Raw genomic sequence first — 144,179 nt, forward strand, 5'->3', positions numbered from 1 at the left:
TGTTTTGTTTCTCTAGCGAATCTCAAATTCCTGTTAAATTTCTCCCAGGCTTTTGTTCGGTAATGGCTTGATTAAGGCGTCGATAAAACTCGACTTTCTTCACAGATACGCACCACAGCTTTAATGGAGGAAAAATGGACCTGCCAGTTTTAATTCCGCGTTTTCATGTCCTATTACCAAGTTCCAACTTTGAAGTCGTGGCTGATAATTATTCAAACCACTACGGGATTGTCGCACAGAAAATTTGGTTTCATTTGTAGAATCCCTTTTTTTCTTTTAAGTCAACAGAATCTTCTCATCGCACTGGTCCAACGATTCTAAGGCAGCAGCCGACCTATAGGGCCTTTCCTGGTAAACCAAATTCCAATCAGTCACTGAGTAAATAGGTGAGTGATTTAAAGAAATTCTTGTCAATCTTCCTACAATCATCTCAATGAGATTCGCTGCAATCTGAATGACATTTCAATCATTGGGTAGTCGATACAACGTTCGGTCCGTGTCCGAGGCTGCTGGATACAATTAAATTGCTTCGACAGACGCTAGATAATTATTGCCATAGATAGTAGACGTGTTCCATTTGTTAATAAATGATTAATCAAAGTGTTCGTATCAGTCACTCCCTAGTCAGACGAGACAGAAGATTCGCGAATAAAAGTTCAGTTGTATATTCGTAACATTACACAATGTGTACAGCAATTTATCTAATCGAATACTCATTAGTAGGGTCATGTCGCTGTTCTGATGGAGATGCAGTCACGGAAATCAAAGGGATGCTACTTTGATAATGAAACATTTGCTATGTCATAGGCGCCTAGAGGCCAGATGCAGTCTGTCCGACATACTGACGGTGCGTTTCAACAAAAGATATGAAGTTGCAACAGGGTAGAATAACACAGTTCCCATTAGACTGAGAGAACACTGTAAAGAGTTCCACGAATGGCCACTTCTAGGTTTCTCCGACCCCTAAAATCTATTGGTAATATAACACTACACTACACTACACTGAAAACATATAAAACTGCCACAAGAAAACACTTCATAGTGCTAACAGGCAATGTTTGAGAAAGAAGCACTTTTCTATACATATTAGATTAATCCAATCAGGTGTTTCAATCAGCGGTGGTTATTTTGATTTGAAACCTCTGATTGACCTATGAGGATTTCCACGGTTGTGTTAAAAAAAACCACATTGATTATTTGCATTTGAGACCTATCAGCTCGTTATTACATGATTTCATTTCCACCATAAGAGAAATGAGAGACAATATATGTGCAGACATTGATAGCATTCTTTACGCGAACAAATCGAATGAAAGCGTGGAATGATTAGAAAACGCCTCCCCATAATAATAAATGAAAAACTATAAAAAAAATAAACAAAAATAAATATACAAATTTTTGTTTTGGCTGGCTCTCTGATCAGGGCAAAACATGCATGTCTGGAGGCAGGGACCACTACCCATCAAAAGTTTAGACTCACCAGTGTAAATGTAGCCACTCACTATACTCAGCCGTTCACAACCAGATAATGCTAAATATTCTAAACTTTTTACAGGTACTGTTAACACATGAACTGATGTGGCGTAAAACCAAATCTAAAACGGTGAAAAGATTAGAGTTTTGAGTTCATTAATTGATAAAACTCAGTGAAATGTCGCAAATATTTAAACAAAACTTCGCACCAAAACGCAGCTGTTGACATACACGATAATGCACGTGTTTTAGCAGCAATTTGACGCGGGTTACTCGTGCAATTCATCTTTATAAGGATTGCAGTTGGCTCCTCTGAGTTAGTGGAGAAATTCTTCTTTGATGCAAGCATGGGTAGAGGGAGAAGTCTCCGTATTGAGCAACGACATCAAGCCTTAGCACTGCTACAAGATGGCAGATCACAACGGTATGTTGCCAGACGTCTTGGCGTATCCCGAAAGGCAGTTTCCAACATCTGGGTACGCTTTCAACAGACCAACTCCGTCCAGGATCGACCCAGGTCGGGTAGGACTAGGGTAACATCACAGCAAGATGACCGATACGTCTGTTTGCTGGTTCTCAGGGGCAGACACATTACACCACAGCAGCCAATAATGCTTTCCAACAAGCTACAGGACGACGTGTATCTGTATCAACAATACGCCGCCGATTACGTCACTACGGACTGCGGTCACTACGGACTACGGACTGAATTGGGCAAATGGACATTTACGCTGGGGTCCCCGCAGATGGGCAAGGATACTCTTCTCCGACGAATCAAGCTTCAATCTGCATTTCAACGATGGCCGGATCCCAGTCTACATACGTCAGGGAGAGCGGTATGCTGACGTTGCTGTTGTGGAGCACGATCGGTTTGGAGTTGGATCCGTTATGGTCTGGGGAGGTATCACCATGACTGGAAGAACTGATTTACTGGTACTGGAAGGAAATCTGACTGGGCAGAGATACAGGGACGAGATCATCATTCCCATTGTGCTTCCATTCTTAAGGGCCATGTCAGGTCACGCGGTTTTCCAAGAAGATAATGCCAGGACTCACAGAGCTCGCATCGTGACAGCTTGTTTATAAAAAAAATGGGGTGAATCGAATGGATTGGCCAGCATTATCGCCCGATATGAACCCCATTGAGCATGTTTAGGATCTGCTGGGACGGCATGTTTATGCCAGAGTTCCCCAGCCAAACATGTGATATATACGACACGGAAACACACTCGGTGAATAATCCCTAGGTTTCAAACAAACTTCCAAGAAATATGAAATGGCCGTTCCCTAAAGGCTGTACTGCATCAGGAGAATCGAATCTGAGTCCTTCTGATTCTTACTGAATGCTTCTGATAAGAATGTTTTGATATCAACGATCATATATACTACCGGGAATATTCATAAGGTATATTTGCGATGCATCTGTGTCCTTGTGATTTATTCTGAATGCCTCTAATAAGAATGTTTTGATACCAACAAGCATTTATGTTGCCGGGAATATTCATTAAGGTATAGTTTAGACACATTGACAAATCTATATCCTTAAGATGTTTACAGTTATTTTATTCTTGTTGTGCAATTCACAGAGCATGCTTAGGCTACACAACGTGATAAATGAGGGTCTTCCAGGGTTTGCAGTACTTCAGAGGCCCGGGTATGAATCATTCTGACATAACATCGTGTCTCATGACGCTGAGCTTCGGTGGGATTACGTTACTTGTTATTAAGGAATTAATTGAATAAAGTCTCCATTGCAAGGCTGATTGATTTATTGCGCTCAAAAGTCACTTCCTAGTTCCTTAGGACTTCGTTTTGGAGGATTCATGAAAATGGCTGGAACTTACTCTAAGATGGGTAAATCATTCTTTTCGTGACCGTGCAATGATCTGAAATAATGTTTCTCAACAATAGATCCATGAGGCTATCGTTGTAGGACTGAAAAACCGCAAATTGGCCCAAAAAATCAGAATGTTAAGATGATGCAGTAGACTTGGGCGCCAGAGTCGGCTGGTATTTGGCTCCAATCATAGATTCTTCCAGAATCTGGATTTTTCAGCACTATTAACGTGATCAATTCATCAATAGGATCAATATATAATTACTGTTACATTACAACTACCTCTTCAGGACATGTTTCTTCTACTGACAGTATTATCGTCACTAGGTCCATGCCAGAAATACTGCTAACCATTATGACTGCTTCTCTAAGCGATGTGTCTACCACTGCTACTCTCATCAAAACTAACACTATGCTATAACTAGTTAACCTTCACGACTACTTCCTTATGCCATATATGTTTACTACTGCAAATTCCATCATTACTAACGCCATGCTACAACTACCGTTAATCATTATAGCCACTTCGTAAAGCCATGTGTCTACTGCGGCTGATGCCATGCCACAACTACTCCGTGAAGCCATGTGTCTACCATTGCTACTCTCATCAAAACTAACATTATGCTATAACTAGTTAACCTTCACGACTACTTCCTTATACCATATGTTTACTACTGCATATTCCATCATTACTAAGGCCATGCTACAACTTCCGTTAATCATTACTAACGCCATGCTGCAACTACTTCGCGAAGCCATGTTTCTACTACCGTCTACCTACAGTTCTACTGCCATGATGTAACAACTGACAACAATCAAACTACGTATAAACAATTTCGCCCATTAAGTATAGAACGCCAACGCCAGAGAATCACCAGTCTTGATTATCCGCAGATTATAACATATTTCATGGGCCTGAACGGCAAAATAAGTATATGAATGGATCACTGAAAACCAGTGGTGACACAAGGTGTTCACGAACAGGATGATCACAACCTTCCATACCGGTTAACTACGACTTCTATCACCAATTCACCACAGTCTCAACGTCTACTACTACCCTCTCCTCCGCTGCAAGCACTGACTCTGCAACTACGACCCTTGAACTGGTCACCACCGCGACAAGACTCTATACGTCATCCTCGCATCTGGTATTCGGTTTGTGTATCGGGTTATAATGTTACGGCCTGCCTGTTTTTTTCACCGCGCCCATCCGATCTCACCGCACTCAGATACCACCACGCCCTCCTGAAGTAATCACCACAGTACTGTATTGTCTTATTACCACAATCAATACCTGGCGCTACTACTGTACGTTCAGAATAAAATATGTTTTATTTATCATGCCAAGGCCACCCTGCTTCTACGTCCAGGAAAATGAGACTGGAATGTCTATGGGTAGGAGGCATCCCTGCTGCTTAAGTTATACAGGTAAAACTACCAACCAATTAAGAACTCTCCGAAATACCTTATTACTGATTTATACAGATGGAAATTATTCATGAACGTTAAACGATTCGATTCAAAGGAGGACAAGTTGCATCTCTCTTTAACATTAAGGTATCTTTGACCAGTAGTCCTCTCAGGTTGATGAAACTATACATGAGATTGTTATTAAAATGATTTGTGAAGAAAAAAATAAATATTTTATGCTTTTCTCTCCTTGGCAGAAAACATAAAAGAAATATTTAGTTCATGTGTTGTGACCTTGGATTTTAATCACGCGCTTTACCTATTATCCTTCCAGGAACAATGAGTCACTGAATCCCACTACATCTCTTATTACGACGGATCATCATCGTTTGACACATGTAATGCGAGACATGCTCTGAGGCCTCAGCCAAAGAAACCCAAACTGAATCCATGACAGGATTTTCTGATCATTTTGAGAATACTCTCATAACGAGCGTTTCAATTCATTATTCTTCACTTTCACCGGATCTAGCGAATCTGGCCCGTGGCGATGCCTACGGCCTTTGTAATAAAACTGAAGAATATTAGCTGAGAGGAATCTACCAGCGCCTAACCGATTTAATTAACCGATGGTCTATTTTCTGATATAAAGTCCCTTTTAGGTAAAATCAATCACAAATAGGGACCCCCGCAGCCACCGTCAAAGCATTATAGTATAGAAAGACACCGTGCGTTCCCTCATCTTCTCATCTAGCTCATGGGTCAGAGTTGGAAGAAATTGTGTTATGGATGATACTATAGAAAAAATCAAGCGATAGAATGCTTATAATATGAAACGCAAAAATTAATCGATTTTTTGAATAGAAGCGCCATGGGGTTTACATGTCAGCGCAGCGAGCTGTGCTGAAGAAATGTCCTTTTAACAGATATCTAGCTGTTATTTTTACCCATTGCGTGAGTCGTGTTATTTTATTTAAGGAAATGATTTCCTTGATGAATAGACTGCATAATAAAAAAACCGTTTTTTATGCTCAACTTGTAACATCACGTTTAGCGTGGGCATTTCTCAATAGAATTGATTTTAATTATTATTATTTTTATTTAAGGATTATCTGTTTTAACGTGATTAAAAATGGTGTTGATGGAAGACACATGTATTTACAATGGTATGTTTACTGTGACTACATTCATATGTATTAAGGCGACTTCATAAATAATATCACTGCAAAAAAAATCCATATATACAAGCTTGTATATCCTTTGGAAAGATGATATTTCCAAAGGATATACAAGATTGGAAAGATGATATATACAAAATATACAAGTTTGTATATATGACATATACAAAATATACAAATTTGTATATATGGTGTATCCAAATTTGTTTTGTTTGTATATATTGGTAAAGGGAGATAATTATTATGTATTTGTGTATAATTATGATATATGTGCAAATTGAAGTGTTTTAAGTTGAGCACTGTGTTTCTTTGTATATGTTGGTAAAGGAGGATAATTGCTATGTATTGCTCTATAAATGTTTTGTATGTGCAAAATAGTATCAGCAAGTTACAAAAAAACTGATTTAGTGGCGGGTAACATTACTGGAAGGTTTAATTAGTACTCCACACTGTTAGCGGGAGTACATACTGTCCTTGCAATGATATTGACGGGTGGGCGGTTGAGGCGTCTGGTACTTTTCCTGGCGCGGTGCTTGGTATGTGAGTAGACTTTATGGTCAAATGCACAGAGGGGATTAGCTGTCGGGGGCGATTGCTTTGGCGGTAACTTCTGTATTGAAAGTGTTTGAGCTTGGATTTGTTTTACGGGGAGGCCGCGATGTGTTTTGTAACATGCTCTCGTGCACATATGCCAACAGAGTGGATTGCACAGAGGATGAAAACTATTTTATCACTACTTAAAAGTGTTGAATTTGGTTTGTTCTGAGCTGTCGGTTTCATTGTAGATATACATTGTTATAATGTGAAATCTCGGCGGAAACGCGGAAAATCGCGTTTTGTAAAACGGTAGTCCTTGGGGAAAATTGTATTATGAGCAACCGGATGCGTAAATAACGTGTGTAATATATTCCCGTATTATATTTTATAATACTTGTTCTTTAAATATTGTTATCAATGCGAGAACGAAGATTACCTTGAAAAAACACAACAGCATGCATATGTTCTAGCAAAAGGAAACTTGATATATATTCATTTGGCTTAATTTCTACTTTGGAAAACTTAGTTGGCGCTCTAAAAGCTTGACGCTGTATAATTTGGCTCGCGCATGGTTGGGTGCAAACCATATGTACATCAATAATAATAGTAAAAATAATAATAATAATAATAATAATAATAATAATAATAATAATAATAATAATAATAATAATAATACATCATGATGGCAGTTTCAATGTAAAGATTAAGTATTTTTAAAGATATGGAAAATAAATCTTGATAACTGCTTTAATCTTTGATCTTTGGGAAAATAATAATGGAATTGGTTGAGTGACTAACGTATTCTACTTTAAAAGTGACAGGAACGTGATTTACATAATTAAAATATAGAATAATATACAAATTATAAGAGAGGGTTTGTGATTTATTTTGGGATGAAGTCAGTATTTAACTTGCGCTTTCCGACATTATGCGTATTTCGCACACGGTTAAGAAAAAAAATGCAATTCATTTATTTATAAAAAGTACGAAGCATCAATCCTACATCACAGGACCATGTACATAATTTGTTGAATGTTATTTCGTGAATACACAAATTGCATAACACATTCCCTGAGGACAAACCCAAATTGCCCGTCCCTTTGTGACAGGTGTTAATTAGAGAATGTATTGCCACCATATTATGTCCCGGCACTTTTATGACATGTAATGAACCTAGTCAATCCCTGGGTCTGTAACAACAACATGGGTCTAATAAAATCAAAGTAACATAAATGTTACGTCATTCGAATTAAAAAAGAGACTGAAAAAATGTAACATGAATATAATTGCCCTTTTGAGGGTAATATAATTTTGGGAAAATATACGTTTTCTTGTATTTATGGACGACTTCACACAAGCTGAAAATTAAACATATGTTTATATAGCTATATTTACATACATGGCATTAACATGTAATAATAATATTGATCATGTTTGTTAATTTGTACATTTCGTTGTTATTGGTATCCTGAGTATGTTGTAATAATGCATGTGTTCTGATCTTATTTGACGTAGATTACATGAACTAGTAGAGTGACTTTCTTTCATCAGCGTGGAAGGATTACCCACACATATACCCTTAATCCTTTGTCAAACAGAAAGAAGTCATATAGATATCATATCTAACTGGTACTAAAAGTTCACTATCAATCTCCTCTGATAACAAACTTACATTTAATATCCCCAAGCTACAATACCAAGCATGCTCATGGAGTAATTATGAGAAACCCGAATGATATCCTGTCTACGTGGTCACACCCGGTGATTGTTAAGACATTCAGACAATATGGCAGTCTGTATTCATTTCTTATATCCCAAAAGTCCCCACCAAGCTTCCTTTTATTAACATTGGGATGAGGGGAGATATACATATTGTATTAAATAATACATCAATACATCAATACATCAAAACAGAACAAAAAAGATAGGTCAACAGTGCGGTTGATGGAAAGGGGTTTCCTAAGAAAAGTTATTTAACTCTTTAATACTTAATACGTGTCTCAAAGTATGTATTAAGTCTTACTACTAGTTATTATATATGTGCAAATCCACCCGAACGTCGGATGTACCTGGCCGATTTCAAAATAGGTAAATTAGGCACTGTTCAAATTGTTTCCAATAAACCACTGATTAGAAACTCACTTAACCTTTAGAATAGAATCGTTTCTAAATATATTGTAGTTGGGGCATGTGTAAAAATTAATGCAGTGTACCATTGTGACAGCCACAAGAGCATGCATGATGTGTTATCTGAGATGTGTTTTTTAAGCCGATGGAAGTTTAAAGTGACAAAATCTGGTATCATGGCTTAACTGAATATAACATTGTCTAAGTTTAATAATCCTCTTTTTCCGGTGACTATTCCAATTATTAATGGTATCATGTAGGAATGACTTGCATTCAGTTCTACAACGTATAGCCTGTGAATTGGTTAGATTTCTTTATATGTAATCACTAACAGCAAAGATGTTTTCCATCTTGTAAAAAGGTGTAATGGCTACGTTGGTCTCACTCTACATTTTCACGTGGCTTGTACCTCTTATTGGCCCACAAATAGTCCGTAATCAGTGAGTGGGCGAGGTAAAAATTAACGTCTCATCGGCATTATTTCAGCGTCCGTAATGAATTAATGTGTAGACATTCTAGGATTAATTCTTTTTCTTTGGTACAATTATCCAAAACATGGGAGCAAAATATTGGCAATATATATATGCTTGTTCATGACTTATGTAAAAGGGGTTATTTATCTGAGTGATTGAGTATGGTTCACGGCGGTGGACACCAGAAAGGTATTTAAGACAATTAATCATAGGGCTTACCTCGTTAACTCGCCAATATCATAATCTGACTGAAATATTAATACCAAAGTCCTTTCATTTTAAGATTAGGTTTTGCACTTGGGCACACTTTGACGTGATATTGAACAGTTTTCTTTTTCCCTGGATTAAGTTTTACTTGCATTCATTCATTTGGTAATTTTCTCCAAATTGGCATTAATATTTTATGCAGTAGTATTTGGAACTGTCCTTTTGGGGAATAGGGTTGACCCCACCGCAAGCACAGTAAACAGAAATTCCAAGGTGAATAATATGTTCTATAGTTTGTTGGCTCGACATGCAAGACTCCATAATTTTAGCTATAAATTCATAGTAATATTAAATTAATTTTTTTTTATAAAGAATTCATTGATGTATTTGACATGAGACGTAGCGACACTCATGTATTTTATAATAATGTACAATTTCAATGCCTTAAATCTGTTGCATTAAACAAATTCTTTGATTTGATGTTGTCATATTGTGACTCAATTTGTGTCTAGTCTTCCAAATGTTCTATTGCGAATACATATAGTGTCAGCGCTCATGATCGCCATATCTATGAATGGATGAAAATATCATCATTAATAAACTTACCTGAGCTCAATATGTGTTCTGAAGACAAATCGCTGTCAAGCATCTTGCACGGCTTCATTCACGTTCACTCTCAAATGTACGAAAGGAAAATCTGCAACTGTGCGTGTTCAATGTTCGTTTGCATTTTTGTGACAGGCGGTCGTTATTTTCATTAAGATTCCACAAATTCATAAATCACAACTGATGTAGCTGCCTTGGTTACTTACTTACTTACTTACTTACTTTGGAGATATAACGTGCGCTTTCCGACTGATGCGTATTTCGCACACGGGCCCGGCCAGGCCATTTAATGTGTTTCCGAAAGGGGCTGCCTTGGTTAACTAGAGTCAGGATATAACTAATTACACATTCTGTTCTAATTATGCTAATCGAGGAAGTGCATTATACTGGATGACAAACTTAGTAATCCTTTCACACTAATCCTTGTTTACAATGAACGCATGTCAAATGACTAAATAAACATCCTTTTTTATTTTCTTAAGTAGAAGTATCACAATGGGCGGTGAACACAACTGTTTGTAGAATGATAGTTTCAGAAAGGAATACAAATACAAATATACAGAAAGGGGTTTAAAATGGTTTCTTTCTTTGCATCCACGCATTGTTGTTGTGGATGCGGTTATTTGCTGTCGGAATTGTTTTTGCAATTCAATTAGTTAATTACATGTCACATGACAACTGCATGTCACGGGGGCCTGGACATAAATCACGTGGTGCACTATTAGGCCTATAATAACCCCCAACCTTGATTCTGCATCAATTCAAAAACTCCTGAATCCTCATCGACTCCTGAACACTTAGATTTTGACGTTGTCATCTTGATCATCAGAACCATCAAAGGCGGCAAAATACAGTAAGCAACTTTTCTCCCACTTTTCAATTCAGATGTAGACAAGTACAACACGTTTAGTAATGATTTAAAAAATTGTACGAGTTTCTTAGTGTCAATAATTAGTAGAACAGACGTAAAACAGACATACGAATGGACACGTTATAGACAACAATCCTATATATTTTAGTAACAATGATTAGTTGGAGTGACCAGTATATATTTGCAAAAAATAGATTTATAAAAGTTCAGCTTATTAAGTACAATACACCCATCAAATAGAGCTGCATGTGTCAGGGACCCAATCTAGATAGCGCCCACACCTAGAACCGCTGCGCCGGAAGTAGGTAACGTTTCTAGCTCTTACGTCGAGTAAAATCAGAAATGATTTGCGTGATACATATATGATGTACATATATGTGAACAGCCTCTCGTTATTAATGCCCTTTAATTGTAGTCATCTTACTATTTGATCGTTTGTGCCACACAAAGCTATAAGTTCCGTAATAAAAATACGGAAAAATGAACAGATTAATCTCATGGACATGTATGGACATGTATTCAAAAATGGTAGCATAACGAATGAAGTAATGTTTTAATTTCCGTTCCCATAATACTGATGAAACACCGTTAGCAACTTGAATGGGAATAAACAGTGGTAGCTGTCACTAGCCAAAGGATACTAGACTATACAAGAACAGTTTTAGCATCTCACACCGTCCCGACAGGCGCCAACCTCTCAAATATTGCACAACATATATTGATGGCGTAGTATGATATTAATATTACATTGTTTCTTGAATACTGTGCGAAGAATATTTTGTACGATGGCAAGATTCAAAACAAGTATCATTATCTTCTTTGCGAGGAATTTGGAAGTTGGAGTATTGAGAGAGGATAAGATCTGTGGATGAACAACATCACTTGCTTGATAATGGTGTTACAACATACACCTAAGCGTCGCTCCTAACTGTATTCCCATGTTATGTTATGTTTTTCTGAAAATGTACATGAAGCGGATTGGTCAAGAAGTTTATATGAAGACCACTCCGGAATACAATGATTCAAAAATGCATACATGATATTGTAAATATATCTAGATTTTTAGACAGGATAATGCATAGATAATATTTCAACAGTCAGATTAACCAGATTAAACAGATTCCTCTACGCTGGGCAAACACTGGTCTATGTAGAATCATATCGTTATCTGGGACTACGGGTTGACGAGCATCTAGATATGTGAAACTGTGAAAGAGTTGTACAATTCTGCCAGCCATGCTTTGTCTTATTCTGTTGGGTGTATGTCTTATGATGTTTTTTATGAAACTGTATGAAAGTCTTGTTGAGCCGGTAATGTTCTATGGCTCTGGTATATGAGGATAAAACGTTAATCTAATCCAAAATAGAGCCGGTAAATTATTTCTTGGTGTTAGTAACGGTACCTCCATGTATAGCCACTAATGGAGACATGGGTCTCTCCTCCCCGTTTGTTACATTACATGCTAATGTTTTTAGACTACCCCAAGATTAATAACAGTACTTGTAACGCTTTGATGAAGAAAATGGTTACTATGTAAAAGTTCATGGAGTACTAAAGTTGTTAAAATTGCCTGTAATCTTAATATTTATGATGTTATGAATATTATGACTGTTCCAATGTCCCGAAAGAAGAAAATTGCCACATTAAAAACGTTCTCGTAAACAAAGATGTACTGAGCTGGAGAACAGAGCTTTGGAACGATAAACATAACGTTAAGGGCAATACATTAAGAACTTTCATGATCGTAACGTTGTTGCTCCTTATGTTTTAAATACAGGGACCACCGTCGCATTTTAGCTATTTTAGATCTGGATCGAAACAGGACGATTTACAACCCCCCAAACCTTTTAGAAAATAGAATTTGCCCGCACTGTTTTAAAATTGTTCATTAAAGTTTGTCGAAAATGAATTTCACTTTATTAAATGTTATGTCCTTTATGATCTTAGAAGTATTTCACTTAGATAATGGTCATCTCTTTTGAAACACGTGACGCATTCATAAAATAACTTCCTCTGTAAGGTTCACACCCAATTGTCAGACATCCCATTTGGCAGGTGACCGAATCATCAGACAGACCAGTCAAGTGTGACCAGTGTATTCGCCTGGTCTAAACTACTAATTACTGTGCTGCTCTCGACTTTGGGCAGAGTAAGCTATTCAAACTCGTTAAGTGATACAGATTAACCAAATTCCTCTTCGCTGGGCAAACACTGGTCTATGTAGAATCATATCGTTATCTGGGACTACGGGTTGACGAGCATCTAGATATGTGAAACTGTGAAAGAGTTGTACAATTCTGCCAGCCATGCTTTGTCTTATTCTGTTGGGTGTATGTCTTATGATGTTTTTTATGAAACTGTATGAAAGTCTTGTTGAGCCGGTAATGTTCTATGGCTCTGGTATATGAGGATAAAACGTTAATCTAATCCAAAATAGAGCCGGTAAATTATTTCTTGGTGTTAGTAACGGTACCTCCATGTATAGCCACTAATGGAGACATGGGTCTCTCCTCCCCGTTTGTTACATTACATGCTAATGTTTTTAGACTACCCAAAGATTTAATAACAGTACTTGTAACGCTTTGATGAAAAAAATGGTTACTATGTAAAAGTTCATGGAGTACTAAAGTTGTTAAAATTGCCTGTAATCTTAATATTTATGATGTTATGAATATTATGACTGCTCCAATGTCCCGAAAGAAGAAAATTGCCCATATTAAAAACGTTCTCGTAAACAAAGATGAACTGAGCTGGAGAACAGAGCTTTGGAACGATAAACATCAATGTTTAAAACTACTTTCAACTATTTGTTGCTGGCGTACGCATTTTATATTGATCAAACTGTTATTAAGATCTGTAAAACATAACGAAATACAAATTAGTTCATAACATCATATAGTTGTCATAATGAAAATAGTATTAAAGCATTATTGTCACATGCAATAATTATACTGTTCGGTATCATTAGTAAACTTTGCAACCACATATTATGTGAAACATTCTATAAGAGGTGAGGAAATTGAATGAAGCAGTGGTAAAATCTAACCATATATACAAAATTGTATATTTTGGAAATACCAACTATACAAAATTGTATATTTTGGAAATATCAAATATACAAAATTGTATATTTTGTATATATGGGTATTTTTTCTTGTGTATATATTGAAATGTGACTGTATATATAACTGTAACTATATTCATTGGTATAACTTTACATGTTTTAGCGTAACTATATATACATAAGTGTGTCCGGCTTAGAATGTCTAACCTATGTCTAACTATGTCTGCATTAGTGTAACCTAAATAAATGCATAAAATTCCAAATTCTAGTGTATAGATTTTGCAATTGTTTGTTTGTTGTTTACCGCCGCACACAGCAATATCCCAGCTATATGACGGCGGTCTGTACATAATCGAGTCTGGACCAGACAATCCTGTGATTGACAACATGAGCATCGATCCACGCAATTAGGATCGATGACATGCATCAACCAAGTCAGCGAGCCTGACCCCAAGATCCCGTTAGTCGCCTCTTGAAACAAGCATAGTCGCTTTTACGGCAAGCATGGGTGGTTGAAGACCCATTCTAGCCCGGATCTTCACAGGCCTAGTGCAAATGAAAAATAGAAACAAATGCAACAAACGAGAGGAAGGTTTACCAAATTGCATTATGAACAGGAAAACCACCAACAAAGTCAACAAACTGTCACTAATAAACCAAAAATACTTATCTCCATTCGGAGAAATTAACCAACATGAACGCTAGACATGAACCCCGAACGCGTAATTCTTAAATAGATGACACACTGCTTAAAAACAACCTCAGATCTCTCTTGAGACATTTATATTCGTATCCGCAAATTACTTGATAGGTTGAAATTTTGCTGACCGCACTCCCCAGCGCGAATTAAGACGTCACCAAATACTTTTAAACGACTGTAGTGTGATCAGGTAGGCCCCAAGCGTTACACTAGGTGACGTGACCGTCAGCCATACTTGATCGTAATTTGGGGCGATTGCTGAAATTAGATCTAAAATATCAAAGTGGGAGTATGTGTGTTAGCAATTGCATCCCTTAGTCTGGCGGATCTTCCCTCTGTTGTAGCAGCCATCGAAGGAACCAGCTTGACTCTAAATTGACCGTCGCCTGCGAGGAGCTGTATGGTTAGAAAGCGAAAGGGAAAGCAAAAGACCTTTTTGTATACACCTTGAAAGTACTTGAGCACTATCCCATCTTTATTTACACATTCCCCGCACCTCAATCTATCGGAAATGTTTACGTTGATTTCATTTTGGAAAATATCAAAGTTACCAGCGATACGACCTGGGCAAATGGTGTGCGATTTTGTTTGTTTGTCTGTTGTTTAACGCCGAACTCAGCATTATTCCAGCGGTCTGTAAATAGTCGAGTCTGGACCAGGCAATCCAGTGTTGAGCATCATGAGCATCGATCAACGCAGTTGGGGTACGATGACATGCATCAACCAAGTCAATGAGCCTAGCCATCCAATCCTGTTCGTCGTCTCCTACGACAAGCACAGTCGCCTTTCACGGCAAGCATGGGTTGCTACAAACCAATTCTAAGCCGGATCTTCACGGGTACAGATGGTATGAGAACACTGAATGGTCCTCCCGGTGCTCGCAGAGAAAGGAACGATTCCTAATCATGTGCATGTATTTTTGAATCGCTCTCAAATAGTGATGATGCCAGGCAGAGACCATATACCGATATACATGTATGTGCCGGGTTATCGCGAACATGTCAGCGTATCCTAACCCACGGGTGCCACTCGTCACAAAACAGACAAGTCCATGGGGCACCTGACTAAAACACGAGAACATATGGCACAAGTTACAAAATTCGAAAGCGAGGTCTGCATATTTGCCATGTTTTCCCCGAATCTTGTCAATCACATTAGTGTCAAAAGGGACAGAAAATTCAGTGATATAAATGATTTCATTGATTTATCAAAAAGGACAAGATCAGGTTTGTTGGCCTGAGGCTGTATACGGGCCTAATCCAAAGAATTTTGTATTTATCATTTCCCATGACGCCCTCTAATTATTCTGGGTCGTACCATGGATGGACCTCTGTGTGAAAACCACAAGCTATGCGAAGACGGTGGGAAAGGGATCGAGCCACACTATCATGTCGCTTAATACTGTGTTTGTGCCCAGGCCGGGCATCCACTGAGAATTGGTTGGACAGTATCGTTAAATTCATTGCATAATCTACATTTCATATTTACATTTTGATGCAAAATCATTAAATGACGGTTTCAAGTGGTAAGTGACTGGTCTTGAACCTTCTGTTTCACTTTTCAGGCCATCCGACTTCATCCAGGCGAAGGATTATTATTATTATTATTATTATTATTATTATTATTATTAATAATGTTTAAATATACTGTAAGCGGTCAATAGCTTTTCTCGGGTTAAAGTGCTTAATTTTTATGAAATGATGAACCAAGCGGTTATGAAGAGAAAGGTGCTTTGCCTCAAAGTAACCCACCGCACATGTAGGTGAAGATGTTAATTTCAGCAACGGTGAATAAACAAGTATACCCCTGATTTATAACCCGTGGAACCTTAAATGTTTTCGCACTTCCTTAGTTTTACAGTAATTTACGAAGCAGATGACCTCGCTTGAGGATTTCAATGACAGCACTTCTCCATCCAAAAGGAGATTTAGGATTTTTCTCAGCTTCTTTATGACGTCAGAACGAAAGGGGATTTTCTTGTAAAAACACGATAAATTTCAATTTGCCTGTCGGGGGACAATCGCATTTCATTAATGTTACGGACAGACGCGAATAAATCCAAATGAGTGATCTTATTTGTAGGTGGGAATTTGATCAAATCACACGTGGTCATTCCCTAAAACGAATGGAAATCGATGTTTTGCTCCGAAATTAATATAAAGTTTTATTTCATGATAATTGAAGCATTAAACCACAACTCAAAGAGGACCCGAGAATGTAATTGAATAAAAGCCCAAAGGAAAAAGAATGTGGATGTTCTCCTATAAATCACAATATAGAGAATGAAAACTTTAGCTGGGAGCACTGTAAAGAAATCCCAAAGGATTTCCACTGAATGATTTATACAGAACGACGCAACATTTACTCTTAAAAGACTAGTAAGTTTTTCAGAAGGTGGGCCGTATTTTTGACAGGATTATGATTGGTTCAATCTTTTCGTGAAATTGCTTTTTGAAAATTACACTACCGTGTAAAGAGATGTGTGAACTATCTGTAGCAGCTGAAACTAACATATTATTGTTGCTAGTCCGTCTGTCATATCACTGTCGCTAGTCAGTCGATCATATTATTGTTACCAGTCAATCTGTTATATCACAGATTCTAGTCCGTCTATCATATAATTGTTGCTAGTCAGTCGCTTTTATCACTGTTGCTAGTCCATTTCTTATATCACGGTTGCTAGTCAGTCTATCATATGTCCCTAGCTAGTCAATCTCTTATATCACAGTTGATAGTCAGTTTACCATATCACTGTTGCTAGTCAATCTCTTATAACACATTTTGTAGTCATTCTAACATATATATGACTCTTCCTGGTCCATCTATCACGTCACTGTTGCTAGTCAGTCTATCATATGACTGTTGCTAGTCAGTCTATCATGTCACTGTTACTAGTCAATCTCTTATATCACAGTTGCTAGTCATTCTTTCCTATTAGCGTTGCTAGTCAATCACTTGGCCATTTTGCTAGTCAATCTCTTATATTACTGTTGCTAGCCAATCTCTTATACGACTGTTGCTAGTCAATATCTTATATCACAGTTGCTAGTCAGTTTAGTTTAGTTTCTAGTCTTTGTATCATATCACCGTTGCTAGTCAATCTATATTTTTATCACCGTTACTGGTCAGTCTCTTAGATCTCTGTTGCAAGTCAATCTCATACATCACTGTTGCTTGTCTAAGTATGATATTACAATTACTAGTCAATCCAAAATTGTATCACCGTTGCCAAACGATATCTTATATTGCAATCTACACACCAGTTGGGAAGTTGCTGGTCAAGCTATATGCACAGTAGATAGTCAATCTCTCATATCAAGTTGCTAGTCAATCTATTGTGGCATTGCTGCTAGTCAATCTCTGATATCACTGTTGCAAGTCAATCTCACACACATGTATTGCTAGTCAATATATGATATCATTGTAGCTGGTTAATCTCATGTTTAAAGAAGCTAGTCATTCTCTCACACGTCCTTTGCCGGTCAGTCTTTTATACATCTTTAGCTAGCAATCTCTTATAGCTAGACCGTGGTACTTGTTGTTACCCTGTCTGGCGCTCGGCATTAAAGGGCTTAAACAAGGACTGGTCGGCTCGGAGTCAGTATACTGTGTCTGAGTGGGGTATCCATGTTAAACTGCGGCATGATATCTCAATGTGCCTGCACCGGCATCAGTCCGGACTAGTACAAGCAGCCACACACACACATACACGTTCATGCACGTCGCTATATCAGCGCAATAATCTTGGACGCGACGTTAAACCCAATTTCACCTCACCTCACCTATTGCTGGACTGTCACTGTAGCATGTAAATCTTTCATAGATCTGTTGCTAATCAATCACTCTTGCGAGTCAATATCGAATACATAGTAGTAGTCAAATCTTATAGATCTGATGACAGTCAATCTCAGGTATCACTGTTGCCTTAGCCAATATGCGACATATCCGTTGTTGGTCACTCTCTGATACCTTTCTAGCTAGTAAATCTCTGGCATGTTGCTGGTCAACTGCTGCTAGTCAATATCTCCTGACACTGTTGTAAGTGACTCTCCTTTCGATACATTACTTGTCAATCTCTTAATTTTTTGTTGCTAGTCAAACTCTGATAACGTAACCCTGTTGCAAACAAATGTCTTGTATCACCGATGCGTGTCAGTCTCTGACATGAACGTTACTAATCAACATCTTATATCACCGCCGTCATATAGCTGGAATATTGCTGAGTGTGGCGTTAAACAACAAACAAACCAAACCAATATCTTATATCATTGCTGCTGATCACTCGCTGATATCCTTGTTAATAAAACATCTCTTATATCACTGATGTTTGTCAATCTCTGATTTTCACGTTGCTAATAATCTCATATAGCACTTTATGCTTGTTTCTTGGCACAGTCTGTCATCAGTTTTAACTGTGTATCTCTAGGCTTAGTATTGCATGTCATTCTGTTATGTTACTGTCTTATTAATTTAAAAAACATTGACAAAAACATTTCCATAATCATAGGATATCTCTGCTAAAAACGTGTCCATTGTGCGATTGCTTAATATCGTTAGCATATGTTTATTATCGAGTCTGGGTTTTTCTGGCGTTGGCGTTTTATGTATTAAGTAAACTACGGTTATAACGAACTCAAAGGGACCACTAGTTCTAGTTCGTTATTACCGTAGTTCGTTATAGGCATATGTACAGCATACAAAAACAAACCAGTTCGTTATATCCGTCAGTTGGTTATAAGCGAGTTCGTTATAAACGTATTATGAATCTCAAATAGTAAATGATACGAGGTATCCTAGCCTCTATTCATGTTACTGTTTAAGACATTTATTATAAAGTTCCAATAACCTATGTTAACGTTGCAAGAAATTCCGTTGCAATATCTTATGTTATTTCATGTCAACGACCTGCATCACTTCGGGCTTTCCTCCCACATTAAGCTGACACGCCGTGATATAACTGGAATACTGTTAAAAGCGGCGTTAAACCCAACTCACTCACTCACTCATGTCAAACGCTCATGTGACTGTTGAAGGTCAATAGCTAAAGGTTTTGCAGGTCTTTTCTGACCATAATTAATCTATATCGTGATTTTATTCTGTATAATGTTCAATGTTTTTGTATTATAACTTTCGAAATGTGAGTTGCAGCGGATGAAATGTGATTGCTTTCGTGTCATACAGTCCTCCATACAGAGCCTGAAGATGTGACTGTTGCCTGTTCAGGATTTATTTCGTGTCACTCTGTAAACAATGTTAAATATCACCGTGATTGATATTGATGACTCTGATCGGGAGACTAACTGCCCATGCGTGACACAATAACGATCTGGACATGAAAGGAAAACAGATATCAACATGTCATGCCAATTGGTTTATTTACCAATTTAATTGCTCTTGTTGGTTTATTTACTTGCGCCCTTTCTACTACTTCAAAGTATCGTTTGCAAACAACTCATCAATCGGGTTGTATTATTAACAAGGAGGTAATAGCTATGTATGCTAACAATATTTACACATAGTGATTGACATGAATGAATCTGCAATATACATCAACAGCTACCTAATATGGGTGAGTATTTCCACATGAAACATCTATGATAGAAGAAGTATAGAGAAGGTGGTTATACTGCTCTCACATCGCCATTCTCACCACAGCCTATGAAGCGTGTAACAAAACATTGTGAAAAAATGACGATGGTATTCTTTTTATCTATCATGATGGATATTCAAATAGAACATGGTACATTCAAATTTGTCATCTACACAGGTGCTAATAGATCTATCCATTTACTATCATACAAACACAACTACTAATGCAACAGATCAAGACGTGATTTAATTTCTAAACACAACCATGAAATATATTTCGTTAATACTTTTGTAAATAGACTTTGAAATTGTAATTTTGAAATTTGCTTTTTGCATTTCAAAACAACCTGGATTGATTTTGAGGAGGTAACACGAAGAAAACAGTACATATATCTGCATCGTAGACAGTGTATATCTTTATGCAGTTGAAGGGATAAGTTTAATATCACAGATTAGAATACGCGTAAGACACAAAGAAATCACTTGTAGCTTGGTACAAACCCCTAATAAATATTCAAACAATTTAAACTCAACATGTTTACGATTATGAGTCAGCTTGCCGCTCAAAATCATTATGTACATACATGTTATTTACATAAAAGATTCCTTTTTTAAGAGATCAATTATAAGTGTTAGTTAATCAAATATATAAATGTTCTTGAATTTTGTATGCGTTAGATATTTTATATCTGACGTAAATATCTGAAAAGGAAACTTTAAATTGAAATTATACCCGCCAGCATATACTGAAAAGCGTTTAAGTACTGATGAAATTGTTTCATGTTCTAAATGTTGCAGTATAATAATAATCCATATATCTCAATCACAGTATTTCTAAATGAATCAAATCTAAATCAATTAACAGTTCAACAAATAGAAAGAAACCGCTGTCTCGCTTGAATAAATATTTCATATCAAATTAATCCAATTGTACATTAAAAGTTTGTTTTCTACCTAAGAAACATTATCACAAACACCTGAAGCGAAATCACAAGTAACACTTATAATCAAATTCATTAAACGAAATTCAGCATTTTAAAAATCAACAATTATTAGCAATACAAACGTAACTTCATTGGTCTGAATACTACTCATTTCCCTTTCCTTGTCATTCCATATTTTTGATGTTCCCTATTCCATTTATACCGGCCTACAGTATATGTTACCACTGAGTATTGATTTTGGTCGTAGACACATGATCAGTTCTCCCCTTTCTCTGTGGAAACAGCTAGATAACTCTTCCTAACCTAATTTACAACCCTCAACTTGAAATGTGCGTTCTCTTTCTTCCACCGTCATCAAATTTAGCTCAAAATGTAATCAACTCAATCCTGGACCGTGTTGAGGTCCAATCCCATTTTATATTCGGGCATCTGGCCAGAGGGAAAACATTAGCCATTGGGTTATACAGTTGCTCAAAGATATTACCCAGAGCGATTTGGGTAAATTGAATTAGAAAGTGTGATTAGAGCGGCCATGTAAGATGTCCAAAGAAAGCTTGTCTCTCGGAAAATAGACGTTAATAGGAGATACGCAACTACGGCGGCCACCTGATCCCGATAACCGCCATCTTGGATAGTCACGTGATCACATTTTTCATTTGACGAGCATGGTCGATGATGATTTATCATGATGTGGTTTAAAGCATCTTCTTGTCGTACAAATTTGATTTTCTGCAGAGTTGTGTTTGGCCTAATCATATTCTCGGGCATGTTGGCCGACTCTCGTACTGGGATCGTGATTGGATTGGACCAAAATCCATCCCCTTCTTTCATTGCTGTGAATTCCCTGGATTGTTATTGTTCGATGTTTTTGTTGCCAAGCTTCGTTATCCACACTGTTTGCACAAGGACACCATCAATCTCGTATCGTGAACGTATGATTCAGTTACACCTAATGAAATGAACAACCCTCGATTACTATACCGACAGTCACCCAGCCAGATCCTTTTCAACCTGCCATGCTGTTCCTGACATGACCTTGAACCAGTATCCATTACTTGAAATTTAATCTTCCCTTAAGTCCTTCGACCTACAGCGCATGCCAATATTCCTATGACCTACGATGTGGAATAAAATGACAAATGAAATCATCTACTACTTTAGAAATCTCGTTCATTTCCATCAGCCATATAGCGATCTCTCTGTTCCTTCTGAACGAGTTGCTCCTTAGTCTCATACACGGGACTATAAGGAGGGGGTACGGGACCCCCATTGCAGGCAGTGTTCACTTCCCCCTCATATCCATGAGTTGTAGAACCGTAGGTTTGGTATTTCCATGCATTCCCGTCGTCAGTCAGGGTGTGTTCTGGGCGCCAGGTCTCCTCAGCTGGAGGGTCTGCCCAAGGCTGTTTTTCTCCGGAGGCAAAGATTGCGTAGAACACGACTCCGCAGAAGTGTATGATGCTGGCAATCAAGAACACCGTCTGCCATTCCTGAGCCGCCTGCAACAACATACCAACAATTATAAAACCCGTTATAAAAATTTAAAACATAATTCATAATTTCATTTTTGATACTGTAGTATCATTGAAGACGGTGGTGACTTAGGGATTTCAATTTCTTTCTTTCAGTGCTATTGGTAACATCCTTTAGTAAGTTCAAGCATTCACAGTATGAATTTCGAAGTCCAAAAGTTATAACAACGAAAGTTGTGCTATCTATAAAGAGCAATATACTTTTTGAATACTTTTGCCTCTCGGCTGTCGAGAAAATTCTTTTGAACAATTTATCGTCTCGAAGTATTCAAATGCACCAAAACGCTAAACTGATACTCCTTCAAGAAACAACATGTTATTGAAATTGAAACATATCGACCTTAATTATTTTGCACATGTTCATACCGACAACCTGAAAGCAACTATTTCATGTAACTCCCAAATCCTCTGTTTCGTCCCCTGGGAAACTCATCTCATTGATGCGAGACAAATTTCTCGACGTTTTTACACTTTGGATGTTTTAAATTTAATTACGTGGCCATGTTCCGGTAACAGTTGCAGCACATGTGGCCTAATCAAGTTATTGTTCCACTTGTAGTATATCTGAGCTCGTGACAGTGCGCACTGCAGTTTGTATTATTGATATTTTGAACATACCGTTATGTCGAAAAGTTTCTCTGTAGATAACATCATTATCTGATATTTGTACGGTACTGTGCGATGAAAACTCTCGAACCGAATTTGCATCCAACTTAAGCTGGATACTTTTTGTTCTGTTAAATGATTTGTCCCCACTTTGCTGACGAATTACATGTATGTGACTAGAAGTTATGAAAAAATATGGTTGTACCATATTCTACATATAATGTTCCCTTGCTTGAAAGCACACATTTTGTTGTCCACAATTCTTGAATGATTACAATTAAAGGGGGCTAGGCTCGTTCAAACTGGCAGTCCCAGCAAATTAAAATTCATTTCATCCAAAAACTGACAACTGTCAACTCAAATTTGATTAATCAAGATGTATTTTATTTCTGCTGAACGTAAATAGAGAATTTCACCCGTGTGTCTTTGGATATCAAACATATCAACACGAGTTGATAACAGTTTAAGACTCTCATGCTTGCCATATATTTTTTTAAACTTTTATCTATGAAGTGGATATATTTGATGTCTAAAGACACAAGGGTGAGATTCTATTTATCACTCAAATTCATCTTTCCAACTTTTTTTCAGTTTGTAAACAGTAATAACATGTGTCTTGAGTGTAAACAGTACAGCTAACCAGCTTCGGTGGCAGAGAAATTCGTGATGTCATTTGATTGTGACGTCAACCGAAGACATCACAATGACCTGCAAAGCATTGTGATGCAATTTCATTGCGGCAATATCTCCCGTAAACCAGCCTGGAGTGATGAAAGGCTATATCAATGGAACAATATGTCACATAAAGCATCAACGTTTGCCAAAATCGCCCCAAGAAAGAAACAATGCCCTGTTAGTTTCCTGTGGATAGCTTTGCAGTGGTCTCCATAATAGTACAAGGTCAGATCACGTTCCCCTATTTACATTGGTGGACTGAGGCTGATTGGTGTTTGAACACACCACAGAATCCCAGTTTGAGCAAACAGAGGAACTGTCGATCTGGTCTGACGTACCTCTGCAGGAGACTTGTCCTGGCCCTTTGTGACGTACTGCACGACAATCGGGCACAACATCCCCGATAGCGTCCCCACGCTGTTGGAGAGCCCCATCAAGATACTGGCGTACCGCGGGGCAATGTCAAGGTGGTTCACGTTGAAACCTGAAAATGAACATATTCAGTTAACTTCAGATAAGCCAGTGTATACATATATACTGCACGAAAAAGGAAGGGATCATGAATATTTGGAGGGTTCCAGATTCCACTGGGCGTAGAGGGCACAAACATTTGTGGACATATCACGAATGGATCACATTAAAGAAAGTAAAGGAATCCGACGTATTGGTCAACAACAGAGTTGGAAAACATTCCAAAACGCGTGTTTCAATCCACATGACGGTAGAATATGTCAAACATGGCAATTGTGGATGCAAGAAGTAAGAGGGCAGTTGTACTCTTGGTCGGGAGTCTAGATGGAATAATCCTTGGATATACAGTAAACTACGGTTATAACGAACACGCTTATAACGAACTAACGGATATAACGAACTAACTTTTTAGTTCCGACTATTTGCTGTAGTTATACTGTATATGTGCTTATAACGAATTACGGTTATAACGAACTAAAATTAGTAGTCCCTTTGAGTTCGTTATAACTGTAGTTTACTAAGAGACCCAAGTAGGTAATTCATACCACTGTATTGTTATATAATCCATGACCACCATTGCATTATTGGTTTTGAAGGGTGACCAGAACTATTTGCTTCTACTACTGCCGGGGATTACTGGTACCCCATGCTTGTCCTAAAAGCTGACTAAATTAGGTATTGAGTGGTGTTGGATGATTAATATATGCTTTCAGACTTGATTCATAAACACTTGCTTATGATATCGCCCGGATCGTACAATTTCCTACTATTATGGAAAAGGTTTTGTCACTTTTATTCACTATGACCAAAACAAGTAAAGTAATGAAAACAAATTTCAATCTCTGCATTATTACCCAGCGTATCCTTTCCAACTTCTGCATCTATTCCTTTACTGGGCCCCGTTCCACAAAGCGATCTTAGCGCTAAGGTGATCGTAAGTCCCATACTTTAACATAGGCTTACGATCATTGTAGCGCTAAGATCGCTTTGTGGAACGGGGCCCTGATCTTTATCTACTGACCAAGTGCAGCCACCACAGACACCTCTCCTTCAGTGGACAATGCACAAAAAGGCGCTACCTCTTGCGTGTTGTTAATTAGACATGGAAATCGCTGTTGTGAGTTTGCGTGACATATTACACACTTGGAGGCGACTATGCTTGTCGTAAGAGGCGACTAATGGGGGTCAGGTTCGCTGACTTGGTTGATGCATGTCATCGATCCCAATTGCGTGGATCGATGCTCATGATATCAATCACTGGATTGTCTGGTCCAGACTCGATTATTGACAGACCGCCGTCCTATAGCTGGAATATTGTGGAGTGCGGCGTTAAACAACCAACCAACCAACCAACCAAACACACTTGGGACAGCACACAAACAGATACAAATTAGTAGTCACTTAAAACAGAAGTCTAAAAAGACCGTCCACTCATTGGTGTAAAATACCCATTAGACTAAACCCAATGAATATAGAAAAACTATCAATACCCTATACAATTGATAACTTGTGAGTAATACCCAATGGCTAAAATAATTATATATAGCCCTGATATATATTATACATAGGAATAAGGAATACAACTACATTTATAGAATATCTGATGAGGAAACATGACGATTTAGCTTTAGAAGTCTTCATATACCACGAAATACAGAATTGCAAAGCTATTTAAATAATGGTGTGCGTCATTATAATATATCGTGGTGATATCCGTCCACATTCAATGGTAATATTAAACAGAGCATCTTTTCTAAGTCTTATATGTTATCTACAGTGTTATCCCGACACTATTTTAGTTAGTGCCAGAGCATTGGAGTTAGACTACAATGAAGAATTTGAAACTGAACACAAAGACCACGTATATTCATCCATACTTTATAATCTCGCATACGTTGTAAAATATTAATATTTGTCGAAAGCAGATACGTCTATATCATGGTTATGCGTTCCTAGGTATGACTCACGTGGAAGAGTGTTGAACAATGACGTATTAAAAGTCATGTACATCCGGTTAGTAAGAAGACGAAATTAGTATGCATGACTTAGTGCACGTTTACCAAATACATTCTTTGAAATCGTCCACTTGATGTTATGGGGCCGAGTTTTGAATCGCTCGTTTTTTAGCGACTGGGTTACGTTGAGAATCTCACCCGAGTCTCTTTTGATGTCAAATATATCAACACGAGTTGATAAAAGTGGAAACATTCCGAGGCTTGCCGAGGATTTTTGCCACTTTTATCAACGAGTGTTGATATATTTGATATCAAAAGACACGAGGGTGAGATTTTATTTATCATCCAACACCATTCTTCCAACTTTTTCAATTTGTAGACAGTAATTAGCAGTGTCTTCAGTGTAAAAAGTACTGCTAACAGCTTCAGTAGCAGCGCCATTAGTGATGTCATTTGATTGTGACGTCATGGTAACCAGTGACGTCACAATGGTCTGCAAAGCATTGTGATGTCATTTCATTGCAGCGATATCTACAGTGTAGATATCGCTTGATCTAATCCAAGCTATATTTCCTGTCGGAGCCAGTTTAGGATGATAAAATGGGTTAATGGCGCTTACTGTTATTATCCTCACTAAACCTGGTACAGTTATCAAAGCGGTGAGAAACTCACTCACTCACGGCGAATGGTCTTCACAATTTGTGTCCATTTCAGGTGCAAAGAAAAACGTGTAAAACTAGAGAACGCTCTGTCCTCTGGGTTTAGCCTATCTTCAATTTTCTCTGGACAAAGACATAGCATTATTGGATTTTATAATACGTCAATAATGTCAGTTTTCATTTGACCCGTTTCTGACCGAAAACTGGAGCATTGACATTTTCCAATAGCTCTAGGTTATGTCAATACAGATTCATGTGATCAGTGAAAATCGATAACTCACTGGTGTTGTAACCAATACACGAACAATCAACAATCTGTTCAGAACACAGGCACAGATTTCCGCTTGAAATGTACATGCATGTCACGACCAAATGATTGACATCCTCATCATTATTTCAATTGCTATATGTATGAACGTCTGTGAAATGTTGCCTACTTTGGGTAATCATACCCTTTCAGTGCAATGTCATGGAACACCAGTCATGCAGGGCAATACAACTGTGTCGTCAATCTATTAACCCTTAATGTGTTAATCTTTAGTGTCTGTATCAGAGACAATAGCAAAATCGAACATTCGATCATGGTATTTGCCTGTAATTATCAAAGCAAAGCTCCCTGATATCGACAAGCGTAAAATCAATTGCCGAGACTCTAAGTGGTTTTGGTGTAGAATGTACAGATTAATGTTGTTGATAGCAGCTGTTGATTGCAGCAGAGCTTGTAGATTGCAGTTATCTCACGCAGGATAAGATGCCTGGATAAAGACGCATTTCATCAACATGAAATTGAGTGCAGACTTAGTATTTGTTCAGTGAAATAGATCCAGCGCCATAAGAGGTCATTGACAGTTGCTGATTTCGACATCACATGCAACAGGGACACGTGCTCTAACATTAGTTTTCTTACAAAACAAGAGGAGTGTTTCTTGTGTTACTGTAGACACAAAGAAAACGTGTAATTTACATGTCAATAACATCGGAACAAGCAATTGCAACATAATCAGGCTATTCTAACAGCCAGGTAGTTAACGCGCATATGTTTGCATAAAAGAAATCAAGGAAATGATTTATTTCTTTTCATGCAAATGTAATTAGGCCTTTAATGCATCATAGGTCTTCGCCTGAGGGCGATTAATTCAGTTTTTCCCCGCGTTCTACCCTCTCTCGGTTTCTACAAACACAGATAGATGTCGTTTTGGCGTTAGTAAGTACAATAACATGGTTACAATTATTTCTGTTCAAAAATAAAAATAATCCTTGAAATCAATATTCTTATAAACTAGAAGTCTAACTTTTTTTAGCCAACAGGAAACCTTACAATCGTATGGAAGAAATGTCAAGCCACTACTACTACTACTACTACTACTACTACTACTACTACTTCTAACTAACCAGCAGGGGGCACGGGGGGCCCAGTCGTCTAGGGCGCCGCGATTCGCTGTGCAGAGTTGCGTCCCTTGGGCATGCCAGAAACCTATGATTATTGGTTCGAATCCCGGTTTGCCCCGATTATGTCTCTCGGTTTGTCAGCACCATACCCGTGCTCGTGGGTTTCACCGAAGTAGTAAACGTCTGAGACCTGCATCACTTTGGGCTTTCCTCCCACATTAAGCTGACGCGATATAACTGGAATACTGTTAAAAGCGGCGTTAAACCCAACTCACTCACTCACTCACTAACCAGCAACATAAACATAAACATCGTATGGCAGAAATGCCAAAGAGTTCGTTTAATATCGTGGTTCTTTTCGACACAAGGTTTTGGACAATGTTAAGCTAGTTGATGGATTATGACGAACACACTTCTTATCAATCATGTGAAGTTTCAAACAAGATTTTTATTCGAAATAAATCTCTAATTTCCACATGTTATCCCCGCACCTAAACACCGTGGATTATTGGTTATTTTCAAGCCTCGCTTAATTCATTTCAAGATTTGGAAGGATTTGGAAAGCTTTTTGAATGATAACAGGCTGTGTTTTTTAACTAATGGAATATTTCATACATCGGTGCGTTGATGATGGAGCAAAAACATGTACTAGGAAAGTAATATTCAACCAAAATTACATGTATCGAATGATACTGATTATTAATAGTCAAGCCCTGCCTTCTTGTGTCTCAACGTTTGCAGCTGTAGTAAATGCGAAGAGCAACTATATCTTCCTTGAAGCGGTGGCACTGCCAATTTGAAAGCAGTCAAGCATTAAATAGGCCTTGTCTCATCTGAGCTTCCATCCCTATTCTTGGTTGTCGTTGGTCAAACGAGCCTAAAAACAGTGACAGGGAGCGGACTAACCCTAGAGTTTAGACAAAACCTGATAACTGTCTTTTTATTTCTGCAAAAGAATCAATTTTAGGCGGAGTAGATGACCCTCCTCCTCTGATCGCATTTTATGATGAATTAAACTTGCTGAAGCAATAAACATCACATTTTGCCGCACTCCCGGAGCACTGGGTAATCTGCTCTGCCAGAGAATCATAAAATCTCACTAATCATCATCAATTTCTCACCAGACATGCAAAATATATCACCCATCCACACGTGCTACGCATTGATTTATAATTGCCCGGGATATGAACATATATTGAGCCTGTACTGCTTTGGCCACCTTGCCGTACGCCACTTTATTGGTTAATAAGTGTGATTGAGTGAAACAAAGCTTGTGAGGACTGTTCTTCATCTGCGTGGAAACGTTTATGGTTTGTTCACAAAAGAGTTCCCCTTCTTTATTGTTTCTTCGATTGAAACGTGTTTTACATGCCAATAGGCATCTAATTGAAAATAGCCACATAATACACTGGGTTGTCAGGATTTGGGATGTATGTTTGTAATTAGAAATAAATTTGTCAATAGGAATGGGTATTTTAGTAGCTTCCTCGCAGTTTCAGGTCTCATAATGTCTCTTTACATAAGGCATTTATCGTTTAATGAATTATTGATAACTGTAAAAAAACAGTTATATAAGCTTTACGGCAATGCGAAATGGGACAAATTAGGAATATATATTCGAATGTTATTCGATTGTACAGGGGTGAACATAAAGATATGCAATTATCAAAATTGTTAAACATAACTATATATGTAACAACTTTGCTGACGAATTTCACATTGTACATTACCTGAAATAAATGCCAGTAAACGTGTCTATTGTATATTTAATTTAACAACATGCAGATCAAAGTGTCCATTTTGTATTTCAGTTAAAAAACATGGCGGTGAATGCGTCCATTGTTTATTTTATTTAACAAGATGCAGGAGAAATTGTCCATGGTATATTTCAGTAAAACATACCACTGAGAGTGTGAATTGTATATTTCATTGAAAAACATGCCGCTGAAACTGTCTATTGTACATTTCATTTAAAAACATACCGATGAAAGTGCCCATTATATATTGCATTTAAAGACATGCTGGTGAAAGTGTCCATTGTATATTTCCTTTAAAATCATACCGATGAAAGTGTCCATTGTATATTGCATTTAAAGAAATACCGGTGAACGTGTCAATTGTATATTTCATATAAAAACATGCCGTTGAAAATGTCCATTGTATATTTCATTTACAAACACGCCGATGAAAGTGTCCATTGTATATTTCATTTGAAAATGCTGAAAAACATTCATTGCATATTTCCTTCAAAACCCATTTGGATGAAAGTAACCCTTATAATATATTCAAAGAACATGTTTGCAAAAGTCGGCATTGTATATTTCATTTAAAACCATGCCAGTGATAGTGGCATGCTGAGAGCTAGTCACACGTAGCTGGAATGGAGTGCGATTACCACGGAGCAATTCAGGTTATTGTTCCAAAGTTGTCAAGATCGGAATAGAAAGCCTCAGATTACTATTGACATCCTCAATATGGAGAAAATGACGGTTTCGCACTTTTCATTGTTTGCCCAAGAGTAACCTATAGAGTGTAGCTGACTTCTGACAACTCTAATCGATGTCTGTTCGTGGGAAATATCTCCATCACGAACCTTGAGGCGGTTGAGGTTCCAACCAACGTGATCATATCGTTTAGATATGATCGCGTATCAAACAAAGGTGTCTAGCTGATCTGGGCAGTCTTCTGTAGTTTAAGTACGTTTTAGCTATATGATGGCTGCTTGACATTTTACACTATACGTTATGTGTTTGATTTAGGATACACCAGTCGAGACGGCACATGAGCGGTTGAAATAGCCGCAGACAACGGATTAGTAGAAATATCTCTAAAACCAGACAATCTATGGAACTTCTACCGTTTCAAATATCAATACATTTTTCAATTATTAAAACCATAGACTTAATACCTATTATCAACTCTATATTGACCAAACGGTAACTGCTGTTTGATTTGAGATATGTATGATGGACTTTTGTGTTTGTTTTTGGTTATTTAACCCGGCTTGGACAATTGTATAGTTAGGTATACCTTTTAATGTGTATGAGTTATTCTAATCGATGACGATTCACTATGATGGACAACAAAACTCCAAATAAACTCATCCAACATGTAAAATCCTACTTATCATTCACCTTGACATATCCTTCCTGTATGAACCATTTTCAAAGCCAAATCCGTTCCTTGACCTTTGGTATCATGGCGCGATACTTTACGTTTAATTTAGTATCAAAATATAACCTTTATACATCAATAATAGTAGGCTGGTCCGTATTCATGTATATTGACGTGCCCCAGTTTCCTCACACTTCTATTGTTCCGATTGACAAACATTATCCACCAACTAGAAGAGGATACGTACATTCTCAAGAACATTATATAGTCAGTCTTCGTCCTTTTACATCATATCCGGATGTGTAGTCTCATCCTCCGGCACAAGACAGCAATATATCAGGAAGCTGTTTATCAAGGGCTGATGGCGTGGCCTGCCTCTTATCGTATATTTCAATAAACCTTTTATCGGCCGTCAGCGAGCCCGATTCTTTCCCTATTGATCACTAATACCTTCAACCAACACTGAGGGCAGGGCTTTATCTGCTCCCCGTCTCATCATCCCTAGCCACAAAGAAATCCTCTGACGTCCCTCATATTCTGTAGTCTGGTGGACAAAAAGGGTTTTATGTCCAGATTAACGGGTAATAGTGTTAAAACCTTCGCAGTAGCAAATATTTGCGGAAAATCGTTCTGGCAATCAGTCCAAATGAAACGGTTTTCACTTAAAAGGGTAGAGTGGAGGGATTAATCTGGCATTTCAACGAGAGGGGCCAGCTTTTCCGGAAAATACCATCAAATCATGATTATGAAAATTCTAACCCTGTCCCCCAAGCCCTTATCTCCAATTGATTTGCTAATGAAACGCAGATTTTGCCAAAAGTGGACTCTTTCAAGGAGGCAAACTTCAGAAAAAACTTTTTAACTTTGATGAAGATTGTAAAAGGGTGTTTTTTCATTAAATTGAGTGTGTAGATGATGGAATGTTTAGACATTACTCAAGCTACTGCGTCACCCACACACTCGACCTGCCTCTAAGATTCTTATCCACACAGAGCATATAGAACATTCAGATTCTGTAGACTGATGGGCCACTGGCATCATTAAAATGCAGTTTGGCTTTTCTGTTCAAAAAGGCTTCACATAAATGAGTATCTTCGGACTTTCCAATGCATTTTATGAAATAGAACCATCAAATATTTTCCCTTCTTATCAGTATTTGCCAAATAAGATCCCTTTTTGTATAAATTACGGTACTGTGCTAATTCTAATTCTGAACTCTTTAAACGCATGGCATTCCAAGTATTGTGAACAAAGGGATTGCGTTTCTTTGAAGTGATGTCACGGTGGTGTTATCAAAGTGACAACACACACTGTGTGTTATCCACATAGGTTTTTTCTTCCACTGGAAACCGATTTCCAGATCGACGGCGTGTGCAAGGAAAGGATTCGATGTAATGTAAACCAAGAGATACTCTTTGTTGAATTCATTGCAAATAAAACCTTACCGGAAATGGCAAATCCACTGAATCCGACGGCTAAAGTGAGGCAGACTACTGAAGTGGCAGTGTCACGGGTGAAGCCAACGCCCAATAGGAACACAGCCTCCATCCCGAATCCTGAAACAGACGACAACGGAATGGCGATGAAACATCAAAGTGTTGTGATGTAATCTCAAGTGACTAATTTTACAACACTGGAATTCATATGACTTCCCTATGAATTAGAAATATCGTAAATCTTATGCAAGAAGTTGAATGAAGGCCTTTCATCTCAACACATATGGGGTTAAAAGAGTTTTGGTTCTCACAAAACTAACAGCACACGTCATAAATAAATATGGCATCATATTGCTAAGAACCATTTTTTCAAGCATTGTATTTTGATACTTCTCAGATCTGCTTGAAACGCATCAAAATAATATTTGCACAAAGATGATATATAAAGTTTGTGACAATCAAGTTCTTTTTACGGAGTCGGGTTTGTGTGGCAGTAGAGCGTTAGACATTAATGACGGAAATTTGTCGGTCATCTGTTTTTCAGTACACAAGTTATCAGTAGTAATTTACTGCGGATAATACATTCCCTTAAAAAAGTGACACACATTAATATTCTGTTTCGAGATTCAATTTTCGTGTACAGTGAAGAATCTATTTGCAACTCCAAGTTTTTGTGTGGCAGTGTATGATTTCGGACATCAATCATGAAAGCATATGGCTGTGTGTCGATGTAATTTAGCATTCAGTGTATAGAGCGGCAACACAGCGGCGTTGGTGTCAGGGAGGTTGATAACGGTTATCGCAAGCTACTCACGAGGATTAGGTAGCCACGGGGGTCACTTATAATAGTGGACGGATTGGCAGACAGATAAACGCACAAGGAAGGGGTAATTTATGTTGCAGTCTGATATTTTGGGGCAGATGAAGGTTGAATCTGACGAGAAGCATCCGGGAGCCCGACAGCCAACTTGCGACTATTTGTGAGTTGACTGATTCCAGAGCTTACGTGGAAATTATATGTTTGTATATCCAGTGAATATTTTCCAAGAAAGAAGTATCCAGGAGAAGACTACAACAAACTGATATTTATTCATCGGAACTGACGAAACCTCCTGACTAAAAATATATTTTTGTTTTTATGGGGTGTGGATTCTATTTCAAGCTTCAAATGATCATATTAAGCTTCTAAACTATCAAGTTCGACAGAGAGAAAAGGGTTCTGTGAACCTACATTTTTATATCTATCAACTGGTATGCATAGTTAAATATAGTTCTAAACAAAGGATGCATAAGCAAGGAGAAACATTTTGACGTTTTTATGAGTCATCTTTAATATTCCACAAAAATATTCTAAAATATTGCAGACTTCCCTATTATGATCCTTTATCTGCCAGCCCTGTAACCATATACGTCGTGCCAAATACGTGGTCCCAAAGACATGGTCCCATATATGTGATCCCATATACGTTGTCCCAAATACGTGGACCCAAATACACGGTCCCATATGCGTGGTTCCATGTCTGTGATTCCATATATATACGTGGTCCCAAACTCGTGGTCCAATATATGTGATCCCATATATACATGGTCCCAAATACGTGGTCCCATATACGCGGTCCAATATGCGTGGTCCCATATATGTGATCCCATATACGAGGTCCCAAATACAGGAGGCCCCATATGCGTGGTTCCATGTCTGTGATCCCATATCTGTGATCCCATATACGTGGTCCCAAATACTTGGTCCGATATACGTGGTCCCATATATGTGATCCCATATTTACAGACCGCCGTCATATAGCTGGAATATTGCTGAGTGCGGCGTTAAACAAGAAACCAACCAACCAACCATATACGTGGTCCCAAATACGTGGTCCCATATACGCGGTCCCATATGCGTCGTCCCATATATGTGATCCCATATACGTGGTCCCACATGCGTGGTCCCATATACGTGGTCCCATATACGCCTCCCATATATTTGATCCAATATACGTGGTCCCAAATACGTGGGCGAGACGTTGGCTGCCTTAAATTCAACTTTTAAAAAAAACCCCAGCTCTTATCGTCGTATTGACCCTAAAAACAAACAGCATCAGTTTTGTTGGTAAATTAGACTAAACACCAGAACGACCGTGAGAGTTGAAAAACAATCCTGGCATGATGTGATGCTTATGCTCCCAAACCGTCGTTGTTTCGATTAAAGTTATGAATTATTTTACGATTGCTGTGTTTTCTTTCTGAAATTCTCTTTGGGGAAGTCAACATTATCACAATTATTTTTTAAGAGGTGATTTAAGTATATTAACCCTTCAACTGCTCCCTGCGCTAATCATCATAATGCCATGTCAGGAGAGATGTCACTGAGTTCAGATACCAGGTCACCAGTATTGCAGCGTCCATAAACACAATCATCCTGGCTACCACAAAGGGACATGTTGATAGTGTCACAGTACATACAACAAATCGATTCGTAATTAATTCCCCGTGTTCTTGTGTTGGTAAGGTAAACACGGACATTAATAGAAACTAATCAGATTATCCCTATACTAATTTACATGGCCTTTCTTTTCCTGTATCGCTTGGCCTGAAGCTGACACAATCTGAGGTGTATTCCCAGACCTCGTGGTCGTCCCTGTCCCTTACAAATTGTATTTAAACAAACCGCAGCAATATGAAGTGATTGGCTTCAGGTACTCCCAATTACCTGTCCGGGATTACTGCAGAATCAAGGTTGGTTGGTACCTTGGGACCGAACATTTCACATTTCCCTTAAACGAGTAATTAAATAATTTGTTTAACCCACGTGGTACCCAGTTTATCAAGTGCACAATGTCCCTTTTTATAATTTTCTTTAAAAATGTTTGTTTTGGGGAAAAGGGTAATTTAAAGCAACTCCAGATTAAACTATCCAATGATTGAACCTTATTTATCCTGAATTAAAATAATCCTGCTTAAAAATACTGCAGGAATAAATAAATTCTGCCAGTTATTTCTGCCGAAAAAAAATCTGCCAGAAATTTCTGTAGAAAAAAGAATACTGCCAGAAATTTCTGCAGAAAAAAAATTCTGCCAGAAATATCTGCAGTAATGCATTTTCTGAGCCAATTTTTGAGCTTGTAAACATGTGTACACACTGGGACACACATTATTTGGATTCGTCTCCTCGAGATCTTTGCAATGATATAAAACATGTTTTTGTAGCTCGCTTCCTTCTGTGTGGTCAAGTTCGGACGCCTGGCAATTCCGAAGTTGTCCCGACCTGCCTTTTTTCATCTTTCTTATAATTTCTTGTTATCCATGATGCCTCCTGTTTCCCGACTCCTGCCCTCAGAATATCAAATGGTCGGTTCGGGGTTGGGGTAAGCTCTCGGGAGGGACATTTAATTGTTGAGTAACAGACACATAAATTGTTATGCAACTTGTGTGAGTGGTGGGTGCTCTTGGGAGGGCAGGACATGCTCACCCTGTTCGCGAAGACCTTGTGTCATCTCTGATTTTCAGACCTGTGAAGTTCCTGGGTAGAAAAGGTCTTCAGCAATCCATGTTTGCCGTAAAAGGCGACTATGCCTGACGTAAGAGACGACTAAAGGGAGCGGATGAAAAAGTGAACGTATCCTGCCCTACCGGTGGCACCCGTCACAAACACATACAAAGGCAAGTCAATAGAACACATTCTATTCAAGTTACAAGCTGGGGAGTCACTAGTTTCAATGGTTTTGTTGACCCACGAAGATCCGGGGTAGAATAGGTCTTCCACAACCCGTCCTTGCCGTAAAAGGCGACTATGCTTGTCGTAAGAGGCGACTAACGGGATCGGGTAATCAGGCTCGCTGACTTGGGTGATAGATGCTCATGATGTCAATCACTGGATTGTCTGGCCCAGACTCGATTATTTACAGACCGTCGACAAATAGCTGGAATAATGCTGAGTTCGGTGTTAAACACCAAACAAACTCTTCAGAGATCCAGTCATATTATTGTAACCACTCTTTTGCCTCTTACACCAATAGAATTTGTTTCGTCGGAAAATCTCTGGCGTTGACGTTTTATGTTTACATTTTCTAGTTCAATTTTGCGATCCCGGGATTTATTATGTGAACAGTACCATATAAATATGACAGTGGATGTTTGCATATATGGTTGGGCGACAATTAACTGTTATAGAATGACGGGGATACTTTACAAAGACACGCTTATGGAAGCAATTCACTGAGCAATTCTTAGCCCCTGCAAACCATATGCTTGGGTGTCGGAAAGTACCCATCGTGACATAGAAAAGAATTTGGATCCCATCCAACGAGTACCGACTACACAACGTTTTGTCGTATGGACCTATTAATTATACTACTCAAAAGAAGTTAAAGAACACTCGTTTTTTTTCATCTAGCTATAGCTAATCCATCATGCCATGACAGATAAATTATAGTCACATGAAAATATCGGGTGTTCTTTACCTTATTTGAGCAGTCGGAGATCAGATGGATTCGTTAGTTTACCTGTGTTTGGTCGTATCGTTAAGTTGTTCATGCCATCAGCCACTTGTTTGTTTGTTAGAATCGGTTATTTGAAGATCGTCGTACAGAGCTATATTACATTGCTGATTGCCCCAATAAACAATATTCACTTACTACGAAATGTATTAGCATATGTTAAGAAGATCGAATTCCAAAACAGGAGCGCTTGATAACAAGAAGTTGATGGAGAACAGCAACAAAATAATAACATATGAATACTTTCCTATGTTTCAGAGATACGATAAATTATCTATTTGGATTACAATTGTCAAAGTGCGATTCAACCCACAAGGAACCACCGTTCCCATAGTAACGAATGGTGTTTTTTAAAAAGAAATGACGTCATAGTCTCTATTTGAAAAAATGTAATTATGTTTTTTTTCTGTTTTGTAATAATTTGTACTTAAAAAGCTTTTTTTTGCTTATACATGTGTGACAATATACAATTTAAGTCACTTACAATTTTAATTCGCTATGCAAAGCCATTACATGTTTGAATGAAAGGAATAAACTGGCAAATAACCCCATTCCACTAATGCTGTTTTCTGGGAAGATAATTACGTCATTACAATTTCCTCAGCACCCTACTTCTCAAATTAGCCAAACCTTTTGCTTTTAGGCGTCTCATCACAGTAAAATGATTTTCTCCAACCAGATTAATTAGCTTAATGCTCCGGAGTACAAGAGTCAACCATTATGCCTTCTAATCTTTCGCAACGTAAACATGGCCGCCCTGAACTAAAAACTGTGTAGGCGCGCATGGCGACTTTGGTCACGGAATAATTTTACCTACCGCGAGATTCAAAACTGATCGAATTAGAATCGTATGGCTCTGTTTGTTGATGTTGGTGAATTCATGGCATCTCATCAGCTGATGAGTTCTAATTCACCCCCAGCATGTGTTCTCACAATTTATCACGCGTGCTTTAATTAGCAGTGTTCAAATTAGCAAGCGAGTAATATCCGGTCTAGGGTGCTAGCTCCAAACCGCCCGCGGCGAACGCGGACCAATCCACAGAGAAGATTCATTAGACACACAAAAAACGCACGGCATCAGCACGCAAGAAAAAATACTAGACAGTTCAGAAGGATTCTTGACAAATGATCAGCGTAAAAGATAAAAGAAGGTCCTTTCTGTGTATCATTGGCAACGTTTTTCCAATGATATATCGCACGTTTTTTTGTTTGGGCGAGTAGCTGATGACACGTCACCAAAGGATTATTTCATGAGGTTATTTAAAAAAAAAATACTATTCACGCACGTATTTTGAAAAAAAACCCACCGTATTTGAATTCTATCCTGTTTTTCTTATTTTCAATATATGAAGTAATTATGAAGATGAATGAATGAGGACACCAGAAATGGGCTTTAGCCATCGTACCCTAGTAAGGAATCGAACCCGTGACGAGCGAACCGCTAGACTATTCCATCGACGCTAATGACATTGTAGTACATCATTATTACCAAATAAAAAAAATGAAAATAGTCCTACATTTGTTAAATGAAACTTAATTTAATTGCGATTACTACTTCAAACGTAAGTCTGGTCAAGCAATTAAACGCAGAAGCAATCAAACAGGAAACAAACCCGCCCACCCACCTAACTACAAAACATACCAAGACATACACAAGAAACAACAGCTCCCCACCCACACCCCAGTTAATCAAGATATAAAGCGTGGAAAGCTTAAAACCCCAATAAAACACATTACTCCCCTATCAATCACAATGTCTTCTCACATGTATAAAATACATCGATGTGTACCGTGACAACTTGGTATCACTTCAGAATCACGTAGTCGTGATGAGGGAAATATACACAGTATGACAATGTTTAATGGACATGCCTATTTCCTGACTCCTCTTTTCGTAAATGAATATTCTGTCACGCAGTACATCCATTTGAAGAATGTAGAGCGGACAACGCCTCCTCAACGGCTCCCAAGGACTGTGTATCACTGATCATTAGATGAACAAACTTCTGACTCGTCTAGACACCAGCGGACCTAGAGAATGGACCCCTGGGGCTTTGGGCATAGGTCACAGCATTTACGTGTTTTAAAGGTGCACAAGATAGGCAAACGACATTTCCATAATTCCTGCTAAAAGCAGAGTCCATTGTACCATTCCGACTATATCATGATCATGTGTTTATGAATCACTATCAAATAGTGATGATACCGGGTGTTCCCCACCCCAGCAAGTGCTAAAATATGTTTGACTTTATCTTTTAGAGAATTATACAGTGTGTTATGGAGAAGGTCGGGCGGTCGGGTAGCCTAGTGGTTGAAGCGTTCGCTCGTCACGCCGATGACCAGGGTTCGATTCCCGACATGGGTACAATGTGTGAAGCCCATTTCTGGTGTAAAACCATACTCACTCACTCACTCACTCTAAAGCAGGTGACGCGCCCAAGCCGTACCAGGATATAAACTGTATGGGTATCGCTCTTGATTAATTTTGGTATGTCCAATAATGTAATACTGTTCATACGTGTGTATAGCCTGTATGAACAGGAGACTTGTTTAGAGCTTCATTTGCATATGGGTAATTAGCTAAAGCAGATTTGAGTTTGGAGTCCGAATCCTCGTAACAGTGTCATCGACATAAGAAACTGTCTTGTATAAATATAAAAGGTCTATAGATGCCATTCGCCATGTTCAAATTGTGTTATCAATGGGGATTATTGGTCCCCAGTAACATAGGTTCGTCGACGAGTGTATAGACTCGGTGATTTGGTTGATTGCGTGCAACCACACCCGACAGCTTGGGACGTTGCTCATAATATCAACCATTGGTTTGTCAGTCGCAGTTAGATAGATAAGTAGATAGAATTTTGCCAAGTTCTGCGTTAAACACCAAACCATTACTACTTAAATTGCCAGTTCTATCTGTTTAAAAATTAGTTAATCCTTTATCTATAAATATAAATATTTTTGCCACTAACCCCAGGTCAATATTAGGTACAGACACTTACCTAAATGATCATTTTTTAATATTTATTCTGCCTGCATAGGGAGATGGGCACGGTGTATTTATGTCAAACCTGTCACGCTGGAGAGTCATTAGAAAATGAGACGGTGTCCGAAGGATCCATTAGGATAAGATTTATTTTGATTAAAAGTGGACACATGCAGCTTGATTGAGAGTTTCTACGATGCCTGAAAACATTGTAATGAAACCCACGTTTGGTTCCCACTGACACCGTGCCGTAACATCAACAGACAGAGCCAACTGTCCCAGCCACCCACAGAGCGATGTCCCGATTAAACTACTCTTCTAAAGACTCTCCAGTCAGAATGCTTCCCTCCTTGGCGGTACTCCTGGTTCGATAACGAAATAATTCAATTAAATTATTGAAAGCTAAGCTCGATTCAGGAAACTATCGCTTTGATATAAGCACGGTCTGATGTCTTTGGTCCTGACGTGTCTAAGCCTTAGCGTGATAACCAAACCCATTGGAGATTTGGCAGCAACCTCGATCTGAGTCCCAGAGCCTCGTTTTAATGAGAATGGAGGCGGCGATTGACTTTAAAAATTGATTGTGTCGATGGGCGGTATATAGTCCTTCCACGCGCATGCCACAAAAGCCCATGTCTTAGAGGTAAACACGCACGCTTGGGTTTGATATGATTAAAGTTACGGATTGGGGGTGGCAGGCAAGCCAGAACACGCCAAGAGAAAATCCGATTACCTTTCCTAAAATGCATGTCTTGAATGCTTTTGTAGTCTCTCTCACATCCAGATGAACAGGCAAAGAAAGCGACTTAGGGAACAGGGCACGGCATTACGGTTAATGATGATTAATAATGGACTGCTCAGAGTGATCGGACTTCACTCTGAGGGCATGGTACACCGGGCTTATTAGATGCTCCGTCCGAGAATTTGAAAGTTTATCAGTTTCGTGAAGATGCGTAAACGGAATCATACTGGATTAGTATGAGAGCTTTGGATCCTGCCTTGCGTAACTTCAACAGATGAAGTCGAATTGTTCAGACAGTTATTTTGAAATGGTACGTTAGGTTTATGTATGTCTATTTTAGGAATGTCATCTTCACCTTTTGAGAATGTCATCTTCAAAGAGAGACAGATCTTGTGCACGATGTGTTCAGATTCAAATGAACTTTTACATTGCTCTGAATTGAAAACAAGAGCTTTATGTCCTTTTCACCTCCACAAAGTTTAGTTTAAACTTTAACAACTCTGTGATGATGATACTTATAACGACCATGTCGGAGATATTGGTAGACTCGCCAATAGGGACGAGAGGCTTAATGCGGTTACAAATAGTCTAATCGAGTTCAGTAAATACAGTAAACTACGGTTATAACGAACACGCTTATAACGAACTGACGGATATAACGAACTTACTTTTTTGGTCCCGACTATTTGCTGTAGTTATGCTTATAACGAACTACGGTTATAACGAACTAAAATTAGCAGTCCCTTTAAGTTCGTTATAACCGTAGTTTACTGTACAAATAAATCCGGGAAGACACAGACATGCAATTTTAAGCCTTCAAGATGGAATTAATGTAAAGCGGGGACGCGTGCTTACTCGAATTTACTACTTCGGTGATACAGACTACTTGGTTGGTAGGTTGGTTGATTAACGCCGCACTCAGCAATATTCCAGCTATATGACGGCGGTCTGTAAATAATCGAGTCTGGACCAGACAATCAAGTGACTGACATCATGAGCATCGATCCACGCAATTGGGATCGATGACATGCATCAACCAAGTCACCGAGCCTGACCACCCGATCCCGTTAGTCGCCTTTTACGACAAGCATAGTCGCCTTTTACGGCAAGCATGGGTTGCTGAAGACCTATTCTACCCAGGATCTTCACGGGTCTACAGACTACGTAGTAATACTCTTGTGGTGGAATGAAGTTGCTGTGTTTGGCATCAAAGACTGATGAGTCTTGTGAACTGTCATTTGGACGATTTAACCTGCATCAACCCATGGAGTGTGACATGTGCTGATGTGTCAAATTAGCTGGTTGAATCAGAGGACGTTTATTGTTATTTGATACTCCCTGTCTGACGTCGCAGAAGTCACGGTATCACGTTGCACATTCCGAGTACCATTTTGGTGCATAAAAAATACAAAGTCTATTTGCTATCGAAAAGTACCCTTTGAAGTAAGTTGTCTGCAATTTAACAACACCAACAAACGATCAACGTATAATAAAGCTAAGTGTTTTATCAGTACCAGTTTATGAAAAAAACAATTTGTGAAACTATACGAATCATCAGAGGATGAAGCGTATTGCGCATCACTGAGTTTTATACCATGTGTCGCCTGGGAATTGGTACATTCTGCCAGACTGGGTGTAGAGTTTCTGTGGATGGAATGAATGTACAGCACAGATGTTGGAGATTTATGTCAGGGTTCAGACACTGCTGTATATATGCTACTTTCAGTGGAAGGCTGTTGGGACCTACGTTGAATACCATACACTGCTGTATGCTAGTACTGTGAATCTTGAAATTAATACGACTGCTGACCCCTTGCAAAAAATGCAACTCAATATCAAATTCCAGTGGAATGCTATGTAAGGATCTACGTTGAATATCACACACTGTTGTATGCTAGTATATGTTACTTTCGGCGGAACGCTATGTTAGGGTGAGTGAGTGAGTACGGTTTTACGCCGCTTTCAGCAATATTCCAGCAATATCACGGCGGGGGACACCAGAAATGGGCTTCACACATTGTACCCATGTCGGGATTCGAACCCGGGTCTTCGGCGTGACGAGCGAACGCTTTAACCACTAGGCTACGCTATGTTAGGACCTACGTTGAATATCACACACTGTTGTGTGCTCGCATATGTTAATCTCGGTGGAACGCTATGTTAGGATCTACATTGGATATCATACACTGTTGTATACTAGCATATATTATTTTCGGTGGAACGTTATTGTAGGCTCTACATTGAGGGTCAGACACTGTTTTATAATTGTTGTTTTCGGTGGAACAAATTTGTTTTCTTCCTCCAGAAAATAATCAGATCTCGATTATCTGCCCAAACAGATTCCACTGGGCGTTGAAGGCAAAATAGTTGTGGAAATGATAGGAATGCATCCCCGGTAATCGATAATGACAACAAAAAATGTCAGTATGCCCTGCTCCACCTATAGCACCCGATCAACATAAAATATACGTGTTTGTTATCCAGTACCGCACTTTACGCTTGGTTGAACGTTACGTTATTACACGCAATTATTTATTCATGCGTTCTTCTGATGTGTATGGACGTTACGTAATAACAAATAACCAATTGTGGCATAATTCTTGTGGGTGTACTTGACGTTGGGTTGAACGTTACGTTATAACAAATAACCAATTGTGGCGTACTTCTTGTGGGTGTACTTGACGTTGGGTTGAACGTTACGTAATAACAAATAACCAATTGTGGCTTACTTCTTGTGGGTGTACTTGACGTTGGGTTGAACGTTACTTAATAACAAATAACCAATTGTGGCATACTTCTTGTGGGTGTACTTGACGTTGGGTTGAACGTTACGTAATAACAAATAACCAATTGTGGCGTACTTCTTGTGGGTGTACTTGACGTTGGGTTGAACGTTACGTAATATAAAAAAAACAATTGTGGCATACTTCTTGTTGGTTTGATTGACTTTGGGTTGAACGTTACGTAATAACAAATAACCAATTGTGGCATACTTCTTGTGGGTGTACTTGACGTTGGGTTGAACGTTACGTAGTAACAAATAACCAATTGTGGCTTACTTCTTGTGGGTGTACTTGACGTTCGGTTGAACGTCACGTAATAACAAATAACCAATTGTGGCATACTTCTTGTGGGTGTACTTGACGTTGGGATGAACGTTACGTAGTAACAAATAACCAATTGTGGCTTACTTCTTGTGGGTGTACTTGACGTTTGGGTTGAACGTTACGTAATATAAAAAACAACAATTGTGGCATACTTCTTGTGGGTGTACTTGACGTTGGGTTGAACGTTACGTAATAACAAATAACCAATTGTGGCATACTTCTTGTGGGTGTACTTGACGTTTGGTTGGAAGTTACGTAATAACAAATAACCAATTGTGGCTTACTTCTTGTGGGTGTACTTGACGTTGGGTTGAACGTTTCGTAATATAAAAAACAACAATTGTGGCATACTTCTTGTGGGTGTACTTGACGTTGGGTTGAACGTTACGTAATAACAAATAACCAATTGTGGCGTACTTCTTGTGGGTGTACTTGACGTTGGGTTGAACGTTACGTAATATAAAAAAAACAATTGTGGCATACTTCTTGTGGGTGTGATTGACTTTGGGTTGAACGTTACGTAATAACAAATAACCAATTGTGGCATACTTCTTGTGGGTGTACTTGACGTTGGTTTGAACGTTCCGTAATAACAAATAACCAATTGTGGCATACTTCTTGTGGGTGTACTTGACGTTTGGTTTGAACGTTCCGTAATATCAAATAACCAATTGTGGCGTACTTCTTGTGGGTGTACTTGACGTTTGGTTGAACGTTCCGTAATATCAAATAAAAAAAACAATTGTGTCATACTTCTTGTGGGTGTACTTGATTTTGGGTTGAACGTTACGTAATAACAAATAACCAATTGTGGCTTACTTCTTGTGGGTGTACTTGAAGTTTGGTTGAACGTTCCGTAATATCAAATAAAAAAAACAATTGTGTCATACTTCTTGTGGGTGTACTTGACGTTGGGTTGAACGTTACGTAATAACAAATAACCAATTGTGGCATAGTTCTTGTGGGTGTACTTGACGTTGGGTTGAACGTTACGTAATAACAAATAACCAATTGTGGCATACTTCTTGTGGGTGTACTTGACTTTGGGTTGAACGTTACGTAATAACAAATAACCAATTGTGGCGTACTTCTTGTGGGTGTACTTGACGTTAGGTTGAACGTTACGTAATATAAAAAAAACAATTGTGGCAAACTTCTTGTGGGTGTGATTGACTTTGGGTTGAACGTTACGTAATAACAAATAACCAATTGTGGCGTACTTCTTGTGGGTGTACTTGACGTTTGGTTGAACGTTCCGTAATATCAAATAAAAAAACAATTGTGGCGTACTTCTTGTGGGTGTACTTGACGTTGGGTTGAACGTTACGTAATAACAAATAACCAATTGTGGCGTACTTCTTGTGGGTGTACTTGACGTTGGGTTGAACGTTCCGTAATATCAAAAAACCAATTGTTGCATACTTTTTGTGGGTGTCCTTGACGTTGGTTTGAACGTTACTGTAGAACCTGCTGTACAAGACATATAGACGTGTGACTTCCACGTCAGCCTAAAGACCGGAACAAACCATGACGAACTAACACTGAAAGGCCTTACCTCCGCAGTTGAAGATTTTCCTAACAACAGTTGTTGTGAGAATCCTGCGACGCAGAAAGTCAGCCAGCTGCCCCCCTATAGGGACGATGATAGCCATCACCAGATGGGGCAAAGCAGACAGGGTGCCGCTCTTGAAAATAAAACAAACATTGTTTTTTGTTCGTCGGGAATAATAATAATCCTTGTTTTCAATTTGCACCAATTCTTCTCTTTCAAATCGCCAATAAATAAATTTTAATTTGTATTGTAGGCATATCTAAACAATTGGCTTACGATTGTCTCAGAGCTTTGTTGAACGAGTTCCTGACCTATGTACAACTATATAAAATTAAAATAACTGTTTCGATATTTCATTATTTATAGTAAGGTCTTGATTCTTCATCGGTTTCAGTTGTTCATGCACATTGGTGTAGCTCTTTAGCTATGATGTGCAAGTAAATATAATCTTATTATTGGTTTCTCTTGCAGAAATTGCATTTTAGTAAAGTAAGCGTAGTCCAGAGGGCGGCGTCAACTCACCACCTTGTTACCGAAACAAAGGGAGATAACTGATCACAGGTAGCCATTGAAGATAGCTCTAAATGAAAACTTTATCACGGGGACAGTCAAACCTTTGACACTCCTGATCAGAAAAAGTATATATCGACTTGGACTGCTTTTAATAGAAAACGAGAAAACGTACACATTTGATTTGAAATATGGTTTGAAGTTTAATCATTTATGGTACAAGCCAAAAAATAATTTCTCAGCGTTTCCATAGCACCTCGGTAAATCGCATCAGTATCTTGTGTGACCTCTTCGTGTGTCCAGACATGCCTGGACACAACGCCTCATCGATGACGTCATCCGCTTGATTACGTCATTGGGTATGATGTCCTACTCCTCCAAAAACGCGCGTTCAAACCGCTATACGATGTTCGATAGGTTTCGATGTCATCTTGTCACACAAGGTGATACCAGAAATGGGTTATCGGTGTAGGCAACACGGATGCATTAATGATGATGAGAATATCCTGGAATATTCGATAAGTGTGGTGCCTGACATTATCCTGTCGGAAACGTATGTCTTGTGGTTGTCTTCTGAGAGAAGGACAACTGGCTGCAGAATTGCATCCCTGTAACGTTGGACGTTCACATGTCGATGGATGATGACAAGACGTGTCATCCGTTCACCACAAATCCCACCCACACCACAACGCAACCGCCTACAAAAAGATGAACCTCTTGGATGCATTCAAGATCCAATCATTCACCTCTCCGTCGATGCACCCGAATACGACCATTGAACCTGCTCTCGTCTCTGAACTGAACTCTTGACCAAACTCGTTCGCGACCACTGACGTCTATTTTACCGCTGTCGACGGCTCAAGGCCCTTCCGAGATTCCGAAGGCCTGCAGTACCTAATCGTCTGCTGATGCGGCGGGGTCCTTGACCCTCAATAAAGCGGTTGCGCAGACATAACCTGCGCGGATAACCGTGCTTTTGTGGGGACACGTGGTCGACACCTTTTTGGTATGTCCCTCCCCGTGGTGGACAGTCCGTTGGTAGATGAAATAGTCTGCCAGTGGTCAGTCGGCTGTACCAGAATGTTCTTGCAATATGTACCCGCGTAGCACCATCAGCGTTCTGCTGATACCCTCGTCATATTTCTCGCGTGCTTTCACATGCTTTCATATATGTTTTGGGATCCAACCGCTTGCTTTTTATACCAACTACACATTTACATTGTATATCATGTTTCTCAAGTCAGAAATTTTCAACCTTTTGGGTGTTTTGGGGCAATCGTTTTCAACCAGTTTCAGTTTTTTTCGCAAGATATGAAAATCTGTTCACAACAAATAATGTATACTTTATTTTGAAGGCAGCTCTTGGACATACATGCGATTTCTTTCCAATAAAAATACATAAAGCTTGTGTGTTAATATTTGTGGCTAACTAAACCAAGCAATATTAAGGATGTTGTGATCCCAACCGGTTTTCTGCGTAACCTGGTGAAGTTTTTACCACAACGCTCTCATCACCGAATCACCCGGTATCAGATAATATCGAATAGGCAACTTTGTGTGTCTCACACTGATGAATTTAGGGGAAAATAATTTTGAATAATTCTTTCATGTTATTCATATTAATTCCAGTCGAGATATTGGCTATATGTCAACACCTTAAATTCAATCACAAATCGACGTTAATATATATTGCTTTTAACCATCTTACTGAATAGGTTACCCTTAGGTATCAAAACAGAACTATTTAATTGGACTTTTAGTAACTCAGTCACGTTCAACGACATCAATTCTTACTTCAACTGAACAAAATGGAGGTAGACAGTACCTTGTCAATCTCAAAGCCGAAAACCTTGAGGAAGTATGTGGGCTGGCTGATGATAAGGAGATAGAAAGTCCAGCTTCGGCAGAAGTTTGCCACCATGATGGCATATACCGGCATCGACGTGAAAAACTTGACCCATGGGGTCTTATGGTTCTGCGGAAAGAAGTACAATAGATGTTATTATGATATCCATATGGTTCAAACTAGGCAAACCCATGAAGACCCGGGCCCACTTGCACAAAACGATTTTAGCGCTACGACTTTTGTAAGCCTATGTTAAAGTATGGGAGTTACGATCATCTTAGCGCTAAGATCGCTTTGTGCAAGTGGGCCCTGGGTTAGAACTGGTACTTCATTATACTACATTATTAGTAATATTGTTATTGTTATTGTTGTTAATAGTGTTATAGTGTGTGAGTGAGGACATAACAAATGGGCTTCACACATCGTAAACCTGTAGGGCATCGAACCCGGGCCTTCGGCGTGACGAGCGAACACTTTAACCACTGGGCTACCCACCATTAGAACATCATGGTGGATTAACCAATGTCAAAACAAAAAAAAATATATGTAATGAGGTACTGAAGTTAGTAGCTGTCATGCCATTGCGTGTCAAATGCATGGTAGTAATCTGCAAGTGGTCATGTGGCATCTCATCACTCGAGTCGGTGAGTGAGTGAGTTAGTTTGACGCCGCTTTGAACAGTATTCAGTTATATCCCGGCTTGCCAAGCTATGAAGGACATTTGCCACTTTAGCGCAACAGACGAGCACAGGTATGGTGCTGACAATACTAGATACATTATCGGCTAACCGGGATTCGAACCCCGAAACACTCAGAATCTCAAAATAAACAATATACCACAATGACCGCGCCTATTCCAAGACGCTGATTTGCTGAGGAACTTTTGTACAACGGTGCCTCAATACCAACCTTATTGATGATAGATGTGTTTTCTCCGATGGAGGTTTCGATGTAGATCTTCTCCTCGTCTGTAATGGTGGGATGTACTCCCGGTCTTTCGAATGAAAAGAACCACCATATAACAGACCATATTGCACCTAACACACCTGTAACAGAGAGATAATGCGGTGAAATATACACCTATATGCGGTGAAATATACAACTCCCGCAGTGTTATACACAGGAGGGCAGTGGTATATTGAAATGTATTCCAATCTTCTCTTATGATGTCGAGGTTTCTTAACGGGACAGCGTCTACCACTGCATGTTGATATTAAACAATGATACTTATCATGTGACGTCACAGCTACTTTAACGTTATTTCATTCAGTATTTTATTTATTATTTGCCGTTTATATTTTTTTAAAGTCACTAACGTGTGTAAATAGGCAGACTCTACGCGATCAACAACATAATCCAATAGAGTTTAACGGAATAAAACTGCAAACATATCAAAAGTTGACACGTATAAATTTAGGACCATGCGAGGGCTTAAGGGGTCCGTTCCACAAAACCATCGATGCGTTAAAGTGATTCCCCTCCCATATTTTAACATAGACTTACGACTGTCGTTGCAATGCGATCGCTTTGTGGATCGGGTCCTACACCACAAAGTTTACAAACACGTCACAATACCCTATGACGTAATCGTCACAATACCCTATGACGTAGTTTGTGAAGTTAGTTGCAAGATACATCGGCGAAACAATGCCATGTGACGTCAGCATAACAACAGGGTTGCTGGGGTCATCGGGTGTTAGTTCAATTCAGACGGTTTTTCAAAACTATAAACTTGTAATTTCCCTATCTTAAACCATGTGGATAAAGTACGTATGTTCATATATTCTCAAAATACAATGAACCAAAAAAGATAGGGATCATGATTAATTTTGGAAGATTCTCTTTGTAGTGAAGACTTAGAACACATAAACACATCTCCAAATATATTCATGATACTGAACTATAAATATTTTTAAGTGTTTGTTTTATACATAAAAGAGTATCTTTGCTACTCTGGCCAAAAATACCATACTAAATTAATATGTTAATTTGTTGGAAATCAAATTCCTTCAGGGTGAATCATTTCTAATAAATCGGAGGTATATGAACAGTTTCATACCACACGACTTGATCTGAATTGTTTCCCGATAAATCTGTTCGATTTTGGGGCAGAAAAATATTGCCTGCAGAATATTTTTATTCGTATTTTGTATCGCGTATTGAATATGCAGTGATATTGCAAATTCCATTGTCGGGACCTTCCATTCAATTCGGTATTTTATTTGATTAAGAAAAGTGTCAAATGTTATTTATATGCCATAGCTCCGGAGATCGCCACAATGTAAATGTGTTTGGACATAATGCTCTTAGAGAAAGCATCCCCTAAGGTAATAAATGAACTGTAATAGAAACTTGTATTTCCAACAATCTGCATCACTGGTCCATGGACACTACTTCATCAGGGAGGAATTTCGTAATGACAGCCGTGCATTATTCTGCTCGAGAAATCATATTGTCCGTCTAAAATGACCAGATTCTGCTTTTCAATAAAATAAATTAAATGTGAATTTTCAATTTCGCTTTATTAGTCAAAGCCGACTGTGATTGACGCTGTAAACTGTATTAATGCTCTTCCCATCAGATATCTTTCAATCGAACTGGGTTTCGGAAGCTATCATCAATAACAACGTATCGATATTTCGATCAAGCGATGTGTCAAGACACACAACATGTTTAAACGAGAGTGATCGTGACAATGGGCAGGTCTGATTGAAGACCACGCTTCATTGGGCAACGTCTAAAACGTCATTTAACGTACACCGTCCCAATCACAAACAAGTCAACCCTCTTTTCCTTTGTTGACTTTACAGTTCTCCTTGAAAATAGCTCAGATTAAGCTTTCATTTGGCTAAATGTCAGTTTTACTACAGTAGGCTATTCCGCGGGGAAATACACTTAGAGAATTACACATTAAAGGCGAGACTCTACAATGGCCCCTGCTAAAGGATGATGGTAGTCTAATCAAGCAGCCGGTCTGGCTCTTGCTGAGGTTTATTGAAGAGGACACGAAGTCGGAAACTGGGAAAAGCTTACCGAACACGTAAAATCCCGATTGCCATCCTAGGTACTCGGTGAGGACCGCCGATAACGGCATGCCGAGAACGGCACCCGCGTACGACCCTGAAAAATCAATGGGTAGAGGCTGAGAGAATGAATGCAAACTGGCATCGACTAATTTACAGCCGGAAACTTTGCATTTCGAAATCGAAAGTGGGCTTCGGTGTCATGTCTGATCTCACGTCACACGTCAACAGTAACGTTATATAACCCCAGCTGGTACGGCACTGGAAGAACTATTGAATTCCATGGATAACGAAAATATATTTTGATGAAGGGGATTTAGAACATGATTAAGGCACGTTTGTTATTGTGTCATACACTGTTATGTGGGAGGGTGACTTTGATTGAAGGTCTTCAAGTTGGGATAATTACATCGAGCATGATGCCGTTCTGGAGGAGAGTGGTTTAACACGACGAAGACAACTTTTGCCCTTAGCATGACATTCCATGCAATATACACACGTTTAACTGTCACGTAAATCGATTACATATGTCGTATGTTTGACATACGATTAGCATCCACGATTTTTAAAAATGATACATTCAGAAGCGATGAGTAGTTCAATATCAGAAGTCCTTGACGAAAGCCACTTCTAACTTAAGCCATCAATATCTCGTCACCAAGTGCTTGTAAGAGGTCGTATGAATTTTATTTTCGTATTAAGATAACAATGACTGCTGAAAGATCGATGTCCAATGAGACATGTTCATGGTGTCTATGTTAGCCGTGACATTTAGATTCAAAATAGCGTCCATGTTGTACTCGTGGGAGACGATATTGTTAAGGGACAAGTCGACGTCGTGTGATGGCCGTAGTAGGGCGCTACAACTGCCTAAGGACCCTGAGACGGTCAGCCCGTGTTTCTTTTGTTTCCTTTTGAAATGATATTCTATTGTACACTACCCATGTTTATGGTCTGAAGAGTACCTTATATGAACAATGCCATTGATAACGCAAGGGTTCTTGTTGACATGGGTATGTACTTACACGAAAATGAGCTTGCTACTTAAATGGATATGTACTTACACGCACTTAAGTTACCTAGCGGGTAATATGTTGTTCTGCAAAATGAGTTTGTTATTTAAATGGATATGTCCTTACCACGAATGATTTCGAGGCTAACAAGGATATGTACTTATCACAAAATGATGTGGCAGCTTACATAGAAATGTGCTTTCCAGAAAATAGATAGCAGTTAACAGGAAAATGTGTTAGCAGAAAACTCTGCAGCAGGTGACATGGAAATGTGCTTTCTACATGGGATGTAGGGTCAGCATGAAATGTGCTTGTGAGAATGGATGTAGTGGCTGACGTGAAAATGTGCTCAGAAAGGAGGTGGCCATTAACATACATAGAATGTGCTTTTCAGAAAATGATTTAGCGGCTAACATGAACATGTTCTTCGCAGGAAATGATGTAAAGGTGTCCTGTGGAATCTGTGTTTTATAGGGGATGTAGGTTTAACATGAAATGTGCTTGTGAGAAAGGTATTGTGGCTGACGTGAAGATATTCTTATCAGAAAGGATGTAGCGGGTAAAATGAAAATGTGCCTTTCAGAAAAAGTTGTAGGGCTAACATGGAAAATCATGTAAATGTGTGTTCCATAAGGATGTAAGGTTCTTATCAGAAAATGATGTAGAACTAACATTGAATTGCACTTACCACAAAATGATATAGTGGCTAGCATGGATCGCTCTAAGGGTGGGGCCCAGTGTCGCCAAATACCGTGACACGATGGGTATGTCACACCCTGCAACACACAGAATCAAACTAACAATATTACACATTTCTATTTGTCAACATGTATTGGTGTGTTATTATTTACGATGATTATTTTCAAAACGCATTAACGTAACTCACTTACGACGAGTACAATAAGAACAAAAACGTACCTCAACTAATCCTTGTAGGATTCGTACTGATATAACCAGACCATAGTGTACTTTAGCAGCTGCTGGTAGTAACATATTCAGACATGCTGATAGGCCTATAGCCATGCCAAATAATCTGGAAAATAAAATAGGTTGAATTATATTCTGAGTAATGGTAACTGGTAGATATGAACATTTCAATATTTACCTAAATTTATATTCATTAGAGTATATTTGCTGTATGAACATTCCTCTATAATCGGACATCATTTGTACTGGGAAACAACTTCAGTAACCTGAGGAAGTAGGATTTAAAGCATCGTTGAATCGCAACATGTCAGCTAGCTTCATTGTAGAAGCGAAGGTCAAAGTGACGAAGCAGGCATCTGCATGGCGCTGATCAAAGATCATTATTGGGGCTAATCTTTGGATCAGCGGATGCTGGCAGGGATGGTACTCAACACAACCAATTGCGGCGCATTTACATCTTACGGTCATCTATTCCCCTTTTCACAAATGATATATTAGTTTTTAAGTCGCCTTTTGCAATATTCCAGACAGTTCACGGCGGGGGCCCCAAGAATGGACATTACACATTGTACCCACGTGGAGCTCTGAACCCAGGATTAGGCGACACGAGCGAGTGCTTCAACCATAAGGCTAGTCTGTCGTCCACTATCACAAGTATTATGTAACCACGGGGTAGTTAAAGGATTGTTACCTGTTGGCTGGCAATCTGGATGCCAGATACCCTCCTGGTACCTGCGTAACTATGTATCCCCAGAAAAAAGAGCTATCCACAACACCAACTGTTTCTGGCGTCCAACTAAACTCTGGTTCCTGAAACAAGAACACTCGATTAAACACAGGTATACAGTACAATCATTCGAAGAGAACAAACAGTGTTTAGCGTATGTCATGTATAACGCTGTTATGAGTGACGGATTTGATTTTGAAATCAAATCTGTATTATTGTAGCCACCGAATACGTTTGTGAGAAAACTATAGAACCTGATGCATCCAATTTACAAATGACATTATTTCGTCTGGTACATATGCACCAAACCGGATCCTCTCACTGTAATATGCTACGCTTGGACATCCTCGATTATCCAGAGCATTATATCTTCATTTTGTAATGACAAACACCAGGACCCATTCGCTATCAAATCCTCTTTTCGAAAGTGACGTCAACATCTATTTTCTCCTGTCTTACAAAACATAATTTCTCGCACTCATAAGAACATTTTTTATGTTTAGAATCGTACGGAAGCTGTGGGTCCAGGGTATTTACTGTAATAAAATGCCAATATCATACCCTGTATTATCGAGGATGATAGTTGGCACTCGGACGTGTATTTCAATCATATTAATCTTTTTGTTATTATTGTCAACAAGGTAGTGTATTACTTATTTTATTTAGAATTACCGATAGAATTTCATCAATCAAATTACCGATTCATTTTGTCTAATTGTTCCATCTCCATCCAAGTCGACACTTTCGTTCTTTGTCATTTTCAAGATTGCAACTCCTAAGTTGCACCGAATACCAAATGATAAAATGAATCCGATGCTACTGAGGATAGCAATAAGATATCGCTTGGCACAGTTGCATCTGCAGCAGCTACACTTGAAAGCGGGTTTGGCTTTCTTCTCCGGATCATCTTCCTCTGAATAAACCTCATCCAGTTCGTCATATTTGACTAAAGATTTTTCATCTTGCTGTTTCCCCAACATCCTGAAAATATAAAGTCACTCTGTTCAGACAACGAACAATGTCAAAACATAATCTATAATAATGAGTTTCAGTTGAAAGCATGCTTAATGTGACGCGCTCAATGTTTTAGTTTGCTGCCCCGCGATGTATAGCACTACGGGCAACTGGGGTCGTATGATTCCCCGGGAGCTGAGAATGCAATTGAAAATTCAGTTGACCGGCGTTGTAATAAGTATACCCATCCTTTTAAGTCGCATTAAATTATGAATTTTAAAATATTTTTATGGTCAGATTAAAATAAAAAATGTAGCAAAGAGGGTTTGGGTGATCCTGGCACAGTCAGGCTGGTTAGGTTCATTATCAGCTCAGGGCCCTTGCCCCCTCTACACGCAGCCCAGACAGCGAATGGGACTTCTCCCAGGACGCGCTGCCCAGTCAAACCCACCGAGAACCTTTCGTAGAATGTGAAGACTCCCCAACACTGCAGCCTTCTGCATTACCCAGATTGGGAGGTACCAAACCTAAGGCACCGAGAACAATTGGGAGTCGGACAACTTGGTACTTGGGATACAAGCGTGACATTTCGAAAGCGATGTCTTTCCTGAATCTTGGCAATCACAATAGGGTCAAATGGTATAGAACAATTTAATGACATAAATGAATTCATTGGATTTATCAAAAAGGACAAGATCAGGGATTGTTGGCCTGGATACGTAAAGGCTGTATACGGGAATATTCAAAAGAGTTTTGTATTTATTATTTTCCATGACGACCTCAACATATTCTGGGTCGTACTATGGATTGACCTCAATGTCAAAACGACAAGCATGGCGAAGACGGTTATTAAAGGATCGAGCCATTCCATGTAGTAGTAGTCAGTTTTGTATTCATACGTATAAAATGTTCCTTTGAATAGCCATGTAGAGCATATGCATATGACCTGAGCACAAACGTTTACTATAGTGAACAAAATATGATTTGGTTGGTTGGTTTGTTGTTTAACGCCGCACTCAGCAATATTCCAGCTATATGACGGCGGTCTGTAAATAATAGAGTCTGGACCAGACAATCCAGTGATTGATATCATGAGCATCGATCCACGCAATTTGGATCGATGACATGCATCAACCAAGTCAGCGAGCCTGACCACCCGATCCCGTATATGTATATGCTATTATCATTGAACATTCATAAGACTCTAAAAAATGAATTATCTGTCTATTTTTACACCACAACAGAAACAAATCAATATTCAACCCAGGATTTTTAATGCACTGTACATGCACCTTTTCAGCAGTCACTTCTGATAATTATAGTAATAATATTGATTTCATATTACCATATTCCTAACGTTATTTCCGTCTGCAGTTTCTTGGAATTGTTTATTTGCGTTAGTAATGTTACCTCAGCCAAAGGTAAATTATACGTTTGGAGTAAGAATACAATTGGATTGTAGTAATTGTACATTCGTAGAACTTGAGACTGGTGTAGACAGTGATAAGTGATAGCGATAAGGGGAGATTAGTGATACATAACACGGTGATACTTCCATTAAAAGCCTTACTTTGTAGTTTATTGCAAACCAATTCCCTACAGTCAACCCAAGACCCAACAAAAGAGTTTTCCGATTAAGAATTTCCTACAAATGGTGATCATGCATTGGTCCAACTATATTAACTGATACGCGCAGAGTCAGAACGGCGAAGCAAAGCAATCAAACAGACTTCTCGTGTTTCAATTTATCGACCAGAATAGGAGCTAATATCGACTGTATTAACATCTCGCAGAAAACACATCACCACAAGATGAACCTTAAGGGACCTTAATGTTTAGAAGGATATATCATTTCACAATGTATTTTACAACATGGGTTGCCTCAGTTTGGATAAAAATATATACAGTCCTTTACATGTGTTATACTTTGTATGCTGTATAAAAATATAATCTATTCAAGAATTTTAATAAGTTTTTATATGTATGCGTCCGTTCCTGAAAAATATATTATGTATAGTTTTCTAATTACGCATTTTAAAGAAGATGCCGATTTTATATCATGATTTTGAAAAAATAAACAAACATCGTTTCAACTCTCAAGATCAATCCCTGGTGTCTATGGATTCCTCAGTAACGATAATGGCATATTTCAAGTTTGTTTTGTATCATTATATAAAATAAAATCTAACATCGACATCAAAGCTAATGTAGCCATCAATAATGTAAATATTTTCTGAACACACAGAACGTGACCTTTATTTTCAGTGTGCATACACAAAATCAGCTGAAACTAACGCGTTTCTATCATTCGTCGTCCATCAATCTCTCGAGTCAGGCACAACGTTAAAGCATGGGCGCTCAAGGACATATAACAATTAGCTGACGACGGGAACGACCAAAGTCGACACGTCGTGCAGGAGAAGACAAAGCAGCAAGGGTGACCTCACGCAATCTTTGCGCCATCAATGCAAACGTTGACAGTGACGGTGCTAGATTGTAGCAAAACAAAGAAGATTTGTAAAAGCCTCTTAGAGTGTCATTCAGGAGAAAGCATTAGAGACAGAAGCGTTGAAACGACAGTGAAGTGGGCAGAAAATAGGGTTATGAAATGATAATAATGAAGTCGATTTAATTCCAGTACATTAGGGTGGTTTAAAGAAAGGGATAAATAAGCAGAATTTCTGCAAAGTATTTTTTAGTCACACTCAATTGCTGATTTTAATGTAAAGCCTTCGGAAGAGTTCAGCTGTAGGGTTAATCAGTATTGGAAATAATGTTCACAAGTTCTTCTTTATGATTATATAGCCATCCTACATTAACAACAATATTTATAAATGATTATGACTATATTTTAAAGAACTTAAGGTAGGCTTGTGCATGCATGTATACAGTGAGAAAAATATAAGAAGCTACAACTGAATGGAAAACAGCTTCTGGTTTATTGCATTTAGCGGTGGTGTCCCCCTCCTAGCTAAATAGTCCCATTTAGAAGTTGTCATCCATGAAGTAGAACGTTTTCTTATTTACTCACCAACTTCTAGAATGCCAATAAAACAGTTCGGAAAACAGATTAATACCACCCATTCTTTATCGTCATGTCCCGAAATTCCATGTGTCTTTTGGAGATAGCTAATTGTGACAAATGTCCAAGATACCACCGATAGCACCTCGGTAGTTGGTACCAGACCACTGCATGGTCCTCGCAGGTACTTGGCGATACCATATGATACAAAGAAGCAAAGAAATCAAGTGACAAGGAAGTCAAATAACTATTGATCTGGACAAAACACGCTCTAGAGAACTCGTTTCAGTTTCTGTATTTCAGAACATTACAAAAAGGTTACCATATACAAATGTTATAAAACTGAATATGTTATAAGAAGGTTAACATATTTGCAGGTGCATATGTGTGTCATACTTCAGTTTACGTTTCGTTGATATGTTACGTCTGTATCACACTTGGGTGTCAATTGATACAAGAAGAGAGTTTAAAGATCACATTATTATCTTGTCATTGGTGACAACTAGGCGATCAAGTCACAAATCAGTGACAATGGACCACACCCATAATCTATGTTCCAATGAAAGGAACTGATCACAGCTACCAGCATGGCAGTACACATCTCCCTTAGTCACATCAGTTCTTATTTTATCTATATACAGTAACTAACGTTCCGATAATATCAATTTGAATACATGAAATTATGTCGAATGTTTCATCTTTGTAATATATATATAAATATATATATATATATATATACAGTAACTAACGTTCCTATAATATCAATTTGAATACATGAAATTATGTCGAATGTTTCATCTTTGTATATAAAGCAAAGTAAAGTTCTAACACTCAGGCACAATATAGTAATAATTAAATAAGTGGAGTAAGAATGAACACAGTTTTAATTGGCTAGCGCTTTCAACTCGTAGCACGTACGAGTCTTATCAGGCCATAACTGAATAACGGACATGAAGTACAAAGTGACAACTTTGAAGTACTACTTCAATTGCATTATTTCCTAAATATTATTAGCGTCAGCTTCAAACTCAATATAAACGTGAAGTAGCCAAACCTGAACGGAAAATCATGGCTGATGATATCAAAAATGATAGACAGATTTCAAAGACGAGAGTCAGAAGAAAAACATTGAAATAATTATTTTTGATCAGGTCGCAATATTTGTGTACCTCAGTTGTCAGGGTAACCAATCTGGTTTACGATGACTTTGCATGAATGAGAAACCATGCGGAAAAGGTTCTGATTAAATGCTTTTATATAATAAACTGGTTAGATGTGAGCGGATGAATTGTCACTGCCAACAGACAGGATTGATTGCATTAGAAAGGCCGACACGCAATGTTACAGTTTTGCAAACGTCAAATGTCACGTGTAAAGTTAGAAGGTGATTTTGATGAAGGCAGTACAATTATTAGAGCAACAAACTAGGCAGAGTTGGTATTGGTGAAATACATATGGGTAGGCGTAAGTGTAGCAGTGTATATGTAACAGGGGATATAATCGTTTGAGGTAAAACTACTTAGCTTATTAAGAAAGATCTGGTCTTAAAAACATTATTTCATGTGCAATATTTATGTATGGGAAAGTACACCTCAATCAAGGGGTAACGGTTAAATTAGTTTTATACAACTGTTATAAAGTACTCGACCAAAGGCATGATAACATCCGTTGAGATTCTGACATCAAACGACACAATTGATAGACACAAATAAATATACGGTCTATTACGTGTTTGTGCGTGTTTATTGTTTAACGCCGCATTCAACATTATTCCAGCTATATAACGTCGGCCTGTAAATAGTCGAGTCTGGGCGACATAATTCAGTGATTGATATTATGATCAACAATCCATGCCGTCGGGTTAGGATGACACGCTATCAACCAAGTCACCGAGCCAATCATTCGATCCATTCGGGCCCAAATTCCAACTAGGAATCCCCACTGGTGATTATATTTGATTACAATCACATTCTTGAACATAAAATATATTTTACGTTTGAAGCCTCAAAATACACATTTTACCACACATATGAATGACAGCTATAGTGGTGTGTTCTAGAGTAAACATAAGCCATGGTATCATTGACAAACACACATCTCATCATGCAACCTTTACACTCCAATGTTAAACTGACACGACGAAGGACATCACATTGCTTTTTACATATTAACTCCGGTATTGCCTGCAGCTTGTTATGTAGAAACCAAATATGTTCTAATGGAGGTCGGTTTGTAATCTGATTTGGAAAACGAAACAAGAGCTTTGCAAATATTATTGCAATGTGAGCGCATGCCCTTTGTGTCAGTGACCAGTGAGAGTAATCCCGTGCAAAAATTGGATAACGGATTCTCCCGAGGACGACACATACTACTCGCTGAATGACTCTGTGGAGATGAATATTCCATAACCTACGCAAAAACATTTAGATTAACTGATGAAAAGAACTCAATTCATGCGGCATTCATTCACAATATTCCAAATATTTGTTTTAGTGGATCGGCGTTAAGACCTCTCTATTCTGGAAGTCCCAGGTGATTTATGACAATATGCTGGTGAGAGCTATCAGTACACTTGGCACCCAAACAAGCAGCTCACAAACCACACCGCAATTTATACTGATACCGTGTATAAATCACTTGCTGAAACAACTCGCCAACGACAAGGAAAACATTGATGCTGTACTCTTTTGATTAGAAAATGATACATTTCGATACATTCCTCATTTCAACTTGACAGATTTAAGGGACAAAGCTGTAAAAAATATCAAAATTTGCACAGCTTCTAGGTAGAGATAAGCGAGAGAATATTTATGACAAAATGATTTTCACATCATTTTGGGAAGCTGATTTTGCTGACAGAAGCCAAGCCCTGGATTGCAATGTATGACCCTTTTCCTCTCCTCAATCTAGATGTTGGTAAACCTCTCTCTACCAGTGTCTTTCAACGTCTTTAGATTTCCCATTTTCTGTGTTTGGTATTTCTTATCAGTTTATTCTCAGAGTTCGTGACTTTACTTCGGCGTTTTTTGTGTTTGAAATATACGCGCTTACTTAGTATCCCTTTTGATTCAAGACAGATCTGTCTTGTTTAAGTGGACGTGTGCACATCTTAAACAAATATTAATCTCACTTGTTTGCCGCACATGGTCGCGACCTAAACTAGGTATTATGTGAGGTAGACAGACGGCACCAGGAACACACCACCAAGCACATAGGGATCAGTAACTTTGGATGAATTTAAAAACACTCATTGTATATATTAATTAAAATGCTTCATTTTTATTAAATAAGTATTTTGATTTTTACTTTCATGTGACGTGAACTTTCTAAAAGCAAATTCGTATCCCACGTGATTAAATTTTAGTTATCCATCTATTTCTTTCTGACTTCCTTTTCACAGAAAATCAATAATTCGATTTTTATTTCCCGTGCGGTTTTTTTTGACAATCGTTGTCATTTTGGTAGAATAAATGAGATTACAAATTACAAAGCTAAAACAACACCTTGAATGAGAGGAACATTAATCAAATACTGACAGGGTTTTCAAACTCAATGCCTGAAGATGAAACACTTTATGAAATTGTTAATGCATTTGGCATATTGAAACTCAAAACAAAACCCATATGTTTGGAGCACATCACAGACAGTTTCAACGTCTCATGCCTTACTGATTCTAGGCCGTAAAATGTAGTTGTTAAGTGTTTGTCGTAAATATATGTTTAAATAGTTTCTGACTGTATTCGGAAATTTGATTAGATAATTCTTGTTAGTTTATTTCAAATCTAGTTTACCTAATTAGATTTTATTGTTATGGCTTTTGGCAAAAAGATCAAACAGAACCATGAGTTACTGGAAGGAACACCATAAATATGGACATGACATTAAACGAAGGAAAATTATCTTTGACGTTATTAGCTTTCAGAAAAATGTGTATCGCAACATTGCCCCTGGTGATGTTAATTGGAATCTGAGTAACCGTCTTTCCTGCCTCTTGAAAAGACATATTTTAAACAGGATGTTGTTGAATAGGTTTGTGCAAATGTAGTTGATGAACAGCAGATTCTTAAATACATTTTGATGCCTTTTTAAGCAGCAGAATACATCTGGTGAAAAGTAGATTCATAGTTAGATTATTTTGGATTTTGGATTTGTGGCATCTGGTGAGCAGGCTTATGCAGAGGAATAACCATTATCTATTGATTTCTAATAGCGATGCATGTATCAACATACATTAGAATAGCCTTTGATACTGAGAGGAACCTAAGATGGAATCTTCAAAGACGACAGTACCTAAAGAACGTAAAACGGCTCCATACGTTTGGATCTTGTTTTCCCAAGACAATTTTATCTTTAACATCTCACGTTCGCTATCGTTCGGGGACGAAGTATTTCAGAGCGGAAATTCATGACTCCATCTTTTTATAGATAATTTACCGATGACATATCGGTTCTGCCACGACTTTTGTCATTTGGATGAACTGTCTTGAAAATTGAACACATAAGGTACTCGCTGCCTCCCTAGAGGCCTAATTTAAAGGCTTAGGTGAGACAAGATTTTTTCTTTCTCTCTTTTTTAATCAAAATGATACATCACTGTCCTCTGACCACTGTTCTCTGTGGACTATTGTTTATTTTCTTACATGAAAATAGGCTTGTTAATTCCTTCTTGTTTTGGATAACATAAGCTTTGGCTTAAACTCGCATAATCATCAGATTTTGTATAAACTCATGACTATTATCATTCTGCAGTTATATATGTATGATGGAGAAATGCTTACGATTCTTATTAATGACACGTCACAGCTGATACATATATGCTGCAAATACATGTAAGTTAATCGAGACGATTTTATTTTATATCGGAAGCCATATCATATTGCCACAAAAACTGTATGTGAATGCCCACCCATGTATTCCTTTGATCTCCAATAAATGGCTTCTCTGTCGCTGCAATATCCTCGGTTAGTCATTTTGTAATAAAGTGTCCATATTCTTTCAAAGGAGGAGAATGTTATCACAGTAAACATGTATTCATGTGATACCGAGGGCATATTCCTTCATAACGGTGAACGTGGGATGAATAATTTACCTAAGCACGAGTGTCCTGTGTCAAGGCCAGTAATATCTGAAGAAGCTGAGAAATAAGAATCGTCCTCGCGTTCAGCTCCCTCTGTTCAGTCATCATTGCTTCTTCTTGAGCAGTGATGAAGTATGTCATGTCCGAACGTTATGACAAGGGACGATTGGAGATGTCATCTCAGCTTTAAGAGATGGAAATCCTTGTTCAAACTAAGAACCAATGTCACTCTCGTTTCTATTACCAATCCAGATGGGGCTGTAGACAAAAAGCACATCTGGGAGAGTTTTTGCACTCTCTGCCTGCATATTGCAGCCTGGTAGCTTTTTATGCATTCGTGTCCAGAGATTCCAATTTCGTTTGTAGCCATACTCAAATCTAATGTAAATAGATGAAATGGCTTTTGAATGTCTGCCAAGGGGCTTTTAATAGCGCATCTGTGTGTGAGTATGAAACCGTCAATATTACCGATAAATGTGTATTAGAAAATTATATATGAATAGAGTATTGCGTAAGAGTTGATATGCTAACATCTTTATGCAAAATGATAGCACGAGAGGATGGAACACACTGTCAGCCACCTTTGCATGACTATTTGAACATGCTCCTTACTCGTGTGATACTTGATTGAAATATTGAACTGGATATTGCATGTTTAGATTAACGAATAAAAGTTATTTGGACCTGAGAGTAAATGAGAAAAACTGAGTGATCGAATCGACAGTTATTACAAGCTTTTACAAAATCGATGACTGTTTTTGAAAAAAAAATTCTTCAGTGGCGACTGCTAGTTTTACGGTCACTACTGTCACTACTTCTAAAGACCCGTTTAGATCCGGGGTAGAATATGTCTCGAGCAACCCATGCTTGTCGTAAGGGGCGACTAACGGGATCGGGTTGTCAAGCTCGTTGATTTGGTTGATGCATATCATCGTATCCCAATTGCGTGGATCGATGCTTAAGTCAATCACTGGATTGTCTTGTCCAGACTCGATTATTTACAGACCGCCGTCATATATTACCGCAGGAATATTGCTGAGTGCGGCGTTAAACAATAAACAAACAAACTACTTCTAACATCACTATTGTAGCGTTTGTTGAACAATCGGTTAAAACAACCACGGAAGATATTAACAACCTTCGACTAAAATTACACAACTTAACAAAGTATTTAAAGGATCTCCCATAAACCACCGTTATCCCGTCATGAAGTTTTCGTAACAGCAACTGTCCCATCCGGTTCAAAAGGTACATTCGGGGGAACGGTTGGCCCAGTCGTCTTAGGCGCCGCGATTCGTTGTGCAGAGTTGCGTCTCTTGGACACGCCAGAAACCTATGATTGTGGGTTCGAATCCCGGTTCGCCCCGATTATGTTTCTAGGTTTGTCAGCACCATACCCGTGCTCGTGGGTTTCACCGAAGTGGTAAACGTCTGAGACTTGCATCATTTCGGGCTTTTCTCCCACATTAAGCTGACACGCCGCGATATAACTGGAATATTGTTAAAAGCGGCGTTAAACCCAACTCACTCACTCACTCACTCATAAGGAACATTCGGACGTCAACCAATAGACCGACAGAAACAATACTCAGGCACTGGTCACCTCCGCACCATGGTGATACCACTGCCGCACCATTGATTTATGATGTAAACATATTTTATTCCCAACAAGTGAACGGGATTGGGGGACAATTTCTTCCATCTTACACTGCCCTTTCCCTAGTATCTAAAAATTTCACAATTTCAAAATACAAATTATATCCATGATACTAAACTACCACACCCTGGGACTGAGTGAGTGAGTGAGTTAATAATTAACGTTGCATCGGCATTGTTTCAGCCATATAGCGACGAGACCAAGTTAACTAATTCACAATTGAGTAATTTATGCAAAGTAATATTTAAAAGCAATTTATGTAACATATTTGAGCATTACAATACCATGTATACAGTTTTAAATCACAGGCTATAGGCCACCAGCTGCAGTAACCAAAGCTAGGCCACCTCGCTGGGGACCTCTGCTTCCTGCATGATACCCAGCAGGATTTACGTCATCACTTTAGCTACTGGTTGTTGTGCACAATGCTAGCCAAAATTAAAAACTACTCGGAAATGAGTTGGCTTAAAAACACTGGTTGATTACGTGTCACACAGGGGTACAATAATTTTACGATACTTTAACCCCTTAACAGATCCTTCAGTAATGTCAGTTGATAAAAGCATCACACCAAATTTAAAACAAGCATTTAATTATTCACATACATACATAAAATTTATTATTTAGACCAATTTCTTTCAAATATCTGAAAATAAGATGTCCGCTGACACGGGAAAAGAGATCCCCTGGTATTGATTACTCGGACATTGGTCACAACACACCGTGGTACTGGTTACTCAGACAATGGTCACTACCACACCCTGGTACTGATTACTGAGATATTGTTCACTACCGCACTGTGGTCATGATTACTCCGACATTGGTCACTACCGCACCGTGGTACTGATTACTCAGACATTGGTCACTACCGCACTCAGGTACTGATTACTCAGACATTGGTCACTACCGCACCGTGGTACTGATTACTCAGACATTGTTCACTTCCGCACTGTGTTCATGATTACTCCGACATTGGTCATTACCGCACCGTGGTACTGATTACTCAGACATTGGTCACTACCGCACTCAAGTACTGATTACTCAGACATTGGTCACTACCGCACCGTGGTACTGATTACTCAGACATTGGTCACTACCGCACTCTGGTACTGATTACTCAGACATTGTTCACTACCGCACTCAGGTACTGATTACTCAGACATTGTTCACTTCCGCACTGTGGTCATGATTACTCCGACATTGGTCACTACCGCACTCTGGTCATGATTACTCCGACATTGGTCACTACCGCACTCTGGTACTGATTACTCAGACATTGTTCACTTCCGCACTGTGGCCATGATTACTCCGACATTGGTCACTACCGCACGGTGGTACTGATTACTCAGACACTGGTCACTACCGCACTCTGGTACTGATTACTCAGACATTAGTCACTTCCGCACTGTGGTCATGATTACTCAGACATTGGTCACTACCGCACCGTGGTACTGATTACTCAGACATTGGTCACTACCGCACCGTGGTACTGATTACTCAGACATTGTTCACTACCGCACTGAGGTCATGATTACTCCGACATTGGTCACTACCGCACCGTGGTACTGATTACTCAGACATTGGTAACTACCGCACTCTGGTACTGATTACTCAGACATTGGTCACTACCGCACTCTGGTACTGATTACTCAGACATTGGTCACTACCGCACTATGGTACTGATTACTCAGACATTGGTCACTACCGCACTGTGGTCATGATTACTCAGACATTGGTCACTACCGCACCCTGGTAATGATTACTCAGACATTGGTCACTACCGCACTCTGGTACTGATTACTCAGACATTGGTCACTACCGCACCCTGGTACTGATTACTCAGACATTGGTCACAACCGCATCCTTGTCATGATTTCTCAGACATTGGTCACTATCGCACCCTGGTCATGATTCCAATCGGTAGAGCAGGACATGCTAACACCTTGAGTCATCACTGATTTTCAGTGACCCATTCCAAATTTACATCACCCTATTGCCTTTTGCGCCCAATGGAATCTGTTTCGACAGATAATCGAGACTGATTATTCTCTAACGCTGACGTTTTGAATTTAGATATCCGTTGCTACTGCACAATAGTAATGTATTCACAGACATTGGCCACTACCGCTCCAGGATGGAGATTGTCCTTTAGAAGATTATACGATCGTCGGAATTATCTGAAAATGACTTTAAGCCTTTACAGATCCTTTTCCAGGAACTGCCACTTTTATGGAACCCCCAACTTAGGCTATTTAAACATCTGCAACTACTAAAGTTGTCTACAAATGAATTAAGTTGAAAACCGACGGTCACTTTCCCTGTGTTTACGAGTGTGTGTGTTATAAGTAAGGATGGCCATTCCAGTAGGACGCCTTCCCCTGGCCGTCAGGTCGTGGCATCATGTGTGGCATATTGACAAAGACACGTCTAGCCGGTGTGACTATCAATCTGAGAAGCTCATCCCCAGTCATCGCCTACCATCAATCTGTCCTGCACTGTCTCAATGTCACTTCTAGTTGCGTCTTTTCCTTTTTGAAATTAATTAATCTTCATGGTTACGTTAAACATCGTTCATGTTGTGTGATGACCATATCAGGCCATATTGACAACTGGAACTGTACACATGTAACTGTTTTACCGTGGAGTTCATATATAAAGACAAAGCTTTCATAATCATGTTTAGATCCTCTTAATGTGATGTGTTAGGGATATATATTTCGAAACTCTTTTTCTTTTGAGATGTAATGGTGTTTAATTCGGCTGGAGATGGAACCAGGTTTGCCTTTGTTGATGGAATCGCGTTCGTATAATTTATACAAGTTAGAGTGAGATGTTCAGTTATTTTTATTTTCTATTAGAGGCGACCGCCTCGGTGGTTTTGTGGATAGAGCGTCTGCCCAGAGAGCGGAAGGTCGGGTTCAACCCCCGCCTGTGTTATACCATTCGTTCGTCACGCCGAACACCCGGGATCAATTCCCCACATGGGTACAATGTGTGAAGCCTATTCTATTTCTGGTGTCCCCCGCCGTGATATTGCTGGACTATTGCTAAAAGCGGCGTAAAACTATTATAACTCACTCACTATACATAGGTTCTAAGAGATAGTGCTGAATAAATATTGGTGTTATAATCAGAGGTGAGGTGACATGGGGTTTAACGTAGCGTCCAAGATTATTGCACTTATATAGCGACTTGCATGCACGTGTGTGTGTGTGGCTGCTTGTACTAGTCCGAACTGATGCCGATTTATAGTGCTAGCTCACTGAGATACCATGCCGCAGTTTAACATGAATACCCCACTCAGACACAGTATACTGACTCCGAGCCGACTAATCCTTGTTTTAGCCCCTTAATGCCGAGCGCCAGACAGGGTAACAACAAGTACCATCTTTTAACGTCTTTTAATATGACGCGGTCGGGGATCGAACCCCGGACCTTCTGCTCTCCGGGCGGACGCTCTACCACTAGACCACGGAGGCGGTCTGTTATCATCAGAACAAAACATGTTGAAAACACACAATATTCTCTTTAGTTAATGACATCCTTTGTATCGAAGCACAATTATGTCAAAAATTACACCCGGTTTGAAATGCATACATGTATAGTTTTGCTCTGGGGTGGTTGAGTAGCCCCATGGTTATCAGCTCGCCCGTCACGCCGAATGTCTAGGTTCTACTCAGCAGCACGGGTACATTGTGTGAAACCCACATCTGCTTTCCACTGCCGTGATATTACTGGAATATTGTTAATAGCGGCATTAAGCCATACTCACAATTTATGCTCTAACATAGTGCAGTGAGGTCGGATTAAAACTTGAAAAGAATAATGCACTTATGGACATTTGGAATCTAGTGTACACGCTGATACAAACATGAAATCAATATAGAAATCCCAGCCCCGGGGGAATCCACTGCCCTGTTTTTATTAGACCCTTGTTCTACCGCGGAAGACACCTCATAAGAGATTAGGAGTAAATCGGCTTACGTTCTCGCTGTGTTTATTAGTGAAAGACGCGGCCTAAGTCGGAAGTTTGGGGATAAATCAGCGGGATGGATCACGTTTAATCGGATTTCCGACATTCATAAATGAAAATATCCTGGCACTGTTCGTGGTAAACATGATACTTTTAGAGTCGCTGTTTAGATGGAAATGCCTGTTTAATAAGTCAAAATGTATTTCTGTAGTGTGTGGGCCTTTGGGTGTTAATATTGCACTATGTTATGATTCTGTGAATAATGGCCATTGAACACTTCTGAGGGCAACATTGTCTCGCAGGACTTTGCTTGACAATGCTTGTTTGGGGACGAATAAGAACTAAATAAAGCACAAGGAAGACGGTAATTGTGAGAGGAAGTAAAAAGAAATTTATTAACGTAGACATATTATATTCCTCTAACGTCTGTTGATATCCGCGCGAATGATATATGATATACGATGACCTTTAAAGACTCAATGCCAGTCAGGATTGCTTTTGTTTATATTTCTATTCGCGTAGTTCCTGCTGAAACCATTGCAATCAATTTTGTCAACTGAGCCATTGCATGTGCGGATATAATAGCACGATGGTATGGATCGACAGGACAATAAACAACTAGCTAAAAAACGAAATGCATGCTAATAGTTGGTGCCAGTCTGCTATTAAAACCTCCTCGAAGAAGTTCAATAATCGTTTGCATAAATATCATTTGTATGTTCACATAATGAACAATAACTATCTAGGCTGTTATGATCGCGTTCAAATGTCACACTAATCTTTCATAAATCATTGCCCTTAAGTAAACTGTCATCCGTAGCAGCATATGTCGTCACATAGATCATGTTCTCTGCAGATGAACTGCTAAAGAAACATTGGTTATCTGTGTCCATCCAGGAACTAGGCATTGGGAGAACAAAAGGCAAGGCAATCGATACAATGATAATGTCAAATAAGAAAAACAATCTCCTTTGTTCGTTGACTTTTATAGCAATGTTGGACACAACGCTTGTGTACATGGTCTGTTGGTTACAGCCGTGCCAGAGAGGCAGACTTTTATTGATCAGAGACTTGTTGTCTATATGCTCTGCTCATACTCGTTAAAAGCTTTTTTCTGAAGTCCCACAGACTGGTGTGAAGTGATACATGCACGCTGTACGCTTGATGTATTTACAGAAAGGTTCATTGCTGACTTTTGGGAGACGGCAGTGATGTTGGATGTGAAGACAAGTCAATTCCGGAACAGAGCTTTAGGTCACTTTTGTAATTTTTCGATTTTTTTTTATAATTATAGAATGAATGTAAATACGGATCTTTTAATATGCACTGACTTTGAATGTGTGTTGACAAGGTTTGGGTTTATGGTAGTGCAAAACAATATACACTGCACTCGTGGTATTGTTAGATAATGTTGGCAGGACGTCCACTCTGTGTGAGTGCCGATTAGAAAGTGCCTAGTAAGTAAGTAAACATTATTCTCTATTGAAATATTTTATTTCAGTTCTTGAGTAAACTTGATAAAGTAAATCTTTATTATTCAGTGAGAGAAAGAAGTAGACTATATATGCTTCTTCAAAGTGAAAAATCTATAGACGTTTATTTAGGATGAATTTTGTGTATCGAAAGCAAAATGAGGCTTTATTAATAATCTTTGATAAATATCTGGATAAACATTTTTTGTGCATTCAGGATAAAACAACTGGATTTTTTGTTATTGCAAATTTATCTCTGCGTACAGGTAAAGGCTATTCTCTTTAGGGGACGTTAGGTAATGTCCTTTTTATGGTGAAATGCACTATTAAATTTCACGCTAGATATATTATGTTTTTCCTTGGAATAGCTTTGCACAACGTTAGCGAAAAGGAACCTTATCTTTTTCTGCCTCATTGATAATCTAGTAGTTAATGTAAAACATCATTAATTCTTACGCTGTAAACGCTGTTATCTTGAAGGGATGACGCAGAAAAAGAAGCTTAACGACGAAACCTATCGAGTCGCAACCAGCCTTCTTTGAAAGAAAAATAAATATGTTCTGGGAACGAGGCCAAACCACTGCTTAACGTTACGATCATAAACATATCGGATCGTAAATAAAGCATTGCAGTTAGTTTCCATTAGGCCATAATAACCTAAAGATAATGACACTGTCCCCTCGAGCTTATCTGAACTGAATGAGGAGTTAATGAAAACTAAAGATATTTACTTCTTTTTATTCTAATTACAACAAACTGATCGTCGTTTCCTGTGACTCCAACGTTATTTATCGGCGCATCATATAAGGTCTAAAAGCCTTACAATGAAAATTTATGGCCATCGTGTAATAAACACCCACAACTACCAGCATTATCCATTGTATACCTAATGCGCTGCCTTGTTTCTGTTTTTTCATCTTGTTATTATGAGCTCCACCGGAGGAAAATGACTGTCAACTGAACCAACACATTACACGGGACAATAAACTGTCTGTTTGATCTCCGCATCAAAAGGAAGTTGAGCGAGCAGTCACGGGAAGTCAGGATACAAAGAGCAGTACTGCAGCGATTAAATCTCCTTTCCTCCTAATCGCGATCTCAAAAATGTCCATTGAGATAAGACAATTGACCACATCGTTTATGATTAAGCATATCCGAAAGGAGTCGATCAAACTATCTCCGGGTATGCACAGAACCCTTGAACGGCACGTGTAGCAGTTAGAAATTCAGGATGTGACATGTAGTTCCTTACGATAACGTATTAAGTTCAGAGTACTGCGGGAGAGTGGGAAGAAAGCAGTATTTCCACTTTATTGCGTTTCATTTTGACGAGGCATGCACTCTTTGGCCAGTATTGCACTCTGGTAATTGAGAGGCGAAGCAGAGTAGTCCCGCATACGGCAATTACCTTTGTAACCGGAAGCACCAACACGCTGACGACATCCGTCTAATATAAAGACGCTTCTAACATAATAAAACGATGATGAATAAATGCATATTCGCTATACAAACACGGTCCTTCTAATGGTTTTGTAAGTAACGCATTTATGTTAAATGTCTTGCAAAAATCGATCCATCTTTTCAATACACTGTTAATGGACTGTTAGCGACTCTTTTATCGACTGGTTTCGCCTGTCACTTGAGAAAAGGCATGCTATTGGTTCGGAAAGCATTCTGTTTGCTTGATCAATCCCAGCGCGTTCATGTCGAGTCTGACTTTGGTACCGATGTCTACGTAATGCATTGCCCCTTGGCTGAACGCCCGCGTGTTTGCACAAACAGATTCAAAATCGAAAGCTATGCCAATATTTACAATATAAAGAACGTATTGTTATCTATTTATGAGTTCCCACGAAGTGACAAAGATACAGTGCGATGACAAAAACGGCTCATATGGACAGTGCATCAGAAAGTAAATGCCTCTGGATCAGCCTAGCCTGTGTGTTTAGCTTATTTTCACTGTAGATGCACCATTCAATGCAAAGAACAAAAGACACTTATGAAAAAGAACAATGAATAATTGATTGACCTCATTACCACCACGAAATGAGTGGGCCGTACATTGGGGCATACCTACACACACCTCCACTAAGGAAATACTGGTTTTCAACCTATTCACATTAAGTGAACATCACAGAACTGTGTACTTAATATCAATACGTTGTTCCTTTGAATGTAACTTTGGTTTATTTACAGTTGCACAATCACTGACGTAACGTTTTATGCGGGCGTTTCATGTCTGCGTGCGTTGTTGCTATGGCAAGGGTGAGTGCATTTGTCTATCAATATGACGGCGGGACACACTTGAAATGGGTTTAACAGCATTTAGCAGCATTGCCATAATATCCAAAATGGGCTTCATACATCGTGCCAATGTGGTGAATCGAACCTGGATCTTCTTCGTGACGAGGGAAAGCTTTAACCATTATGCTACATCACCACACTTGTGTAAAGCAAGAAACCCCAAACCGGAAAATAAAATGGCTGTGAGTTTACATTAGTGATGCTTACAAAGATCCTTTGTGTGATAATGAGGTTTTAGAAAAAAAATTAACGGTATGATCATGGTAGATCTAAGTCAGCAGTGCATGCGCCTTCACAAATGGCCAACCGATGCTTCCGCTGTATCCCGTGCTGTACATCTCCGGGAGAGAGAGAGCACACCTGACAATTTCGACGGAACATCGTGCTGAGATTATTTCTGTTGTAGAAAACACCTGATCTTTGGTTCATGTGCTGTAACGTCCAGGAATCAATTTGGTTTCATTCAGTTGAAATGTCACAAGAGTAAAACGAGCAGTAGTCTCTTTGTTCACCTTGGTTTCAAGAAGGGCTTGTCATGACATGATATCAACATGGTGTCACTCACGGACACACGTCTGGTATATTTCACAATCACCGTGATCAATAAATAATTAGTGGAGGTTAATTAATTTCGTGATTACAGAATGGAAATGATGCAACGTCACGGGGCTGATTAAATATCGATGAGCGCGCTGATTGAGTTCAATGAGATTTTGAGATGTGCTTCATCAGCAAAGTTGAAGCACTTTATCCTTCAGATTGCAGAAGGACATAAAGAAGACATATATTCACTGGCACACAATTCATACCCTCAGCCATTCTGGTCCATGGAGTGGCTACAAAAGATCATATTGCTTTTCAGTAGCGAGTGTTGGTAAATCTCTTGATGAATCCACAATCACCTTAGCAACAAATTACAACTAGCATACGCTGTTGGTGACAACAGTTCTTTGCTTCCCTGGAGCAGTGTGACCTCTTTATCAGAACTCCATGCACATTCCCATGCATATGTTCAAGGGTACTCAACGTCTCGACAACTTAAAGCACGAATGCGTGGGTTGAATAGGAACTTCTGCATAAACCACTACCTAGAAATAATTACAATGACAGCTTCAGCACTATGGAATTGCGGCGTATGAAACCGTGCTCCGAGACAGAGGCCATATTGACATAGATGCTGTATTTTAACCATAAAATCAGATTAGATTTACGCAGCATCATTGATGTTTACATTGCCCAATAATACGGTGATCAGAATGATGATTTTGAAATATGTTCAGAATATCAAAACTATATTATGGACTTATGTATGAGGGCAATGTAGATAAATAAATCAGAGTGATCTGTAGACGTTGTTTCACGCAAACGTGTGCAGGGGATGGGACAATACGGCTCTATTCTGGTCTTGTGTTGTGCCAGACACTTAACGAGGATATTACTCAACATTTGCCAGTGCGTATTAGCACATCTAAATTCAGTGTGTTGTGGGTAGGACACAGGTGCTTAACATGTCACCTAAGAGGACGGTAACTGGCAGACTTAATTCGCAATCTCAGATTGCTTCTCGTCCATGCCAGACTTAATCATGGCGGACCATGCTGAGACAAGGGCGCTATATTTTCACAATATGACGGCGCAGTAATTAGTTAGAACGGACCAGGCTTACATAACATGATTGCTACAGCGATGAGTTGTGTCCCTTTTCTTTAAGTAGGATGAGCGAGAGACATGACAGATATGGAGAGAGAGAGAAAAAGAGAGAGAGAGAGAGAGAGAGAGAGAGAGAGAGAGAGAGAGAGAGAGAGAGAGAGAGATTGGGATGAACCCTTTCAGGCGGTTCACGGTTTAGAAGTCTTCTTGTTCACACCACACACATCCCATTGAACCTCACCCTGACAACCTTTGAAGACAAGCGTGCGTTATCTTGGATCTACACAGGGCTCTCCAGGGGGCAGTGAACACAAGCAGTCACTGTCGCTGATGTATAAAAGATGAGGTGTTGTAGAACGCACTCTGGCATCCTCGGTTCATACCCGTGTGTTAACACCCCAAGTATAATTCAGTAGAGGACTATGTTGAAAATGGAATTTTAACTCTAACTTGTGTGAATGCGGATTTAGTCCTGTTTTCGTTTGTGCATGACAAATTTTCATAAATAACGGAGACATACATCGATAGGGCATTGGTATATCCATAGCATTGGAATCAGTTTTAGTCCTGTAACCAGTCCACATACATTAATGATTGAGTTTCCAAGGACAATACGTTTTCACATCCCGTCTTGTTATAGAAAACAATACATCAGTTCCCAAAGTTCAACTGTCAATATCCAACTCATTTCACCTCCTTTGGGGAGTACCATGTTGAGATATGTGAGTAGAGTGACGACAAAAGCCAAAGATTGTAATTTGATGTTCCAAAAGAAACCAAGCCCAAACTGCACTGAAACTCTTTAAAACAAGTAAAAATAATTCGATAACGTAATGCCACTATATCGTGCAGATACAAAGGCCGGTGTTTTACACTTATCGAAAACGTAATCGAAGGAGTGACTTTAACGGGTGGGCTGACTGCCATTGACGTCATGAATGTACAAGGTATACTCTGGGGGACTGTTTTACGAGAGCATGCAAGGTATCAACACCAATGAGCGAATTTCAGGTAAGAAAATAGAAACGCTCGTGAATAATTTATATAGATCGTAAACTCATACTGACAGGAGGCTCTTGAAAACAATTATCGACCCCTGACTGGCGTTTCTGTGCGTGTTGAGAAAATGTTGGCTCCAGTTTCAAGGCGGCTCTATAGGTCACGGGAAGGTTAAACTTAATGCATGAATGTAAAAATGAAGTAAATTACCTTCTCTAACTATAATCTTGAACTATATGGAAGTGTTTTCGCATTAACATGTAAAATGTTATCATAGAGGAATATAGAGTACATGCATGTCGTGAAAACATTATTTAAGTTGAAACATTGCAGTAGTCAATGTCACGATCACTGAATCCTGGTTAGGAGTAAGGGAGGAAACTGCTCTGCTACTGAGTGACCCTTCTTCCTCTCCCACAAACTGCGACATGTGCATATGGTTTGTCATAATTATTGCATGTTACAAGACTGTGTGGGAAGACGGACGACTTAAACTTTCCAATTGTCTACTTTCCCTTCATGTTGAGCAATATTCCTGCAGCCCAAGCCTTTGGTGTCTACATTTCATACCTTTTGAGGTACAATCGAGCCTGCTCTTTCTGCTACGATTTCAAAGAGCGGAGGACATCTCCAAATTTGACGCATCTATGTCCGAAGGTTGTCCCTATTTTGACTAGAAACCTATGTTCCCGTGTTTTTTCAGGTGAACATTTGGCCTTTAATCGTGTTTGTGACGGATACCACCGGCGGGACAGGACGCTCTCATCGTTTCGCTAACACCTGGTGTCATAGCTATTTGATAGTAATTCAAAAACACAAGCATCGTACAATCGACTGTGCTATTGGCAGAGATTTCATATGAATATGGAAAGGGTTTTGTCACTTTCTTATATATATTATTATATCATTGGATAACATCATTTAATAATTTGAAATATGTTACATAATGTTAATTAATATTCATGAAAGAAATACATAATAAATCGTGCAAATAATAAATCCATTCAAGTGTACAAAAACAACACGCACAAAATATATGTACTTAACTTGCTAAAACAAATATTACATTTCTTTTAGAAAGTACACCTTTCATTCGATAACAGAGGGAGCTAATCCCCTTGCTGAGAAATCTCCAAGAAATTTCATTTTATCCGCTAAACAAACACACTCAACCGAAATCGAAATCAATATTTCAAAGAAATCCTCCAATCTTGGAAAATGTTTGATAAATATCTAATCAGGGATACCACATTTTCGCCCAACACCTTCCCTCCGATAGTGATGTGACTGTCAGGTCCAAACGCTCCACAAGTCCATGCTCACACAACGATAAATAATTCATCCTCATCCCACTGTTCAAGGATTAAGTCTGGGCCATTGCTGGGCTTGCGGACAGAACAACAGCTGAGGAAATTTCATTTAGATAGAGTAGAGTTATTTAATTTAGAGCGGGTGTTACCCTCCCCTAATCAATTATTCCGACTGATAGTAAGCAGAACTTCCTCGGGCAAGAACATGTCTCATTAACCCTTCTGATGCTAGTCTGTCAGAAAGGTCCGGGAGCCATTTGGGATTCCATATACCATCTGGCCAGCAAACACTTGCAATTGCATGACAGTGACATAAAGGGTTAGTTAAAATATAAACTAGTTCATTGTAATAAACATATGAAGATGAACTGGAATTCAATTTCAGTCTGTGAGACGTTTCCTTTCTTGATTGACGACACGGAAAATGCGAAGATAACATTTAGTCTTTAACAGAAGAACTTGGGGTGAAGAACTTGTTTTTATGTACATACTTATAGTCGTGTATTGATATGTTAGGGTTACTTAATATATCAGCTATCAACTTAAAGAAAAAAATATATCAGAATAAACACGAAAATTCATGCGCAGCATCGTTCCATACATCCAATTCTTGATAATACGGTCTTGCGCGGAAAGATGAAAGAAGCGGATATGGTGTTGATGTGGGATTATTCTCTTGGCTGCGTAGGGTTACTGCATCAAATAACACAGTGTACTGGCATTCTGTCTCTTGTGAGAAGCAGGGGTGCTATGATGGGATGTTTAACTAAATAACATAGCGACTGCCAAATATATATTCCCAACATCAGAATACCTATTGAATTAAGGGCATCATAACACGCAGTATCTCGATTGAAATTCACAGCCCTGTCTATGCGATGTAAAATTGAAATAGAATGCGTATATTTACATGAAACGCCGATCACCTTTGCCGATCGTGTTGTGCAAAACGACTGTTATCACGAGATGAAAGCCAGCTTGACAATTACCTAATGCTGAGCCTAACATTTAAATGAAAGGGTATATCTACGATGTATATTATTACAGCGGTCAATGAATACGCAATTTCGTCCATTTAATATTCAAAGCCAGCCTTAGGAAAATGCTGTGGAGTTCAAACAGAAAATTTTAACATTTGCAACATATCCCAAGGACACGTCGAAGAGTTCTTGATGAGCTTTGGTCCTGGAATATATGAATTGTAATAAAAACGATGTAAATGAAAACAGATCATTCAAGTTAACCAACGTTATTAGATCTAAATGCCATTATATTATCACAGAATATTCTCAGGAGACTTCTACAGCGGGAAACTCCAATTTCAATTATAGTTGATATTCTTTTAATGATTTGGTAATTTCAACTGCTCTCAGTTTAGACTTCCAGTCCTTTTCATAAATCAATAAGAGTTAAAGTCCTGAACACAAGTCCTTTCCTAAACCTCTCCCGACCAAACCGAAATTCACTCATTCTTTAATCAGTGTCAAAGCACTTTAAGTCCGGATCCTTCACTTGAAAAGTCATCAATATTTTGGCACTTTTCTCCTGCCTGAATCCGTATCCGCCTCATAATCAATTCCCATGTTTACACAAAACCAACATGACAGAAACGCAGTTAATAATACAGTCCCGAGGATAATATTTTATTTATTCATCTTCCGTGAATGAGACACCATGTTAGGGTCAGTGACATGGGTAAATACTACATTTATAAAATGAGCCAATCAGCTTGAATTAGATACGCCACACAGCGTATGTGGTCATTCTCCTCCATTTACACACATGCCTCATACTAAAATAACTCCCAACAAATTGTGTGGCATCAGACATGTTTCCTTAAGGAACATCTTAGGAGAATAAATCAATTTTGGGTTATCTTGAACATTTCCATTTAAAAATATATATGCAACAATTATTTGATACACTGTACGTTCCTATCAAAACGCATCACATGGGCTTATCTAAACTAAAACCACATTCAAGATCCATCATATCCAAAGATGAACTGAAAGATTTACCATGAGGATATAATTCAGATCATAGAATTTCAAATGGCCTGTGAAGCAAACTACAAATAGCCAGTATATCCTATATTGATATCCTATCGGCTACAGCGATGAAACCACACGAAGAGAGCAATGCCCATTGTTGAAGAATCAAACCAGCCCGTGACTTGCAGACTAGACTATTTACCATTTATTCTTTGTCTCTGCCAATATTGTAAAACCATTTGCAAACGATGAGAGAAGTTGGATCAATTTTGGGCCACCCAATACGTCTCGGGAGTACTTGTTCGTATCATGGGAACGCTGCCTCCAGAAGCCTGACAGGGTTCTCCCTACCACATGTTAATTGATATTGTCACTAACGTTAATCCAACCCAGAAAAATGGACATCTATTGGTCGTTCAGTGCTAGGCTTTTTCCCAAGAGGGACTTGGAAATTGGTTCCAAGAAAATTCAAGATCCACTCTTCGGCGTTTTGATGGGCTCGTTCTTGCATATCGGTTCGTCTGAGAGGCAGAATTCAGTCCACAGGCTAAGGAGGCATGTTGAAGACAAGTGTGGCATCATTTGTCTGTGGAGCCAGGCTGTATATTTTTCAATTATCATAGTTCAACGAAAATGCATACTTTGGAAGGTTAATATTTGCAAAATATGATTATGTATCTTTTGATAATAATAATCAGATAATCAGTGTGTTAAAGAGTGTGTTTCATATCATACCATAATTACTGCTGAGAAACACCTCCATCTTGCGTATGGGTTATACATCGTATGTTCGTGATGACATCAACGTGCACCATGGCCATAATTCACGTATATCTCTGTGTTTAGATGCCTGTGGTTCTTTCAACCACTAGTGGTGTAATGCTGTGAATATTTCTGGTGAGAGTGATAATATCTCTATGTATGCTTTAATCTCTTTCCCTATCACAAACATAACACAGTTTTACCATCGGGTATTTACATAAATATGCATATCAAAACTATCAAAAAAATATGAGTACAAACAATATGGTATGTGATTTTTATAATGGACATGGTAATTTACATTTTTGATTACATTTTTTATACCATTATGACAATTTGATATGCAGATTAATTGAACAATCAACATACACGTAGGTATTAACGTTTAACACTTTACCTATCAAATGTTTACTCGGGGATTTCGTTGGCGGCAAGTGGCAACATTGTGTATATTGTTACGCAGATTTGGTTACAAGAAGTTCTAGGTTCAGAATTAAAGCATTGCTGTTGTTCTGTCTTTGTTGTATGGATAACGTGGAGAGTGAAAAAGTAAAAACGGTGTCATTTGCATACTGTTTGTTGAATGAATCGGATTTTACGCTTTCGTCCGTTATCTTTCCGCCATAACTCAGAGACATCCGCATATAGACTACTGGTGTTAACCTATAGTCGGAGTACTAATTAAGTATGTCTGAGAAGCGTTTTACCAATTGTACATGTATGTGTTAACGTCAACAGCAGCGTTACGCCATTACCCTTGATAAACGACCCTGACCTTTCCGTGGAGCTACACCGCTCGTTAAGAGGTTCTTGTTATTCGCCGTAGACAGAAGCCTGGATTGTTAGCTGCATAAGAGAGAAAGCTTTCTTCAGACAACCTTAATGAAACCTTTTTAACTGGAACATGACGAGACAGGAAGGACCTCTGTAAGAGGAGGGATTATATGGATAGACTTGCATATAGCTACATCGGTTAAGATTATCTCCTGTGGAACAGGCACAACAGGAAGAAGAGAGGTAGATGAATGTACAGCCCACTTGTAATGCCCCCCTTGTATCGACGTACAGGGAGGAAGGTGGCCCAGTGGTCTATACAACTGCAGTGTATTCAGAGGAGCGAACAGATTCGTTCCTTTGAGAAGATTTAAGGGCATGGAATGACCCAGAGGTCTAAGATGACACGTATTGTGCTGGTCACTGTTACATCCTTAGCTCAAGCCAATCATGTACCAAAGCCCAGGATTGTCTCGTTCGTGATTGTTGGTCTGATAGCACCATAGCCGTTTTATGGATTTCACCAGAGTGGTAATTGTCTACGACTTGCGTCTCTGTAATCCAACATCATGCTTCCATGCCGTGATATAACTGTTTACAGCAAGTGTGAACCCCAGGGCACTCGACCACTCATTGTTTGGTAGACACCTGTATTTATAAATTCTCACTGAGGGCTATACATGCACTTTGTTTTAAATTGACGGTCTTCCAATTCAATCCCTTAAAAAGTCTATCCGCTTGAAATTCAAATTCATTCTACTTTATTTTTTGTATGTGGGTTTCAAATTACGAACGTGTGAGCAATGAAAAGGTTAACAAGAAATTCGCATGTTTAATGCCCCTTTTGGCCAGTGTTTTCATGTACTCCATGTCAGTTCTTGAATCAGAAATTGCATGTTGGTTCATTATTTAAATCTTCACAGCGTCTATGTTTTCCCCTTTTACTACCCACTTGAAGCACATATTACACTCCGCTTTATTCTCTTACACACTTGCATTGTGGCCGAACACAACCAAAAACAGCCCAAGAAAAAAAGGGTTGACAACTCATAAACGACCTATCCCTGAAAGTGTTTAATTATTAACTGCCAAGAACGTATAAATGTCTTGAACCTACAAGAAAGTATGTGAACGGGTTTTTGGTAAGCTTGTGCAGCATCGATCAATAACCTCAAAGGGCCCCTGATGTGTCTTGTGACGGTGTGTTTGCGTGCCATGACAACGTTGAATGTACAATTTGTCACTGATCATTCACATTTCAACAGAACTATCAAGTAGGAGGCGGTGTATTAGGTGCTATTGTTTCGATTGCTGGATAACCTTTACAATTCACTGAAAGTAAATTTTTCTTGGTGATGATTTAATGGGTTCAGAATTCAGTGGGCTAAAGAGTATGTTCTACCATGTAATAACGTATCATAAAAGTACCACATATCGGATTTCATGTTTTATAGACATACCTCCATGAAACAGGATGACATACTGATGATAATAAATGTATTTTTAACATTGTTGGTTGGCATCAGTCAAAACAGCTGGAGCTTTCAGAGGTATTACCCTTTTCCGTTCCAAATATAGCCTCTTTATTACTACACATCTAATGAAATATGTCCTTTCGAGTTATTCTGGAATTCCCTACCACTAGTATCGCATTAATGAAAAAAAATCGAATTTATATCGAAAACATCCTAGTTCTTACGTTTATAGAATTCTCCTTTTCTCAAAGATTCGAGGCCTCTCAGACACAAAGTCTCTAGATTTCTTTTAGACTCAAAGACATTAAGTCCTTCGTTCGTTCGATTAGGAATAAATGTGCACTGGTGTTTTGACGGGGTCGTAAAATGGCTCCCGATGCTTGAGAGCCAGTTTTGGAGCATGTTAAGGTAATAACTGGGGACAATTCATAACAATTTCCTCCTAGATGACAGGATGCGCTGGTATACTTCATTTCATGACACCAACAGAACAAATCCTTCCATTAAACATCCGTCAATCTAAGAGTAGGGAGTCAGATCTTCTCAACACACTTCCAACTGGACCCGGCACTACACAGAGGGAATCCGCAGTAATCGGGGGGTAATTTCAGTCTTGAAAGACCATGATGACAGATTACCTTGCCTGATGGCTGTCAAGCTGTACGATGACAGCAAGGTTAAGAGGATTTACCCCTATCCCCCTGTATCAGACGACCCATCAGCTCCACAGGAAAGACAATGCGACCAGTCAAATACAGACGACTGCTGCTGAAGATTCTACCTTCGTATTCAAATACGTAAGATTAGGAATAAAAGCATCGCTTCTTTTGCCGCCACTTCCATCTTTGACTTGATTATGAAGTGAACAAACGTTAGCACGAGCAGGAGAGAAATGTCGGTTGTCAAGGCCGCCTACCGAGCTTCCTTTGAAATCGGACGCACCTTTAGACACATCGACTTGATTACACTGACACGGTCCTGAAATCTTAGAAACCTTTGAGAAAACTGCATAATTTTATCTAATTAATCACGGGCTAGACGAGTGCACTTTGTGTACGTTATTGTGATATGAATGGCTTCAAAGCAATTATTCTTTGGCCTTTGGAGATCGGCAAGATCCCACAATCGAAATAATTGCCATTATGAATTCCGAGGCGAGGAGATGTGTTTGGACCGCAAGTCATCCCACATCCGCTGCAACCAACGCTGAGGTGCAAATTAAGCTAATAAGCCCACAAACACTCCATCGGCAAGCAACCACTGTCGCTACGTGACCTATCTCATGCGTAAGGCCACGGTCAGGAGTAAGAAGACAGCAAAGAGGAGTGCAATCATAAATGAAGACAAATGTCGCTAATGTCCTCTGAACGTGTAGAATTTGCACCACAGACGTAATGACACGGTCAGTTGTAATTTGTCTGTACGTACATATCCTAATTTAGTAAAGGACCGTTGAGAACTCAAGACAATTGATAATTCAAGTCCTTTGAAAGTCTTGGCTCAAAAGATCCAATTGTCGAGTCCATTCTGTGTGAACTCGCGTGAAAGGACACTCGCAATCAATCACTGATACTGCGGCGTGTATGTTTCAAACCAAAGTTTCATATCAGCTGACACTTAAAGACAAACAGAACAACTTTTACCAGTTCGTAGTTTAGTCGTATGTGTGAAAAGATGTTACTGAACGACTGATGTACTGTTGTATGACGTCGGGCAACAAACACTTCCTTTTTTAAGTAAATTGTGTGTGTGGCGAGTGCTTTCGGTAGAACAGCACATGCTTACCCTTTTCGCGAACACCTGGTGTCATCAATGATTTTAAGTGATCAATTCATATAATTTTCACCAAGATATTTTGCCATTTAGGCCCAATGGTACCAGTTTTTACAGATATTCTATGCGTTTTATATTTACATTATGTATTGGTTTACATATACATATATAGCATGTGCCCTATTTCGTGCATGTTTGATATACAATATTGTGCGTTGACACATGCATTTCAGATCAGTCTACCTTGATATCCATCAATCCACTTTGGGAATGTAAGCGTAACCTAAAACATTCCGAAAAAATAATTGTACTTTCAAACAACTCTAAAACACCACAGCAAGTGAATCTATCTAAAGAAGCAAAAATATACTTGCAAAAGCTATTGTTGTGATCGAAAACTATACTTAATGAAGCATCTCTGCCTGTCCAACTTGCATGTCAAAATACCATTTAGAGCCGGAAGGGCCAGAGCTCATTTTGCTACCTTATGTGTTCTCGAGTTCATCGCACAGGAACAACATCACGTGATTTGCTGAACATGTTTGGCTTCCATTCAGTGTAAGGAGCGTTGATTAAATTGATGCCCTTTCAGGTAATTAATTAGCCATGTGCTATCAATTATTCATTGCTATCATTCCATCTTCAATGTGGCATTCAGGCACAGGGTACATGCTCACATTGCAATTTACTCTTAAGCCTTTTTAAGACCAAAAGTACTATTAGGAAATGAAAGTGTAGAGGGTGTCTCCACCCCTGAAAGTCCCACATACCGTGATCCTGCTTTAATAGCCATAAGCGTATCAGTTTGTTATCACATGCCAGTTCAATGTGCGAGTGTCGGTAAAAGGCACTGGGAAGTATACTCATTATTAATCTATCACCTCTGTCCATTAATCAGATTGTCTACAGAGGGAATGAGTATGTTTGGGAGTGTGAGTTGACGTTGCAAGACCAATAAATGTACAACCAACCGGTTACTGTTTCTGGCATTAATAACCAATGAGGTTTCATGAAGTTAATGCGGGTTACAGTGCAAATTAATTACACCCAAAATAAAAATGCAAACAACTAATTATATAATGTCAAAAATAATAATGGACAGTCATAACTAAAATACGGGTTTGTTGGAATATCGTTTTTCTTGAGTTACTGCCAACCAACATTTAGGTATATAATTATCTTTTTAGTTACATCTTTTGGAATGTTGCTGAGTGCGACGTTAAATAGGAAACAAAACATCTTTTACAGCTTGACTTTGAACATTTAGGGTTAACATATAAAGGTGTTTGCTCTAAAACAAATATTAATGTAGGCCAGACAACTTATTTTAACTGAACATAGTACCTATTTTATATCGAAATGATTTGTTGTGATTGTACAAGAAATCTTTAGCTTTCCCAATGTCTATGGCGTTCAAAAGCAACACATACAATGGTAGGTGTGGTTTGTGAAAGATAGAGCACTAAACAGTGTTTTGTTTCTTGCAAAAGCTGAATAACCAGTATTCATCGGCGTTGCGACAAAAAAAACAAATTAACCATGCTTAAGCTGAAATGCAGCAACATGGGAGCATCAGAGAGCTACTCTTTGTGATCTTCATACGATTCGTGCATTAACAAAAACATGAACTCAAATACAACACGGCAATCAATGTTTCATCGATGCCGCTAACATCTACTGTCTGTGTTTAATTTACTATAAACTTTCATTTCCTTCCAACGTAAAAGCCTTCCATGGAGCTAATGGCTTTATATATTATATCGATAATTTCATGCAGAGGCTAAAAGATTAGGACTTACCTGATAGCAAAATAGTATTTGTTTATTGACGTCCTTGCATTATCTTGCTGAGATTGTCAATTCATTCACATCAACCGCTAGTGCATGAACTTTGGTTATTGAGAGTAACAAATAGTATATCCGAACTGACTGAAACGTAACCTTTAGTGTGAAGTGTGAAAACCATAATGAAGAAATTTTGAAATGCTTCCGTGAATACGAAGCAAATGCATTTAACTTTGACGGAACAATGTCCCAAGGGATTTGACTTGTAATATATCCGTCTGAACTGGAGGCGACAAACATTTTGATAACACGTAGAAAAAGACATTATGATTATTGATTTTGGATTTGAAACAAATAATTAATACCACGTTCATCATTCAACGTTCTGAATTTATACCTGCTTTCTGCACAATGCATGCCGGGTATTTTGTCATGGTTACTGTAAACTTACACCGTTTCCCACACAAAGAACCGTGCGTGGTTTTTGAAAGCGCCATGAGATCATGTCAGTGTACCAGAAGAACAAACATGACCGCATTGAACTTATTGAGTATTGAAATAGAAGGATATTTATCCGTCAAATATAGCCGCTACTGAACCAAAACTAGGAACGACTTGCTTCTGCGGTATGTAAATATTCTCTGCTATTGCTAGTTGAATCGACGTTAATGCTGATAAAAGGGCAGGTGTTCTTGTGTTATGTCCTCATAAACGGAAATTGAAAATATCAAATCGAGACTGACGTTTAACTTCCTGTCTGAAGGTCAAGGTTGGTTATACATCTATAATAGAATACTTGGCTTGATCGAGCAAATTCAACAGTATTATTGATGTGGACAGACTAAATGTGAACAGAAAATCATCCTTTGATTACTTGTATTTGTCATTGCCTGACTTTGGGATACCTTGGCCTCAGTTAAGACAAAACATATGGTCCATAGATCAAAATACACCCATAATTTATGATACGTTCTACGCAGCAAAGAATGTTTCTTTCCAGGCGGGCGTGCCGTGTGACTACAATTCCCAGGTCTTCCTGTCGTTCATTGTTTTCTCTAGCTATATGCACAATCGTCAGACCATAATTCTATTAGAAGCTTCGGCTGACGGTTTCCCCGGTTTCCATGGAAACATTTTAAAAATTCATGGATGAGTTAAATCTAAGAAGTTTTAGAACTGGTTTCCTGTCGCAGCATGTACACTCGCAGCATGTACACTCTTTATAAGGCAATGTACCTTTTATGTGTGGTTACTGTATTAATTTAATAATAATTGTAATTACCAATTAACACATCTACTGGATTTAATAAATACCATCCTAATCAATCTTTCCGGAAAAATTAAATTTTGATTTCAAACATTGTTAGAGGAAATGAAACACACCTTAAAAATGAGATCGTATTAATCGTGTATGATACTATACTATGCTTTAGTTGATTTTGATTCATTTGCGTACAGGTCCATTGGAGTAACACATTGAAGAAATTCTAATATAACATCAACTTGATTTCATAGAGTTTCTACAGCACAACAAAAGACAAGTGAGTAATACTATACACAACATAATTATAGGGAGCGTAATAAACAGTAGCAATGACATGGATATTATTTACCTAGTAACCCTTTGAGAGGTGGACCATAGCAGTGTCATTAATCAACAAGGAATAGAGTGAGTGAGTGAGTGAGTGAGTGAGTTGAGTTTAACGGCGCTTTAAACATTATTCCACTTATATCACGGCGTGTCAGCTTAATGTGGGAGGAAAGCCCGAAGTGATGCAGGTCTCAGACGTTTACCACTTCGGTGAAACCCACGAGCACGGGTATGGTGCTGACAAACCTAGAAACATATTCGGGGTGAACCGGGATTCGAACCCACAATCATAGGTTTCTGGCTTGTCCAGGGTACGCATCTCTGCACAGCGAATCGCGGCGCCTTAGACGACTGGGCCCCCCGTGCCCCCAACAAGGAATCCCGAATAAGAAACAGTGGAAGTCCAGGCAAGTGTATATTCTGCTCATTTGATTCACGACACGGTATAAAGTATTTTTTATGCAAGGTGAACCCTCATGACAGAAACAGTTATTCAGATCGACATTTAGACCATCGTGGGTCTGACATTTCTTCAATGGGTACTGCCAATTATAGTGCCGTGCTTGGGATTTCTTACTTGTCTGGCTGATCTCTGTAACTGACCATTAAATTGCAAGCAACAGCTGGTCAAAGCAGGTCCCTCTATTCCCGATGTCCTCAAGGTCCCCTATAGAGGCCCTTGTGGTCATAACGTTGTCCAAAATAAAGTCCGTCTCTATAACAACGTTTTCTAAAAGCCACAATACGATAAGTGATTTGCCCGGGGCGTTACTGTATTCATTATATAATGACACACAACCCAAGTACTGCCACTTAGTGCCAGCTCATATGCCTTGAAAAATACATTTTTCCCTGTCAATCGAAGCGTAATTTACAGATCTTCCTTTGTCAGAAATAAGCAAGACATAGCCAGAGACAAATGAAGGTATGATAATACTGTCATATTTCCTGGCAAATAACATGTTGTTGTCTTGCACAAATGTTAAGTGTTGGGGGTAATTGTTAAAGATGGGGACTTTAACCCATATGCATATTTTTTACCATTATCAAGGAACATAACTGTGTGTTTTGCTTAAACATGGTTAAGATCGAGAATGGCATGTTTGCCATCAGTATAATTCTGACATATATAGCATTAATACGGGAAAGTAAAAAGCTATGGTTTACAGGTGATTAGCAACCGATTCCGACATTATTCCTTTCCTGAAGTTTTACGTACGAACATGTTTAGAACTTTTTTTTATGCCACTATAATTGTGTCCTTAAATGTTATATTTAAATACATAACATAACATGATGAATTGCCACTGAATAGAAATGGCTTAATTCTTGAAAAGGGGTGGGATACGCTCACCATTTCGCGAACACCTGGTATCGTCACTTTTTCTTATAGTGATTTATAAACACATGCTTATGATATAGTCGGAATCGTACAATCGACTCTGCTTTTGACAGGTATTCCTTACTTTTATTTAGATGTTTTCTGGGGGGAGGGGGGGGGGGGGGGGGGGGGGGGTGGTGTGGTGGTGGTGGTGGTTAATATGGTGGTTGTTATATTACTATGTGTGAAGAAAGACAAGGATACTGATATGATGATGGCAGTTCGAGGAACATAACTCGGAATTTCGGTTACACAGATCCAAACTATGCACAGAGAGATGCAAAACATCAGATCACATGCCGACATGTCCCCGAAAGGATAGAGTGATCAATTTATTATGGTTTTGTATGATCCGGTCGTTTGCGTGAGTTTCAACAAGTTATTGTTTTAACATTTTAGGAACAGTGAAATGATCTCAGTAGCATCGATAACTTAACCCTATGAACACGTAAACTAATCATGCCAACTTTATACAGAATGGCCCAATAGGGGATTAGATAGTTCATGCCGTTCGCGTCAGTTTCAGCAAGTCAAAAGAGCTTTTATTTTTTAAAGCAGTGACATGACCTCGCTGCCACAGATAACTTAACCCTAGGGACTTACAAAGTACACACGCAAACAATGTATAATTACAACATGGTCCAACAGAGTATTAGATCATGACTTTATGAGAACATGTTAACCGTTACAAGAGTGGTGAAATTAACGTGACTATTGAGACAAGGTTGAATGCCTCTGCTAATGATTGAATACTTCTACCTCATGGTTATTGACCCTTCAGATATTCCACATTTGGGTTACAGGACAACCACAATGACATAAGTAATGAGACGACTACTATGTTGGATGAAATGTAAATGGTCGTGCTTATGCGAGTATGACGCGCAGGACACTGTGATTTGAATATTTATCTGTTTGCAATCTCTAAAACAGTTCATATTGTTTATTTTTTATTTTTCAAATTAGGTATACATTCTGTTCATCTTTATCCTGAAAAAAAATGTATAATTCGTATATTAACAGCAGGCAAGTTGACATATAATCGCGGAGTTGTATCTGACGTCACATGGTTTAACAGTGACGTCACGAGATTTCATAACTGTGTTTTCCTGTCACATTTATCCAGTATCTTATATGAAACAGCATATATTCGGGAACGAAGATGACATTTTGAACTCTCTTTAATATACCTGTACTTTGGAATAGAACATAAACTACATGGTGAAGGTTGAGATCATGATATATTATTCATCACTGCAAGAGCGTTCCAGGCGTCCTTATTATCTAAACGCTGCGCGACTATATTTTTCTCCCAGTGCTGTATAGGGTTTACATATGAAAGCCGCTTCACGGTCGCTCCATTGTCATGGAACAAACGTTTTCCCATGAGAAAATGAAACCATGGTTACTTCGTCATATTCCCGCATATACAGGTCGGGGTAGGGCGTTCATTTAATGAAGATCAATCAAAATTGGCTTCAACTTTAATATTTTATGTTGCATCCATAGATAGATAGTTACATAGTATATGCATAGGTCAGAAGCTTGTAACAGGAAGCGTAATGATTTTGTATTTGTTGCTCTCGTACAAACACATCATACAATTTAAATTGTAACTGTTGCTGTAGATGATTTGTGTGGACATAGCTGCTGTTATATTTGTAATAGTATTGGTACGTCGTATTTTGTTGATTGTGTTTCCATAAGAATCCAAACCATAACATTACATGCAAAAGCCGCGGGATTACCCTTTCAGCAAACACCTGGTGTCATCACTGATTTTCAGTGATTCATTCATATAATTTTGACCATTCTATGGAATGTATTCCGGCGGATAATCGAGACTGATTATCCTCAGGCGTTGACGTTGTATAATTTAAGATAGGAATGATCAGATGTTTTAGAAAATGACAGAATTCCATGTACTTTACACACACATGCACTATTACAACAGATTTAGGGAAAGATAGTGCACAGACATGTGTTTCTCTGAATTAGCAGTTGTTACTATATCGGGGAATGAATGACTTTCTATATTGGCGTGGTGAATGAGTCGTGAAATTAAACTGCCGATGAAATTGAAACGTCTCTCTGGTGCTCAGTTCACATCTGGTTTCCATGCCTGGAAAGATGATAATTTCATAGTCATCTATTTCCCAGAACAATTTACATACGGCCATCATTCTCGATCATACGTGCGTCAAATGTAGCAAGAACGTGGAAGAAGAAACCGAGCGCCTTTTGGATCACGTTTTTAACATTATACATCACATTGTGTCTTTTTGTGTGTCTTTGCAAATCACATTTGACATTTGTAAACATATTTTGAATAATATTATACAAAAATACAATCTAAGCGCCACCTATATACAGCTCCAATCTCTCGTGTATATTACAACGTATGCGTTTCTGCTTCATATTTAATAGGTTCGGAAAGTTTGGCTTATATAGCACAGTTACCATGGCAATAGGCATGGTATTATCAGGTTCTGGCATTTCATCTGAGTGTAAGTAGGTAGAAACCTTTTCATCTGATCGTGTCAGGCTTTATCATACGTTACTACAACTGACCACGTCTCGCAATACTAGCGCCGGCCTTACAGTGATGCCTGAAAGCTATAGTTCTATTAAATGTCTTTAAAGGATTATTTTATCTTAAACGTGTAAATTACATAGAGCATTGGGTTACTTTTGGCATAAAACATGGATAATAAATTCTTGGTTTGAAATAATCTAAGATTAACAAAAGAAATAAAATGTAATTATCCTTCTTGTATGCTTGGTGTTTACCATTAAGTTGTGCAACATCATTTCCATAATGCATTTCAAAGCCATTATGAGCTGCGTGAATATGTAACATTTGCAGATAAAGTAGAGCAGAGATACCGTCTATGTATTCAATCTCTCAAGGGACCTGCTAGCATACATGTACATGGAGTAGATTGGAGTCTGAGGTTTTGAATTACACGTCAATGCGGCATCTTGTAGCTACAATAGCAGGGATGAGTCGACTGTGAAAAGCACACAAACTGAACTGGTTAGAAAGCAGTCTTTAAATTGTGAATACCACCTGGTATCAAAGCGGAATGTCTAGTTCCGGCAGGATTGAAAGGGCACATGTGTGTGCTCAAACACCATACTAAACATTAACATGGTTATGCACACATAAAACAACATGTTGCATGTACACTTAATGTCCTATTCTATACGTTGCACAGTTAATAATCATCTTCACAAATGAGCAACACGATTTGGTCAAAATATCATGTTGTATCACCAATGGGTGTTGGCCAGTTGTGGGACCGTTGTGTCTTGTCAACCGTTAAGTTAGAGTTTGATGAATATTATCTGATTCTAAACCACAAGATGGCATATTTTATGACATTAGCAGTTGTGTTATTCACACAGTTAACAATCACTTTATCGTAATTAAATTGGGTAAACTGTGAACGCTCCCAGTATCAGCTGTCCAAATCTCGCAAACTTTTTTATTCACTTTGAAAGTTTTAGACTTCAGGTCGCCAAGTTCCCTAACCATTACATCGTCTTGACTTACCTCTGAAAGGACATTTTCGCCAAATGGGCCGCATCCTTTGGGGGTTGTAGGACCTTTCCTTTCAGGTTTTCAAAATTTCCGAAGGGCATCTTGGTCTTTTTTGGTTCTAAAGGAACCAGACCAATCTGTTCCACTCCGTTGGAAGTAATATTTTCTCCAATTTTGCCACACCTCACATTAAGTTCCTCAGAAAGACTTGTCTTTCGCTTCCTCCACACCTGTGGCCGTAGCAAACACCTAGGGTAAAGTGATCAAAAAGTCGCTGCCACTACGAACAAGCGCATTCGCCATACACGTATTTGAGCAGACGATCTACCTGCCGGAGCCGACGACCAATCAGAATGAAGATTGACTTTTGAATAATTTAGTCGGATGTGGGTTCTCCTGCTAAGCAAGGAATGTCGTCATACCAGCACGCCAAACCGTGGGCTCGCTGGCATTGTTAATTCCACATCGGCATGAAAGCTCCTACCGTTCCCAAGAGCCCATTAGTAAATTGAATTTTCCGCGGACAATGCAGACGAGCCGAGAGTGTGATGGAATGGCGGGCCGGTTCCCTCAGATCGGACTTTTATGTCAATGGTGCTGATCTTGAACGGACGAGATCGCTTGTTGTACAATGAGAAATGTACAATAACTAATCGATATGAGGCTGAACTCGGTTGAGTGACTTTGACAGTTGAACACTGTTTGAGCCAAGTGTACATACGGCAATTCCGACTGCAGTCATTATTATCACAGACCTCTATATATAAACATTGTCAGGCAAAGGTGTTCCCTTCCAGGCAAGAATTATCGACTAACTTTTTTTGTCGGTGACAAAACACGACAATGCAGTTTCGCTGAGGCTGCAGTGCTTTTAGCTCAGGAGTGGCAGGATTTAAAGTGACAATTCTCATTTTCCTTGTCGATTGCGATCAATTTGTAGCTAAAGCAAAGAGTCAATGAAACTTTACGTGGTCTTCTTGCAGCCAATATCATGGCCCCTGGCAAGATCTATTTAGATTCTTTATATGTTTTGAAAGCTAGTCTACTAAACTAAGTACTCTTCCACTAGCTCGTTTAGTTCTTAACAATGGACGTTGGCATCCGTTCGTTTGGTAATGGTTATTACAGAGAAGCTGTTCAATCAAATATGCAAGGGAATGTTCTTGCTGTCCTAAAATGAGCAATTGAATTGTAGTAGTAGTTAAGGAAATGAGCTGATCATATACAGGATAAAGGCTTGATTCAAGAACTTTTAGGATCTATCAGTAAAGGACATGGAGGTTTTCAAAGATGACTCAACATTCGAAACATTTGGACAGAGAATCAAATGTTAAGATATAAAACAATACAGACTAATGTCAAATAGTATTGATATTAATTTTAATGCAGGCGGTTTCATCCATTGTTTGGTTGATGTATGTTGTTTGTCAATCCAGTGATTGACATTATGAGCATCGATCCACGCAATTGGGATACGATGACATGTATCAACCAAGTCAGTGAACACCCGATCCCGTTAGTCGCCTCTTACGACAAGCATAGTCGCCTCTTACGGCAAGCATGGGTTGCTGAAGACCTATTCTACCCCGGATCTTTACGGGTCTGGTTGATGTATGTCATAAAGGGGAGTAAAAAGAGGAAACACATTTTAAACCTTGAACCCATATATATGTTGTAAAACAGCAAGGACACCCGAATATGAATATGAAAACTGTAAGGTTACACTGAATTGGTTTATCAAGACGGATTTCACCGACGGGGCATGATATGGTCGCTGTTTCTCGAACGCCTGGTAATTGATAGTGATCTGAACACACTTGTTTATGATAAAGTAGGAATCGGACAACGGTCTCTGCTTTAAGGAGCGATTTGTTTATGATTATGGAAATGGTTTTGTTCTGTTTAAAGAAAACGGCAAATGAGGTCAGTTCGGGAATAGGATTTCCATAAGTTGTTAATATTTGAACAGCTGGCATAGAGATCGTGTTGTAGAATGCCTATATTCTTCAGTAGGCACCCCCCGTGGGCATCAAATGCCTTCTTGCTGATGTCTTTCTTTATGTATACGAGTCAGAAGGATTACTTCAAGTTCCAATGGTGAGTGAGTTGGGTTTAATGCCGCTTTTAACAGTATTCCAGTTATATCACGGCGTGTCAGCTTAATGTTGGAGGAAAGCCCGAAGTGATGAAGGTCTCAGACGTTTACCACTTCGTTGAAACCCACGAACACGGGTATGGTGCTGACAAACCTATAAACATAATCGGGGCGAGCCGGGATTTGAACCCACAATCATAGGTTTCTGGCGTGCCCAAGGGACGCAACTCTGCACAGCGAATCGCGGCGCGTGAGACGACTGGGCCACCCGTGCCCCCTCAAGTTCCAATACACAACTTTCCCTTTATGTCGAGCAATATTGCAGCAGCTCAAGTTGATTGTCTCCTGTTGATAGTCGCCTTTTGGCTTACACGGCTAAGCTTAGTGCGCGAACCAGTAATGGAACAAGTTCGTTTCAATTCAAATCTCTGAGACAGTCCCAAGTAAAAATTTCACAACTTTTGAGGTGCAACACAGAATGCTCCTCCTGTGAATATATTAAAGAGCGTCATACGATATTTGCTCAAGACTTGTTAGATCAGGGTCATTCAAGGTCTTAGCAAAGATTTAAAATCGTTGGTAGATATTAGGAGGACATTTCCATACTTGACTCATCTATGACAAAAGTATGTTTAATGCAATTCTCTTTTTTGACTTTATGTTACCGTGTTTGATCACGTGAACAATTGACTTGCCTTTGTGTGCTTTCCTGCTGAATGTCACCAGTTGGACAGGATACACGTACCTTTTCGCTAACACATGGTATTATCACTATTTGTTTAGACCGGTAAAGATCCGGGAGGGAATAGGTCTTCAGCAACCCATGCTTGCCGTAAAAAGCGAATATGCTTGTCGTAAGAGGCGACAAACGGGATCGGGTGGTCAGGCTCGCTGACTTGGTTGGTGCATGTCATCGTATCCCGATTGCGTGGATAGATGCTCACGATGTCAGTCACTGGATTGTCTGGTCAAGACAGATTATTTACAGACCGCCGTCATATAGCTCGAATATTGCTGAGTTCGGCGTTAAACAACAAACAAACAAAACACAATTTGTTTGTGATTCATACATATGTGTTTATGATTTGGTGGGTTTCGTGCAACGGATTCTGCTGTCAGCAGACATAGCCTCTTTTCCCTTCCATCATGGAACGTCATTTAACAGAACGGAGTATCGAAATAGTTGTACAACATGAAAAGTGTCAATATAGATCAAGGCATACTTTCAATCTATCACAGGAAACCGGACACATATTGACAGATGCTCAATGTAGAAGACGCCGTGATTTATATTACGCAGAAAGACATTTGTCCCTGGAACACATATGCACATTAAGTAATGATGACACAGATTTTGAAAGGCATAGTAAGTATTTGTTGAACATTTACATATCCAGAATGCACGTACTATATTACATATCCAGAATGCAGTTGCAACACTTTGTTCGGTACACTGCATGTATGTATGTATGTATGTATGTATGTATGTATGTATGTATGTATGTATGTATGTATGTATGTATGTATGTATGTATGTATGTATGTATGTATGAGGGGGGGGGGGTCTTATGCGTGTTTTTAATCGACATTCTAGCGTGTTTTTAATCTATAAAGTTTATGATTTCCCCCCTGAAATAACTGTTACTGTGGATGTTACAATTATACCATTGGGACTGAAGTACATCTGAGTATATACATTACACATTATTCATGGATAATGATTTAAACTCAGATCATGTCATGTTATTAACTATGATCAAAAGTGGTTTACAACCTGTATTAACATTTCCAATTAAAGTTAGAGGCATCTTATTTCAAAGCAGGATATCGCTTTGCAGATTACAAAATAGAGATGGGTGTTGGGTGAAATCGGGGCGGCTGAGTAGTCTAGTGAATAAAGCGCTCGGTCGTCTCGCTCGAAGGCCCTGGTTCGATTCCAACTTGGGTACAATGAGTGAGTGAATGAGTGAGTTGGGTTTTACGCCGCTTTTAACAGTATGCCAGTCATATCGCGGCGTGTCAGCTTAATGTGGGAGGAAAGCCCCAAGTGATGCAGGTCTCAGACGTTTACCATTTCGGTGAAACCCACGAGCACGGATACGTTGCTGACAAACCTAGAAACATAATCGGGGCGAACCGGGATTTGAACCCACAATCATAGGTTTCTGGCGAACCCAAGGGACGCAACTTTGCACAGCGAATCGCGGCGCCTTAGGCGACTGGGGCCACCCGTACCCATTTTGGGTACAATGAATGAAGCTATTTTTTGTGTCTTCCGTTGTGAGTGAGTGAGTGAGTATGGTTTTACGCCGCTTTTAGCAATATTCCAGCAATATCACGGCGGGGGACACCAGAAATGGGCTTCACACATTGTACCCATGTCGGGAATCGAACCCGGGTCTTCGGCGTGACGAGCGAACGCTTTAACCACTGGGCTACCCGACCGCCCCTTCTTCCGTTGTGATAAGGCATGTATATTGCTAAAACCGCACTCACTGTCACTCACTTCATGCTTCAGCGTGGGAGATACTGCTTACATCGTGCATTGTCCAGTATGTCATTTGATGAAGTTGTCATACACGAACATCGATCCATCTGTGACACAACTCTAAGGATAAGTACTTTAAAAACAATTGATAAGCAATATTAAATTCTAATAATATTAGAGATACATATTAGGTAGAGAGCACTGGTCATCCAATGTGGCGTATCCCAGCAGCACGGGTATGGGGCAGACACCACTGGTCATGGTCAGGATGAATCTGATCATAGGGTCATGGTAAAGGGACGCAAACATACATGCCATATTACGGCGTCTTTGACGACTACCCGTGCACATGAAACTGTGTTTACGTGAGTGAAAAAGTCTTAATGGAAATACAAAGTCGATAGTCACGATGTCTGGAAAGGGACATGCTGACGGTATCAGCCTTTGCTGGATGACGCCATAGCATAATATATTACTATCATATGTTAGCAGTCACTGATGATGATATGAATGAGTGGTCAATGAACATCAATATTCCAGCTATATCACAGCGGCCAGTAAATATTCGAGTATTGACGACTCCAACCAGTGACTGAAAGTATGAGCACGATGCAAGCCATCGGTGCATGGTGACACGCTATCAGCCACGTCAATGAGACTGACAATTATGTCGGCTCGTACGACACGCGAGAGATACTGGCAACATTTCTTTCGCAGATTCCTGTAGGAGTGTGGTCAGTAGCGGATGGTGCATGTCATTTACATTTCCCTACAATTCGTAGTTTATTTATCGCACAGGCGCCCCTTTGACTCATATGTCAAGAATCAGATACAGCAATTCAACGACCCTCTTCACATTTTTGAAACTCCGAAACAGCATTCGTATAAATATACCATCCAAATATGTTGTCAAATTACAACATCATTGTTGTTTCCTTGTCCGATTTGAAGTTGTGGACATAAAGATCCCGAGCTTAAAATACCCAAAAATAGAGTCAAATAAGACACTTATTTAAAGAATCCTGTCTGTAGAAACGAAAAGGCAGGAGGTAGCCGATTTCTCGCAGGCTACGTTTAGACCAAAATAATACAAAACAATCATTGGTCCTCGGTATCACATATTGATTATTGATAGTATTTGTAAAGTAAAATTAGTCTCGCCGAAATTACCACCAGCAGAGCAGTTTGCCATCGGTCACCAGCTCAGACACGTAGATAGGAGTAGAAATGTCTCCCTCTGTAGTTGCATGATTAGGACAAGATGCATACGCAACTATTAACACTCTTGACAGTCGCCTAGTGGCTGTAACGAAAATGGAACAAGTTTAATACAATTTAAATCTTTGAGACAGTCCCTTAATATTGTAATCAGTATCATTACAGTGAGGTATATTCGCCGGTGTCACGAAATATATTCGCCCCAAGAATAAAATCTCCCCCCGGCGAATTTATACCGGTACAGTTCCGCCCCTCTAAAAATAAACTCTCCCCCAACCTACGAAATAAAATCTCCCCCCAGAATATTCTCTCCTCCCCCCCCCCCCCCCCCCCCCCCCCCCTTTTCGGTCGTTTTATAAATACTTGCCATGCTTGTGTAATCGGTTAAATTGTACGGTATACATTGTAGACAGACAGACAATAACTTATTAATGTCTCACTTCTGTACATACATAAAACAGCTTTGTACAAATAAACATTGATAGAATGTACAGAACCATTCAATAGAATTATGAGAGATTATTAACAGAATATCCCACTGCTAAGTATATGATAAATTGTTGAATTAACATTAGATAAGGTTGAGAATAAAGTGTGTGTTTTTTCAATACATCTTAGACTGGTGAGTCTTCTGCTCGGTGATAACCGGCCTACTCATATATTTACCCTTTTCCCCATTGTTTGAAAGTGTGTCGTCTGCTACCCCAGCTGGAGCCACCTGGTAACAATTAATCACAAGCTGTCAATATACAATACATAATAATACATCAAGATGGCAGTTTCCATGTAAAGATTAAGTATTTCTAAGCAACTTAAAGATATGCACAATATCTAGATATATGTATCTTTAATTTGCTTAGAAATACTTATTATAATAATCTTTACATGAAAACTGTCATCTTGATGTATTATTCTGTTTTGTATATTGACAGCTGGCGATTGAGTATGAGGTTAAACTGTATCATCTTTACTGTTTTGATATTTTGCAATATGTTGTGGTCATCAGTTATGCAAATCAGTTTCGTTGTGTCTTTTTAACAAGGTGTTTTTCATTAAGATTCACCGCCAGCCCGATTGTAACAATTACATGTGCACTTTGCTTTGGCGATGCCGGTTTGATGTTGTTCAATGGGCGTTTTTTAATCTTTTCTACATGCTAATCATTTCGGGAAGATGATACACATTTCTCTATATTTTGGGTTACTTTGCTTATATAATTTCCGATTATCATTCTTAGTTTTACTTTTTCTCTTTTGCTGCGGTGATATCAATCCGAAACCAGGACCTTTGTATAGTCCAGATTTAAAGTTTATACATCTAAACGTACGCTGTCTTAAAGACAAAGTAGATTTAATCAGTGCTGAATTAGATAGTTATGATGTTGTATGTTTAAAGCAAGAACTGGTCGGCTCGGAGTCAGTATACAGTAAACTGTGGCATGGTATCTCAGTGAGCTAGCACTATAAATCGGCATCAGTCCGGACTAGTACAAGCAGCCACACACACGCACACGCGTGCATGCACGTCGCTATATAAGTGCAATAACCTTGGACGCGACGTTAAACCCAATTTCACCTCAACTCACCTACACTGATACCATTGTCAAATCGTAGCCTGTATTAAGGAATATATTTTAGATCTTAAATCAGAGTATAACGGACAGCCTGAGCTGGAGGCGCGCGTGGATATGTTGACAGTTTTTACGTAGTTAGTGTTAAAACCGAATGTTTGCGAGGATTAATAAGATTTCTGAATTTCAGTTACGACAGTAACCGTACATGTATTTGTCACATTAATTCATTTAATTCAAATTTGTTTGGTATGATTATGTCTTATAATTATTTTAGGATGGAAGGTACAGTTACCAAATAAAATATGCTGAAATATCAATTCATTATGACCATATTTCATAATCTATATTTTAAAGTAACCCTCCTTACATTAAAGATAACTATTTAAAGAATATAGTACTTAAAGACATTGCGACAAACCGAATAATCAGAGGGGAGACTTTATACTGAGGGGGGCGCGAAATATATCCGCCCGGGGGAGATTTTATTTCAGAACAGATTCTCCGAGGGAGAATCTGTACCGGTATAAAATCTCCGGGGGGAGAATTTGTTCGGGGGAGAGTTTATACCGGGACACCGGCAGAGAGTACCGAAGATAAATCTTTTCGGGTGATGATATTTCTTTGGCATCTATCTTGATGCCATCAATGTTTTGCACTGTTCATTTGAAAGGACTGGCGGCTTGGGGATGGTTTCGGCTACCTAAAGGCTGATTAATTAAAGATAACGCCATGTGACCCTCCAGCAATTATTGGAAATCTGATTTCAGGGATCACGAAATCGACTTCACCGGACAATTATCACCTGCATCAGTGTTATGGAATTAAAAGGAAGATGCTCCAATGATTGCAGGCTCTGCAGCATCTTCTATGGCGGTGATGTATTTGGACATTGCAACTTCTTCAAAGAAGTTTCAGCTGATATCAGGATCTCAAAATTGAAGTCATGGCCTATTTGAATAAGGAAGTAAAAGGGTATTAAGACAGCCTCTACTTTGTAGAATTCCTTGGTAATGAGGCATCACCAGTCGTGGTATAAAACTGTGAAATGAGTCACGCTGTTTAGGCAGCATAAAGTAGGCTTGTATCTCTCCCCCGACCGATACTCATAATAGCCCCCGACCACACACTTTGGCATGCTAAATTTGTTTCCGGCTGAGTATTCTAAAGAATATTTACCATTCCAAAGTTGCATTTATTGTTGTGACCGCTGCTTGGGTTTGAAGTCTTCGCGTATGTTTTGTGATAATTATGAATGTAGTTTGGGTTGGTTTTGAAATTGAAAATATAATAGGATTTGGACTATTCTACCAAGAATGATTTTGAAACCTGATTGAAATAAAAACTGTTGTGGCTTTAACTAGTGGGGCAGAATACGCTAACCTTTTCGCAAGCACTTGGTATCATCACTGTTTGGTAGTGATTTGTTAACACATGTTAAAGATATAGTCGGAATCGTACAATGGACAGAACTTTCTCTTGATTATGGAAATGTTTTTGTCACTTTTATGTATATTGAACTAACACTTAATTTGTATTCAAACCTTGTTATTGTACAAATGATATTTCCATTATGTTAAAGGAAATAGTTGTGTTTTTATGTACACAGAGTGGGTTTGGTGTAACGCCGCGTGTTAGCTTTGTTCCACGTCGCAAACCTTTACTTTGTTGAACCCACGAGCATTGGTGTGGTGAGAACAACCCTACAATACATAATCAGGGCAAATATGGAATTTCAAGTCACAGGTTTCTGACACGCCTAAGGGAGGCAACTCTGTAATGCGAATTGCGGCGCCCAAGACGACTGGCCCATCCATGCCCAAACGTCCACAGAGACATCATTCAGATAAAGTCAACCAATTAATATCACATTTTAATGGAAGACTTCGTGATTCCCTCCTCTTGGACACCATTATAAGAATTGTGAAAACATTCAATTTACACTTGCCACCCAGCAGACCATGTAACAATGTTAATCACACAGAGAGAGAACATTTAGTCCTTGATCCTCTGTGATTCTGAACTAAAAAAACAACTGTCGATGGTCATGTTTACATTAAAAACATTTCCAGAATGGATCTGTTAAGAAATAATCACGTCAGCGAGCCGTTAATTGTCAATGGTGTGATAGAAATATGGGCGCTGGAGAAACATTCACAGTTGAAGTTCAGTCGGGACATTATTCATCTAACACCCTCCAACCACATAAGCAACTGAAGTCAATTTGCACTGACAGAAGTAGGATCTCATTGTCGTGATAGATCAACGGCTATTCCCTGTAAACCGATAAGAACGTTTTACGATTGTCGTGGGGAATGCAAATGCATTCTACTGAAGCAATGTGCTCCACCCACATGCGCTGTTTAGGGAATTAATTCGAGACAGAATTCCCACGACTCTCAGATGTTCCAATTTTTAGCGTACATCATACGTATGAATATTCTTAGAGCTGTTTACCAAGAGAGATGTCGTGAATAAATATTTTCGAACATACTTGTAACGCTAGATTAGATTTTAGATCAGAAAACATATTAGACCTCAATCCTCGAAGGATATGCAAGCACCAAAGTTTTAAAAACAAACGATTTCTAGAAGTTTAAGTGTTCAGTACAGACATTTAATATGCATTTATACACTTAATGCATTTACACGAACAACTTTTTGAGTAAGCGTGTGTCACAGTGTGTCACAGCTGTCGCATTTTAACAAATTAAATTAGAATTAATGAAATACAGATTTTGAAAACGCCCCATGCTTTCTCGATGAACAGTGTTTTCACCTCAGCGACTATGGATTTTTCGACATTAGGATCCACGTGGATGGATCTGTTTAGTGTGTGTTTCATACACATAAACTGTAGCTCCGAGCGCTGTCAAATATCCGGACAACAGACGACCGTTGTATTAACCCGAACAGACCTGGATTCAAGCAGATTACTAAAAATGGGAGTCAATGAAACAGAACACAGAAATTCCTGTCGGACAATGCACACCGTTATTGCTAGACACACGTTCAATCACCGCGTCATGGCATCAATAACATAAATGCAATACATCATGAATAGTCATAAACATTTAAATAATTATATCGCCGTCTCACAATGAATTCATTTAATCTAGTTGCCCCAGGCATCAAAGTGTAGTATTTCTCCCTTATTCATTTCCCTTGCTATACAATCAGCCTCCACCGTCGACATGGCGAAATTCCACAGTACTGTAAATGCTGGTGGGAATCAAGCTGCCAGTGTCATTTAGTTGTTGATCTGATCGCGATAGTTTTACTAACAGGATACCACTACTATCCTTTTTCAGTTATTGTATAATCCTTCATAACAGGGTCGCCTTAAGTTATATGTAGTCCACTGCTCATTAGGTGTCATCTTGCTTGGGTGGATGGGGTTGCTTTTACGCCGCTTGTCTTTTTTTTTAGACTTTAAATATTGTACACTGTGGGGAATTGAAAATGGGTTTTCGGCGTGACGAGCCAACACTGTGACCAATGAGTAACTCCAGTATTCCATGGAATGTGCCAACTTATGTAACACGTTTGTAGACATGATGCATGGAACCGTCATAATCAATGACATATTTTGAATATTTAGGACGATGGATTCTTGATTTAAAGATTGTGGCTACATAATAGTTTCAGGAAATTTATGTTATCAGGGTAACACATATCGAGAACTCAGTTCAAACCTGTGCACGTTCACAACTTATAGTTTGTGAAATTAGCTTCTACAGAAACGTTTTAAACTAAATCTAAATCACTGAAATACGTCCATTTGTAATTAATCCACAACGAAAACCATTTACAAAAAGGGTTTATATATTTGGCAACTTTTAAATCGGTGAGTGGGTGATGTATTGTGTGTTCAAGCCATAAGGAGGAGGGACAATTGTTTTTGTACGTATGTTGCTTAACGCCGCAGAATGGGTACGCTGACACGCTATCAACTGTTCAAGTCGCCTCCAACACGAATACGTTACGGGGGCCAATTCTAACCAGAAATCCCGGGAGTCACACACGTACCCATTTAGAGATTCGAAATCGGGTTCTCTGCGTGACGATCGAACGCTTTTCCAACTAAGCCATCCCACCGCACCAATCGAAGTTCTCAAGTTGACTAAACCTTATGCACATAGTCTACCTTCAGACTTGAAGGTCATCATTCTGAAGCGATAGATTCTGTGTCTGGCTGTAACACAAAAACATACACCACACCGACCCTGCAGTAGTCTGAAGGTCATTTGACGCCACCCTCGCTACTGTTATTCCGATCCCTACTATTCGGCTTATCTCAGACGGTAGTCCCACACTTGTTCGCGACAGCAATTCTAGTTAACTTAATCTGACTCCTGAAAATTCGTTTACAGTCACCACAGGATATTGGCTGCCCCGGGAGCAAAGAGAGCCAGATCTCTCTACTTGTGATATGTGACTGAAGAGAGACATAATTAAGTAGCGGGTTATATGCCAGATCTATTTAGTGGGCAACAAAGGGAAGAGATGGTTTGCAGGGATTCAGTGAGATAAATACGTATGGACCTGATCAACGTACATTTATAAAGAATGTTCCAGTAGTCGGTGTGTGAAATCTGATCGGACATCTTGTCGTATGGCTGGACGGGGTGCCGGGGACGCCACGGCAGTGTTAAAGTGGTATATGTAGGTAACTTTGAAATAAACTTCAAATTATCGATTGTTCTTCAGTGAGCACTTGATAGTTGCTGGTCTGTGTCTCCGTTGTCCTTGCTTTAGACATGTTGGTCACCTTTATGCAGCCGGCTTGTCAACAGTATTGTACAATCATTCTGACTCCTGGTTGCGAGTGCATATAGGGGACTTGTCACTGTCACGTGTCACACGTTCTGTTATAATTCATTTTACACGTGCTGGTGATTTGACACAAATGGTTTTATGTATCATTTTGCACGTGCGGGAGATTGCATGTGGATATTAAAGCAACATATTCCTTTCCATTATCATAAGAAATCCGAGAAAATCATGGGCATTTGTTTATGAATCACCATCAAATGTGATGACACCATGTGTTTGCGGATAGGTGCGTACGTCCTGACCGCCACCGAGGCACCCCCGGGGGGGGGGGGGGGGGGGGGGGGGGGGGGAGATACAGTATTTCACATATTGTCTTCTCAGTATCCTTCAGATGACATATAGGGGGGACGGGTGGCCCAGTCGTCTAAGGCGCCGCAATTCGCTGTGCAGAGTTGCGTCCCTTTGGCGCGCAAGCAATCTATGGTTGTGGGTTCGAATCCCGGTTCGCCCCTATTATGTTTCTAGGTTTGTCAGCAACAAAGTGGTAAACGTCTAAGACCTGCATCACTTCGGGCTTTCCTCCCACATTAAGCTGACACGCCGTGGTATAACTGGAATACTGTTAAAAGCGGCGTTAAACCCAACTCACTCACTCAGATAACATATGCTTTCATTTTTGACAAATTGTCCCGAATCTTTGAAGATAAAGATGCAACTATATCTATGGTCACCACGGCTTGTGACAAATGCCCATGGGTCAAGGAATCATGTTTTCCCTAAAGTTTGTCATGTGGGATCGCAGTCTACGAAGTTGGCACAGGTGACATAATAGGTTTTGACAGAATTGAGCTTAGTTATTTTCTGAGATTGCAAAACATCAAATGATTTGAGTTTTTGATAATCCACATGGTATTAATTTCAGTTACAATAAAGTGGGGTGTTCATGTTAAACTGCGGCACTGTATCTCAGTGAGCTAGCACTATAAATCGGCACTAGTCCGGACTAGTACAAGCAGACACACACCCGTACGCACACACGCACGCACGCACGCACGCACGCACGCACGCACGCACGCACGCACACACACACACGTACATGCACGTCGCTATATAAGTGCAATAATCTTGGACGCGACGTTAAACCCCTTTTCACCTCACCTTACAAATACATTAACTCTGCTGTTAGTAGAGATGTCTTATGATTATGTAACTATTTTTGTCGCAGTTAAATAATATAAGTCCCATGTCTATTTACACTGGATTTGTACATTGGATAAATGTGATATCAATAAAGCCAACATGGCGTGAAATGATCACTGGTATTTTAAAAGCACACCAAATTATAGGCCCAATGGCTTAGCTCATCATCCGAGTAGTTATGGTAACTAGATGTACAGGATAGTTTCAGTTCACTTGTAATAAATACATTTTGAAATTGGTAACACATGGATCCCCAATTGATGTGCTGAATGAATAGTTATACAGCCGTTGGAGTACAACTCCGCTTACTTGAAATGTACTTCAACGTTACACACGCAGAAGGAAACATATTTATGAATCATTGATATATTTTACAAGTGTCAATCTTATATCATATTACCAACACTGACGTAAACGTCACAGAAAATTAAAATAACGTTAGAATTCATGTTTTTCATGGTAATAATGATTTAATGTTAGCATTCAATCAAGCTCCTTAGATCCGATTTAGGAGACAGCCAATCCATCACAGCACCTCCAAGTATTCTCCAGAGAAGTACATCAGCTTCACCTACCTTTCTGTCCTCCTCGAAATTCTATTTTCTGTCAAAGTCGTCCTTTTCACAATGTGCAGCCAAATGTAGAAAACAAAAACTACATCATTGTCACGTCCTTGGGTAAAGATGTAACTTAATTTCGGCTGTTCTTAACACTATTATTCAACCGGACTCACGGTGTTGTTAAATGTCATTGAGTTCATGTTCAGGCCCTGGGTCCCAGAGGAGCAAGCCTCCCCAAGAACGATACAGATGGTTTGTCAACCGTTTGGGGAAACTAAGTAACTACAGTCATTAATAAGCAATATATACATCGTGGTGGGGGCTATGAATCGGGACTGATGATGACGACTTCATCTCCTTCACTGAGTTACGATCTCATGAGGCATGACGTGACCATATACTTACGCCATACGTCAACAATGGGACTTCATTATCTACTTGGATGAGTCTGCATTATGTCCAGACCATAGACATTGATTTACGTATTGTATATCTATGTACATATTTTGGTAGTTAAGTTGGAATGCTCGGATAACTTAAAAAAACCTGTAAAATGGGAAGGTCATCGCTACAGAAAAGACATTATGTTAATGTACTTTAGTTAAAACGTGGATATAATGTCTATTTAACTATTTGATTCAATTTATTCTTCAGGAGCACTTTTAAATGATGCCGTAATGAACATATGTTTAACCCTCTACACTTTTAATGTTAACATCATGCAATTTCAATTACACACTTCCTGAAGTCTGTGACATTGTATAAAATGGTTATATTATTGGTATTCTCGACACATATCGCCGCGAATGGATTATTACGCTGATGAACAACGCTCACTCACTCACTCACTCACCCACTCACTCACTCACTCATTCACTCACTCACTCACTCACTCACTCGATAAAAACTGAAGATTTCATTAGAGGCTTAAGATACAACGTCAAGGACACAACACAAAGACACACCTGAGACAGAACAACATAAGCATTCCAAGAGCACCGTGATGAACTCAATTGTATCGTTAAATATTAATCACTTTAAGTTAAAGTTAATCAAAACTGAGTCTGTTCTGCACTACTTGGTAACATAAGACGCGACACATGAAGTAAAGTACATAAACATTCCACCACGTTCATTCAACGTCATTCACACATGGACACACTGACATGGGGACAGTTTAAGAACAATTAACACAATATTGATACAATGCCCCTTGCGTACATGTGTCGTTGAATGTTCTTAGCACGAACATACGTGAAGCAGTTTGACATTTTTTTAAAATATTTGTCTCCAGTTTTGTACCCATTAATTAAGTACATCAACCCCTGGATATGCTGAGTGTTCCAACAAATGTGTCCTACTTAAAAATGTGTGTCTCAAACGAACATCCCAGTCTGTACCTAGCCCACTCGATTGTTAAATGGTAGGTCCCTAACTATGCGTTTCATACAAATGTTTCACATGGCAAGTCTCTGACATCCTGGATGCTGAGAATGGAATCATTGTATGCACATGAATACGTGTAAGGTGATCTAGACTGTGTGTACTGCGCGACCGTGATGGCCTACTGCCATCCATTAGTGCCAGTGAGCTTAGGAAGAACAGGTTTACAGCTTCTGGTATCGGCTTGGGATCAATATTGCACATAATGAGAGGCTTACAGCACAGGTGCATTGCTAAACATGCGTCTGACCCAGTATCACACATACCCGTTTGAGATACACGCAGGTCATTGTTGAGTTGATTCAGATAAAGTATATACACCTTCATATGTACATCTATGTAAGATAGAAACCGATTTATCATCGGTTAAATGGAGAATAAAAGCGATAAAACCCTTTCCATGAATAGGAAGTCTCTACTTAAAGCAGGGTCTACTGCACGATTCTGACTATATCATGGGCGTGTTTATGAATCACTATCAAATAGTGATGACACCAGGTGTTCGCGAAAAGGCGAGCGTATCCTGCCCACCTTTGAAAGACTATGAAAGAAGAAACCAAATTAAATCTCTTATATGAGTGGCTGATTGAAGACGAATGTAACATAAAATATATTTTAAGAGAAGAGAATTATATTTAGATAAACCTGTGCTCCTTTACATCTGTCTGATAAAATATCAACGATCACGCCGCATTTGTTAGTAATACACATATATTGAATACAATAGAAGCGGCAAAATCCTTTCCATATTCATCTCTGCAGAGTCGACTTAAGATTCCGACCAAATCATGAGTCACTGTCAAATAGAGTGAGTGAGTGAGTGAGTTGGGTTTAACGCCGCTTTTAACATTATTCCAGTTATATCGCGGCGTGTCAGCTTAATGTGGGAGGAAAGCCCGAAGTGATGCAGGTCTCAGACATTTACCACTTCGGTGAAACCCACGAACACGGGTATGGTGCTGACAAACCTAGAAACATAATCGGGACGAATCGGGATTCGAATCCACAATCATAGGTTTCAGGCGTACCCAAGGGACGCAACTCTGCAGTGCGAATCGCGGAGCCTTAGACAACTGGGCCACCCGTGCCCCCCTGTCAAATAGAGACGATGCCAGGTGTTCGCGAAAAGGTGAACGTATACTGTCCAACCGGTGATAACCGGGTATTTGAATCTAACTGCACATATACATGTACATGCATGTCATTGTTTTGTCAATGAAATTTGTCGTCACAGTGCGTCTGATAAACAGTATCTAGTGCCATGTCTTCAATAACTTAAACAATTAATCCATTCACGCTCCAATACATTTAATTGATCTTAGTATCATATCTGCATGTACGTTATTTACTATTGATAAGTATGTACATGTTTATACAATCATAGCGACAAGGTAATCTATCCAACAGCGAGTCACTACAGGGTTTGAATATAACTTAATTTACAAATCGAATTTGTCTTCACAATGACTGAGCGATATATAATACATAGAAACGGAACTGAAAACGACTGAAAGTTTATATATAATTCAGAAGTTTGCCATTATTATCTTAACTTTTATTGCTTCTTAAATGGCCTCAAGACGCCACAGTCTAGTGTCTTTTTTCAATGTTGGTCTTGTCATTACTGAGATGATCAGTTCAAAAGTCCGAAGTGACACCGAACCCGAGAAGTTCAATTTGTTTTTAAAAAGAGCTATAGATGTAATGCAGGTCATCTCTAAAAATACGTTTGTTTGTTTTAAAATAGACATTGGGTACATACATACATACATACATACATACATACATACATACATACATACATACATACATACATACATACATACATACATACATACATACATACATACATACATACATACATACATACATACATACACATATAAAGCTCGATCAGTTATAAATTGTAAATGCGCACAATGATTGACGAATTACGTCAAACCTGGTCTCTGGTATGTTGATCATATCAAAATCTCCGGAAATACAAACACATAATTGGCAGTTTCCAGATTAAAAACCGTATGGTTGATGGGACCGTGGGAAGCTCCGCTCAGGCGATAGGTGAAATGAGTGAGTGATTATTGTTTAACGTCGTATCATCAGTCTTGCAGCTCTTTGCGCCAGTCTTTTAATTATTGATAGAATGACACAAATCACAAAACAATTAGAAGATGGGTTATGGTTTTCCTGATTTAAACTTAATAAAACTACCAATAAACATTCCTCCTTTTACAGCACTCTGTCAATAGAACGTAAGGACGGTGGGGTAGTCTAGATGTTAAAGTGTTCTCTCGTCACGTTTAAGGTCCGATTCGATTCCCCATGTGGGTACAATTTGGACAATTTCACTCACTCACTCACTCACTCACTCACTCACTCACTCACTCACTCACTGGAAGATGTTATTTTCATGCTCTTCATGATATGATGCCTTTTATACCCTCCTGGACAGAGTAGGCGTTAAATAAACTGTTAATGTCTCCTTATCGTATGAGTAATGTATACTATGGGTTATTAGATGTTAAGCATTGATTACATGGGATGAAAAATGCACTCTCTACCCACACAAAACAATCAATACTGCCCTAAAATACCTTTTCTAACATCAAAGATATCATGATTCATTCTATTAGAATGACTGACAACGTACTGTTTAATGTCAAACGTTTTAGGTACATGTATGTTATGTTTGTATTGCAACGGGAATGCTCAGGGGACGGGAAGCCTTGTACCCAAAATTGCTGTGCAGAGTTGCATCCCTTAGCCGTGACAAGATCCTTTGACTGTTGGTCCGAATTTCTGATTCGCCCTGATTAGTATAGACACGAATGTAAGCATCCTATTATGAAAACTGTGTTCTCAACTTTAACCGTTCACTGCACATCACGTCAACAATGGTGTCGGCATTAATGTTTTTTTCATGGTTTTGATTACTGATCATAGTCTGTAAATCCTTGAAGCAAGCTTCAGGTAGCAAAGTGAAATATCAATTTTATCTATTCAGGTTCATGAAGTTTTACATCATAGTGACCTGTTTCCTCTAATGATTATTCGACCCGTGAAGATCCGAGTCAGAATTGGTCTTCAGCAACCCGTGCTTGTCGTAAGAGGCGACTAACGGGATCGGGTGGTCAGGTTCCCTGGCCTGAGTATGCATGTCATCGTATCCCAATTGCTTTGGTTTTGGCTTTACTCAGTATATCAGTCAAGACTCGATTATTTACATATGGCCGTCATAAAGCAAAGAAACGGTTCTCTTCGGTCCGAAATACTCTTCCAAACTGCCTTTAGCCCAATTTCCTTACCTCATAGGAAAGCCAAACTCTGTCAAATGGTCTTTCTCAGATATATCAAAGGGGCATAGGTCGTCTTAAGCGCTGCAGTTCGTTATGTAGAGTTACATCCATTAGGCGTGCCAGAAACCTATAAGTGTATGGTCTAATCCCTGTTTGTCGTGGTTGATCGTGGGTTTCACAAAAGCAGTAAACGTCTGAGAGAGGTATCACCTCGGGCTTTTTCCTCCCACATGAAGCTGACACGCCGTGATATAACAGCAAAAACACATCTCACACACTCAGCCGATCACATATCTTACAATGTTTTCTAAAAAACACAAAATCACGTTTGACATGTTTTCAACACTTGGTGTTGGTTTAGGTAGAATTTATGCAACAAAGTCAAAGCCTAATTTCCATTACCCTATCGTTTAATCTTCATAAAGTTTTCTAAAGAGCTCATTTTGTGCCCAAGTTACCCACTTTAAACCAGACGCCACAGACGGTTCCGTAAAATCCTACGTAGGTACGCCCGATGACTAGTTCATTGAAATCCATTGTCGTTGTGAGCTAATATTGTTCATAAAATCGTTTTTTCATTTGATTGGTCCCAGGGTGAGTGAGTTAGTATGGTTTTACGCCGCTTTTAGCAATATTCCAGCAATATCACGGCGGGGACACAAGAAATGGGATTCACACATTGTACCCATGTGGGGAATCGAACCCGGATCTTCGGCGTGACTAACGAACACTTTAACCACTAGGCTACCCCACCGCCCAGATTGGACCCTGAAGGCACACTGACAGATTGGACATTACGATGATACAAACAAGTTATGAGGAATACCAGAGCTAGACAGTTCGTGTAGTCAGATGAAAATACATGTGTAATTTACAAAACAGTAGGATATATAATTACATGTACCTCGCCATACCCTGCCATCTGATGATAAGAGTTAGTATGATCTGGACTCTTGAGTCCACCGTGCAAAACAGGTTTTGTCAGAAACGTTTAGAGAAGCTTATCATAAAATGTTGCAGTTCGTCCCTTAAGGAAAATGCGCTTTCACGTGGGGTTTTCTTGGTTATTTTTAATCCAATTGTAGTCGATTAGGTATTTGCTGATTTGCAAAATATTTCTGAATAATGACGAATGTGTAAATACAACTAGTCTCTTGCATTGTAATTCCAACTGGTGAATATTATAAATAGTTCAGGAACAACCCAACATTGCAGTCAAACCCCAAATGTATACTTGTTATCATTACTTCAGTGATTATTTCTGCATTAATTATATGAAGCGGGCTCTGTATTTTGGTAGCTGAAACCATATCTGCTCCCAGAGAAAATATCAGCCTCAGTATTATATAAACCTTGAGTGGGTGAAAGTTCAGTAACGTCATTTGTGTATTCCAGCTATGTTCGACAGCATGTTCATGGTCCAGGCAAACCATCGACATGAGAGACGATCTGGGCGTCAGGGTACGACGACACAAACGGCCAATGACCAGTTTAGTTGACTCAACGTCCTTGGTCTCAGTGTGGACCCGTAAGCCTCACACGGGTCCCCGTGTCAAATCCAAAAACATCCCGATGTAAAGTAGACGCTCCACGACGCATGCTCTATACTTGTAGGTCTCACTGACGCAGTGAACGTGTACAACGTGTACGTGTTAAGCATTTCCCCAAGAAAAACAGACACGCCGTCTTATAACCGAAATACTGTTCAAAGCATTGTTATCTCCATTCTATAATGATAACTACGGTAACCCATTCGCCACAATAGATTCGTTTCGGTGGCGTCACCATTTCCACCTCCGACACAGCTCTGACTTGGGTCATGTTAGTTACTTGATTGGACAATTAGTTGTAGCATCTCTCCCTTTGAAGCTCAAAACGAAGCTACAGTAGCGAATGGGTCCAGGATCCTAACAGACCATTAACAGAATGGAATTATCATATCCTTGATAATCGAGGGTCCGTTAAATTAGTTCATACTATCTAGGATCACTGTCACTTCCTCAGTTACCTTGGCTATGCTTGATTCGTAAAAGGGCGACTGACGGGTTCGGGGGGTCAGAGTCACTGACTTGGTGGATGCATGTCATCGTATCCCATCGTCATCCATTTGTCATCGTATCGATGCTCATGATGTCAATCACTGTATTGTCTGGTCCAGACTCGATTATTTACAGACCGCCGTCATATTGCTGGAATATTGGCGATTGCGGCGTTAAACAGCAAACAAACAAATCTGTTTCATCCGCCATTCCATGTCACAATTAATATACTGTACACGGCATGAAACATCATCATTCTCGTGGACATTCGCCATCAACATCTTTACACATCTAACCTGTAAACTCCAAAGCTGTATTTTCAATAATCTAAATACGATGACATCAGGTGTTGGCGACATACCTTGACAACCTCCTAGCAGCTTATATTGCGTATGACCAAGAAAAACAGAGCAAAAGGCCAATTTCAGAATTAGAACTAGGGCTTAAAAGCCTGGAAGGCTCAATACTCTCGTCTGATATTATATATCAGGCATAAGGTGTCGTTAGCTAGATGTAGCAACACATCATTACGAGGCTAGCTGTATAAATGTCAATCCTGTTGAAGTAATATTATAAGTTCAACGCGTGGTAATCAAGTTGCCCTACATTGTACTGATATCGATGATCCAAGGATAAGTCTGAATTGTGTGTAGCAATAGCAACAGCAACAGTGGTAGAGCAAGACGGTTCATTCAAATGCCAAAGGATCAAAAATCGATTTCAAACATCAACAAATTTTAAAACAAAAATAGTTTTAAATTATGTATGTATACGTGAATAATGATCTGTTGACAGACATTGGTAGAGTACCCGGGTTTGCTTCCAGGAATACAGCCCTTCTGAAAATTTTGGGTAATGCAGAAGGATGTAGTTTTGGGGATTCTTCACATTCTCCTAAAAGTACTGGGTGGGTTAGACTAGGCAGCGCTTCCTGGGAGAAGTCCCATTCGCTCTCTGGGCTGCGTGTAGAGGGGGCAAGGGCCCTGAGCTGATGATGAGCCTTACCAGCCTGACTGTGCCAGGATCACCCAAACCCTCTTTGCGGCATTTTATTTTTAAACCTCTGAATAATAATCACAATGATAATTATCACAACAACAACAACAACAACAATAATAATAATAATAATAATAAACGAAGTGTTTTATCACTATTATTACTGTAATATTAGCATGCTGTTTCTTTGTCTTTGTTTTAAGTTATAATTTTGTACCTTTAAAGAAAAGGAATTATATTTCTCGTATAGGTAAAGCTGCATTTTTGGAGCAATGCTAACAAGATACAATGTTGTGTAGGGGCATAGATACGTCCTCCTTTGGAGTGAGTGAGTATGGTTTTAGGCCGCTTTTAGCAATATTCCAGCAATGTCGCGGCGGGGGACACCAGAAATGGGCTACACATTGTACCCATGTCGGAAATCGAACCCGGGTCTTCGGCGTGACGAGCGAACGCTTTAACCACTAGGCTACCCGACCGCCCCCTCCTTTGGAACAAATGAGACACTCCAGTGTACATCATTCAACAAGCAGACTTTGTCCGTATCAGTGTCTGATGAAGGTGACCACCCCATTATGAAAACACTATCAGCCAATACAAAATACAATGTATTTGTTAAATATCTGGTTTTATATACTTTACACACGTGAAACAAGACAACTCAGGATGTGATTGTCCTTTGAATGAGTACAGATTCCAGTTAACGACTTCCATCACGCCTCCTTAGTAAGCATTACCGGATGATGGGAAAGTTTGGGCGTAGATTAGGTACAAGAAAATGGGAAACTATATTATATTATCCTCGGGGTAGAAACATGTGTAATAACTTTCCGATAGTTGCACGTGTGCATTTTAGTGACTCTCAAAGCTGATTGGTCAATTGAAGCCATAATACATCATAATGCTTAACTGTTGAGCAAAATGCGATATGATGTCATCCATTGTTCGTGACGTCACACAATGATGACATGACGTCATCTAAGCAATAGGCTGCCTTCAGTGAAGCTTATCCGTGGAGTTGACATTTTTTACGTTTATGTTTGAATTTTCTCTCTTCAGATGTCAATGAGCATTTGTTTTGTTGACTCGGGACAGATAATCCATTATCTTGTTGCTCGTTGTGTTTTCCCTAAAACTAAGACGTCAACGCCAGCTTCGATTATCCGCCTAGATTCAATTGTTCATTAAAGGCAAAATAGCGGTGAAAATGATATGAATGGATCACGGAAAATCAATGGTGTTCGTGAAAATGGTAAGCATGTCCTGCCCTACCGGTAGAGCCGACACTCACACAATTTTCAGTAACCTCCTTAACAGTCTAGTAGCTAAAAGCAATTTTCAATGCTAACCTTGCATTTGAGGTCCCACAGTGTTTTATTGCTGATTTCATAAGTTTAAGATGTGTAGATCAAGAAATAACTGGATGCCAACTTGGCACCCTTAACAGATTTCAATTAAAATGTGTTTTAAAATATACCCTTTGAATCTCAAGCGCCATCAGAGGACCGTATGGAGGCAAAATAAGTTGTTCGGTAAGTAGCACAAAATGGAGTACTTCCTGTACAGACATTAGTTACTCATTTTCTACCTCAATTGCACAAATAATGTGGCACAATGGTAAGACATTTTTGTTGTCCAACAGATTTATGACGTAGACATTGCAGTTGTGCAGAGTAATTGAATGTGAGATAAGAGGGAAAAATAATTCAGATCAAAATGCAAACTAGGGAAGTGTCGTCTGCTAGGCCAAGCATACCGATGCTATCAAAAGCTGCATTAAACTTAATCAAGACGGTTTTCTCCAAAGCAGCCGTATCAGTCGGTGTGTGAGTGAGTGAGGTGCATTTCGGTTGCAACGTACCAGCTTGTATAATGGACACGAGTAGAGCGCTATGAGATACACATGTAGGCTATTTTTTTCTGCTTTCCCTTTCTGGTCCCATAATACCCACTCTGTATTTCCAGAAAGAGAGAGTCTGGTTAATTGTAGTCTCGTGATTTCTGAACGGGGATTTTTGTGTATAAAGTGAAACCGACAATGCTCGCCTCAGTTTTCACCTATTGAAATTCAAATGTATCAAATTTGTAAATTCAAAGATTTCTTGTGATTTTCATTCTATTTCTACGTAAACGAATTAACATTTTTATGACTGCACCCTCTTCGTGTACGTATTTACCATTGTGTTATGTTCTTTATGAATTTCGGCTCAGCAACCAGTGCCGTAGCCAGCGGGGGGCAGGGGGGTGAATTTTTAAAGAAAACATTTTTCCTTGTGAAAGTAAACTTGAACTTGTACAAATATTTGCCCCCCCTGTCAAAAAAAGTTAACTACGGCCTTAGCAACATCATCACACAAGCGTTGACGTCATCAGATTCAAGACAACGGATTCGCAGGGTTCTCAGATAAAGTAATTACTTTTGAATGCTTCAAAATGTGTATCACATTGATTCTATGATAAAATATTCATTACATATTACCTGATACCGCATTTGTATTCCATTCAGGGAACATTTAAATAATTAATATAAAAGTATTCGCTCGCCGCGCAACCCAACCATTTTACAGTACACGCTTAAATATGTTTGAAATTGATAAACAATTTGATTTATTATTCATATATACTGGTAATATGCAAGGAAATCATCTTCATCTATTGATTCGGATACAAATACCAGCCTACACTTGATGTTCTAATGTATTGCACAGATATCAGATCCTGGCCTGGGGACAAACAATGCTTTATCCGCAGATGGTCGCGAGCTACTGTTTTTGTTTCATCTTCATGTTTAATGACTCCATTTAGAAAAGCCATCTGCCTGTAATTACAGTGAACTTTTTACAGTTTTGAAAAGGAATCGGGACATGATTATATGCTACTGTTTGATAATGTCATCCTTTTTTACCGTTCCCGGAAAAGAAGGATACTTGCATTGGGTCACAATAATTTACATTCTTGTTTTATGATTGAATATTTCCGATATTTATCTCATTAGAGGATGTTGAATGTTGAAGCTCGTTTTGTGACCTTGTTATAATATTGGTTTGAAGAAGAATGTTGTACCTGGGAGAAGACATCAAGCTGAATCTGTTCGTAAAGACGGGTGTGCCGATGGCGTTGTATACAGCAGTCAACATTATTATGGGGGTGAGGGTAAATATATTTGTGGCGATATTGGATGTTTCGCGAACACCTGGTATCATCACTATGGAATAGTGATTCATAAAAACATGCTCATGATATAGTCAGAATCGCACAATCGAATCTTCCTTTATCAGATATTTCGTGTGAATATGAAAAGTGTTTTGTCGCTTCTATTTATTTATTCCATCTCTTCCTGATGTCCCACTTCTACTAATATTACTACCAACACCACCACTACTCCTTCTCATAAAACTACAGTACTACTACTACTATTTCTGCTACTGAGGCGCGTGTGTTCTAGGTTTCTAGGTTTGGCAACACCATTCCCGTTCTTCGTGAGTAAATGTTTAGGACCTGTATCACGTGGGACATTTCCCTCCAATATATAGATGACAGGCCGTGATATATATGACGCTGTACGACTCATATTTCTATAACGATACCTTCTTCAACTACTTCCCACAATAATATTGTTATCAATGATTCAAGACCAAAACCTCTACAACCACAAAAAACTACTGAAACAACCATCACTAATATCACAGCTTTTATCAATCCTAGGAGGTGACTATACTGAATTATACGTCTAACACATATACAGTAATAAGCTATTGATGTTAAAGCTAACGACGCATCTATTAGTGCCCGAGATTAATTTAGAACCGTTTCCTAATTCGAGACCAAGCTAATCATGACTTAGAATCACATTACATTTCACGTTAGAACGACCTCTCTCATGTTGACAACAGAAAGGCTCCAAGGCAGGTATCATGTCACGAAGCTCACGCTTATAGCTGCTCTTACAATGGGTAAGATATTTTCGTGAAGGTGAAATCAACGCACAGTCGTTGGTATTACTCTGTTTCCCTTACACCAACCCACACCGCCCTGCATCAAAGACGTCTTCATTTGATACATGTCCACTGCTTCCGAGCAATGCAACAACAAGACCATAAATAAACGGGAGTTGTGTAAGCGATATTGGGTTCTAGAAGCAGATAAGTTCTCATGACGGTACATTGTAATTGAAATGCAGTTTTGTGTGTTGCAATTCGAATTAATACATTGTAGTGCACAGGGACTTGGTCACATGCACTCTTAAGAAAAAGAGACGCACAGGTAGTATGTAGTTATTGAACCTAACTACACACAAAAAACGGTATATAAACTGGATATATGTTATTGGCCTGATGCTGGTGGCCTGATATTCGACAAACGGTATGTCAAAACGTTGCCATTGTCGACTTGCAATGTATTAAACGGCATTGTTTTCACACTTGTTTAAAAATGTCATGGAGTAAAACAGTAAAACAAAATGCACGTGCAAGTTATGGCATTCGTAACTCGTGATAGTGGCTAGAAAAGGGCAAGCATAAGCCAATAATTTGTCATTCAATTGTCAAAAATTTTGAAGTTCGAAAATGCCGAGACTCAGCGCTGCCGATCGGATCATCGCTATATGACGTATCCAAAGAAGGGAATCGCAGTCTTCTGTTGCACGCCACTTCAACGTCCATCACAACACCATTTGCCGCTTTTGGACCGATACACACACTTAATTTCCGAGAACCAGCCGACCAAGAGTTATCGACCCTGCACAGGATCGTTACATTCGATTGTTCCACCAACGTTATCGCAATGCCATAACTACGGAGGCTGCAGGACGCATCCCTGGTTTGAAGAGAATAACGGACCAGACCTTCAGGAACCTTCTTCGCGAGGCTGGAATCCGACCCAGAGGAACAGTTATCGTCCCTGTTTTGCAACAGATCCATCGAGAGCGACGTTTGCGTTGGTGCCATACGTTACAGCCTTCGAATTTGAGACACTGGAGACGAGTGTGGTTTAGCGATGAATCACGATTTCTTCTTCGCCGGCGAGATGGAAGACAACGTCGTCAAAATGAGCGTTTTGCCCCACATTGTGTACGTACGTGAATTCGACAATTTCGGTGGCGGTACTGTCCTACACCATGAGATCTGACTTGGTTGTGGTTCAGGGAAATTTGACAGTAAATCGCTACATAAATCAAAGTCAACCTTCTTCCAATCATTGATCGCCAGAGGGAGCTGTTCCAACAGGACAACGCTCCACCGCACACAGCTCGTGTCACTGTAGACTACCTTCATAACGCTAACATCAACGCCTTGCCCTGGCCGTCGAGATCTCCAGATCACAACCCAATCGAACACCACTGGGATCGATCGACGTGTACGTCAACGTCAGAACACGCCTCAGACACTCCTACCAACTGACCAATGCATTACAAGCAGAATGGCGCAGAGTGAGTAAGTATGGTTTTTAGCCGCTTTTAGCAATATTCCAGCAATATCGCAGCGTACCCATGTCGGGAATCGACCCCGGGTCGTCAGCATGACGAGCGAACGCTGTAACCACTAGGCTACCCGAACGCCGTGCAGAGCCGTGATTACTGCCCGGGGCGGTCACACGAGATACTGAGTTCAGCGCAACCTTGTGGCCTCATGTGACATGACAATGAACAGTTTTCACTGCCTTTGTACAACCACAACATGTGATTATCGAGCTCCAAAATTTCATATTTGTATCTATGATATTAAATTAAGTACATCGACTTTATAAGGTAAAATGCATTTACTAAACATCTACCTGTGCGATTCGTTTTTGAAGAGTGTATGTGTTACAGTCAATGTGTAAAATGACTGAAATTTCACTTAGGCACTTTAGAAAATGCCAAGATAATTCAGTCATTTTACAATTATTTTCCCGTCAGATTGATTGAAAATTAGAAAATTTCAAAGAACTTGAAAACGTCAAATTTGACTAGTTGTGCTGGGATTAGAAGCCCCCCCTCCAAAAAAAAAAGAATAATAAAAAAAATACAAAAATACATTGACTTTCGTTTTCTTTTAATCCTATCATATACAGCCACAGGGTACAGACATAGAGAATAAATATTTTTAGTATTCGTTATCATAATATAATAAATGGAAAGATCAGTGTAAACTTTCAGTCATTTTACATTTTGACTGACTTTACACATTTACTGTGCATAGACGGTACACCAGTAAAAAGCACTAAGCACAGCCTACAGTATATTTTCATGTGAAGCAGACATTTAAAAAAATCGATTCCTGTTCTTTTCTGACGAAACGCTTGCTCATTTGAACATATTTTGACACAGACACGAAAATCAAATGCATGTCAGGACTTATTTTGCTACTTTTTCAATTGCATTCCTCGGCTACTTAGCATCACATGATGTTGGCCCAGTCCTTGAGACCATATGGAGGAACATACATGTCGATATCTTTACGCCCAAATCACTTTCCAAGGGATATAACTCCATGCGGCGACGCTTTGTAGCCAACTCAACGCTAACGATATACCCACTGCTGTTATAATCCTGTGTAATGGACTATGAAGAGAGTTAATCGTAAGTCAGCCCTGACCAACATTAATGAAGGTACGTTATGAACAGACTCTTTAGACTACTACACTCATATACAGTCGAACCTCGTTGTGTTGAACTCGGGAGAGTTATTCGGGGTTCGAGACATCAGGGGAATTGTATTCTTAAGTCAGGTACTTGAGACTCAAAATAAGTTCGAGACCACCGGGAATTCGATACATCCAAGTTCGACACAAAGAGATTCGACTGTAGTAGTTGTTTTCTTGTTTTTTGTTGATGACGATGATATTTGTTAAGCACGGAAGCATCAGTGTTTTTATGTCACTTCCCAATGGATAATGTAATCATGAACCTTGTTGATAACAGTTGAATTGACTGGGTACGATGACACAACACTTCAGACAGGCTTCAACTACGAGATGGTACGCTAGGCTGAAAGATATATTATACTATTTCCCAATTACATGTACATATTCAGCAATAAGAAATTTCATGTAGATAACAAAGTATTCATTCCAACATGCCAGCGTGTTTACATATACGTACAAGGTTATTAAAATCTTCGTCGTTTCTCTTTTTGAGAGATAATATTAATAACATAATTAAAATGAACATTGGAAAAAATTAAGTGTACAGAGATTTCTAGTTGTTGCTTTTTATCTTTTGAAGAAATAAGGATACTTTACTAAAGAAAGGGAAGATTATGATGGACGGAAATACCTTTATCTCGTTTATTTGCAAACAGAGTATGGAAATATGACCAATATGACCGCATAGGGCACGCTCGCACGCACACACACACACACACACACACACACACACACACACACACACACACACACACACACACACACACACACACACACACACACACACACACACACACACACACACACACACACACACACACACACATATCCGTACACAGACTGATACCCCAAAACTGACGGTCGTGAACTGCGACACACACATCCATATACACACTGAATCCCCTTTACATTACACGAGAGAAAACACACACGCGCGCACTCACACGAACGCACACGCACGCACACGCAAACACAGCCACCTTCTCTCAATAGACACATTTCCAAAACATTCAAAATATATATGTACATTCCAAAACTCAAAATCTGTTTACTAAAAATGCAAAATGTGTAATTAAAGTCTGACTGTACAGTCATTCTTTATCACAATGCTTGGTGATTTCTCGGACATGATGATACTCAAATTGCTTCTGTTTAAATGCCCGCTCACGCATAGGAAATTCAGTTTTAGTACTTAACGATTGAACGTGAGATGTAAATACAATCCCGGTATATCACTGATGTTGTATCTGCATCGTGAAATCAATAGCTGGTCATATCACAAATCTTCCCTTCTGTCTTACCGTTCGTGCACAACATCAATTAGCTGTAATTGATCAAATTCTGATGCCTGTTTATTCAGAACATTTAGTAAAGTGATCCGCCCCCAACCCATGTTTAATAAGCACTTGTGGTTAGGCTGTATGATCTGAAATAACAAAGGATTCGATGGACGCAATGTGAGTCTAGATAAGACTGAAAATAGACAAGCAAAATGAGCCTCATCTTTAACCTAGCTGCTACACGATTCAATCAATACACAGGGTTTTAAGCGTATTAGGTAAGTCAATACCTTATGTATGAAAGCGAGGGGCACAGTTGAGTATGTGGGAGAAAATCGAACCAGATGTGAGTACCCTTTCAGCCTCCATACCTGGTATTCATACGAAAGCTATACGATACCCAGTTATTTGAGAAAGGAAGGCGTTAGATTGTTGACTCTCTTATTTATTGAGAAATATATGGAGTAATGGAGCCAATGAGGTTCTAAACCGTAGCCAAGAATAGTTCAGCCACTTGAAGTAGATCCTTGATCAATCGAATCTGATCTAGTGGTTGACAGGGTGAACAGCACACGTCTTCTTCGCCGGACCATCCATCCAGTATTACTATGGAACTACAAGTTCTGCATTTCGTATGTTTTTTAAAAAATTTCTCTCTCAAAATGTCAATGAGAATTTATTTGCTCACTCGGGACAGATAATCCGTAATGTTATTGCTCTTTGGTTACTCGCTAAATATAACACGTAAACCCAGAGAATAACCAGTCTCGAGTGTCCGCCGAAACAGTTTCCGGTGGGCGTAAGTGGCCAAATAGCCGTGTCCTGCCCTACCGGTAGCACCCCTCACTCATCCCATTTGTACAAAAAAATAAGTGTGTGTTGCCTGCCTGCGCATAGTACTCCTGCCATGCGACCAAACCAGACAATGAAGTGATGGATCGACACCCGTGTAATCCTTACGACGGACTTCGGGTATTTCAGCAGCAGCAGGGGCAGAACACTGAGCAATGAATTGTTAAAAAAGAAATTTCCACACATTCAGGAAACGGACTTCCAGGTACCAGAGAGACACAAATATCGAGTCATCATACACTAAACAATAACGTTGTCACGCTCAAAACAGTCAAGACATCAAGCATTAAACAATAAAGTCATCATGCACTGAACAATAAATGTACCATGCACTGAACAATAAAGTTATCAAGCACTGAATAATATAGTGATTATGCACAAAACTATAAGGTCATCAAGCCCTTCACAATATAGCCAGCATGGTCTAAACGATAAAGTCTTCGTGTACAAAACAGCAAAGCCATCGTGAACAAAACCAGGAAGGCATCAAGCAAAAAACAATAACGTCTTTGTACACAAAACAATAAGTCTTCAAGCACAAAACAATAAGTCGTCAAGCACAAAACAATAAGTCTTCAAGCACAAAACAATAAGTCGTCAAGCACAAAACAATAAGTCGTCAAGCACAAAACAATAAGTCGTCAAGCACAAAACAATAAGTCATCAAACACAAAATAATAAGTCCTCATGCACAAAACAAGAAACCGATCATGCACAAAACAATAGGTCATCAAGCACAAAACAATAAGTCGTCAAGCACAAAACAATAAGTCGTCACGTACAAAACAAAAAATCATCAAACACAAAATAATAAGTCCTCATGCACAAAACAAGAAACCGATCAAGCACAAAACAATAAGTCGTCAAGCACAAAACAATAAGTCGTCAAGCACAAAATAATAAGTCATCAAACACAAAATAATAAGTCCTCATGCACAAAACAAGAAACCGATCATGCACAAAACAATAGGTCATCAAGCACAAAACAATAAGTCGTCAAGCACAAAACAATAAGTCGTCAAGCACAAAATAATAAGTCCTCATGCAAAAAACAATAAACCGATGAAGCACAAAACAATAAAGTCATCAAGCACAAGACCATGTCACCAAGCCCAAAACAATAAAATCACCAAGCACCACAAAGATGTCATAGTATTAAATACTGCTGCCAGCAACAGAAATCTTAAACAAATATCGAGTCACCATGCACTAGACACACTTGTTATCATGCACGAAACACAATATTATTCGCAGGGTCATCAAGCACACAACATTAAACATTCATATAATCATCATCATCATCATTCTCGCCGTCGCCGTCAACTTCTTCAAACAAATGAAGTTAGGCAGTAGCACATGCATCAGTTCATGAGACACAATGCAAAGATGTTATCAGACACTACACGGAAACGTTTCCAGGCACAGGAAACAAGAGTTGCCGTGAATGATAAACCAAGTAATACTTCAAAAGACACGCATGTCAAAACCAATTAAGAAATAATAATTCCTTTTATTTTTCATTAATGTTCTTCAATAAAGCCATGAATTGTCTAAAAATGTATGTTATCTTTAGAAGCAGCACCAGGACGTAATTTGAGGGACGCAGAATCAGTTTTTATCTCATAAATGGAAGAACTTCAGGAAGTTAATAACAAAAAACAGTTTCATATTACAAGCATAAATATATTTAGCGGTACTCAACTTTCTTCTGCGTGTATACCATAAGAACGAGGTTATGATAAAATGTATTACGTCGAATAATAAATGTCACAACGAGCGCAATCTGTATCGTGACATTTAAGCTGAGATGGTTCACGTACATTGAAACTAATGAGATCCGTGTGAAATATCCACTGCTGATTGTGTAGGTAATATTTTAAACATAAACCTTTTTAAGTCTTGTGTATACGGTTCTGTTGTTCAAAAATATGAGGTTTTAATGATCAAGCTTTCATGAAAAAGACGTCCTTCCATTTTGGTCGACCATTATTGGTTCACAACAGTTGTGGTTTGCGTGGAAATTCCTGGAACATTTATTATCATGTACTATTAAGTATGGACAAATCCAGATGACATATGCTGGTCATCAGAGAAAAACGCATTGCCCAAGTACGTTTATAATGTATCGTACACGGTGTCGTATATATGACCAGTGACAAATTGTGACCTCTGTGCGATCATAGTTGTGTATTATACAGACTGATAGGTATACATGGTGCTAATTGTGTTGCGCTCATGATCTTGTTTGAGTTGTGGAGTTCCCAACGATCACAGTATGTTAATAAGAACATGACCACCGTTACTCTGAGAAGATGTCAATGTCAAGATACGTTTACTAATTTGGGACCTGACATAATGGTAAAATTTAATAAAAGTAGTATAAATATTCAACATTGATAAATGTATACGGTTTCCGTTAATCTACACATTTCCTCACAAACGTGTTCTACATGTTAACATTATTCCCATTGGTGTTATAATAATCATGGATATGATGTTCTTATTATCACGAAGTCATTTGGAAATCTCGCTTTGAAGTTGCTACTATCATATGCTGAACACATTTCAGGAACACATCGTACATGGACTCTGTGAACTTCTCGTATATCGTAACATATAAAGCAATTTATCTCATGTTTTCTACTTGAAAGTCAGTTTCTGTTTCAGCATATCATCGCCCCGGGTTTTAAATTGGGCTTAATTAATAATACAATACAATGCCAGAATACAGAAATAGATTATTAAGGTATTTTGGCTTATTGCAAAGTTACATATAATATATTGTAATCAAAGGACGTGGAAGTAAAAAGCATTTGGAACTGAACATATCCCATTTTAAGCTACAGGGGAACTCGGAAATACCCAAGTGACATAATCAAATGATCAAATAAACAAGTATGGCCAAAATGAGTGGAAAAGGAGGATTTTTCGTATTACTAGAGGCTTGAGATGAATGTATTACATGTTCGTGATGGTGCCACCGCTCACGTTTTCGCGAACACCTGGTATCATCACTATGTGGTTCATTTACACATGCTTATTATGCAGTCGGAATATTACAATCGATTCTGATTTTAGCAGAGTTTTCTTGTGGCTATGGATTGGATTTTGTCACATTTAATTACGTTTGTTTCTGTAGTAGTAGTAGTAGTAGTAGTAGTAGTAGTAGTAGTAGTAGTAGTAGTAGCAGTGGTAGTAATAATATTATTTGTAGTGTGTTGGGAAGATCATAAATCCTACAGAGTCCATCGCTTTGATGAAGTCGGCTGACCTGAAAAACAGAGGGCTTTCTGTTTGCTGCTCAGGACCAGTCACTTCAATGTGTGATTTTGCATCAAAATGTAAATATGAAATGTAGAATATGCAATGAATTTACTGAGACTGTCCAACACATTGTCAGTGAATGCCCAGCTTTGGCACAAACACAGTAACTTAAGCAACATGATGGAGTGACATTGTGGTTTTGACACAGAGGTCCATCCATGGCACGACCAAGAACATGTAGAGGGTGTCATGGAAAATGATAAATACAAAATTCTTTGGAATAGAACCGTAAGTAGCCTCCAACATATACCTACAGACCAACAAACCTGATCTTGTCCTTTTGGATAAATCCAATGAAATCATTGAATGGTCTGTCCTTTTTGGCACTAATGTAATTGAAAAGATTCAGGAAAAAACATGGCAAATATGCAGACCTCGCTTTCGAAATGTCACGCTTGCATCCCAAGTACCAAGTTGTCTGACTCCCCATTGTTCTTGGTACCTTGGTGCTTTAGTACCCCCCAATCTGTTGACTGATATTGGGAGAGTACCCGGGTTTGCTGCCAGGAACACAGACGTTCTGATAATCTGGATAAATCAGAAGGCTGCAGTGTTGGGGAGAATTCGCATTCTCCAAAAAGGTACAGGTGGGTTTGACGAGGCAGCGCAGGGAGAAGCCCCATTCGCTGTCTTGGCTGCGTGTTGAGGGATCAAGGGCCCAGAGCTGATGAACCTAACCAGCCTGTGCCAGGACCACCTAAACCCTCTTCGCTGTATCTTTTTATTTTAATCTGTAAATGATAATGATAGTAGTATATGTGACTTACAGATGGTGTTGTCACCGGTAATGGCTGCCGGAGACAGCGCTATCTTAGATTTCTGGGGTTATTTTTGTTTCCGTGTAAAGTTTCACTGTAATCATTCATCCCAGAAATACGGGGCTTACCGTGCAATACTCTAATGACATTTGCAGGTGTCTTTTGCGTGTGCCTAAGTACGGAATGAGTGCATTCCTAAGTCGTATGTTAATATCACGTTCATCAACGTTGATCGATAAAATGAGATTGAGGTTCTCGCGGTGCGGTTTTATCGTGCGGTTGGAGCTGCGACTGATACGTTACGTTCAGAGTGGCTAATGATGTTTTATCATCAACAACTGCGACAACCTCGTCGACCCACGTGTGCGGCAGGTATTTGTACGGTAGCTGGAAAGCCGGGGTAACATTATTATTTGCGTTTTTTTGTTTTCTTTTATTATTTATTTGATATTTGTAATACAGGTCGAGCTATCATAAGTTCGTAATTGAGATCATTGATGCAAGGACAGCTTGATATCACATAATTCACAAAATTAAAGCGAAACGTGGGTAAGCATTATCTCCTCTGTTTTTTTATGTTTATGTCAGCGCTTTTAAATGTGAGTGAGTGAGTGAAGCCATCGACTAAGGGATTATGTTTACATAGTTCCAGGCCATATGGACTCATCCTCTTGATTCATTTGCTAACCCTTGATGATCCGGGGAAGAATTGGTCTTCTACAACCCATGCTTGCCGTTAAAAGCGACTATGCTTGCCGTACGGGACTAACGGGATCAGGTGGTCAGGCTCGCCGACTTTTTTGATGCATGTCATCGTATCCAAATTGCGTGGATTGATGCTCATGATGCTAATCGCTGGATTGTCTGGTCCAAACTCGATTATTTACAGACCGCCGTAATATAGCTGGAATATTGCTGAGTGCGGCGTTAAATAACAAACAAATAACAACAAAACAATTGTTGACTTTGACCTGCAACAATGTTAGTTTCAAGCTACATGAACATTATTCTAGTTACACTACTGCCTAAAAGTTCATTCCCCTAACACGCGTTGTGAACGCGTGTAACACGCATGTGACACGGGTGCTCAACGGGTTGCACACGGGGTGAGCACCCGTTGGACACGGGTGTGCAACGGGTGTGCATCGCGTGTGCAACCCGTTGCACACGCGTGTGCCACGCGTGTAACACGGGACCGGGTTCCAGTTGAAGTTAACAAATTTATCAAATGAATAGTGAGATAAAACAAAACAGTGAGATGTGAAATTTGAGTTAATGAGCGGCCATTGAGCTGTGTTCACCAGACCATAAATACAAGGTCGGCCCATCTTAATTAGTGTTCGGTTGCTAGACTTTTATGGCATGAACCATTCCACTAGGGTCCAGTCTAGCCATTGTGGCTAGCCGACAGTAGAACAGTAGTGAATTTAGATGCGAGTTTATTGCTAGGGGAACCCCCGTGTTGACACGATTGTCGCGGGTTGGTAAATGTTCGCCATTAATAAAATAATTGTTTGTGGATTGCGAACATATTCATTTGCCCACACGAGTCATTCCATTTGATTGCAATTATAACGTTTTTCGTTCGCCAAATTTATGCTTTAGACAGTACAATTATGACATAGCCGTCACCACTACTAATGTCTCTTTATTTCACGTAGGAATATGTCCCATTTCCCCACACCCCACTTTCTGTGTTGTATTTTGAAAAATAAATAAAAGAAGGTTTTGTGTGGGACACTTTTATACTAATTATAAGAGGATGTTGTAAATGAATATGCACAGCCATGCTGTCTGACAGTTGATTGAATTTGAGATCTTCACAATCACCGGGTGTGACCATGTAGACAGAATCTCGTTAGGGTTTGTGATTTTTACATTTGCCCAATGACCATAGTGAGTATTGCTGGGGATACCAAATGTAACAGTTTATTATTAGAGATTGTGAGTACCTATACCACATAGATAGGATATCTTTAGGATTTTAATCCTTCTTTGAGAGGCATTTAGAAGTTGGAGTACTACGTTAGGATAAGATTTATGGGTGACTTTAATCCTTTCTTTCTCTGTGGGTAATCCTTTCACGTTGATTGGAGGAAGTCACTCAACCAGGTCATGACAGGTCGTGAGTTTACTCACTAACTACTGTGAGCGTTTTTGGCATGACATCTTTTCTTGTATAAACATAGAAACGATGCTCACTCACTCACTGTTAATCTTCTGCAGTTTGCTGGCAAAGTGGGGATAAACCTCAGTGTCAAAGACGATCAAACTTAGTTCGAATCTTTGTTTATATGTGACATCTCCCAAATGGGGACATTTTCATAAACTTGGCAAGTGATGATGAATTTTAATATTAATATTAATATTATTATAGTTTATGAAACTGTTAATAAAACTTTAATAAAATTGTGCTTCACTCTCACGAAAAATATATTGTCTGTGAGTAAATTTATATGTCACGTTACATCGGCATTTTTCAGTGATATTGGGACTACATGAAACATGGCTGGTTTTACATTTCTGATACAGGTGCTTGACTGACTGAGTAGTTCATGATCAATAAGATATGTTTAAATCAGTCAAGTTTGCAACAATAGATGAATAAGTTGATACATTTGGACCGCAGTTACCGATTAACAACTTAAGACATAGAGACAGGGAGGAGATATATAACCAAACCTATGATCCTGTTGAGACAGTCGACAGTTAGAACGTTGGATTAAATGACAGTAACTAATTTGAACATTCCCCAGTTATATCATAAAATACATCATAACTCATAACAGTCCGAGAGACAGATTCCAGACATATACTAGTATTGAAGGGACAATCGCTTTTGACAGTTTAAAAATAAACTCACCTTAAGGTGCTTGGCAAGTCAAAACTGACCTCCCTGAATATGTTTTTTAGGTTTGACAGCAACTATGCTTGTGGATTTCAGAGATAGACATGATTGGTTAGCTAGATGTTATTACAATAAGCGAAAATGTCTTAAAAGTCCACAGTTGGTTTAATAGTACAAAAAGTGTGTTATAGATTTATCAACGTTTTCTTTTATTGAACATAATATTTGCACTATATTGCTGTAAGCTGTAAATAATCTAGCCTCCCCATGTATGTAACTTACATATATTTATGTATGGCCAGAACAGCAAATAAAGTTCTGGTAGATAGGTACCTCGGAGATTTAACGTGCGCTTTCCGACTTAAGCCTATCTCGCACACGGAGAAGCACTTATACTTTTAGGGTAAAAAAGCGTAATGATTAAATAAAGAAGTGCACCCCCCCCCCCCAAAAAAAATAAATAAATAAATAAATAAATAAAAATAAGTTTAGTCCTTGTAGTAGTCTCTTGGTCAGCTTCTCATCCTGGGGGTCGGGATTCTGGTAGAGACTCTTGGCAAGGGGGCGGCGGTATTGGCGACGAAGTGGTTTGAGGTCGGTACGCCACTACTCTGGAAGAAGTGGTACAAGTCTGTGTAGTTTGTGATGTCGTACTCGATGTCCTGTCCACCCTTCTTGTGAACCATGACGAAAGGGACTCCTTGTTTGGCGTAGAGATATTCCTTAGGGGTGTTGATCTGGTCAACCTTGAGATCCGGCCGGGGCTTGTAGTGGTTGATCGGAATATCTGATTTTTCCACTAGTAAATAAAGTTCTTTGGTATGACCTCTTTTATCCCTGCTGACGTTATCCTAATGTTCAATTTCAGTCTGCCTCACCAAGCGTATGAAAGCATTGTACATGTTCTGATAAACCACACTGATGCAATTAAGCAAATGAATATTTGCTGTGGGCAAATATCTATTTTCTATATATATTTGTAGATATGAAGCATTCTAGTTAATTGTGGATACACTGGGCAGACATAATTGTGTTTATTTCCAGGCCATCCTGATCGTCGTTTACTACTATAAGGTGTATGGTTGGAGGCAAGATCAAAGGCGCCGCACAGCATTTATTAGATAACAGACGGGGTCGTCCGTTTCGCTTTGAACAACCACCCCACCTGTCTGTAGGAGTTATATAATCGGTGCGCAAATAATTGTGTCAAGTCCACTGCCGGGCTGATGCGGTGTCAGTGTCAGCGATGAACATGAATGCTCAAATTATAGACCTGTAGCACTCACAAGTTGCTTAGCCAAAATATTTGAAAAGTGTATATTCAATTCTCTGATAACAGCAAATATAACCTTAGAAAAAGATTCAACATACAAACAATCAAATGTAGAACACAGACCTATGCTTATTATCATTTCTTCTGGATATGATCAACCTGCGGAACCCTCTATCCGATTAAGTAACAAATGCTCGCTCATTAAAAGAAATCAAATCCTTAATTAATCGTTCTGATGCAATTATTAATAATTTTGACTTCAAATATTTTCATAGATCATGCCAAATTGTCCACTGTCGCCTTAGGCTCGGCTGCAGTGACTTAAACGCTGATAAGTTTAGACGACATGTATCAGACATACCAGACTGCACTTGTCGATATCACCTTGAAGATGCAATTCACTTTTTCTATAACTGTTAAAAAATACGATAATATCAGAAACACTGTGTATTTCTACACACATGGGTATGGTCTAAAAATGATATTACATGGTAGTAGTTAAGCAGTTCTACAAACATGACTCTTCTTAAATCAGTTCATGACATCATTGTCAAAAGCAAAAGGTTTGAGTAGCTTAATTTTATGCATGTGGTAAAGGAAAACTGCATTACCTTATTTCACAGACACCACTTGCTTCAGTGTATTGGCTTCGTGTATTTCATTTGTGCATTTTGTATGTTTATGTTCATCACTCTCTTATATATATCCAGCTATTGTTAAGTTGTTACCTGGAGAGGTATTACATAAGCAAGTTTTGCTTGTTTACCGATCCAGATTTCTTTTGAAATAAAAATACGTTTAAGCCAACACAGCTAACCCTAAAACACATGATTGTAAACTATTCAAAAAGGGGCACTAATCCCTGGCTTCTTCTCGGGTGTCGGACTCAAACTCATTTATTCTTAGAATAACATGACATACAATTATCTACAATTTTTATTATGTACAATTTAACAAAAATAATAAAAATAGGATGAGTGGATACTAATACAATTTACCAATTGTATTGTACACATTGTTAAGGAATTTAGATAGGCCTTTAAGATTTCTTACACTGTAAGTGGTCATAATTTTCTTAAATGTTTGGAAACTTAAGATATTGCTTATTTAAGAGTTCATATCGCCGTTGGTGAAAAGCTTCACATCGGAATAAATAATGCAATTCATCTCCCACAGCGATAGAATCACAGAGTGGACACTGGCTGTCTTCCCTGGGAATGTTCAGCCATCGACCAGTTTCAACTGGTAATACTTGGTTAGAAAGTTCTGACTTTTAGTATTGGGAGAAATATTGATTTTGAGAGCAGTAGATATTTCGCAAATGAAGGTTGATTCTTCAGGTAATACGACCTTTGGATTTCCGCTTGGGCTTACTAGCTGCCGTGAGTCAATTTGCTCGTTAACGCAACCGAGCGTGACAAGAGACTGGGCTACCAGTCTGCAAGGACAGCTAAATAAACTTACGCATTTTTGAAAACTGATTGGTTACCCGTGATCTATGAAGATTTCAACAAAGGGCGCATGGTAATTAATTTCTTCAGCCTAAACAAACAGACAAATAACGGCGAAAGCTCATCGGATGTCGTTATTTGGAAATACCCCTGATTGTTACAGTTTGATAATAAAAAAGTATCCCTGAGTGAAAGCATTTGCGGATTTCGGATTGCGTGGATGATACAATTACTACTCCCTTGTTGTCATCCACATTTTCTGGTATAACCCTACACTTCTGTATTTGTCGTAATTCACTTGCTGCTCAGTTAATGAATTTATAACATGTATGCTTAGTTGTAGCACCACTCAGATTACCCGATAAAGGTTCAAATTTGGTCTTTCTTGTACCTGGGGTAATTATTTAATCTAAATCCAGGTTTGAAGTGAGGTGGAATGTGAGTTATGCACGTGGCAGCCCAGCAAGAGATGTATGATCAGTTGCTTTACTTTTTTTGTAAATCAACTGATCATTCCCAGACATCAAAGGATCAACAGGAAATACGTTGATTGATTAATTACTGTTATCTTGCACAGTGGATATGTCAAAAGTAAGTGTTTACATGTGAAGGTAGGGTTACTAAACCTAGGGAATACTCATATCATGGCGTGAAGTACAGATGTAAAAACAACATACTTTGTTCAAAGGGTAACCGATAATACACTGACTGGTTGTTCATTGTTATCTAACTCAATGTATGTTTTTAAGAACCGTGGACATAAAAAAATAGTTGTCAAGTGGGCTTTCTCAGCTAACTTGGCACCTATGTGAAACAATTGAAACAAAATAAGTGATCAGTTAAGAAACAAACACGGGTTATAATATTCGATACATTTAAATAACGTTTGAAAACGATATATTTAAATATTTTAATATATTTCATATATATTCCAAATATTGTTTCCAAATAATTATTATTAAAGTATTTGATTCTCACATAGACATTTGACATCGAATAAGTATTTTTGTACAGCTGCAGACGCAATGGATATTGTTCCTTTATGTTGATATTCCCGGATACATTATAACTTTGGTAGGTTGTTATAATGATATTTGCATTTTGTTTTCATTCATTCGCTGCAGCTTTGAACAGAATCATTCTTGTTCCTTTCCGTTTGGTTGGGAAGTTTTTCGATGCGCGAAAGACGTTGTTTTCACAAGTATTTTCTTTTGTAAGCGTGTATATGTTACAGTCAATGTGTAAAATATGATTCACTCAGGCAATTTATTAAATATCTAAATAGTTCAGTCATTTTACAAATTGACTGAATAATCCATTCATTTATTTAACCGACTGACTAAAAATGATAAAGACGACCAAGAGAGCTTAAACACATCACAATATATTAATTATGCTAAGAAAAGAAGCCAAACAATACAGAACTGTACTTGGTGATGATATTAAACATAAACAAATATTTGGAATTCGTTATCATATTAATAAAGATGGACATATTTTTCAGTTAATTTGTAAAATAAACTGAATATTTAGGCGTTTAATACATTTCCTTAGTGAAATCTGTTTACATTTTGAATGTAAACATATACACACGGTAAAATAAGCAATGTTCAGTTGAAATATTTACTTTGTGTTGCAAGTCAAAATAGTGTACACGAAGATCGCACAATTACCAAGCAAGTGACTTATCAAAACTGCATCACCATTACCGATGCTCTACACAAATATACCTACATTTCAAAAACTGTATTTCATTTTTGTTGATCAGTGTGACCATACGTCCTTCTACTTTCAATAAAAATGCGCTTACGAATGGCGAGCACAGGTCGCGAACAAGTCTAGATTTCTGCTATATCATCCGGGTACTCACTGGGAAAATACAGTAATGCACAGGTAACAACTACTCCCGCGGAATTGCTTTAGATCAGTGCTCCTTTGTACGTTGAAATACTATATATTGTGAATGCCAAAATGATGTATCAAGGATCAAGTAGAAGATACATTGACCGTTGCGCTGGGAGTTTATTCAACAGACCGTGAAAATAACACTGCTGTATCTATTATTTATTTTAGATGACGCAGTCAAAGCTCACTTCTCCTGGCGGCCATTATCGAACGGCCAGCTAAAACACAACCCCGCGCTTACGTCTACAGGTCTCTTCCTGTAGTAGGTAATTAGTATACAAGTGTATCCTCAATGATATAACCCACCCTCATTAATTACATGCTGCTCTTTTCCAGCCTCACGGCTATGGAGCTGTGATAAAGAGTCCAAGTCATCATAAAGTAATTAGGGTCCAATAAAAACAATGCGCCGCCAAATTAAACCTCATACATATTATCACTGAAAGTCGTACTACAGACGGTTAATGTCAAATCACAATAAAAGCATTTCAATTGCAATAACATGTTCCAGGGCCATGTATTCTCTTAACACCATCGGATTTAGAAGCAATGGTCGTATAAAACAAAACAGATCTATTTAATCGCAACAGTATTCGTGTTATTCCCACAAAATCACATAAAGAAAGGAGACATGAGGAAATACATGTGTATTATCATTTTTCGCCAGGATAACAAAATTTTCTCTCCTTGTTACCACCTCCAGGTTCAGCTTAACACGGGTCCTCCTTTGGTCAAAAGTTTGTTCCCCCTCTAATGAGTGTGTCACGCGTTGCACACGAGTGGCGGACGGGGTGCACACCCGTGTGCAACGCGTTGCACACGGGTCTCACACGCGTGACCAACCCGATGCACACTGGTTGCGTAACGCGTTGCCCATGCGTGTAAGGGGAATGAACTTCTAGGCAGTAGTGTATATATCAGCGTGTCAGATTAATAGTAGGGAAACTCCTTTAGTGACGCAGGTCGTAGACGTGTACTGCGCTTAACACTTATATATTCTAGTTATATATATCAGCGTTTCAGATTAATATTAGGGAAAATCCTTTAGTGACGCAGGTCGTAGACGTGTACTGCACTTAACACTTGTATATTCTAGTTATATATCAGCGTGTCAGATTAATATTAGGGAAAATCCTTTAGTGACGCAGGTCGTAGACGTTTACTGCGCTTAACACTTATACCGCCATACACGCGAACCAGGGAACGAACCCACGAGCTAGGGAATGGAAACCCACGAGCAAGGAAATGGAAACCTAGGGTTGAGGATTCGAACCGATGATTAGAGGGTCGCATGACGCGGTTGTGGGAAAGTGCGGCTCCATTGACAGTTTAGACACATTGCCGCAACACAGGAAACTACTTTTATTAGAAGTCCGACTATTTTTTATGATCCCCGATAAGTTATCATCCTTTATTTGCACATTTCGTCCGGAAAAGCTGTAACTGTGTTTTACGCTGAATTACGTGAAAACCTTTAACGGCAGTGGGGTAGTCTCACCGAAGGCCTGATGTCGATTCCAACTCACTCACTCACTTAAAACAGTGTAATTATTATATGAGGCCTTCGGCCAGTAGTGCTCTGTGAACACACAATGCCATTTAGAAAATGGTCAAATGTAACAAAATTAATGTTATATTGGGGATAACGCTTTCTTTGTAAAGTACAGATTCTCGTACTTTATTGGGTCCCGTCCGGGATTCGAACCAATACCGCCAGAGTGAGGAACCTAATCGTACTTTGTGTAGCCCTCTGACAAGTTTTAATTTACACTTGCCAGAGGGACACAAAAGTACGTGATCTAGACTATTTTGTAGAAGCCTCGGTGCCTGGGTGAGTTAGATAGCTAACTTTGTGTGCTGGCGAGTAGGTGCGCCACTCTGGCGGTGTGGGTTCGAATCCGGGATGTGGCTCAATCCAAAAATGTACGAGAATGTGTACTTTACAAAGAAAGTGTTCTACCAAATATAACATTTGTCAATACGTCTCTGGCTGTACCTGCATTTCGACGAAGGTCCCATACGGTCTCCCCTCATTGCCAGCCAAACCCACGAGCCACGGAATTGGAAGCAAACGAACAAGGGAAAAAATTGTCAAAAAAAACTGTATAATGGCGACGTTACAGATATTTGAGAGTTGAATTCCAAAAGAGCTCAGATGTGAAAGTTCTACCAATTTTGTAGTCACTTAAAATCGAAATAAAATAAATATATTCCTAATAATGTTTCTCGATACGTGAACATTTCGGTCACTATCTTGAAACTATGTCATTAATTTGAAACTCGAAAATGATTTCAGCCTATACACATAAAATAAAATCTAAATGTGGAAATATATTTAAACAACCCTTGCCTGTAACATGACCATTCAACAATTATGCAAAAATGTCATGCATATAACGCTACATAGAAAAACCACGCTCCGCCTGTTTCCGACCCCCGCAAGGTATTCTGTTAATTGAATATTGCGGTCAATAGTTCTGTAGCCATTGTTTCGCTTTGAACTACGCACAAAATCGCTTAGTTCAGGTTACAGTAGACACGTGGTTCCCATTTAAATGACATAGAACACACTATCTTGTCTGACTGGGGTTAATTTTCAGAATAATCACGAAAGAGCAACTGATTGGCTAGACAGAGTGTTGATTTCACAAGTGGGCAAAACTCCAGTTACTTTCTGTATGTTCTTTCCCACTCAACAGCCGTTACCGAGGTTCAATGAACATTTACATAATTGGGGTAAATGAGTAATATGTTGCTATTATTTTCAATACGCCCACGACTAGGAGTGCCAAAATATCAACTTGGCATAATCAAACTTTACATATTGAATTTGAATTTCAGCCATCAAAATGGTTCATTTAGGTTATTAAGGAAAATAATAATGTAATGTATCTGTGTGTGTGTGTGTGTGTCTGCGTGCGTGCGTGTGTGTGTGTGTGTGAGAGTGTGTGTGTGTGTGTTTGTTGGTTATATTTGGTTATATCCCAACGAATATGAAATCCCCTAAAGCCGACATATTTCATGTCCATGATCTGAGAGTCAGTTATGTATTTTTATCATGTATTTTCACACGGAACGTGTCTGATATTGAGTTTGCAGTCATGTCTATTTTCTGTTTTTCGTTTCTTATCATGTAAACGACCCGCAAATGAAGCGATGATGTCAAGCGCACGAGAAGTGTTTTTAGTGATCGAGTCCTAAGTGATCCAACAGTTTCTTTGAAATTTAAACAAATGGTAACAAGTCTGAAATGTAATCGTGGACGTCTTGAGATGAGTGGATGGCAATGGCGCCACGAGTTCAGGGAAACTCATCGAAATAGAACCGGAATCGCCGGACCAACGGAGACAGAAAATATCAAAAGAGCCCGAATCTGGCGTTCGTCCAACGACATCACACATTTACCATTGTTTCAGAACTCTATTTATACCCAACATTCGCCATGTTTGACTGTGTTCCTGTGAACAGTGGATAAAAGAAGCATGTAAATATGGAAGTAAATAAGTTTAAAACGCCAACGAGCTGTCTCCAAAAGGCGTCAGTATCGTTGGGGTAATAGAACTGCAAAATAGCAGGCACTTATGACTTGTCGAAGACATTTAGTCTCCGCCACGTGTGAAGTGACCTGAGAAATCGTGATGTATATAACGCGGGTATCCTAGTATAAGGAACTAGACGTAATCACGACCATTTCCTAATGTAATAAGAAGCCAGAATAAAGAGAATATGGGCAGTTGCCACCTTCAGACAATCACCAAGGTGTCATCGTCTAGAAAGGAAAATGCCAAAACCTTTGTCTGATTGCCCATCGCGGTTTTCAATCATTTCATGTGGATTTTTTTCTTTCAACACATCAACTCCAAGCACGTTTTTAACTTGAGTTGGTGTCAAATTAAGAAAACTCCTGAGAATTGGGATTCCAGAGGAAGATTGAACTCGCACGAAAAAGGGATGTAAGAAACTGAAGGTGAAGGTCGTCAAGCTTTTTTTGTGTTTTCTCCGAGTGTACATGTGCGAGGCCTCTTATCTATTTTATCATCCGGTGCAAATATTTATCCGCCTACATAATGAACCTATATATCATAGTTCATGAAAACGTATTTTGCAGGGAAATATAATTTATTCATTACGTTGCTCAGCAGTGATGAATATAACGTGAGGTGATATAAAATGGGTTGCGTTCAAGATTGTTGTACTTTTATAGCGACGTGTATGCAACGTGTGTGTGCTTGCGTGTACAATTCACGTGGTGAAATAAGGTGAAATGGGGTTTAACGTAGCGTCCACGATTATTGTACATATATAGCTGAGTGAAGCATGTGTGTGTTGCTGCGTGTACGATTAAGGACTGTTTTATAATGTTAGCCCACAGAGATACCATGCAACAGCTTAACAATGTATGCTAAACTCTGACATATTGCTCCAAGCCGGCCAGTCCTTTTTTACTCCTTTTATGCCGGGCGCTAGGCAAGGTAACAACACGTACCATCTTTTAACGTCTTTTGTTGTGACACGAACAGGGGATCCGATGAATGTAAGAACTCACTTCAGTACACACCCTTAGAGAAACGCTGTGTGCAGAAAGGACTTTGGTATTGTGCCTATGAAAATAATTTGTTTAGAAGTAACTAGCGTGATCGTGACATTTCATAAACCATGCTGTTCTTGTTTCGATACAGACTCTAGATAGCAGACATTTACCATCAGTAGTTTAATTCGCAATTCTTCATCCTCATATTTAAAGACAAGGGGTTCTAATTCGCCTCCATCCAAAAGGGACAAAACCCTAAAATCAGAGTCCATTAAACAATTCCGACTAATCAAAAACGTTTATTAATCGCTATCAATGATGGCACCAGGTGTGCGTGAAAAGGTGAGGGTATCCGGCACCGGTGGCACCCGTCACAAGCATGTAGCAACACTACTCATGTGCATATTGTTGACTGTGTGTTATTGTATGACAGTGTAAATTATTGTTAAAAAATGATTGTAACTGTTCAATAGCGGTTCATTGCATTGTATTTAGGCAATGATTATTTGCCAGGAATGTACTACTATTTAATGTAAGCAGTGGTGAGGAAATTATTATATTTTGTTGTTCGAATTATCTGTAAACTTTCGGAATAGCATGAGTGGATGTAAAGCGTTTTAGAAATGAGGAATATTCTGTAGTGTTCTAGTGCCGCTACACTGGTCTGGCAGTGTGTGAACATTTCCAGAAGCTAGTTAGACTGTATCTAAGTGGACAAGAGCGTGCCTCTCGCATCTCACATTTCATCTCATATTACATCAGACATTACATCAAGATCAGCTTTTGTCTGAAGATTCCCAGCCTAGGCCTATCTCGGAAACTTGACCACTGTTGCGGATAGGTGGATCATTATCACTGAACCTTTTGGCCTAACCACTGCCATCATATTTTGCATTTGATACTGCCATTGAATATATATATATATATATATATATATATATATATATATATATTGTACTAACGCTCTATTGTGTACTGCCATTGTCATTGCTGTGCAGTAATTTGTATTGATTTGTAAACCTAGATAATTTTGTAATGCTATTGTTGATTGTATGCCATTTGTTTTGTTGTTGTTGGATTCACACTAAATTCTTTCACGTACAGATTTCTTGGTCAACATAGTGTTTCAATTTTGAAATCAACACGAACAATGTCCATGTAGGTTTTTCGTTTAAGAGAAGGGATTTTTTAGCAAGTAATCTTTGAATTATGGATAAATATATTTATATTAATGCATGTTATCATTACCACCATAATTATTCTTGCTATGTTTTGTTTCTGCATTATGTCTTACCTCGGCCAAATACTTGTGTATCTGGAAGATAACTGGCAAGATATGGAAATTAACGAGGGACAATCTGTACGTATATATTCCTTGTCTCCATCAAAGCAATGTATCATGAAGTAAGCTTGCGAGATCGATATTTATGATGATGTAAATGTTATCCCTGAAACTCTGGTAATGAAGGTGAAACGTTCTGTGATACGTACGTCGATATAGTTGACCATGGCGACTATCTGAGCTAACGTCGTTCACAGGAGCAGATGTCGTGTCTGTCACGTCCCTTGCCGCACAAGTATGTTATTACAGTACCGTTCACGAGTGATATCATCAGTCATTCAATTAGATATACTGAGGAAAATGACATTTTGTTGTCAATGACACTGACAATAAGTCATGTAACATAGCCTGCATAAATAGGCACTGCTCAGTGTTACCGATCCTGCATCGCGTGTCATCCCCAAATGGATATGTTGAAATGTACGTGGGTGTTTTATACCGAAGTGAGCATTATAAATCTATGTGAGTGAGTGAGTTGGGTTTAACGCCGCTTTTAACGGTATACCGGTTATATCGCGGCGTGTCAGATTAATGTGGGAGGAAAGCCCGAAGTGATGCAGGTCTCAGACGTTTACCACTTCGGTGAAACCCACGAGCACGGGTATGGTGCTGACAAAACATAATCGGAGCGAACCGGGATTCGAATCCATAATCATAGGTTTCTGGCGTGGCCAAGGGACGCAACTCTGAACAGCGAATGGCGGCGCCTTAGACGACTGGGATAAACTATGTGACATCCGATTGTCCATGTCAGGGTGAACCAACGGTTGGTAACATGAACAACGCTCAACGTCGTCGGGGCACTATGAGTGAGTGAGTGAGTGAGTATAGTTTTACGCCGCTTTTAGCAATATTCCAGCAATATCACGGCGGGGGACACCAGAAATTGGCTTCACACATTGTACCCATGTCGGGAATCGAACCTGGGTCTTCGGCGTGACGAGCTAACGCTTTAACCACTAGGCTACCCGACCGCCCCAGGGGCACTATGACACACAGTGATCAAGGTCACACAATCTTCATGATTATTAGTCGGCTCTTCCGACCAGTTTTGCTTTGTGGAGACCATTTGTCCTCACCAATACTAGAACCATAACCTGAACACAACCGGACTGTAGTACCCGTGATAACGTCTTTATACGAGGGGAACGAAATATTTAAACTAGGGACCACAACAGGTTTTATTTGCGCATGAACCGGGGGTACCATCATGCATACGCATCATCAACAAAGGAATGCCAAAACTGACAGCAGAACAGCTCCGGATGATACGGACGGGGACACCTAAGATATGTTGATTAGCCAAACAAAGTTCACATTTACACTCCTAAAAGTCATATGTGGTTTCTTTATTAACAAAAACGAAACAACTACCCTGATTCCACAACCAGCGCCTATACATAACTAAGTCTCAGCTTTCGCCGAGCTGCAGCTGTGATGTTATCGTGGAGAGACGTACGCCATTTGTTTTGTGTTTTGTACAGTGCATAATCTACATGACGGTGATGTCATTTCCATTATTCTCGCTTAAAGACGCAAACTTGGGAATCTAGTCTGTGTGCGTGCGTGCGTGCGTGTGTGTGTGTACTAGTTCATCAAACAAAAGTACAATAGTGTCATTTCTTCAGATTTCCAAGCGCAAAGAGCGATTTAGCGAGTTTGGATACAGCGATGTCAGTGTGGAGAAAGGAAATGGAGTCCTACTGGGCATGCCGTATTGTGACCCTTGCCTGTATGTACATCTGCCTATGACGGAGATCCAGACAAACTAAAGGAACTTGGTTAGGAACTTAACTAATTGTAGAAAGAAGCTTTGCCAACCAAGTTTGAAAAGAAGACATTTGACTTGGCGAGCATCATATGAGAAGACTTGAGAGGCAGGTTACTGATTGTTACTGTCCATCGTGTCCGCTCAGTCTTTATAGAGAGATAGATGTTTACTCTCACACGTACTAATACTTAATAACGCTGATGCTTCATCTCAAAACTCAAAACTTTAACCTGGTGTTACTATGGTAACGCTTTGGAAACACAGTCGGAGACTACTTACTTTACATATATTCTCCGTTGTCTTACGAAATAAATGTACTTTGAAGAAATATATTAAATGTTATTAAGATATCCAACAGAATATGAGAATATATGTGTCATTTAGCTGCAGATAGATATTGTTACAATTTATTTTGTTGGCAAAGCAGGAATTACGCCAAGTGCAATTTGCAGCAATGTTGTGTACAGGGTATGCATTGTGTGAATATTCCCAATTTTGAGTTATTTTGCAATTCATCGTTCTCATTTGGAGCTAAACGGACTCTACTTGCGTCGTTTGGAAGTAACATTTTGATAGAAAATAATGGTACTTCTGATGAAGATGATTATGGAGAGAATGATTATATTCCGAATGACATAGACGACAGTGATGAAGTGGTTCAAAGTGACAAAGATGATGAAGATTGTGACATTGAACATAAAACACGTTTGGATCCATCTAGAAACCCTATAAATGAAAGACAGTTTCTTGTCTCGGAAACATCACTGGCAAAGCTTTTTGAGTTTTGCAAACATGCAGAAACAGCTGCATGCAATATGCCCTGTGACATAAGACTGAGGAGACTTAGGGGTGTGATAGCGTTTTGGAGACAGTGTGGCCCATGGGCCATATTTCTGACTGAAAATCAGTAAATCAATGCACGGAAGCATGCTCTGAGGAAACGTGTGTGCAAATAGCATGTTTTTCGGTGGAAGGAGTGCTTAACAAGTATTGACATTATTCAAGCACATGAAAATACCAATCTTCAAATTACCAACTTTTGTGAATATTCAGAGAAGCTAACCCATTATATATATTATATGTAAATTGTGGACTGACTCTCAAACAAGCCTAATGGAATTTGTCAGTGACACACATCGTGTACTGGGAGATGGACCATGTGGCACTCGATTGGTTTGGTTGGTTTGTTGTTTAACGCCGCACTCAGCAATATTCCAGCTATATGACGGCGGTCTGTAAATAATCAAGTCTGGACCAGACAATCCAGTGATTGACATCATGAGCATTGACCAACGCAATTGGGATCGATGATATGTATCAACGAAGTCAGCGAGCCTGACCACCCGATCCCGTTAGTCGCCTTTTACGACAAGCATAGTAGCCTTTTACGGCAAGTATGGGTTGCTGAAGACCTATTCTACCCCGGAATCTTCACGGGTCTGTGGCACCCGAAGTCATTCTGCAAATGGCACCTACATGTATACATTGATTGATATAAAGGACAAGAAAATTCTTCATATACAGCTTTTTTTAGATACGATAAAGATTTGACCATGTTAACATACTAATAAATCATGTTTATCCCATTTTCAGTATAAGTTTAAAAGTATCATACTAACAGTAAACATGGTAAAATACCCAATATGATCACGCTTATAAATATGCATAATAATAAGTATACGCGGGAAGAATATCACACACTACTCTGATGTTTGGCATGTATCAAAAGTAGATATTGTTTTGATTTATTTGTTTGGGTTTAAATGCTACAGTCAAGACTGATGTTATGGCGAGGCAGGTGGGGTTATTATCTTTACAAGCGTACGAGCACCACGGGAAGGAGATTCAAACCAATGATATGTCCATCGTACAGACATACGGCTGACACTACTACCACTGCACCATGTACACCACCAGGCGTAGAAACTGCAAATGCAACTTGTATTTTTTTTACTTTGTATGCTATTAGACACATAGAATATCGGGGTGTCTTTTGATATGAAATATATCAACACGAGTTAATAAAAGTGGAAAAGCACCGAGACTTGCCGAGGAGTTTTTTTTCCATTTTTATCAATGAGTGTTGATATGTTTGATATCAAAAGACACGAACGTGAGATTTTATTTATCATCCAACATCATTCTTCCAACTTTGTCATTTTGGAGACAGTAATAAACAGTGTTTCAAGTGTAAAACGTACTGCTAACAGCTTCAGTAGCAGAGCCATTAGTGATGTCATTTGATTGTGACGTCAGGGTAACCAATGGCGTCACAATGGTCTGCAAAGCATTGTAATGCAATTGATCTCACCGAGGTGATATCTCCTGTTGGAGCCAGTTTTGGATGATAAATGGCCATTTATAAGGAAGTAAGTTGACGTCAAGTGTCTTTCTTTATGACGTCACATCACAATTGTATCCTAATACCCATAAAGCATCTTTTCTCCTGGTGGGTCACATATATTAGGTGGCTGCTTCACAGACATTGTTGGAAGTATCTACGTGGTGAGGGTGTCGCCAAGCTCTTCCCTAGCTACTATCCTTCTGCCTTGGAGGTCTTTCACAGCATCGTGAACTTTGCCCACAAGAGCACTCACTACTTTCATGCTTTCATGATGGCGAGGTTAGATATATAGTTCGATATATATGTTCCTCCTTTGTGCCCTGTGTGCAGAGGGCAGTACGAGATGTCAGGTTGCACTGGAAGCATATTTGAACCCACATCCCCGACAGTGGTTTATGACAACTAGCTCAGAGTTTATGGGTTTCAGCAAAGTTGTCAACATATTGTTTAGTAAGGATAAGAATTTATGGATGAACAACTTCTTTATTACAATTAAGAGTGACGTTTCGGTGTAGGTTCTAACACCGTTATCAAACAAGAAAACCGAAACCGAAACCTCGCTCATAATTGTAATAGAGAAGTTGTTCGTCCATAAATTCGTATCCTTACTTAGTACTCCAACTTCTAAATGCCTATCAAAAACATAATGTTTGTTGTTTGACGCCGCACTCAGCAATAGTCCAGCTATATGACGACGGTCTGTAAATAATCGAGTTTGGACGAGAAAATCCAGTGATTAGCATCATGAGCATCGATCCACGCGATTGGGATACAATGACATGCATCAACAAAGTCAGCGAGCCTGACCACCCGATCCCGTCAGTCGCTTCTTCCGACAAGCATAGTCGCCTTTTACGGCAAGCATGGGTTTTAGAAGACCAATTCTTCCCCGGATCTTCACGGGTTAGCAATTGAATCA

The 144,179-nt window shown here is 39.1% G+C and overlaps 1 protein-coding gene across 1 annotated transcript; it reads right to left on the reverse strand.

Moving 5' to 3' along the window:
• Window positions 1-19,845: 19,845 nt before the first annotated feature.
• On the reverse strand, window positions 19,846-91,621 carry LOC124135443 (vesicular glutamate transporter 2-like). The gene is made up of 12 exons (XM_046500772.2): window positions 91,289-91,621; window positions 54,482-54,764; window positions 53,748-53,866; window positions 53,048-53,162; window positions 52,818-52,905; window positions 51,127-51,213; window positions 49,003-49,139; window positions 48,073-48,222; window positions 45,741-45,870; window positions 32,867-32,977; window positions 24,172-24,317; window positions 19,846-22,519 (listed from the first exon to the last, which is right to left on the reverse strand). The coding sequence occupies exons 1-12, from the start codon at window positions 91,375-91,377 to the stop codon at window positions 22,178-22,180; spliced, it is 1,797 nt and encodes a 598-aa protein (XP_046356728.2). The 5' UTR covers window positions 91,378-91,621; the 3' UTR covers window positions 19,846-22,177.
• Window positions 91,622-144,179: the final 52,558 nt, after the last annotated feature.

Source organism: Haliotis rufescens, unplaced genomic scaffold (assembly GCF_023055435.1).
Source record: "Haliotis rufescens isolate VD_foot unplaced genomic scaffold, xgHalRufe1.0.p SCAF_6, whole genome shotgun sequence".
In the NCBI taxonomy this organism is placed as follows: domain Eukaryota; kingdom Metazoa; phylum Mollusca; class Gastropoda; order Lepetellida; family Haliotidae; genus Haliotis; species Haliotis rufescens.

Excerpts from the sequence above, each read along its gene's own strand:
- LOC124135443 (XM_046500772.2), bottom strand. The coding sequence starts at position 91,377 with ATGCCCTTCGGAAATTTTGAAAACCTGAAAGGAAAGGTCCTACAACCC. Across the intron at positions 54,765-91,288 it reads GCGAAAATGTCCTTTCAGAG|GATGTTGGGGAAACAGCAAG; the intron begins GTAAGTCAAGAC and ends TTATATTTTCAG. Across the intron at positions 53,163-53,747 it reads TCCAGATTGCCAGCCAACAG|ATTATTTGGCATGGCTATAG; the intron begins GTAACAATCCTT and ends TTTATTTTCCAG.